Here is a 121896-nt window from a genome sequence, read left to right as displayed (position 1 = left end):
AGCAACCAAAGTACTATTTCCACAGCGCAGTATTTGTGTGCAAATGGATGCTGGTGTGCGCGTTGCGCGTAGCGCGTATTGTTCCAAAGAGAGCGTGCCGCAGACTTGGGTTCATACATTTCGTGAAGGGGTAGTTTGGAAGAGAGAAATACATTTTCCACCAATTTTGTATTGAAATTGAAGTTTATTTCAACTGTGTTCAGATTTAAATAATTTAAAATATTAAAATCAAGCAGAATATGTGGGTGAAGTGTTATAAAACAAATATTGAATGCTTTATCTCGTGGTAAAGTAAAACTAGCCTCCCTCGGTGATCCATGGACCATTCTATTTTCCCTCGGCGAACCATGGATCACCTCGGGAGGCTAGTTTTACTACACCACTCGAAGCATTCAATATTTATATAGGATAGTACTGCCGCAGTTTACTACGAGTAGTATTTGTACCTTTATGGAAAGTCAGGGTTAAACTTGTGCTTAAAATTTCATGGATACACCAAATCCATCAAAATATACATTTTATGGCACCAGTTTTTTGATATTCCATGGCAAATATCAAATGAAACAAACAATAATATGAACTAAATGGCACGTCTGGAAAAACTGAAATAGCAACATGAAACAGTTTAACAGTATTAACATAAAGGCGCTCTTAGAAAACGTAATGCCTGAATAAAGACCTGAAAATGTGCAGAAATTTTGGGCCAACAAGGATTTTTACACAGCCAAACTTAGGTGTGGTGGTGTATGTTGTAGCGATGTTCTATTGTACCAAGGTGCCAATCGAGATCAGCGGTTGCTGCAAATTTTTCCCATAGACAGCAATGTTTCAGTTTTCCAATTTGTGCTCCTTAAAAAATTCTCTCAGGATACTCAGGATGTTTTCCATGCCCAGGAAGTATTGCTTCATGTCGGCCGTGACCTCGGCTTTCCAGCTTGGCTTGGCAAGATCTGCCTCGTTAACGACGAGTTTCTTTAAGAAGTTGTCTCTAGATGGCAATAGGTTCATAGCGCCCTGTTTAAAAACGATTCACCAAAAGATTAGCGACAATTTCAGGAATTAACAAAATGCATTAGGTGGTGTCAAATTCTTGCACTCGTACTTTCAGAGTTCAACGTAAATTTCTTTTAAAAAGTTTACAGGGGATGGGGGAAGGGGGAGAAGTTTGCTGATTGCCAGTCAATAGAGGATATGCACAGCTGTTTTCCCACAGTAATCAAAATTGTCAATAATAGATATATCAGAAATCCAATATTGAGAGTATTCGATATATCGATTATCCCATGTGAAAGTTTCAGACCGTTTCGGTCAAACTTGTGATTAAAAAAAAAAGTTAATTCCCGATTTTCCACAGCTTTCTCTGGCGCGTATTGCTCAATTTTTTTTCTGGCAAGCTGTCATTTTGAAGTAATCAACGAAAGAAGGCCTTTCCAACGGTGCTTCTTGAGACGCACCGAAGGAAATTTAAATTAGTAGTTCATTTTGTTATTCGGCAAAGCGCGCGCAAGCATTGGCACGACGCACACGTGCGCGCACCCTCTATAATTCGTCAGATCAGTGCGCAACATCGCGTATAGCTGCAATTCAAAACAATTCAAAACATGATTCAGCAACTTTTGATTTGAAATTGAGATCCTAGAATGCTATTTTTCTCGGAATATACAGCTGAAGCTGAGCTGAAAATTCATCAGGTTAGTTGTTCAGTATCCTTCATAAGTTTTTGAACACTTTTGTTGCTTCAAACGAACAAAATGCACAAATTACAAATGATGGACTATATCTTTAACTTACCTTGAAAGAGAACCTGACCACAAAGCCATGATGCTTGCTTAGCACTTCCTCGTATGCCGCTTCTGGAGCAGAAAAAAAATTGGCGAAATGTTGAAGACCAATCACACACACAAAATCAACTGAATGGACCTTATGCACTGAGGATAGGCAGGAAAAAAACTGTTTTTATATATTCACAGCCGCTAAATTAAAGAGGTTGTGGAATGCTCGAACACATTTCCGTCATTTTTCGGGTATATGTAGCCTAAGGTGTGATGAAATAAAAACGACTATTGTGTCTGTCATGAAATGAGTACAAAAGGTACTTTTGAGAGCCGTTTTTCAGGTCCTGTTTCGACCCGAACGTGCAATATGTGTAAAAGTCGTCGTTGGGGGCAGCAAACAAAACATAGTAAATCATGACGTAATAAACAAGACTCCCGATGCAGCGTAGTATAAACGAGTCCTGTTTATTACGTCACGATTTACTATGTTTTGTTTGCTGCCCCAACGACGACTTTACACAAATTGCATGTTCGGGTCGAAACAGGACCTGAAAAACAGCTCTCAAAAGTTTCTTTTGTACTCGTTTCATGACAGACTCAATAGTCGTTTTAATTTCATCACACCTTAGGCTACATGTACCCGAAAAATGATGGAAATGTCTTCGCGCATTCCACAACCTCTTTAAAACAACAGAAAACACTGTGAAGTACCTGCAATGCATATGGTCTATTAGCTTTATACTTGGAGGAACGCTTTTAACAACTACACGTACTGTGACAAGTGCTCCAGATGTGGGTCATGACATTTCAGGTCTGTGATCACAAGCGATTAAATTCCCCGCTTGTAATTACAAAACAACCGAGTGCTGTTTTGTGGAATGAACAAAACTGTGGACAAAAGAGAACTTCTGATACAGTGGAACACTGCTATAAAGAACATCGCGGGATCCACAGAAATTGATCGTTCGGTATAGCGATTTTAAGCTGCCGTTGCTAACGTACACACTTTTTAATAAAAAGCGCCCTTCATAACTTCACCCTGCACGCCCTGGTAGTTACTGAAAGACGACTTTGAACACATGCAGACTACTGATTTATGTAATCACACAGTATTGAGCTTACTACCTACAGCAACGGGTGGTGTTTCCCTTCTATTCCTTAACCCTAACTCCCTAAGCCTTTTTGCTTGGATGTAGCCTCAATCCTGCAAAATGCTCCAATTGGTCTCATGGAAAAATAGCATATAGCCTCAATCCTGCAAATTCCTCCATTATTTCTTGAACATTGTCCGTGGAGGGGTGACCACTGCCTGAATCCTGCAAAATCCTGCGGCAGTGACTGTCAATATGTTGAGGCTTGGCCAGCGACATCCTGGAGCAGTACGGAGGATTTCAAGCATAATCCAGGCCTATATTTATGCATTGCTTAGCAAAAACAACACAAGGTCTGGCCCAAGACCTTGACAAAGTGCATCCTACGAAATCAGTAACGCATTTGCCATGTAACTTCAATCCTCCAAATTCCTCCACTTTGGGAAAGAGGATTTTTAATGATTCAGGGCGGTTAGGGTTAAGGAAATAATAGCCACTTGTCGCTCTTCTGTTGAAATTTGTCAGCAACAATGTTTGGCATGTTTTGTACACAAAAATCAGGATCCAAGGATGATGTTTGGTATAGCGATGTTTGGTAAAGCGACGTTCCACTGTTCTACTCGATGTGGATATGTTCTTAGTTTTCAAGTCAACTGAAATGAAATACTTACTAGCCGCGTCATATGGCTCAGCTCCATTTGCTATGTAGACCATTAATTTCTTAATGAATTCAAAAGCTCTGAAATTAAAAAAGCGGTAAATCCTTTGAGTTTGAGTACCAGATCATACTTTTTTGTTATAAACTTTTTCCCCTTGCTATCCTATCTTGCATCTGTCCTGGAAAATATTTAATCTGTCCAAAACATTAGACAAACAGCCAGTGAAGTTTGCACACCCTTCATATCAGATAAACCACCAGGTGCGGATCCAGAGGGGGGTGTTGGGGGTTGTACCGCCCCCTTCCAGCTCTGACACGCACACAATATTATAACAATAAGTGCATCAGCAACAATGTGCTGCATTACCTATGTTTGCCTGTCTGCAAAATCTGACAGGAATGACACCCCCCCCCCCTCCCAAAATTCCTGGATCTGCCCCTGACCACTTTATATATGGGATGTTCCTGTGTTTTACTTTGGTTCTGTAAAGTTTTGTATTTGGCAACTGAGGAAGTCAACAATCAATTGATTTCAGTTGTTAATTTGAGTAGCTTATCTTTATTTATTCACCATAAATTATTTGTGGCTGAATCTTTTAAGGGATTTTGTTACAATACAATTACTTCAATTGATCCACTTCCCTCACCTTTTAAACCACGTAAGGGATACCACCGAGCGCTCGTCCTCGTCCGCTCTGCCCATCTTGATGTCATAGGTCAACATGTCTTGAATGGTTTGGCACTGAGTTGGGGTCTCGTCATAACACTTCCTAAGTTTCTGCAAGATAAGTAGAGTAAACATTCTGATAGGGGATATATACATGTATATGTTGTATGCGGAATTAACAGAATGTCAAAATCAATGTCTGGAAATGTTTTGCATTTTTAGGGGTGTCAGCAGTAGCATATTTGGAAGGGGGGGGGGGGGCAATGGTACCATACCCCCCCCCTCAGAAAAGTTTCACAGCTCTGTTAACTTGAATCAATGAAGAGCACCACTGATTGCCCAATGCTGTCCAATATTGTCTCCTTTGAACAATATTCAGATGTGCTCAGGCTGCCCCCCCCCCCTTCATTCTTTAATTTGCGACGGCCAGCTGACCAGAACAAAAATCCTAGGTGCATTCCAGCATGCAGAGTCTGCTTACCCCCCCCCCCCCCCCAGCCAAATTCTCCATATGCTACTCGGTTGTTGGATGCTGTTTGGTAACATTTTCCCCACTGTGGCCAGTTGTTAACTTACCTGGGCATTCCCTCCTATGTCACCTTCAATGAGACTCACAGAAGAACCCACTGCATCTGTAGAGGAAAAAAACCAAATCATCTGCGAGTTGAACAGAGAAAACTAACTGAAACAGGATTAAAAAAAAAAAAACAAGCAATATTAAACTCAATGGCTCTCTACCAAATGAGCTATCCTGCCAAATGTTATTAGCAGGGTCTAAATTTTGCATTGTCTTTATTTGGGGGCAGTGGTCAGTTCGTTGTTTTACAGCAATAATAGCATTGCTGCAAACAAGTAAAATGGCAGGGAGATCCCATAGAAAGTCACACAACTAGGGCAAAACCGGCAAAGCTTGGCACAAGCTCTGTGCCATTATAGCAAGCGATTCTGCCAGAAGGCAAAAGTTTATTGAAATCTGGCTGCATCAATCATTCACTTCAACGTTGAAGAACTGAGAGACATTTTAGAGCATACTATTTTGTCTTGTTTGTTATGGAGCCAAGTAATGCCTTTTTGCTGTAATTATTCGTCTGTAATAATTTGTTGTATTTATTTGTCTCAGGGAAACAAGTTATACACAGCCGAGATAGATTCAATCAGTTCTTTATGCTTGCATCTCATTACTTTATTCTGAGAGTACTTCTGAATATTTCACAGTACCTAGTAATGGTTTCAACGCTTCACTGACGTCAAGAAATTGCACTGTTGGTATCCCGTTATCCTCTTCAAGCTTGATGTCCGTATATCTGAAGACGAAACATAAACACAACTTCTTTTTCCCCAAAAAATATCACTTCATGCTGATTTTGTTTCAATAACAACATGTCAATGTAAACGGATTGCCCAAATTTCATGAAGTACTTTTGTGAACTGTGACTGAAATTGTGGTGCAAACATTGCTCCACTTTGTTGATATGACACAGGGACTTTTTTTACAAAATTTACGATGATTTCAACCTCAAATCTTAAAGTTCCTGATATTGATATAGAAGAATATGAAATGTGTCATAAAGAAGTCTATGGCTTACTACAAATAAAAATTGAAGCAATACAATTCACAATTTTATCTATTTGGACTGAAATTAACATTTATGACTTCAAGATGTGTTCGTCGTGATATTTTCGATTTTCACTTTGAAAAATAGACTTGTTGTTTCAATTGCTATTTTCTTAGCAATTCACTTATGAATGAGACATCGAAGAAAAAAAAATCCAATCCACATTTAGTTATTGAATTATTTCTTCCCAAAATTCAAATTATTGACTGCCAGACAATAACTTGACTCTCACAGGGTCTGTTTATATGTGTGCAAAATGAAAGCCCTTTCTTCTGGGGTTGCAGATGCCCGAAATAAGAATAAAGTTGGTTTTTCCCGTTAAAACAAAAATTTCTAATTGAAATTTAGATTATTAGAATGGAGAAAAAAAATCAATTTTTGAAGAACAAGGGGTACGTTTAATTAAATTAACTACGGTTATTGAAAAAAATGGTTGAATTGGCAAATAATGACCACTTAATCAAGCTGATCTGTAACACTTACGATAACTTCAAGGTTGAAAATATAGTTTGGATTGCATCATTGCCTCGACCGCTGCTGCTAATGCTGCTGTCATTATGTTTATCCATAGTAATGGGCCTGATGATGTCATCACTCGCTGGCCCCGTACCCTGTGTAACATTCTGTTTATCAGTTTCTACACTGTCTGATTGTGACAATGGCACAGTTTTGTTGCGGTTCAGACCGGTTGCCTCTGGCTGAGTGCGTCTGTGGGTGTTGACAACTATCTCTGTCTGTGTGAGACTGTCCACTCTAGAGTGAGAAAGGGAGACAGATAAAAGCCTTTTCAAATTCTCACAGTTATTTTGACTACGAATTTGCATGGCCAAATGTTCCATAGATGGTCAGGCAGGCAATGGACTTTTTAAAAAAATGCGGAATTTCAAAGTAATATATTCAATATTTTTACAAACACCAACAAACAAAACTACCAAACTATAAAACAACTTACTTGACTGCAAGTGAATAATAGTCTCAAGCATTCTGTGAAATCATGGCACCTGGTGTGCTGTCACTTTCAAGAACAGTGAAATCTTTGTATCAATTTCCAATGAAAGCTTAGCCGACTATTGTTGAAAAAAAAAAAAAAAAACGTTTTTTTTTTTGGATATTGCCCCCAATTGACCAAATCTAGTTAGGGAACCAGACTACAAGAACAGTGCTTTATTGCTTTTTTTCCAGCATCCATAATCACAAAACTTTGGTCAGTGTATAATATTTGTTATATAACCGACATACAGATCCTTGTCATTTGATTGGTGGAACTCACATCACGTGTCATTCGTTATTACTGCCATTCACGCCGGGGCTCAAAAAGTACTATCCGCCCATGGGGAATGGGAAATACTATTGAACAGGATCAGTCTTGTTCCATGGCGCGGTATTTGTGTGCAAATGCATGCTGGTGTACACGTTCAGCGTTGAGCGTAGCGCGTATTGTTCCAAAGAGCCAGCGCTACAGCGTTGGGTTCAAACATTTTCGTGAAGGGGTAGTTTAGAAGAGAGAAAAACATTTTCAACAATTTGTATTGAAATAAAAGTTCAAATATAGCAAATGACAAGGATCTATGTCAGTTATATAAAACAAATATTGAGTGGCTTTAAATTGTTAAATGGGAGGAATGTTATTGCTCGGTAAAATCTGGACTTTTCCAGTTCACTCGGCTACTGCTCGGCTTCGCCTCGTGAAATGGAAAAGTCCAGATTTTACCTTGTGATAATATTCCTCCCATTCCACGCTGATCCACTCAATATTTGTATGCAATAAAATACTAACCCCCACATCCGTCCATTTTGAAAATTACAGCAAAAGCAAACGTTGTATATTACCGGTACCTTCTATGCTTTAACATACGCACATTTTCTGCGACATTTCATAAAATTAAATTATTGTGTACTAATTGTATTCCTTTCCTTTGCTATAGCCTCAACCTGGGCACACAGCACGTGAACAATGCACAATTGATCCATCAATTGATCCTCTAGCCTTTCGAAACTGAGCTGGCTTGTTAGCTACAATCTTTGCCCTCGTTCTGTTTGAATACATTTCTACACCCTCCTCAGGGAAGGGTGGTTTCACAATTATTATTTACACTGAACCAATAAAAGATAATCACAGAACAAACACTGATTATTATGTTGCATCTAGGTTTCTGTTTCAATTTCAGAAAACTTTGACAAGGTCAAACTTGGTCTGAAGAACCCAAGATGTGTTATCTCTAATTTTTCCCCGAGAGGGGACAAGCACCTTTTGGTAGAGTAGATTTTTTTTGGTTAATAGACCACCCACCTATTTAACTTGCATTGTACATTGCTGCAGTTTTTGTGCACATACATACAACATGTACATGTATGTGGGTCATTCCACCGGGTTGGGGAACAATGTGTGACATATGACCATATTAAGAAAAGCATGAATGCCTTGCTAGCAGTTGCCCTACATAATATTTGTTGTTGTGCATTTCATTACTGCAGAAAAGTTTGAAATCATTTCAATGTATTTTGCCAAAAAGATGAGCAAAAAATGTCATTTTGGACGTAACATTGACACCGTGTCAGTGTTACGTCCAAATATGACATTTGTACCTTTTTTTAAATTTCTGCAAAACATTACCTAAATTCAGTTTGCGTACTTCTTACTATAGATGCAACACAATAAGAAAAGCTTTTGTTACGGAAGTCAGGTATTAAATGGAGCAGATATGAAAGCTTGGTTGTGTGGATGTAACATTGACACGGTGTAAAACCCAAATGTCACACTTCCATTGAGTGATTTTTACACTGTTACATCCACACTTGAGGTATCGTTTCTGCTATATTTGAACCCCGACTATACCAAAACAAAAGCTTTTCTTGGTGCTTAGGTGTCCAGTTGTAAATATGCAATGTCAGTTTGTGAAATATTTTACATACATGTAAAAAATGGCAAAAAAAAAGAAACTTTGGATGTAACATTTACACGGTGTCAATGTAACGTCCGAATTAATACATTTGTGCTCGTATTTTTGTCAAAATACTTTCAAATAATTTCAAACTTTCTCAAGTATTGAAACACCCTAAGACAAATATTATGTTGAGTAATTGTTTAGAATGCATTGATACCTTTAATAATATAACCAAATATATGGATGTAACATGCACTGCTTCCCAATCCAGTGGAATGACCCATGTACAAGGTATGCAGTTCAAAACACACTGGTGCATTTTACATGGTTGATTCACGAGGTTCTAGAAGAGGCGCGCCAAATGAAATACATATATGTACGTACCTACTCAACAGTACTTTTCCGTTATATTTACTCCCTGATGATTCAAAACAAAAAAGTGAGATATTTACAGTGGAGCCTGGTTCAGGGAACCAGACTACAGGAACGTGATTGTTTTTCTTGGTTTTTCCAGCATCTACATTAATTGTACAAGCACAAAACCTCAAACAAGTCAGTGTAACAGTTTTTGCTACAAAATACAAACCCCCCAAATCCATCCATTTCTGAAAGTTACATCAAAAGCAAATGTTGTATTTTCCAATAAAAATTTCCAAAACAAAAGGATTTGAGGAAATATTTCTTTATTTAAAGGGAATATACATCATTTGCTTTTGCTGTAATTTTCAGAAATGGATGGAATTGGGGGGTTGGAAATATAAAGCAAATATAGTTACACTGACTTTTTGGAGGTTTTGGGTTCGAAAATGCTATAAAAACCAAGAAAAACGATCATTTTCCTGTAGTCTGGTTCCCTGACTCCATATAAGAAGAAACAGAGCAGTTTACATACATTGGGGAATTGTAAGGTCAGGGAACCAGTCTAGCTGGCTCGTACTCGTTCATAGGTTTGTAATCGATTGCAAACAAGTACAATGGTCAATTGGGGCCAGTATTTGAAAAAAAGCCAGTTGTTTCCAACGCTGATCGGCCGATCAGCGTTGGAAATTGATACAAAAATACCACTTTTCTTGAAAATGACAGTATACCAGGTGCCATAATTTTACAGGATGCTTTAGACTGTCATTTACCAACATCCTATTAAGGTATTTCGCAAAAACTTGGTAGTTTTATTTTTCGATGTTTGCAAATGTTGTATATTCCCTTTAACCGCAATATGATTTGACTACGACAACACTTGTAAAAAAACAAACGTAAATATCCTTCTCCTGAAACAGCCCATATAGGCATTAAAACGTACCTCCAAAATTGCGCCTGTTCATTTTTAGTGACGGCGCTCGATCCAGCGAACATCCGAGTTGTATAGGATAAAAACAAACCTCCAAGAATGAGCACCAACACACCCCTGATGAGCACTCGACTACAGTTACTGGATCCCGGTGCACTGTAGTTATTGTTGTCTTTTCCACTCCCATGGGAATATTTTTCATCTGATGGGAAAAAAAAAGAAAGAAAGGAAGATTTCTTTCACACTCTTTGACACTCAGGACCTGAATAGACAAGTTGGCCATATTAAACTGAAAGCGAGGTAATTTCATTTGAAAAAGTGTTGCAACCTGATGCCACTTTTTTCTCTCCTGATATCATCTAAATTATGAAGGTCATTCATTGCAAAAATGATGATAAGACATGAATCTGGGACTGAGAAACATTTCCAATTTTGTTAGAGAATACTTTAAAAATTGTCGTCTATAGACTTTGTACACAATAGCGGAAGTGGCGTCAGGTTGCAACATTGTTTCCATTTCATTTTTGGAACTTGGGAGTATCTAGAAATGACCCAGGCAATGAAATACAGGTTTGTTACAAATTAATACCGGTCTGCTCTGATGAATAATTTAAAATTTGTGATTAAACAGATACTAATGCTTTTAAATTAAAGCTGCGTAAAAAAAAAACTTGGAGTGCACACCAATCATAAAGTAGTCTGGCACCATCCCATTCAACAGTTTACAACATATAAAACAGATTCAGGGAACAGGATCGAAAATGGCCTCCTGGTGAATAAGGTGTGTACGCCTGTATTGTAACTGACTTGTGCTTATTATAAGCATGGTTTAAAGGGTTTTATAGAAGGCTTTGTCTTGAAGCATGGTAAAACAAAATGCACTGGATATTTGGAATTTTGAAATGTAAAGGCCTTTTCAAAACTATAAAAAAAACTGAGTGTGTTGGACCCAGGTCTGAGATTTTGGGAACCCTTTTCTCACTCGCAAGAACCTAACACGACTTCTACATGGGTCTGCACCCGATATCACTAAGGTTGCAGACCAGTAAATCGGTCCGAAATTGCCTACGCCTGCCAAATCAGGATTTGCATGCACTCAAAATCCTCAGTATTTGAGCATGCTGTGGGCCATGAACTTGAGGGTTTGTAAAAAATACAGGTGGAAGCCGTGCACAGGACTGAGAGCTTGTAGTTCCGTTCAATTTGGATGAAATTGGGGCCCTAGCGCTCTATTTTGCAATGGAGTGTAGGCATCGTTTTTCAAAAATGGCGATGGGCTTCAGGACTATTTTTAGGGGTGATCATCTTCGGATGGAAATTTTTCCTAACAGTCATCAGTTGACCCCCAAAAATTGAAAAGGAAATGAAAGATGATGAAATAAGCTTTAATTTGATGTGTGTCTCCAACGCCTTGGAGAGTTGTGAGCATTTTTCCCGAATTTCTGAAGTGGGAGCATTTACCATTGGGGTCTATGGAAGTTTATTTACTGGTCTGCAACCCTAAACTCATCGTAACTTAAGACCCGTCGCATCATTTAGTGAAATCGTCCATACGCACCAATGTAACTATTGCCTGTATACAGATTTAAACACAGGTCCCCTAATCACTGTTGACTTCTTATGCAATATCTGATCAGCAGCTTTGCTTTTAATCACCTTATCAGAAGCTGAACACACAAAGCAAGGACAACGTACCCTTGTATTCTCATGAATTTGCATCACAGATTGGAGAAAAATTAGTCCTATCAGATCATGGAGCAAGAATGTAATCGCCGCAAAAAAGGTTGACACTTATTGAAAGGGTCATACATGTAATTGTGAGTCTGTTCATCTTACGATGATGTCATTTATAATTATATAGACCTTTGGTGAATTTAGTTAGCTAAAATTTACAGTCTTTGGTAGCGAACGGGGTATAAAAATGTAGCTAACAGTAAGGCCAAAAAAAAAAAATAGTCGGTCTCTGGTCAGACTGAAGTTCCGGAATTGATCCGGCGACGCGTTTTTTTAAATTTTTATTTTGGTGGCTTTTTTTTTTTTCAAGCTTGTATTGTAGTATACAAGGTGGGTACTATTTTGCTTTTTTGTGTCCTCAGTGTCCTCCATAATTTGCCTTGGTGCCCTTTATCATTTGCCTTGGTGCAATTTCCCCATTCCTTGGTGCTCCTTGGTACAAAAATTTGAGGAGGCGCGGCAATAGAGGGCGCTGTTGTAGCTTCCGTGTTAATTTGAAGAAAAAAAAGGGTTGACGCGCATGATTAAAATCGACGCGCGCACTGACCAGAGACCGAGTTTTTTTTTTTTTGGCCTAACACAATTCCACATAAGTCTATAAATAACGTCATCATCTCAGATTCAAAACTATGACCCTACCAATGAGTGTGGACTTTCTTTTTTTTGTAGTGTTTTGCAAAACACCTGTCTTTGTTTTCAGAGCTATTGTAATATCTTTTCATGACTTGTACAGAAACAACTGTAGTACTAGTGTGAATGCTGCATGTTATTTTTCAAAAACTACAATAAACAGGCCTCAACTGAAACTTTAACATTAACCAAGACAAAAAATACATTATAATACAAACTGCAAATTCAATGGTTCTTGTTGGTGAACACCATTATTGTTTGTAAAAACAGAATTAGATGTACCAAGCAAACTCCACCAACTAATGAAGTCTGCTTTATATAGGCCTATAGCCTTCATACATTTTAACAATTTTCTTTTGTAAGGCCAAAAAAAAAAGTCTCCGGTTTCTGGTATGCGCGCGCGTCGCCGTAGCCATGCGCGTCGCCAAATTGAAAAAGTTTTTTTTTTAATGAAAGATGATGTCTCAAAACCGCCAAACTCACTGGTTTGACTGGAATCCTGCTGCTGCACAATTTTAACGTGTTTTTAGATTAGGTTATGGTCGAGAATAAGCTTTATGTGGCCTCTCTGGACTCTCATATATTTGCACTAAGTTTAGTCGGGCACCATTTGCAGTCATCAGCCGACATTTGAAGCAAAAAAATCAGGTAAAAAAAAAAAAGCCGCGTCGCCGCACCATTTTTTTGGCAAGCACCATACCAGAAACCGGAGACTTTTTTTTTTTGGCCTAATGTAAGTTTGTTATTGGCATCACTGGCTCAGCTTCATTGCTTAGCTCTGTGTTGTATCTCTCATACATGCTATAGAGATATGTGGAGAATATTTCGAACTTTTCTTTCGCAATACGCATACGTGTAGGGCCTACACATGGCAAGCTCAACAACAATGCATTATTGTGTGGTTCAGGTCACCCAGTATCAAATTTAGCACAGTCAGTATCAAGGCACGTACATTGTGTGTAAGGTCAAGGTCTGCCTGTTTACAGGAATCGTGCAGTCAGTCAGCTGAGCTGATTGCTACTTGAAGTGCAACAAACTTTTAGGTTATTGAGCAAACTACCTACGTACATTTTATCATTTTTGGAGACCTGCATAAAATTGGTTAACGAATTAAGAAGGAGAAAATTCTACTTACAATGTAATTAACAGAAAACATGACAATGGAGAAAATTATAAAATTAAAAACAAAAACATTGAGCTGTGCGGGAGCAGTTTCAAACCCAGAAGCAATGTGGAATCAATCGGGAAAAAAAGTTACAACTTGACGCCACTTTTTTTCATATTATCATCTTAATGAAGGTCAGTCATTGCAAAAATGATAAGACATACATGAATCTGGGACTGAGAAACATTTCCAATTTTGTTAGGAAATACTTACAAAATTGTCTTGACTCTCCATGTTCTTTGTACACAACTGCTAGCTGAAGTAGCATCAGGTTGCAATATTTTTTCCATCAATCGAGCTACCGAAGTATTCGGAAAGAATGTACATTTAGTTTCCAGACCAGACCCCACTTCAGCGGTTGTGTACAAAGAACACAAGACAATTTTCAAGGTATTTCATTGCAAAGTTGGAAATGTTTTTCAGGCCCAGATTCATGTCTTTTCATCAGGTTGCAACATTCTTTCAACAGCCAGCTGGAAACTAACCGAGTACCAAGTACATAAAACTTTAACAGGGTGAAATACTTAACACAGCAAATTATTTACCCGTGACAGCACCCATCCTGCTGAGTGCCTTCCCTTGCTTCAGTTCAGACTTGTCGACACACCATCCGATTTATACAAGCGGCCGATTATTTGTTGAATCGATGCATGGCATGCATGGAGGAATGACAACTGACTCAGAACATGGAGATAGACCGGTAGCACTAGCAGTGCACTGCAGTGGCACAAGTGCAACCCTTCGGAGTGATACTGATGATAGCGACTATACGTTGACGTACGATGTCATCAGTTCCAAGCAGTTGCAATCCGCAGCTTCGCTAATCCGCGACTAGTTATCAACGGCACGCTATGATCAAAGATCGGATAAGATGTTATTGGCTTGGCTACACTGTGCATGTATGCACGTACGCCATTGCACGCGCAAAAAAAGTCAAAGACGGCTGTGTACGTTTACATTGAAAAGGCCAAGTAAAAGAAAAACATCAGGCCGTCGCCGTCGCCGCCGCGCCGTCTCCTGCCTGCTGTCGATCGAACATTACACCGTCTCCGTCCGTGACGTGATAAACAAGCGGCGTTTCGCACGTGACCTGTCCGGTGACCATGTCACGGGTGATACTGACAGGCGCTCCTATCCTCATCTATCTGCACTCATGGGCGTCGCCAGGATTTTTTCTAGAGGGGGGCAACATATTTTTGCCCAAAAAATGCCTGTATTTCTCAACACATTCTCGATTTATCAGTTTTAGAGGGGGGCAGGGACATTTTGCCCCCCTCCCCCACCATTAAATGTACACCACTATGACTTCGCGCCTCTTTTTCTTTTCTTTTTTCTCTTTTTTTTCCCCCTTCTTTTTTGTGTGGCTTTTCCGGGGGGGGGGGGGCAAGTGCCCCCTTGCCCCCCCCCCCCCTCGCGACGCCTATGCCTGCACTGGCTAACTTGCGCACTGCGTGTGGAAATGTCTATTTCAGATATTCATAATAGTTAAAGGCCTACAGTAAAAGCAACAACTCGACGAACCATTCCGCAGCTTTTTCCTGCCCCTTCTCTGTAACTTATATAAATAGTAGCCGGCCGGTACACGTGATGCAAGTCACGCCCTTAATTCGGTAGGTCGGGATGAGGTAGCTGCTTGCCGCCGTCGGCTTCCGCAGGCAGAGGACCATGATTGTGACAAGTCATCCTCGTCTCCACCGCATCATGATTCTTCTCGCTGTCCCCCGGCACTGTATGTAGCATGTGAATGAATATGAGCATGACAGCTGGAGTTACTCAAGCTACTGTTTAGTTGATGCCGATCCTCCCCCCCCCCACCCCGTATTGTTTAATTCCCGTTCTCGTTTTCCCAATTCTCATCATAGTACACTTGTCAGGTTGGAATTTCAGTAGCGAGTCGTGAGTCCATACGGTCTATGTCATGTTGGATTTCGCAGTCCTCCTCGGATGAGATACTTCAAAAAATCTTCGTATCATCAGCAAAGAGGTATACTTCGGAGTCCTGAGCCATCTCTGGTAGTGAGTTGATGTAGATAACAAACAGGATTGGTCCCAGTACTGATCCTTGCATGGGGTATTCCGCTGAGCACATCTTGCCACTCCGAGAAGTTTCCCTTAACAGCAACCCTCTGTTTTCTGCTACTTAGGAATGCTCCAATCCATTGTAAATGGGGTCTCCAATACCATACTTCAATGTATCGATTAGTAGACGTCTATGCGGGACTTTATCAAATGCTTTCATGAAGTCACAGTACACTCAACTGCACCTCCATATCCAAGATTTCTGTCCATTTGTCGATAACAGTACTAGGATCAGCTGCAAAACTGTGGATCTGCCGCTGATAAAGCCAATTAAATTGCCGAAGTGCTGAATAGTTGATTGCCTTTCATGTAGTCAACCAGAGAGTTTCTAATAAGTGTTTCAAGTACTTTGCAGAATGGTCTGTAGTTCCCTGCATGCAACTGTCTTGCTCCCTTTCTTCCGAATATAGCTGTTATAATTAGCCCTCTTCCAGTCGTCTGGCAATACCCCTGTCCGTAGTGATGTTTGGAAAATAACGGCCAGTGGTTTGCTAATTATATCTGGCAGTTCAAATAATTCCCTTGGGTGGAATTTATCAGGTCCAGGAGACATATATCATAGAGAATGGAGAAATTGAGGTTGCTCAGAATTTTGAGCACGCTCTCCTTAATTGACTCTGGTAAGTCCCAATGTTCTTCGGGTTCCCTTGTAAACACTGACGAGAAGAAATCCGTCACCCAGAACTTCTGCTTTTTCCTTGTCGTTTTCTGTGAGGTCCTCTGCTTTCTCATTACCAGATTTTGACAGGTTAGGAATTCCGGAACGAAGCCTGGTGTTAGCACTTGCATAGCTCCAAAACTTCTTGGGGTTGGTTTTAACTTGCTTGGCCGAGATTCTTTTCGTAAAGTTTTTTTTCGCTTTTCTTGTTAGTTTCCTGATCTGGTTTCTTAGTCTGCAATAGTCCTGATATACTTCGCCAGACTTTGAATCCACAAATTTCGTCCACAGTCGTTTCTTTTTCTTATTTTTGCTCAGTGTTTTCCGATCTATAGGAATCGTGAAGATCCTTTTATTTGTTTGGATGATTTTCTTCGGTATACACTTGCTTTCAGCTTCACGGCACCTACTGGTGAATTTGTTCCACTGACGATCCACCGTTTCTGGGCATTCCTCAAAATCAGCTTCCTAATCAATGTCTAACATTTCCCTCATTTGTTCATAGTCGCCTTTATCAAAGCTGAATCTGATTTTCCTCATCTGGATAATAGCTGACATTCAATCTTTATCCGAGCATGATCGAGGGGCTGTGACATCGATTGCAGTCAAGTCTTTACTGCTAGAAAGCACCAAATCTAACAGAGAAGCTGGGGGTGTTCGATCCCCCACCCTAGTAGGAACCTCCACATGTCGACTCAAGTAGCAGTCCCTCATAGTCTCAATAAATCTTAACTCAGTCTTCCACGGTAGAGTTGGTGCTATAGGTTCTAAAACGCTTTTTACCGTGATATGACTTCTGACCCCCAACACTGAATTATATCCTTCTTTCCACTAGTTTTCAAGATTTTCAACAGCAGGCCCACAGGTCTAGTATTAACTTGGGTTCGTTACACGTCATTCAGTCATTTTATCCCATAAAGTCTGTAATCTAGATTTTCAATATTGGTTGAATTTTTTTCACGAACTCCCTAAAATTTGGTATTTTTTGTCCAGTAATAATTATTTAACAATCAAGAAGAATGACCCATCGATCCCCTTAAATTAAATCCTCTTTTTTTCCACCAGTCATTAAAATATATATAACATCGCTTTTGCTTTGCTGCGAAAAAAGGTACTTAACTCGGGGTTAAAAATTATTTAAACCTTTTCATAAGAAATTGAAGTTTAACTTCATGAATTTGGTTCGAAGCAGTTAGCAAGAGATAAAGAATTCACGGTTTTTTCATTGACAGATGACTTTTTTGCCAGTATGTATATAATTTCATCCATTTGTTGGAATGTTCTTTGTGAATTCACGATGAGAAAAGGACCTAGAAAATAAACTTTTAAGGATGAGGAACATGTCTTGATTATTCCTGTACCGGAAATAGAAAGACTACAACGAAATCGTGCATGCATAACACGAAATCGAATGCAATAACTCGAGGAAAAGACTATTGAATAAAACTTCGGTCATCATTCTCAACTTCTGAAATAAACGGTGAACAAAAGCAGCGCCCTCGTGCGGCGCTTGAGCAAAACCTGTGAATGAAATTATTAACGGTGAACAAAAATAGCGCCCTCCCTTGTGGCCACCAGATATGTTGACATAATGATCATTGACAGACTACGGAGTATCTGGGAGATAAGGTTGCGGAAAACACCGGTCAAGAAGGTATGAGTTTACTCAATAAACGGAACTTTAATAATTTGTTTCTTCTGTTGGTATCTGTGACAACTTTGAAAGTGTGGACTAGCACCTAAGGTGCGGCTTGTTTTGGGACAAATGTATTCTCGAACCTCCATATCTACGCAGGTATAAACGCTTGCAGCGCGCGCGCGTTGTCATCACACACTACTCCTAGAACTATGAGGCTCCACGTAGTGGAGCCTCATAGGTTCAGAACCCGGAGCAACTATAGAATGCAGGGCCACGCCGAAGCAAGGTTTTTTATTTTGCCTGGAGGCGTGGATGGAATAGGAGTAATAGATATGCAAACCTGCAAAAAAGTGCTAAGTACAGCGAAGGTATGCACTGCACTTGTCTTCAAAGCTTCTCATGAAGGATCGGAAGGGAGGACGTGCTTGTAAATGTGTTGGAGGCACTGTCTGGAGCGGCGGAGGCGCGGAGTCTTGAAGTCGCAGAATCGCGGAGACGCGGGGCACTGGAGTGGCCGCAGTGCTAGTGGCGGAGGCGCGGAGTCGCGGAGTCGCAGAGACGCGCACCGATAGAGGGCGCAATTCTCGGCGGAATCTTTTTGAGAACGAAGCATCCATATCCATTTTAAATGGGCGGGCCAATTAGGAAGGGAGGAGGGCGACAGGGCACTGTCTGGAGTCGCGGAGGCGCGGAGTCGGGGAGTCGCAGAGTCACTTTAATTGGGCGGGCCAATTAGGAAGGGGGGGAGGGCGACGGGGCACTGTCTGGAGTCGCGGAGGCGCGGAGTCGGGGAGTCGCAGAGTCACTTTAATTGGGCGGGCCAATTAGGAAGGGGGGGGGAGGGCGACGGGGCACTGTCTGGAGTCGCGGAGGCGCGGAGTCGCAGAGTCGCTTTAATTGGGCGCGCAAATTAGGAAGGGGGGGGGGGAGGGCGACGGGGCACTGTCTCTCAGTGGTGGAGTCGCGGAGTCGCAGAGACGCGCACCGATAGAGGGCGCAATTCTCTGCGGCTCCACGACTCCACGATCGATTTTCAGAGGTAGGTCGACTGCGGTTCCACGCCTCCACGCAGCCGTACGGAGGCGCGGATGTAGAGTAAAGTGGCCCTGCATTCTATAGTTGTACCCAGAACCCCGCAAAATTGTTGTCAGCACAAAACACTAATTAAGTACAAAAACGTCCATCCCAACCAAGCCGTTTCCCACAGAACCGCTGCACAGTTTGCCCCTAAACTCCGTACAATACCTCATGACATACTCACGTTATGTGCACCCAACAAACATCGGTGGATTCTGTCTGTTTTCGGTAAAAATGATGAAAAATATGCCCTTTCCGCACTGAGCCAACCTAACACTTGAAACGAGCACGCGCGCAGAATGATCGCAGTCATTTTCGGTTCGATCGCTCGGAGCGCGCCGCGGGGGGTATGGTGTAGAAGCGGAACGATAGTATGCGCATGCGTACAAGTGCAAGTACGTACCGCCCCTGCATGCATTGTGCAGGTAGGCCTATCATGCGTATTATATACGTCATGTTTCTCGTGTTCACGAGTTCACTAGTCCGATTCTTTTCTAGTCGTAAAACGTGGCATCAATGACAACGCCAAGTTCAAGCTGTTATTGAGTGCATTGTTATTGATGCCACGTTTACGGGTCTAGTCGTATTATAGCATTCTTATCACCTGGAATTACTCATATTCACCAGTGGTAAACTGGAGGTGCAATTTGTTTCTCGAGTTCACGACTCATGAACATGAGAAACACGAGGTGATTGGAATGCAGCAATAGTTACAGGGCAGGGATTTGAATTTTTGAGGGAAATTTGGGGGGGGGGGGAAGAACATATGGGAGGCCTTCCTAAAAAGTTAGAGTACAAACAAAAGAGGGACAATGGGGGGTCCAGGATTGAAGCACACTAGGGTGTGCTAGGCCTAGTGTGTGCCTGTTCATGGTGTAAATCGAGGACACACATGTGCAACATCATCGATGAATTGAGGACAGGAACCAAATCGAGGACTCCTTGGTTAACGTGTACAAAACCAATGAGAGCTTAAAATTGAAAAAAAGTTAAGTACATGTACAAACAAAGGATATAAAATAGCAAATCCTTGATTTACACCATAAACAAACGTACCTGTACATGTACCGGTAGTGGCAAGAGCATTGTTTTACATAAAGTGCATGATACATCATGCACTACATTTTAAAAATGAAATTGAAACAGAACTTAACTAACTATTTTTCAACTACTGCTCCGAATTTACCAGTTTTTTTTTCAGTCCAAATTTTGTTTGCTATAGGGTCCATGTTCATGAACAGGTACGGTGCAGGCCAGCTAGACTGGTTCCCTTACCTTAAAATTTTCTGGCATTTTTGATCCATTTCATCTTTAGTGGAGTCAGGGAACCAGACTACTTGAACATTTTTTTTCCCTTGGGTTTTCCAGCATTTTCGAACACAAAACTTCAAAAATGTCAGTGTAACAATATTTGATCTATTATACTAACCCCTCAAATAGTTCATTTCTGAAAATTACAGCAAAAGCCAATGATGTACATTCCCTTTAACTCCCCTCTGACATACATATATTTGGCAGTAACATTCTGTATTTTTTTCCTCTTGTTTTGTTGTACTTGTTTTAGGATTAACAGATGGTTTTTACAAAGTGGGCTGGAAATCATACATACTGCATTCCCGTCTTAGCTCGGTCTCAAAGATGCCTTGAAATATGCTGAGATGTTTGGAGTGAAAGAGGAGCACCTTGATTTACGATGAAGGATCGCCAACTGTCAGCGGTAAGTAATACTACATGTATCTAATGCTGGTCTTGCTTGATATGGCCCATGATTTGGTGTGGTTCCAAAACGGATCTACACTGTATGAGGGGACCACCCAGGCCCTTGTATTTATGGAAAGGGGCAGGGGAAGTGTTTAACTCCCCACCCCCTCCATTACAAAAGAGAAAATGTCTCTTTTACTAGTTTTCTTATTCATTTTATCATGTTGTTGATCTGCCTTTGGACAGAGTGCAGCAACTGTCTGAAAAACCTTGAACTGAAAACCTAAAAGACGGCCGCTATAGCCATTTTTGAGGCGGTGCCACACTCACGTGCGTGCCGCATGTGCGCGCTCATATTGGTAACCGTATTGGTCAAAGGAGTCTTGAGTGCGTGTGTACTACCTGAGCGTGACTCGTGCGAGCCTGTTGCCACCGTAGAAAATGGCTGTCACTGAATTAGTCTGTGTTGAGTATGAGCCTATGTGTGTACATCGTGATCGGCGTTCAAAAGTCAAAAATGATATCCAACTCACTCCCTCCCCCCCCCCCACACTCACTCACTCCCTCCCCCCCCCCACAACTCACTCCCTCCTCCCCCCCACAACTCACTCCCGCCCCCCCCCCACAACTCACTCCCTCCCCCCCCCCCACAACTCACTCCCTCCTCCCCCCCCACAACTCACTCCCTCCCCCCCCCCACAACTCACTCCCTCCCCCCCCCCACAACTCACTCCCTCCCCCCCCCCCCACAACTCACTCCCTCCCCCCCCCCACAACTCACTCCCTCCCCCCCCCACAACTCACTCCCGCCCCCCCCCCCACAACCACTCCCTCCCCCCCCCCCCCACAACTCACTCCCTCCTCCCCCCCACAACTCACTCCCGCCCCCCCCCCACAACTCACTCCCTCCCCCCCCCCCCACAACTCACTCCCTCCTCCCCCCACAACTCACTCCCTCCTCCCCCCCACAACTCACTCCCTCCCCCCCCCCACAACTCACTCCCTCCCCCCCCCCCCCACAACTCACTCCCTCCTCCCCCCCACAACTCACTCCCGCCCCCCCCCCCCCCCCACAACTCCCCCCCCCCCCCCCCCCCCCCCAACTCCCTCCCCCCTCCCACTTTTCAAATTTGCGGCGGCCAGGTAACCGGTACCATAGCTGCCAACTCTTACAAATTTTTTGTAATTATTACGAATTTTTTGTTAAATTACGAAAATACGAATTGCCACTAAAAACTTACGAATTTCCCATTTTCTTCCTAATGAAAAAAAAAAATACTTGCAAAGTATCGTTTTTGCCCGAAAACTTCTGGCAAAATGTTACGATAATGGATGGACTGGTGACAAGTCTAATAAGCAATGCGGTCAAGCACCTGATAGACATCAATGCAGTGTGCGCAGTGGAATACTTGAGGACCAGACCAAACATATTTTTCAATGGTGTGTCATTTTGTGTGCACCTCGTGGATGGGTGGATGCAACCTCGTCCCCAGTGCTTACTTTATTTCCAACGTTGTTTCCAATAGTAAACCTTGGATAGGAAACTTTCTTCCTGCATCCTGATTCGATACCGCAATTGGCTAGAAATGGATTTATATCGTGTACTTGGTGTTGTTATTCACAACGTGCAGTACGTGTTTTCGCGATCATTCGTCCACGCCTTCTCGAAAATATTAATTTCCTTTCCAGTTTGTTAATATTAATATGAAATGTGATAATTAAATTAATTAATTTTTATTAAAATAAAATCATGTTTTCGTAACTCACGCCATGCTCGCGCTGCGACGAATTGATTCTGTTTTTACCCCAGACACCGCATACAAAAACAAACGCAAATGTAACGCACAGGCAGGCACCAGACTTATACTCCTATTTTGCATACGTGTTCAAAAATCTTGCACATGCAAATGACCCAATACCAGGGTGAGAGAGCAGGTAGAGGTGGGCGCGTACTGCTCGACACCCTGGGGACGATGTTGGGTGGATGTACTGTGTATGTGTGTACTGAGTTCAGTGACGATCATGAGCACATCAGTGCGAGATTTTTGATCATGGATTTTAAGAGTATGGTTGGAAGAATTGGTAATAGAGTTGGAGGTGTTTGTACATTTGTGGAACAGAAACAGAGTTTATCACAACGTTCAGAAAAGATAAATCAGCATGCGTTTGCAAGGTATGTTGGCGGGATATTTCTTCTATTGCATACAGTGGCAAATGTGTGTAAAAACATACAAACTCGAAACTCAACACCGATATAGCATGCATCTCAGAAAAATATGCGCACATGTTATTATTGTTAATATTTATTTGAGTTCAACAAACAAATATGGACAGTAACAATTAATTTTAAAAAAATATTTTTTTTTTTTTAATTTTTAAATTTTTTTTTTTCAATTATCCTATGGCCTACAGTATATTATTAATCACAACAAGAAGGGTATGCACATGTATGTGTACATGTAAACCATGTACCTATACTCGACGTTGGTAAAGCTGGTTCATACACTGTTACTGTACGCGCAGTTGAACATGACCGCGCGGGTTGATTACTAATTTGGATTTTGAAAAGTTGGCAGCTATGCAGTACTTCATGAGGCTGTGTGCTGGTTCCCTTTAAGCGGTTTCCTTCAAACGGGACTGTCCACATAAAGGAAAGCCGAGCATAAAGTCAAACCTTTTTCATCTTGTTATCTCAGTCAAGTCGGGCCCGGCCAAACTCTACTCGGAGATAATTGGCGCAGGGTGACTCTGAAGAAGCCGCACGCTCCGTTAAAAAAAAGGCACGTAGGTAAAAATAAATAGCACTTTACTCATCGATTTCCAAACAAGGCCTGACATCCTCCTTTATTAATGTAACTTTAAAAGAAATTGTGCAGGACCATTTTCCACTATCTGTTGGGCAAACACCGTCGGCAAAATGGATAACAGCTTTGCTCTATTTTTGTTTCATTCATTGAGATGGTTGTCCATTAGTTTCCTGAGTTCTTGCATTACATTTGTCTGTTTGAGCGCCAGGGGAAATGGCAGTACATTCTTATTGGAACTGTTGGAGGTTTACTTGGAATGTATCCAACCCACTTTAAATTTACATGGTGTACAAAAAAAAATCAGCACAGAATGTACAGGGTGAGTCGAAAAGAAAGTGACCTGGATTTACGATTTTCTCCTTCTTAAAAAAAGCAATCAAATTTGGTTTACCAAAAGAACCAAGTTTTATAGCTGTCCGTGGAATGCCATTGGAAGCTATTGAGCTGAGTGAGAATTACAGATTACACACAGGCATTCAAATATGAGCTTTTAATCATTTGAGTCAAGACTGAAACAATATTTTTAACTCTCAGTTTTTGTGTTTTGAATATGAGGAACAAGTCAACTCATTTTTCCCCTGAAATTTCCCCCTGCAATTTTCCACTGAACTATTGATGTGGATTTTTATCTGGTTTCCTGTGCAAGATCTCTCATTCATGGAGGTGGGAAAGCGTCCAAGTTTCATGGTATTTCATGGGTATTCATCAGCTCGTAGAACGGTAAATGATCAGTGGTGGACAGCTGAATTTTCTAATACGGTCACTTTCTATTCGACTCGCCCTGTACATTTGCAACTGTACTCATTTCTCACCAAAACAATTCTTGAAAAATGAAGCTGTTGTTTTAAATGCTTTTTTTTCTGACCATGTATGTAATGTAATGGGATTGTAATATAATGTACATAATGTTAATAAGTTATGTTTTTATGTTTTTAGTACATTTGCTGGTACCACTTCTCCTTTTGACCTTTTTTATGCAAAATAAAAATTGAAATAATTCAACAGTTTTATGTTATATGAAATGTAATTTGGCTGCAGGTCACAGAAGAAAACAATTGAAACATAAACAAAACAAGGTACTCTTGAAAGCTGCATGAACATGTATGAGAAGAAAATATGAATCCATTAAAAAAATATTTTAAGTTAGTTTTGAAATTTTGTGTTCGTATATGCTAGAAAACCAAGAAACACAATCATGTTCCCTGCCGTCTGGTTCCCTGACCCCCCGTAAAATGTAATGGAGAAGTTAATAGACGTTTGGGAATTGTAAGGTCAGGGAACCAGTCTAGCTTGCTTGTACCCATTCATACATGTTGCAAACAAAATGCGGACTAACTAAATATGGTAATTGGGGGCAGTATTTGTAATTTGAAAAAATCCAGTTTTTTTTTCCAAATACAATTTTCTATCTATTATCAACTCAAATTGTGTTCTGTACAATTCGTGGCTGATGCCCACTCTACCAAATTAAAATAAGATAATTTACAATTTTCTATCTATTATCAACTCAAATTGTGTTAGTACAATTCATGGCTGATGCCCACTCTACTAAATTAAAATAACATAATTTACAAAATTTCCACCGAGTCCACTTTCCTTCACTCTTGAAAATGTTTGATCACAATACAGTATTATGTAACGCACTGCCTGCCGTCTTTTACCCCAACTACAGAAGATTCTGAACATTGCCCACTTACAACTCATCCACTCATCCAGTCATTAGTAAATTTGATTACAGAGGAGACGACATGCAGACACTCCTAATGGGAAGTGACTAGTCAGTCATATCTCTCCGGAGTGGGCTGGATGGTTCATGTCAGGGCTACAGCCCCAGCCAGACCGATTAGGCCTATTGCTTCGGTTGAGATTGTCACGCACAAGCCGATGTGCCTGATGATCTGATGTAACTCTTTCTGTAGTTGGGCTTTTTTTCCCCATTCATCCTTGGGATGCGAGACGCTGCACCCGATGTGACTCGTAAGTAAGACCTCATACAGGCATACAAATTGTTGCTTTTATAGTTTTTTTCTTCAAATCTATAGGGTTGCTAGGGACATTGTGGAATGAATTATTTCAAGATTGGCTTTTGTGAGGACACCATATGCATAAAAGCTGGCATGTGCTCAAGATAATTATTTTTTGTGTGTAGAGAGAATGATCAAGGGAGAATGGATATAATTTTGTCTCTTTTGTACGTGTATGATTATAATTGTACCGGCATATTTATTGGCTGCAATTTTGCTGAAGTGTTTGCAAAAAAAAGGGGGTACAATAGCAGCAGCTGTACACATATCCAGGGCTGCCAAAAGTGCTAATTTCTGACTTGCAACACTGTACATGTATGTGAATAGAGTAAGCCAATTGTACATGGTGCATAAGGCCAAAAAAAAGAAGTCTCCGGTTTCTGGTATGCGCGCGCGTCGCTGTAGCCATGCGCGTCGGCAAAATGAAAAAGGTTTTTTTTCAATGAAAGATGATGTCTCAAAACCGCCAAACTCCAGTTTGACTGGAATCCTGTTGCTGCACAATTTTAACGTATTTTTAGATTGGGTTATGGTCGAGAATAAGCTTTATGTGGCCTCTCTGGACTCCATATATTTGCACTAAGTTTAGTCGGGCACCATTTGCAGTCATCAGCCGACATTTGAAGCAAAAAAATCAGGTAAAAAAAAAAAAAAAGCCGCGTCGCCGTACCACTTTTTGGGCAAGCTCCATACCAGAAACCGGAGACTTTTTTTTTTTGGCCGAAGCTGCTGAATCCATCATTATCAAACAGTGAACAATTTCTGTTGGATTTTGTTGATTTGAACACTAAACAAAAGACATTCTGTTATTGTAGCATGCGTAGTGTAGGTACATTATACGTATGATGAGTAGCGCTTATATTCAGAATAACTGGTCACTTTTGAAGCAGTGGGGGAGTGTGGCCTAGTGGTTAGGGTTCGTGACTCGTGAACAGAGGGTTTGGGTTTGAATCCAGCTGCTGGCCATACACTGTATGTTGTGTCCTTGGGCATGCCACCTCATCCCCACTTGCCTCTCTCCACCCAGGAGTATAAATGGGTACCGGCATTAGCTGGGGAGTAACCTGCGATGGACTAGCATCCCATCCAGGGGGAGTATATTCTCAGTCGTTTCATGCTTCTGAAGCTTTTTGTTAGCAAAGAAGAGCCAAATTTCCATTTACTCGGGAATATAAGCCATTCAGGAATTGTATGGGCGTAGCCTGGTTGAATATGCAAACAGGTGCTGATCGAGAATGAGACACACCACCAATCAGGATTTGCGTGCAGTCGTGCACCTGTCGAAAATTGACAATGAGCTTCAAGAACATATGTGTACATCGATTTTTAATTTTTTTCCATAAAGGTAGCGGACTAGATGATATTTAAAAGATCAGCAAACTTTAACATTAGGCCCCTATAATAACATTGCAGACATTTTTCTTAATCTTCTGAAGACCACTCACGTTTTTTTTTTAAATATTTGAATAAAAAAAATATGTTGTTCCCCCCCCCAGATATTAGGTAGTTGATTCAGCATATTCGGCATCACAGTCTTATGGGTTTCATTACAGTACTTACTTGAAATTTATTTGTCTATCCCTCTGTGGACATTTACCTTCTACATGTACTTTCATTGTTTTCATAGACTGGATGGATTTCCTAAAGTACGTTCCTTTTAACAGTTGTTTCTACTGCACTTTCTAAAACATTTGAACTTTGCAGCAGAATCTGTTTACAATGAAATCAAGTTACACTTTGTATACAGTATGTACATTTTGTACAGGGAGAGAAATTTGAATGAATACAATTAAATTTGCCAATATCTGTAATTGAATTAATACAAAATTAGATTTGCCCGTATGCAAGTTGATCAGTTGTTTCCATTGTGATCAAAAATTGCCTGAGGCTTGGAGTAAGTACATTGACTGTTCTTTCTCATGTATTTTAACTCAATTTGCCATTCTAATTTTCTGTAATGGACTTGGAGATTACATCCATTGCAGACTGATGGTCAAGAGTCTTGCCGAACCAAGATTTCAATAAATTTTGATGTTTGAAACAATTAATGTGCGGCTACACATGACATGTACCGGTACTTGTTCCGTAACTGCGGGTACTATGGTACTACACACTATTGTCCCATGGTACTATGGAGACCGAAGATGCATGTATGGAGACAGCAGAAAGTCCCCATAACTCGGTCCTAATTTACCTACCCAGTAACAATAAAAAACTTCCCCATAATGCGGTGATGGCGCACCCAGATTGATTGTTACAATTGTTCTAACTTACATGTACTCCAGAGTTTAGTCTGTAATAAGGCCAAAAAAAAATAAAAAATACTTTTGCTTCCGGTTTCCCTACCTACAGGTACCCTATTCTGACAGCCCCTACCCTAATTTTTTTATGGGCAAAATGAGCAAAAAACACCCAAAACCATCAATTTCTACCTTTTACTCCTACCTACCCTATTTTTGAACGCCATATAATCGGAAGCAGAACTATTTTTTTTTGGGCCTAAACTAAAATACATGTGCAGTTAAAATCTGATTGTAACCAAGAGGAATCACTCTGGTTAGGCACGACTTTAAAACACCAGCCTAAAATTAGGGGTGTGAAGGAACCAGGTACCCAATTGAAAAAAAAAATTGGTACCTTGGTACCCATTAAAGAAACCCAACCCCTAAAATTCAAATCTCTGAAGTTTCTGTTCAGGTTGTTCATAAAGGTCTGCGTGATAATACTACCACATCGGTGCATCAATGCAGCAATTCATGTGTGTACAGTGAGCTTCATACTCATAGCTTTAAAGGGAATATACAACATTTGCTTTTGCTGCAATTTTCAGAAATAAATGGATTTGGAGGATTAGTATGTTATAAAATATTGTTAAACTGACTTGTTTCATGTTTTGGGCTTGTAGATGCTGGAAAAACCAAGAAAACCTATCGTGTTCTTGTAGTCTGATTCCCTGACCCCACTTAAGATGAAACGAAGCAATTAATACACTTTGGGGAATTGTAAGGTCAGAGAATCAGTCTAGCAGGCTTGTACCCCTTCACAGGTGTGTGATCAATTGCAAAGAAAAGTCAGAATAACTAAATATGAAAAATTAAGAACAGTTTTTGAAAAAAAGCCAGTTTTCTCCAACGCTGGTCGGCCGACCAGCGTTGGAAAAATACAGTTTTTCTTGAAAATGTCAGCCCACCAGGAGCCACAATTTTAAAGGATGCTTTAGACTGTCAGTCCCTTACAATTCAGTAAGGTATTTCGTGGTAATTTGATCATTTCGTTTTTTTGATGTTTGCAAATGTTGTATTTTCCCTTTAAGGTGAAAACTGCAACTTTCGCAAGTGTCATAAACGTGAGATCTGTTTTGTTTTTCCATGAAGCCTGGTTTTCGTTTGAAAATTCACCACAAATGACATTCAACATTTTTTGTTTCATTGTCTGAGAAGTTACTAAGTAATATTTGTGAAGTTTGTTACGGCTACCCGATCCGTAAATCTGGAACCGGTTCCTGACACCAGTGGCCGGATTATTGGGTACCGGCTCTGATGTACAGCCCTGGGCCTATGACGGGTTTGTTTAATTTTGTTATAGATAGTAATTGAAATAAAATGAAATTAGAATATGTCTAATTTGTTTGATTGAATTGTTGTCATTGTGGTAAAAAAAAATTGAATTATGAATGCAATAAGTGGATTACAGGTCCGTTCTCTCTGCCAGTTGACTCGATCCATTCTGTTTGCACGTATTTTACTATTAATTAAGAAAGCACGGTTTGTATTTTGAAACCCCTGTTAAGGGAAACAAGCAGGGGTATTTCTGAAGAAATTGATGGCTGTGACCAGGGAGTCACGAACAATTTAGGCATGCATGGCTTCACGCATGGTCTGTGACACGATCCATCCAAATTGAAAGAAAACAGAAATTAAAACCATTGGGATGTACATGTACCGTACATTAATATTTGACTCACTGTTAAGAGGTTGTTTTTCCTGGTTGTAATGAAATCAGCTTTTTATTTTAAACTGACTTAGGCCCTTTAGGAAATAATAGTGATGAAAGGGGAAGTAGATTTGAAGAATTTGTTATTCTTGGGGGGGGGGGAACCAGCTTTTAATGCTGTGCCATATGGAGTTAAAGTAATAAGTAAAGTCTGTAGCAAGCCTGTCCAGTTGGCATTTATCTCTGCGTTCCTTGGCATGAAATGACTGAGAATATATATGGGATGGCAGTCCAACTTAGCAACTAATGCCAGTACCCATTTATTTTCCTTGAAAGAGAAGAGGCAAGTTGGGGTAAAGTAGCTTGCCCAAGGACACAACATCTGGCCAGCAGGTTGATTCAAACCCCTGGCCCTCTGATCGCGAGACACAAACCCTAACCTACATGCACTAGATGGCCACAGAGTGCCAGATTGCCGGAGTGCATGTCTTGTTAAAAAAGGTCATTACGCATATAAGTATCCATATTTCTGATGACTTGCATTGATCTTGAGATATTGATGGTTTCGGAACATCTTTTGCATGTACAGTGATCAGTTGTCATTCCAGCATCAAAAAAGTTTCATAATAGTTCTAGCCAGACTTGGTAAAATCTTTCATTGTTTTGTTTGCGAAAGAAAATGACTGACAAATTAAAACCACATGAGTAAGTAAGGAAAAGTGTCAGAGAAGATACATGTAGGATGTAAACAATTTTAAATTTGTAGAGGGGAGAGGAGCAAGTTTCACTTGCCTCATGGGGCTTCGTAAAAATTTGAGAAATTTTGTAAATGTGACCGGAATCCCACGAAAAGATTGTAAAGAACATTATTTCAGCGTTTAGTTTTTCATCAGCGTATCCTGCTCTTCTTTGTAATGCATCTCTCAATTTGACATCTTAAATTTATGCAGATGTTATAACTGCTCCTATCGATTTTCATGATGCGGATTCACGAGAAATGGCTTTTAAAAATGCTTTTTACTGAAAAGAAGCTCTGGCCACCTCCGACACGTTTTGTTGAGTTGTGTCGCAAATTGACTTCTTGTTTACAATTTGGAAAAATGTCTTCACTTACGTACATGCTCGTACAATTTCCCCTCATGCGTGAAATTGATTTGAGTGCGTACATGTTGTTGAAATGGATATTGTATGGGCCCGCCGAGAGCACTTTGGAGGAGTACATTGCAGAACATGTTCCTGAATCCTTTGAGAATATCAATGCATGTATTGCCTTCCCTCTGCTGTGCCCCAATTGCTGTGAAATGTGTCTCTGGCAATGTAGTCCTAAATGTAAAAGTTCCCCGTCCAACCATTCACACACAGTCACCAACCTCATGGATCAATAACACAGCCAAGGTCTCGGATTGTAAATGCTGGGTTTCTTTTATTATGTAAAAAAAAATTTTCTCTCCCATTTGGATAGCGGCTTCTCTAAATGAAGCACTTCCACGCTCAGTCACGGCTGGTGCAGTTTTAATTGAAAGTCAATTGATTTTGAGTTGTGCTTTGACAGCAGTCGGTAGTTAAAGTATGTAAATTGGTACCGGTATGTACACATTGACGTCATTGTAATTTAATCTTTGTAAGTTTTGGAGGGTAGTTTTGAACGCAGTAAAAATGCTACATTTTTTTGTATGATCTCAACTTTCTGTGATTGTCTCAAAACCTTTACCATGTGATTGCTCGTTTTCTGATGAAATTTTGCACCTGGGTATGGAAGTGTTAGGGTGATGTATACTTGAACCGGCCGACTGACGATGCAAGCTTGGCAGTCGAGTAGCAATTCATTTGCAGAAGGCAGTGTGTTCAAGCTTTTGGGCACATTTCATGCAAATGTGACTGCAAATTTGGCATGACAAAGCATTGGTGGTTGCATTCGCTTTCGAGCTACATGTGTGAACTGAATTTAGCTGAAGTTTTTACCAGTACTTGTGAGATTACATTGTATGTCGGGAAGGGCGTTCTGGCAGCTGAGCTGTCTAGCCTTTTACTGTTAATTTTCTCGTCATCGCTGATATTATGTTTTAAGGTACCGGTACCCGGTACTAAACTAGACTTGAGGACAAAACACTTGTTTTGTTTGTCGGCACCCGCAATTAATATTTACTAGCACTGCCCAATGTACCATGTTTATTATCATTTGCTGGCTTTAACATGTCGAGCGACTTGACTAACATGCATTTCGAACGGATATTCATTTATCATGTTTATGCACCCATCAAAATGCATTGTGTTTCCATAGAGCCAATGATAGCTCCCTTTAACCAATGCGGAAGCATCCATTATTAGAGCGGGGATACATGCATCTTTCACTGACTGGATCAGTGAACATGTATGTTTGAACTATCTTGATTAGAATATTAAACTCAATGGTATAATAATAACATTAGAAAATATCAAACATAATTGTTTTCTGAATAAGAAACAAACATGATGGATGCCAACAGCTCAGAAATTAGCTTTTGACTCCTCGAAGAATGGGACTCAGTCCGTGCTGTGCTCAATTCACCACGCACAGAATGGGTGTACGTACGTGTGTAGCACAAACGCGTGAGCTAAGGTGTTATATGGATATAACCAAACCAGACTGCTAAGTCCAAATCTGGTAGCATTTACCGTACGTTGTGTACAAAGCCAATAACTAAGTTACTAAAGTTGGTAATTGGAATTGACGTACATATATTGGGGTCGAGGATGCACAAAACTGTCCCCACACATAAGTGCCTCACCGCACTGTACCATGGGATGGCGTGGTATGCGGTATCTGTCCACGCTGGTGCGGTATGTGATAACCAACTTGATTTCAATTCTAGTACTAAACTTCAGTTGATTCTTTTGTTGGTTTTTTTCTCGCAGGACTCGTCTACAAGCCGAATGGCGGGGAGGCTTCAGGACATGTGTGAGTCCCTGCCCAGCCCCACCGATCACTGGGAGCTGCTGGAAGCTATAGGAGAGGGCACGTATGGGGGCGTCTTCAAGGTGCGCAATCTGGAGACTGGGGAGTATGCTGCAGCAAAGAGTAAGTCGGGGCACCAGACTTTGGGAGAGTGGGATTGGGGAATAGACTGGATAACCGGAAAAACTTTCAGCAACGCTGAAGTCAATGGGTTGATATACATTTTGACAACAGTGCCATTTGCCTACTTCTCCAGAACAATTAAACGTTTTGTTCAGGCCTGAGCTACACATTGCACAGTGCATTTGCATCTTTTAATGCACTCTTTAAGTTTTCATGGTGAACATTTGTATTACGATATGTTACTTTTAGTATTACATAGAGGTTGTGTGGCGTACTGGTTTAAACCATTGCTATGACGTCACACTATTGTTAAAAGTGTGGATTCGGAACTACGAATCTGTTACACTGGTCACAAAGTTTGAATTCACAACCACAAATCTTTCCACACTTTGAACATGTCGGACAATTGTTATCCATAATGAGCATTAATAGGACCGTCTGCGTAAAAACTTTCCTTCCGAAAATTACCAATGCATCTTCACTGTCAGATTCTCTGTCGTCACTGCAAAAACTACTTTGAGTCAGAAAAATCGTCGTCTGAACTATCCATGTTGATGAAAGGAGCCTATACACACAAAACGACTTGGTTGTACGGGTGTGGCGATACACATAACATGCCACAATGCTTGATAATGTATAAGAGCCTGGAAAAACTCCCTTGTAAATTACCCTACTGGCCACGACTCGACACAAGATATGCAAGTCTTTTCATCTCCACTCACTGGACTGTTAATGACAATACTTCATTTGACACAATGGTTTAAGTCGAAAAATACACTCGCAAGTGTGGATTCCTAATTTACGAATTCACTCGGCGCTTTGTGCATCTTGAATTCTTAAATTACGAATCCACACTTTCTCGTGTATTCTCCTTAACGTAATCCCTACATTGAATCACCAGAAGGAATGAGAATAAAGCAGTCTTGTGGTTGAGTCCATCACAAGTCCAGTCACAAGTAAATCTCAAGTCAGTTCAAATGTCTCATCACAAACACACGTAACAGGGTTTGAACAGTTGTGAAGCCTTAGTGACTGTTCATCTGAATAGCTTGTTTCGTGTCTTATATTGTAACTGGATGACTTGTGATCGACTTGTGGGGAAGTGCTATGATATCTCGAAGATACCCGTGTTAAAGAGGAAAATGAGAAGAAATATCATCTTTGGTTTGCAGTCATGGATGCGGTGAGCGATATAGAGGAGGAGATTGAGGCGGAGTATCACATCCTCAAGGACTGCTGCGATCATCGTAACCTGCCGCGCTTCTTTGGCGCATACTACAAATCCACGCCCGCTACCAAGCACAATCAAATCTGGCTGGTAATCGAGGTAGGCATATACACATACACAATAGAACCACAATGTTTTTACCTGGTAGTCCCTGTACCATGTACTTCCCCAGCATTGTATAGTTTAACTCCAACCTTCCCAAATCCACATGAGTACCAAGTCCATCAAAATCCACCTGTAGTAGTGGTGGTCTCTTGGTGGATATTCAGCGGATTTGGTCCTGAAGCATGTGAAGCAGGGTCAGTTTGTGGGCTAGGGTCAGGTTGATGGACTTGGTCCTGCACTTAGTTTATTTTATTTATTTATTTATTTATTTCGTGTTATTTTGCCAGGGTGGCCCCATCAGTTGTCAATGAACTGTTCTCCCTTGGGGCCCTGGATTACAGAAAAACATGATATAATAACGACAAAAATTAAAAAAAAAAAAAAAAAAGACATAATGAATATATTACTAAAAATAACCCAAGGAATTAAAACCACAGAAAATTAAAACCCTAAATTACAACAGACGCTGTATAACCCAAGCAATTAAAACCACACAAAATAAAAACCCTAGATAAAAACAGACGATGTATAGATAAACAGATTTAAAATGGAACATTAATCCCGAGTTAAAAAATTCCATTATCTTATTTAGAAATAAACCTAGTAAAAGAAACTAGGGAGTTAGGGTTAATAGATCCATCAGGGAATTCATAAAATGTAATACAATGTAATACAATGTAGTACAGTTACTAAAACATGTACATGTACATGTATACATGTAGCTTACAGTCAAATGTCAATCAGTTACACCTTCTTAGGATCTTGGACTCAAACCCTGCTTTGTTCTTGGTGGTTACTTTTCCTTGCTGAAATTGACTGTTTTATTTACTGCATACTTAATACGTTCACGTGTTAAACGCTGACTCGGCTCACTGTTTCTGCAGCTTTGTGAGGCTGGTGCCGTGACGGATCTCGTACGCGGCATGCTGGAGAGCCACGAGAAACCAGACGAGGTCATCATCGCCTACATCCTGCGAGAAACATTGAAGGTCTGTAGTAACATTGTTACATTGCTTCCTAGTACATGTATATAAGTTCAATACACACATTCTTGTAAGAGAGAGACTTCTGATGTCATCCATGACACGAGGGATGCAAGTAAGGTATTTATGGAATGATTATGAACCACGCTTTATGACCCATCACACACAAATTATTAAATTACTAATATAAACCTCTAGCCCACTATAATAAGAATGCTTTTCAATACAGAAATTTTCATTTTAGTACCTAAATTATTCCAAAGATAACACTAAAAAAATAACAATCATTCTAAAACTCATTGGGAATTGTTCCTGTTTCAAACTCAATATTAAGCTCTAGCCCACTATGTTAAGAATGCTTTTCAATACAGAAATGTTCATTTTAGTACCTAAATTATACCGAAGATAATACTAATAAATAACAATCATTCTTGAACTCATTAGGTTTTTTTCCTGTTTCAAGGAAACTGTAACCACTTGTTATGAAAATTCCCTAATTTAATTAAACTCTCGTTTAGAGACCGTGCCACTTAGCCGACCTAATTTTAAGACAAGGCTAATTATCATCTGCCCACGCGACTAATAGGAGGTACACACGGACAGCATTTGCCATTCCTTATCAATCGCATTAGGTTATGCATTAAATACACAGGGTGAGTCAAAAAGAAAAGTGACCTGGATTAATGATTTCTTTTCTTAAAAACCAATCAAATTTGATACACCAATGAAGTATGTCTTAAAGAAGCATGTTCTTCCACTCATCAGAAAAAATAACTTAAATTGATCCATGCTATCAAAATTATGCATGTTTTACTAAACAAATCATTTTTTTTAAAGCTGTCCACGGAATGCCATTGGAAGCTATTGAGCCTAGTGCGAATTATAGATTACACACAGGCATTCAAATACAAATCAGATTTTAATAATTTGAATCAAGAATGAAAAATTATTTTCAACTGTCGGATTTTGTGTTTTGAATATGAGGAACAAGTCAACTCTTTTTTTCCCTCCTGATATTGATGGCAATTTTTGTCTGTTTTCTTTTACAAGATTTTGTTCATTCGTGGAGGTGGGAAAATGTCCATGTTTCATTGTATTTAATAGGTATTCATCAATTCGTAGAACAGTAAATGATAAGTGGTGGACGGCTGAATTGTGTGCTCTTTTTATTAAAATAGGCATAACTTGGGAATAGAGTATGCAAATTACGTGAAATTTTCACAGTTACTGTCAATAACATACATGTACATGTACTTTATCCCTGTGTTATTTTTATGAACTGGAGCGAGCAACATATTTAATAAAAAAAAAATTCTAATTCGGTCACTTCCTTTTTGACTCACCCTGAACTGCGCCACCTCTAAAAAAACATGACCAACAGATTTCATGTGGTGGTTCGGGCCGGTCACTGTATGTCTGCAAAATCAAAGGAATTTGAAAATCTGTTTATTTTAATATACGCAAGCAGAACGCACACTGGTAGCTTCGATTTAATCCATGCCTACGCAGTCTCATTGTCCATTCTGTCCTAATTATTCCCTGTCCTCCCTTCAAGCACCGACGCTACTGTAAATTGCATGTATCGTACAAAAATCACCTGCCCCTAATCAGGATGCTCATTGATGTTGCCATGGCGACCCCTCCATCGGCTTCCGTTTCAACAGGTCCGGTGTCTGCGCATGCACCAACAGTCGTGGAATGTAGGTTGTTATGGATTGGCCGGTAATCACACTGGCTGGTAGATCGTACACACTGCTTGCTGTGTGTAATGAGGCCTGCGGATGAGAACCATACAGGAAATTAAATGCATGAGATTAACAGTAGAAAGGTGCTACTGATTTTTTTTCCAGTTGCAGCTTTTTTTTAGAAGGACGAAATCTAGGACTGGACATTGGTCCTGCTGGTATCACACTGAACTGGACAGATTAATTACATGCAGGGTGGTGTAAAAAGAAGGAAACCCACTTTTGATCGCAATTTTCACCTACTTGTTGAGCGTATTTCAAAAATTCAATATTACGGTATTAAAATGTTGATCTTTAATCATAAGTGACAAAAAATGTATTGCAAAGGCACACTTTGTCTCTGAGATATGGTAGTTTAAAAAATTTCATGTGCCAAACCTGTTTGTCCACGAACGGCTTTATTTCATCCGCTTGACTGAGTTCCGGATCTTGATTTGAAGACAAAAAACACTTCACTAGACTTACACATGGACAACAGTGACTTTGGTGACTTGTATTCAAATTAGCATAATAACACTATTCTTGCGATTTTTTAAAAAGATTTCTTTAATTTTTTCGTCATGAAGTGAAGAATATTTGACAAAATGTGAGAAATAAAGACAGTGTCCTGAAATTTATTTCTTGTGGATCAAGTCAGCCTGATAAAAAAAAAAATAAGATTGGATTTTTTTCGGGGGATACAAGAATATATTGCACTCGTATAACAATATTGCACTCGTCTTCGACTTGTGCAATATTGTTATAGCTTGTGGAATATATTCTTGTATAGCCCCATCAAAGCCATCCAATATTACAAATGTTAAATATCAAATGCATAAAAATGTTGCCCATGTCTTGTCAATAAACTGACTTGAAAATGTTTTTAATTCACACGTACTGATTCATAGCCTTAGCTACACATGGAGTATTTCAAATTGGTCAATCATGCAAAAATATTTCAGAACCTTTCTCAAGGTTCAAATTAGTACAACAAACAAATCCGTAAATGACACAGTTTGTTTATGTAATGTGAGTTTCCACTCCTTGGACAATGCTCACTGTTTTTTTGAGAGCCTTCACAAGCTTTTTCAGGTAGGGCTCAAACTCACAAGCTGCTTAGCATGGTAATTTGAATAATTGATTAATTACATTGTCATCATTTTAACAATAATAAAAATGCAAATTTTTAAAACATATCATGTACATATATAGGTAACTACCTGGTCCTGCTATTAAACTGTTCATGCTGTTTGGTTATAAAAAAATGAAATCATTAAAATGAAGTGTTTTTATTTGTCTCATAGGCCCTCCATCACCTGCACAGTCATCGGGTCATGCATCGCGATGTCAAAGGTCATAATGTCTTGATGACCTCAGACTCGCGCATCAAATTGATTGACTTTGGTGAGTAGCATGAGATTGCCACAGTGTTGAAAACACTAGATAAAGCATATTTCAGCTGAGTATTCTATCATGTTTCCAAGACATCTGTGCTACATATTATTTATAATCATACTTCATGCTTGTGCACTTAGGTTTATTAAAGGCGTGTAAGAGCATTGGTAATAACCCAGAAACAAACCTACTAAGGAAACAATAATTGAAAGGGTTTTTAAAAAAAAAATTACGCACACGGGCACACTTTCTTTAAAATGTGACATTCTGCAAAGATCACTTATCCACTGGGATCAGACGTCGATAACTAAATGAGAATCATATTCTGAGAGCTGATTTTGGGACATTGAGAGGGTGCAATTCAACATGCGATACAGCATTTTTTACTTGTGCGACCAAGAAATTTGCATAGCTTTTCTCTGTTTTCTTTAACCCTAAATCCCTAGCATGATTTACTAGGAACCATACCCATCCTGGCAAATTCCAACACCATATGGGAAACTGCACACACATATTTCTGACTTTGATTCTGGAGGTGTGCCAACCCAATGTAAAAGACTGTCAGTTTAGGGGTACTGTACCCATCCCGACAGATTCCAACAAAACATGCTGTTGGGGTTTGATGGGTTGAGTTCTTTAAGAGTTTAAGAAAAATGTGGTATCCACTAAACATCAACAATTTAGTTGTTATGTACCCTTCTTATGATTATGAGCAATTTTGTTGTTTCAATGTAAAAAAAACCCCCAATTTGCAACAAAGCAAATAATTCCATGTACCTTTAAGACACCACCTGTCATGAAAAAATGATAATGTATCCATTAGTATGTAAATCGAGGCATTCTCCAGTTCTGAGAAAAGCAAACAAAGAGTTAAATACTACGTTTAAGTGGAAATTGCGCTGATCAATATTGACTTCCATTCAATTCTTTATTATCAACAATGTGTATGCAGCCTCTCTGTTGGACGGGCAGGCTTTCTAAAGTTAGACATTTAAACTGATTCGGTTGTGAGTGACTTAATAGGGGTTCATTATTGATTTTTGTCCGTCATGTTGAATTAACCCAAATTCCCCTCAGACCGTTTTTATGCTGGAAACATTCCTTCAATATAATTACTGTCCTGGAAAGCAATGAAATATGTTCAGTAGCGTCTATGATATAATTGTTTCTGTATGATACAGGGTGTTTTAAAAAAAATAACGAACCCCCAAAGTATTCTCCTTTTCACAGCTTTTTAAAAAAAAAACACTGCAAATACATATTTAGAGAGTATAGGTCATTAGCTTTTCAACAACGAAACAAATATTTCCAATCGGGTAAATAGTTATTGAGTTACGGCCATTTCAAAATAAGTGCAGATTTTTTAATCTGTCCACGGTTTCAATTGTCATTTGTTAGGAATGTACTGGATTTGGGTTGGGGGAAGTTTTGCTTTCTTTAATGTTTTAATAATTCATTCTTTATTTTGTTCATTTGAGTTTCTATTTTTTGCAGCAATGGTCATTTTATCCTTTTGGAATAATGGTAGTCCTGAAAAGAACTGTTTGGTTAACTTCTTAGATGATTACTGTGCTGCTCTGTCTCTGCCCTCTACTTGGTAGCCTTTTTTTCACAAATGAAAGTTTCGGTCTGTGTTCTTATTGCGGCAGTCAAAATATCAGCTGCCATGGACAAAATGCAAAAGCGGTACTTACTTTGAATTGGCCATAATTCAATAAACATTTACCCGATTGGAAAGATTTCTTCGTTGTTGAAAAGCTAATGAACTATACTCTCAAAATTTGTATAGATATTCGCGATGAATTTTTTGGAAAAGTTGTGAAAAAGAGGACGCTTTGAGGGTTCGGTATTTTTTAGACACCCTGTATAATTGTCACAGAGGGCCAACCTATAGTCCTCTTCAGTGTTCCCATGGCACGGGAAAAAAAACAGGAAAAGTCGTGGAATTTTTATTTTCAATTTCCAGGTCTGGAAAAGTCAGAGAAATTTGTAAAAATGACAAAGGTCATGGAAAAGACACGGAATTTTGTGAGGACCAATTTATTTTGAAATTTAAACTTTGTATATTCATAAGTTACCCTCAGAAAACTGATTTTTATACCCGACAGAATGCTACAAATTTCGCTGATCAATACAATATTGATTTCGAAAGGCATTCTTGCTTTGCTTGGTTGTTTTTCTGTTTCTGTTTAAGCACTTTTAACAGAACAAGTTTTACAGGTTATGGATTTTCATAATTTGGTTACGGAAAAGTCGTGGAATTTTATTTTCCGAAAGGTGCATGAACCCTGCCTCTTTGCATCACTCTGATTGGCTGAACTACTGACTCACTGTCACTTTTGAGCCAGAGATTGGGCTAAATCTGGCCCATTGTGCAAACAGGTGCATGAAAAGACTTCCAGTGGTTAGCCAGTTTGAATTAATTGAGTAGAATTTTTATTACCAGCTTACAAGGCTTTCCTTGTCTTGTTAATATTCTGTCTGTATTCTGAAACCAGTTGAGAAACTGTCAGTATTAGACCAAATGAAATGAGTGTTTACAATCTGCTATTTTATTTCTTTTTCTTTTTTATGCAGGTGTGTCTGCAGTATTGAAAGGGCGTAGCAAGCGCAACACGTCCGTCGGTACCCCGTACTGGATGGCGCCTGAGGTCATTGCTTGTGGGCAACAACTGGAGTGCTACTATGGCACTAAGTGAGTCAAGCTGAAAGTTTTAGTTGGTTAAAAATAAAAGGTTAAAGAAAACATAAGCAGTTGGAAGCAAAAGGGCTTTTATCATTCTCCATAAAGAATGGTGTAGGTGTGAAAAGTACGCTCTGCCTAGCTGTGTTCAGTGGGTCCTAGTTCTGCTTACAGTGGACCTGTGACAACTGCTACACAGGTAGGGGAGCCAATAGTGTGAAAGTACCTATATAGTAAGCTTAACCCCAACCTTCCCAAAATCCTCCAATAATCCTCTTTGCAAAATGGAGGATTTTGCAGGATTGAGGCTATATGGAAAAAATGTCCGGCTGATTTTGAAGGATGCACTGTGTCAATTTTCCTTCTTTAACATGCGTGGGCATTTTCGAAACATTGACATAGTGTTCAACTGTGGCTTCACGTGATCCAAGCCTCCTGCACGGAGTTGGAAGCTGTGGCTGAATATAGGTCCAGTGGTCTTCATCAGGAACATCAGATCTTGTACAATGAGGCCAAAATGTAGGTATTTAGGCTTTTTTAATATTAATTGCCCTCATTATTTGATTGATGTTTAATTGTCTGTCATTTGCAGGAGTGATATCTGGTCTCTGGGCATCACTGCGATAGAACTGGCGGATGGTGAGCCACCGCTCAAGAACCTGCATCCAATGAGAGCTCTCATGAAGATACCAAGGTGATGATAAATAAACCAAAAATCTGTCTAGTCAAGACATGTGAAGTATCGCACTTGTCACAGTGTATCAGTGTTGTAGTCGAGACCAGAAGGTCTGATACCAAGACTCGGAGGCCTGAGACTTAAGCTGAAACTTTCTGGTCCGAGACCACTCACTGAAACCAAGACTGAGACCAAGATCTTGAACCACAAAAGTTCTTTCAGTGACATTGCATTGGCTCTTAAATTTGTTGCAGGGGTGAGATTTTTCAAGATTTTTCCTGATTTTTTTAACGTTTTTTGAGGTTTTACCGTAAAGGTGTTTTCACCTTTCAGAGTTTATATGCAACAAAAGAAATGGGCACTGTAACGGGTGCCCGAATGGCCTCTTTGTTGCATGACAATGTTGAGCGTCTTTCAAAGTGCGTACAGTGCAATGAACCTTTCACAATTACGCAACTTAGTCGTGCGTCTTATCACTCCTTGATTTGTGCGTAGTAATATAAACGCGCAACATTGTCGGGCAACATGGACCTTTAGGCAAATACCAGCATACACCATAGACCCTGCATTGCGATTGGGCCCTCGGTGACCCTCTGCTGATTATTTTGTGGAGCTTTCACTTTCCCCCAAGTCTCACCCCTCTTGTTGGCATTCTCAAGTCTTCGTTATGTCAAGCACTCAGTGGAATGCTGTGGACTTGTGGTTAAGGGCGTTGGATTTGTGGTCTGCAGGTAAAGCTGCAGGTTGTGGGTTCAGGTTCAGCCTGGGGTTATGGTGGTGTGCCTATGGGCAAGGCACTTTGTCACGCATTGCTTCTCTCCACCCAGGAGTAAATGGGTACCTGCAAAGGTACGGGCCATATGCGCTAATATTGAGCTGCTGCAGAACTGGTCTCGTGGCCTGATGAACAGGGGTAATAATTGTAAAGCACTTTGATACCTTTGGTAAAAGGCGCTATATTGAACATAATTTCCATTCCTCTGCAGGAACAAGCCACCAACCATACAGCACCCTGCCAAATGGTCTCCTGAGTACAATGATTTCATTGCAAGGTACAAGTATGGCACTATTAAAAAAATGATATCTAAAAAAATTGGGACTGAAAATATGTGTAGAAATACAACACTTGAGACTCAAACATGCAATACAAGAATAGAAATGGGCATTGGTACAACCAATGGAATGCTTCTTCATCACTTCATAAAACCTGTTCATTTTTTTGTTCGGGGATTTGCAAAACTATACATTTTTGGAAACTGTAGTATACCAAAGTAGAAAACTAATGTTTCCATTTTCCCTAATGCATGCGTGGCGGCCATCTTGGATTTTTCCAAATGGCCGCCAGACGATTGGTGTTTTTCAGTAGCATGGCTCTTAGACAACAAAGCTTCTTGATTGCAATGCCTGAATCAATATTTAAGGGGGCTTACTGCAGAAATTTTGAATGTATTTTCTATATTCCTCTAATTTCTTTCTCCACTACCCCCTCATCACAATTTGACCAGGTGCCTGGTGAAAGACACCGAGCAGAGAGCCAGTACCACCGAGCTTCTATCGCACCCCTTCCTGGCCAAAGTGCCCGCCGATGTCTCAGTGGTACAGTCCCAACTGACTGGCCTGATTGGGCTGTACACGGAGACTGACGGACTGACGCACGTGCCTGAGGTCACCACAAAGTAAGTGAGAAAGATTATGAAACTTATCAACCGGTGTTGCCTGTGATGGATCACAAGTCCTCACAATTCCATCAAAAATGATCACAAGTCATCCAGTCCCAAGTCAACTCACAATCTGTACAAGGGCTTTCTTTTGCTGATGTTCATTCCTGTACTTGTGAAAGGACTTGTGGCTGGACTTGTGGCTGGACTTGCGACTGGACTTGTGACTGGACTTGTGACCGGACTTGTGATGGACTTGTGACCGGACTTGTGACTGGATTTGTGACCGGACTTGTGACTGGACTTGTGACTGGGTTTGTGACTGAAGTTGTGACTGGGCTTATGACAGGACTTGTGACTGGACTTGTGACTGGGTTTGTGGCTGGACTTTTGACCGGACTTGTGACTGGACTTGTGACTGGACTTGTGACTGGACTTGTGACTGGGCTTGTGACTGGGCTTGTGACTGGGCTTGTGACTGGACTTGTGACTGGACTTGTGACTGGACTTGTGACTGGACTTGTGATGGACTTGTGACTGGACTTGTGACTGGACTTGTGATGGACTTGTGACTGGACTTGTGACTGGACTTGTGACTGGACTTGTGACTGGGCTTATGACTGGACGTGTGACTGGACTTGTGACTGGACTTGTGACTGGACTTGTGACTGGACTTGTGACTGGACTTGTGAAAGGACTTGTGAAAGGACTTGTGACTGGACTTGTGACTGGACTTGTGACTGGACTTGTGACTAGGCGTGTGGCGTTGACTTGTGGCCGGACATGTCACGTTGTGATCTATCGCAAGTACTCAGACTACAGAACTGGCATCAACCTGCAGGGTGCTGTTGAAATCAAGTGCATCACAACTCAAGTCCAAATCACACGTCAAATCACCACTTCAGGTCACAATTAATAAGACATGATCAATGACAATATAATGTCTTGTTCAAAGTTCATTTTAATAGATTAAAATTAATTTGAATAGCAAATTATTTCTGGTCACTCGACTTGACATTGGATGACACGTGACTAACTCGTGAGGACTTATGATGACTTGACAACAGTTTGGGACATGGTGAAGTAGAAAATGACGTCGATTGGGTTTGTTGAATGTCTTGTCACTGCATAATGATGCTGATAGGATTTTGAACATCAGTTTCATCTCCCAGCACTTGCGAATGTTTTGTATGACTAATATTTTTAATGTATTTATTTCCGCAGGCATGGCAAATTGAACCCAGTGCGGACACGTGGCCTGCATAAATCCAGCAGGAGAACCCCGGACATGGTCAATGATTTAGCTCAGCTAGAAAACCTCACACAGGTATTAAACATCTCTCTCTCTCACTCTTGAAATATGTGGTATGAGATGTGGTAGTGGCCAACTCTGAAGAACATTTGTACACTCAGCCTGTTGATATCATGTGAGAATAACCATTAGTCTGAACACAGCCTCATGTTTCTCACTCGGATTAGGAGTCTGAGAATGGCTAGCAAGTTGTTATGGCTAGCAAGTTGTTGTCCTTGTGACCTCTGATAAGGGGTCGACTAATTTAGATATCCTCATCCGCATACACATGTATATGCGCACTCAGTCAATCAGACTACACACAAAGAAGACAGTGCAACCATTACAGTTTCAATAACATTGACAGTGCTGCTTGTATGATATGGGGTACCAATTTCATTGAGCAGAAAATACTGCTACACAATTTTATGTGCTATACAAAAGGCAGCTGAGAACAAGTCACAAGCATTGCGTGACGGTGACTTAAGGTTTTGGTTAAGCAAAAATTGTTTTTCAAATAAAGCACAACAGCAAACTAACTAGGTGCATTATAACAGTTTTAAAAATTTGAACAAAGACGTAGACTGGAGGGGGGTTTGAACCTGGAACCACCAGATTGCCGTTTCCGTGCGCTGCCAATTGAGCTATCCAGCCCTAGGTTGGCGATTCCCAATTTTGTCACTGTTTTTGTTCAAGGGGCGCTAGTCAAAAGCAGATATTTTCTGTGCTTAGTAGCTCTTTGAAGTTAGCCCCAGGTCTCAAGTTCAAAAGTAACCATGCGCTTTGTGCTGTTTGTCTGTTTGCTAGGATTGTATCGTTCAGCATCTGTACGGCCGCTACATGAAGGGTCAGATCTACACCTACATAGGAGACATTCTAATGGCTGTCAATCCTTACACGCAGATGGCTATCTATGATAATAGTGTGAGTAAACCTAATCTGTGATCTGTCGCTGCATGAAGGGTCAAGTCTACACCTATGTAGGAGACATTCTAATGGCTATCAATCCTTACCCAAGGAGACATTCAAACGGCCGTCAATACTTACACCTTTATAGGAGACATTGAATGGGCCTTCAATCCTTACACCTATATAGGAGACATTCAAATGGCTGACAATACTTACACCATATGTAGGAGACATTCAAATGGTTGTCAATGCTTACACCTATGCAGGAGACATTCAAATAGCTGTTAATACTCACACTTATATAGGAGATATTCAAGTGGCTGTCTGTACTTAAACCTATATAGGAGACATTCAAATGGCTGTCAATACTTACACCTATGCAGGAGACATTCAAATAGCCGTTAATACTTACACCTATATAGGAGACATTCAAATGGCTGTCAATACTTACACCTATATAGGAGACACACCATAGCTGACAATCCTTACACCCAGATGGCTATCTGCGATAACAGACTGAGTAATCCCAATTCATTATCTCCTGTTAGTGCAGAATTGTCTGCTTTATTTAGAGAAGATTGTTTTCATTGGACACTTTTGACATTTGATTAAGCTATTTCTGTTTTGTTTTTTCTGCAGTTTTCAGAGTTGTACAGGCATGCCCCCAAACAGGCAAACCCGCCCCACATCTTCGGCATGGCAGACAGCACGTACCAGGCACTACTCTTTCACAATCACAACCAGGTGAGAACTTAAATTTTGTCTTCCCATGCTCTTCGGCATATTCAGTGTTTTTCTTCTTACAAATTTGTCATTTGCAGGTTTTTCGGGAAAAATCTACATTTTTGCATTTTTGATGTTTCCACCCTCTGAAAATGTGCCTTTTCTTTGGGCTGCTTTTGCTCCTACAGTGCACAAAAGATGCATGTGAATTATTATTAGGCCGCAAAACATTTAAAATTTGTAAAAGTAATTTTTCCATAACTAAATGTTAGCAGATATTTTTTGCTCGATATCTAATTTTCAAAGTGAATAACTTTTGTAATTCTACAAAAATAGCAATTTAACAAAACAAAATCTGTTTTTCGGGATGAAACTACAAAAAAGCACAGGGAGACAGCTTGAAAGATTGTTCATAAATATATTTAAAAAACATGTACCAGATGCAATTTTTGGCAAATCAAATGGGTGTCAAATTTTTCGGTTATGCAAAGCGGGTAAAGCAGAATACGCACCATCCAATGGAAGCTTTCTGAATTGTGAATTGCTAAAATATGGATTGAATAAAATTTGGTTAAGTGTAATGGACACATGGATTTGGGCCAAAGAGTCTTATCGTTGTTTACTTTTTTGTATTTGTTCATTTCTGCAGTGTCTGAAAAAATTTGGTTAAACAATATGGACACATGGATTTGGGCTTTAGAGTCTTATCGTTGGTTACTTTTTTTTGTATTTGTTCATTTCTGCAGTGTCTGATAGTGAGTGGGGAGAGTGGTGCTGGCAAGACAGAGAGCGCCAATCTACTTGTACAGCAGCTGACCAAACTTGGAAAGGTACGAATAGTGAAAAAGTGTCTACACTCTTTTGGAAAGCTTTTTGGGGGTTGGGGTTGCATTTTTTAAAATTAATGTTAATACTTTTGATTTAGGGTACAAGGTATTATTGATTTTTTTCAATGACTTGTTTCAATAAATGTGAAGAGAGCAAAGCCATGTCCATAGTCATGAGCAATGACTTCTTTCCTCCAAAAGTGTGATAAATTACCCCAAAAATACTTCAAATTCTGTACCAAATATGTAGCTTCACAATCATATAAAGTAGTTTCCCTTTTTCGGCGTCTGTTAACCGTTAATACTCAGGCAGTTTATTTTGTTTTAATGTAAAATGCAAATGTGAAAGACAGCATGCTCCACAAAAGTGTTAACTCTGATGGTCCAGTCAAATGCTTCATTACTGCTCAGAATAAATTGTAAAAAAAACAAAGACAAACACAAGAGTTGCTGGCCCTATACCCCTGTACACAAAAAGCACAAGTGAGCAGTACAATAGAGGCGTATGCTATACATGACCTAATCTGAAAGTATCCACAAGGGACTCATATCAGATCTTGTTCAATGAAGAACCACTTTGTCAAGGATGAGGTGATCAGTACAGATGTTGTGTAACTAATGATACCTCTGCTACCAAAGTAGTAGGTTATTTGCTATTATATAACCGACATACAGATCCTTGTCATTTGATTGATGGAACTCACATCACATGACATTTGCTATTACTCCCATTCACGCCAGGGCACAAAAAGTCCCATTCGCCCATGGGGAATGGGAAATACTATTGAACAGTTACGATCATTCTTGTTCCGTGACGTGGTATTTGTGTGCAAATGTATGCTGCAGAGTTGGGTTCAAACATTTTCGTGAAGGGGTGGTTTGGAAGAGAGAAATACATTTTCCACCAATTTTGTATTGAAATAAAAGGTCAAATATATCAAATAACAAGGATCTATATGTCAGTTATATAAAACAAATATTGAGTGGCTTTAAATTGTCCAGATTTTACCTTGCGATAATATTCCTCCCACTCCACTCTGAGCCACTCAATATTTGTATATTATTTACTCTTAACACAATTTAACAGGAGCATGCTTGATTTTCCTTTACTGTGCACAATTTTTTTACAGGCCATAAACCGATCATTGGAGCAGCGTGTTTTGCAGGTCAACCCCTTACTTGAGGCCTTCGGTAACGCCCAGACTGTCATCAACGACAACTCCAGTCGCTTTGGCAAGTTTCTGGAGCTGAAGTTCACCAGCACGGGCCAGGTGATGGGGGCTGTCATCTCCCAGTATCTGCTGGAGAAATCCAGGGTCATACAACAGGCAAAGTGAGTTGGCATACCTGGGAATCCAGGCTCTTATAAAAGGAAATCCAGGGCCCAGCAATAGGCAAAGTGAGTTGGGCTAACTGGGAAAAACCCAGGGTCCTACAAAAGAAATCCAGGACCCCAACAGTTGGCAAAAGGAGTTGGCATACCAGGAAAATCCTTGGTCCTAAAACACAAATTCAGGGTCCTACAACAGGCAAAGTGAGTAGGCATGCCTGAGAATCCAGGCTATTACAAAAGGAAATCCAGGGCCCAGCAATAGGCAAAGTGAGTTGAGCTTGCCGGGAAAAAGCCAGGGTCCTACAAAAGAAATCCAGGGTTGGCAAAAGGAGTTGGCATACCAGGAAAATCCTTGGTCCTAAAACACAAATCCAGGGTCCTACAACAGGTGCAAAGAGTTTGGCACGCTGGAAAAATCCAGGGTTTTATACAGAAATCCTGGGTCCTACAGAAGGCGAAGTTAGTTTGGCATTCCAGGAAAATCAAGGATCATACAATAGAAATCCAGGGTCCTACACAGGCATTGTGAGTTTAGCATGACAGAAACAAAATCAAATTGCTGTGATATAATTGTAAATTAGATTACAGAATCCTATTACTGTAATCATTGCAATTTTTTAATTTTAGTTTTTTGAAGCCTTAGAGAGGCCAGTGTGATAGTTATATATCTTCTCTCTTTCTTCTTGCTTGTAGAGAGGAGCAGAACTTCCACATCTTCTATTACATCTTAGCCGGTCTAGCTGAGAGCAACCAAAGTTGTAACTACCATCTTCAGCTCAACAAAACATACAGGTATGTTCAGTGTGCCATAATCGCGTCCCGACTGTTGTGTGATAAACACGCCACAACCCTACTTGCTAAATAACGGTTTTAAATGATCTTGAACCCTTCGTTGACTCTGCATAGGGAATACAGCTGAAACACAGACCAGTGTTTGATTGAGGGCGGCTTTAATATGCATTCTGGGGCAAGTTAGTCCAAGTTCAGGCAAGGACCAACAGTCGACTAGTGGGTGATTTGTGACGTACCCTACGCCTGCGCACTGATAGCAACGTGCAAACGTCTCTAGTCAAACACTGGTCAAAATGTCATCGTAAAACTTCTGGATCCTGGCTCCCTGCTGTACGTTGTGAATGCGCGCGGCTAGTGGATACCAGGGATGCAACCAGCCCCAGTAGTCAACCACCGTCGACTTGACAGAGTTCGGGCTAACTTTAGTCAAACTATTGTTAACCAATGGTCAACAATAGTTCTTGCGCGAACTTGCCCTTAGATGAAGGACCAATGGTTAACTAGTGGTTGGTTCGTGACGTACATAGCGCATGCGCACTGAAGTTGAAGTACGAACAACTCTAGTCGAACTATTGTCGTGTCAACAACTGTGAGAATATGGCGGTCGCACATCAACTAAAGAACTTTTCAACACTTGGTGTTTCTGTTTAGAATACAAGTAATAGTGATTGTGTAGTTTAGGACACCTTTCATAATCACCATTGCTATTGTACAATGGTGACAAAAGTGACAGACTCGTAAACTAACATGGACAAATTATGCCATGAAAATGAAATTTACCACTCATATACAGTTCATTTTTCTGCCATTTTGATAGTTGGTCCCCTTTGCACTAAGCTATGAAAAAATTGCTAGTGATAACTAGCTTTAAATCGTGGCACGACTAGCCGCTGTTGGCTGGTCTTGAATAGTCAAAGAGACTGGTCCAACAATTGTAGACTAGCGCGTGACTTGCCCCTGGCTAACCAGAATGATTTACTAACCCTACACCCTCCGAGATTCTTCACAATCCACCAGGGTTTGAGATCTGAAGGGGGTTAGGCATTTCAATCTAAAGCAACCCAGGATACTCTCTCCCTGGTAAACCTTTGATTATTTTGCTTGGTTATCTTTGATCCTTCTTTGACAGATATCTTCACTTGGGTGATCCTTCCTCCACGGATCCCGATCGGCTCCCTGAGCTGCGGAAGAGGTTTGAGGATATCCACAACTGCCTTGAGACCATAGGATTTACCGACGTGGTATGGCATCCTCATAATGTGACTGTTTCATCCTATAATACTGATCCCATGTGGCTGTGTCATTAGTGGTGTGCATTACGGGTAGAACGGGAACCGGCTACCCTGTTGAAGTAAAACATGGGTACTCGGGCACCCGTAAAAGAAACCCAACCGCAAAATACAAATCCTGGAAGTTGTCTGAAGGGCTTCATAGGTTTACGGTGTAAACTGCAACATTCGCGGGCGTCATCTGTTGCACGTTAGAATGCATAAATGTGAAATCTCTTTCGATTTTCAATGTAGCCTGGTTTTCATTTTGAAAATTCCCCGCAAATGGCATTAAAACCTTGCTTTGGCGCCATGATCTAGATGGAATGGCACTTTATAAATCCTGTTAGTATTATTATTATTATTATTATTGTCTGAGAAGATACGTATTGTAAGTAATTTGTAAAGTTGGTTACGGGTACCCAATCCATTAATCTGGAACTGGTTCCTGACATCAAACACAATCGTGACCCGTGGATAGAACTATACTTGATTCTAAAACGTGAAGAGAAACACTTATTGGAGATAACCATTGATGAAGATGATGATTTCTGTCTTTGGTTTGCTCAGGAGATTGGTTCAGTCTACAGCATCCTTGCCGGCATCATTCATCTTGGCGAGATCGGCTTTGAGGAGGCTGAACAGTCTCACAGCGTCAACAAGAGCGTCATCACTAACTCAGCCGAAGTCCAGAAGAGTAAGAACAAAACAAAGTTGCAAAAGGAATATACCATTCCAGCAATCATAATAAGAAGCCTGTACTGTAAGCTTTTTAACTTGGCTGGGTGCTCGCATTTTGGCATCCATATGGGTAGGAGGGGAAATTTGAGGAAGTAGGGACATATGATTTGAAACTCATCATATAATTTTTTTTTAACTTTAACAAATGGGAAATGGTCCATTTAAACCTGCCAGTCATTAATGAAAGCCTGAAAACTTCCCCTTCTTGAAATTTCAATTTATCTGTTAGAAATAAACATGATAAGTTTAAAAAAAAAAAAAAAAAAAAAAAATTGCTAAGAAAAAGGCACCGATTGGTATCGTAAAAACCAAAAAGTCCTTAAAACACATATACAAAATGCAACAAAAGACGGAGGGTAACAGTATATTGAACACTCAGGTGCCATTTAAGAATTCCATTAAAAAACCCCATTCTGACAAGGCTCACTTTCAAAACAATTAAATTGACAGGGGAGGGATTGGAACCCGCGACATCTAATCTCAACTTTTGATGATTTGCTCTGTGAAATCAAATTTCAAACTCACTTCTTATTATTTTGAAACCAGTGCAAGATAACAAGTAAACATAGTATAAATTTATTAGAGAAATTGTATTGGGAGTCGGGCAATATAAAGCAAAATGTGTACTGAACCGCCCCTTACTGTCCCACCAATTACTATGACGCCACCCTTACTTGCATGCTGAGTATAAACTGGCCTGAACCTTGAATTCTGATTGCTAATATCGTAGGTAGTGAACTGCTAGGCATTGAGCAGGACGACTTGTCAGAAGCCATCACCACAAGCAGCGTGGTCGCTTGCGATGAGACCATCGTCTGTCAGAACACCAAGGACCAGGCTGAGGATATCAGGGATGCCTTGTCCAAGGCCCTGTATGGACGCCTCTTCAATTGGATCGTGAACAAGATCAACACGCTGCTCAAGCCCATCGAACAGCCAGGGTGAGTCCAGAAAACAGGAGTTTACCATCCAAATGTGGTAGATGTATTGAGAAGTTTGAAAGGATAATGTGGGGGTTGGTGTAGTCGAGGTATTAGTGATGGATCACAAGTCCATCACAATGGTCAATCGTGAGTCATTCAGTCCTTAAGCCCCAGTCACACATTCACGGTTTGGAGCTACGGAACTCCACGGTTTGAACTAAATTTGCGATAAACCTTGGGAATACCGTATTCATCCTTAGTACATACGTGGGTATCCGTCATCTTCCTTGGGTATTCGTGGAGGGGCTACGGTTTTAAACTGTTCAAAACTTCCGTGGTGAATTGTCGTGAAAATTAATCCGTAGTGCAACTGTGGGACATCTGTAGGGCAACTCTACTGATTCGTAGTGTTATTTGTGGCTGTTCGTACATATTCTAGGAGATTCGTAGCTCATTCGTGGTAGAAATCTCTATGAATTCGCTGCGAATGTCCAATGGATAGGCCCAGATGTGCTAGGGTTCTGCTAAGGTTGTACTATAAATATCCATGCTTTATTTGGTAATACCACCGACATTCTTCACCAATCTGTCCATATTTTTAACAAACCGTGGTGTATTCATAGAGAAACCATAGGATAAAAGTTGATTTCTCCACGAATCTCGATGGTTCATCGATTGATTCTCGTTACACTGTGGATATTCCTTGCTCCATACTGTAAACGTGTGACTGGGGCTTTAGTTTAACTACTGGCTATTCAACCAAAGTGACAAATTCCTCTGTCATTGTTAATCTTCTAGTACTTGTGACAGGACTTATAAATTGGCTTGTGATTTACTAGTGACTGAACTTGTGATCCATCACATGTAGCTTGACTGCCTTGCTGTCTAATTGGCTGGTTTGCAATCAAGTCTCTGTGACTGTGACTGAAGGCATGCTGACTGGTGAATTTGACTTGTGTTGGACTCTTTTTCAAGCCTGCTAATAGGGGTCGGTTTGAAGATACTTGAAAAGGTCTCCACAACACCACCGCGTAGATCTTGTTGAGTTTCACACTAATGCATAATCGTCATTCTCATTTACTGCATGTTCGTTTTTCCACATGTTTGTTATCAATTTTGACTGGTGTTTTTGGCCTTGGGCTTTCGTGGATTTCAAATGAAAAAAGGAAAGGAAGGAGGAAGTAATGATCATTATTAACAGTGTCAAACGTTCCATTTGGATTCCCTTTTTACTCAGTCATCTTTACAAACTAATGTTCATCTTCCCATGTAATCTTTATAACCAATGAATGAAAACCTAGGAAACAATCAGTCCTAGTTATTAAAGGGAATATACATCTTTGGCTTTTGCTGTGATTTTTAGAAATAACTATTTGAGGGGTTAGTATGATAGATCAAATATCGTTACACTGACATGTTCGAAGTTTTGTGTTCGAAAATGCTGGAAAAACCAAGAAAAACAAAAATGTTCAAGTAGTCTGGTTCCCTGACTCCACTAAATATAAAATGGATCAATTTACAGATGCCGGAAAATTGTAAGGTAAGGAAACCAGTCTAGCTGGCCTGCACCCATTCATGAACATGTAACCAAAAGCAAACAAAATTTGGACTGGAAAAAATGGTTAGTTTAGAGCAGTAGTTAAAAAATAGTTAGGATTTGGGCCGACCAAATTTTTTACAAAAATACCATTTTCTTGAAGATGACTTCACACCAGGTGCCATAATTTTACAGGATGCTTTAAACTGTCATTTACCAACATCCTAGTAAGGTTTTTCGTAAAAATTCGGTAGTTTTATTTTTCGATATTTGCTAATGTTGTTTATTCCCTTTAACTTATCAGATACATTCATAACCACACTTGATTAACCTCATATTTAACACTAACTGACTAAGACTTGGTACATGTGGTTTGCATGGCATGTTCTATTTGTTTCATTTTAACACTACCCCAACCCAGGGAGAACGGCCAGCGAGCCATATCCATTCTGGACATCTTCGGCTTTGAGAACTTTACGGCCAATTCCTTTGAGCAACTTTGCATTAACATCGCCAATGAGCAGATCCAGTTCTATTTCAACCAGCACATATTCGCAATGGAGCAGGTGATTGGTTGATTGATTAATGAATTGGCAATCAATAATCTGTTATTGATTATCCAAATTTCCTGATACTAAAAGCCGAGAAATGTGAGAGTTTATATTTGAATGATGACAGGTGATTCGACAACCACTAATAATTGAAATTCTGATAATTGAAAACCACAAACTGAAATTGATTAGCAATATCTATATTGGTGATTTAACAGTTGTCAAATTCGTAACTATTCTGTGACAACTAATCATTACTTGAATCATAGAGAAATAGTTTCATCATTTATGCATCTCATTTAACCTGCATGTAATTAAAATAATTCATTCATATTTCTAATATTCATTCATAAATACCTGAGACAGTTTGCCCATTCCTATTGGTCGAGAGCCCGTCATGTGGTGGGTTTTAAACGGTTGATAAAGACATGGCTGGCTGGTCTTAAACACTTTTCTGGTGTCACATGAAATTTGGACTCCCATGAAATCTGGTCCCTTTTACCCTTTATTGGTTGAACGTTAACAATCCTCACTTAGGCATGCGCAATACTACCAATGAGTCAGTATTTCATAGAGTCCTAAATTCACACTACATCGGCACAGCTGCGCCCTGCGCCACATCACTCAGTAGGCGCCACGCGCGCACCAATATCCATATAAGGAGTTGTTTATGACTACTGGCGAGAGGCACATACCAGTAGAGGGGTATTTAAAAAAACATGAAGTAAAATTGTTGAACAACATTATATTTTTTTTAAACTTGTTTTGACTATTTGACCGAAAAGGTATTTATGAATGGGAATAAATTTGTGCTTGGCCGGTATTAAATAAGTCCGGCTGGGGGACTGATCCCCAATAACGTGCCTCGCCTTCGGCTCAGACTATTATCAGCATCCATTCCCCCAGCTGGTCTTTAACGGACTTATTTAAAATCAACAGAGGACACATTTATTCCCTTACTTGCACTTTAAATTTCTTATCCATGAAAACGTTCCCTGTGTTAGCTTTAAAAAACCTTTGAGGGTAAAACATCTTGACTTTGTGCTCCCCCCAGGAGGAGTATAGCACGGAGGGGATAGACGTCGCGCTGATCAGTTACCAAGACAACCAGCCGTTGTTGGACCTCTTCCTGCAAAGGCCTCTGGGTATGCTGCATCTACTGGACGAGGAGAGCTGGTTCCCCCAGGCTACCGACCAAACTCTCGTAGGTGGGTATGCAACGACAGCCCTTCAGTGTTTTACCCCAAATGAGTTTTGAGGACAGAGTCCAACTTCATGTAGCTGCTTAAAGCAGAAAATAACGCTTCATGTAGCTGCTTAAAGCAGAAAATAACGCTTAGCAAGTTTAGGCGCTTAGTGAAAATCAGCTTGACTGAGGAGCCTTAAAAGATAAGTGGAAGATTGTGGAGGATTCAAAACAAAAATGATGAGAAAATTTGGGTAAAATCCTATCGTTTCAGTGTGCAAAATTCAAAATTACAATATTGGAATATCACCTCAATCAAGTAGGATTTTTAAACAGGCAATTTCACCCCCCCCCCCACTCCCCACACCCCTAAAAATAAAAATAACTGCTGTCATTGCCTTTCAAATAGGAAGTCAACATTATTTATCTGTTGGTTTTTCTTATGTTTTTTTTTTTTTTGTAGAAAAGTTCAACCAGAACATCAACGGAGCTTACTACTGGCGGTCACCTCATGCTGGGGGCTTGGACTTCGGTATCCAGCACTATGCTGGCAAGGTGAATTGCTGACACTGTTTGGGGACTGATATGAACTTATGGCAAGGAAACAGATATTCAACCATCAGATTTTCAGATGTTTTTAACATTTGAATGACATTGCATACAAAAATTCATCCAATTTTTGGTATGGAATATTTACTGTTCAAACTTTGTATTATTTGTGGCCCGACAATAATTCAGGCGTATCTTTTTTGTGTTATGGCCACAAAAAAACAACCTAAAATAAATGCTGGTGTTTTTTTTTGAGGGATGAAAGCGTCCAAAATAAAAAAACCTAGCCTTTTCTGTGCAAATAAAATATACAAACTGAAAATAGGCAAGGAGAAAAACGTCAGTTGAAGGGCACGGATAGAGCAATTAGTGAACCTATATTGACTCCACATGAAGCACCGCGAGACACAAAGTCACCCAAACCGTAACTAGTGACAACACATGAGAAAATCCTAAAGCTGAGCCACAAAAGTAACCTGTCCAGCAGTTTCGTTAAGGGAACGGGCACAACCTCTGTGAAACAAGCACGTTGTTTTGGTCTTGTCTACAGGTGATGTACTGTGCCGATGGTTTCCTTGCCAAGAATCGTGACACCCTGGTCATGGACATTGTCTACCTCCTACGCTCCTCCAAGATGCCACTGACTAGACTTCTCTTTGAGCAGCAACTCAACAAGACAGGTATTGAATTAGTGAATCACTATTTTGAATGAAGGAATGTTGCGTTGGGGATATTGGATTTTACACTTCAGCTATGTAATGTCATAGTCAATCTGTAGACAAATCAGATTTTGAGGGTTTATAGGATTTATTTCAAGCAAGAGAAAAACCCCGCCATAGCCTTGGTTTCCACATTTTTGGGCCGGCTGTGGAACACGTACCACACACACAATGATTCAACTGGTTGTGTGGTACGATTGTGCGCGTGTGTGTCGCTACAAGGTCAAACCTTGATACCTCAAAGACGGGTACACGGATGATACATACACTAGGCCCCGTTCAATTGAGAAACCATTGTGCACGCTACTGTACAAAGCATATATGTCCCGTGACAATATCTGGACCATAGCTAGCACAATGCTTTGTCGCCATTGAAGGGGGCCTTCGTGATTGAATTGAAAGCACGCCCTGGATTGGTCAATACTCAGCGCTGTCTGTGACTTTGCGAGAATAAAAACTCACAAGCTTACTCGGGCAGGACTTGAACCCACAACCTCCTGCTTACTAGTGCAGACATCTTACCACTTGACCACTGATGAGCTTGCTGTTTGGCAGGAAAGTTTCCAGTGCTTGATCATAATTATGCGCACAGTTATTCATGATATGGACTCCGTGCACAAGTACCCCGTCAGCAGTTGAAAAGGAAGAGTTGGGGGAGACCACTGGGAGAAATATTCAAATGCATTTCATCATGTCCGTGCAACAAGGTTGTATCTCCTAAAATGAGCCGTACGTGAAACGCGAGTTTCAGAATGTCTGTGTATCTCATTTAAAATAACCCGGATGTATACACAAAGTCAATGGACGCCAAGATACGACCTTGTTGCACGGAGTGTATTCACGCGAGACACGACTTTGTTGCAGAATGCAGTTACGACCGTGTTGCACTGACGCGACAATTTGTGAGGATGCCTGATGCTTACGCGAAGACGCTACGGGGTTGTACATTTTTTAGAATATAATGAGTCAAGTGGACTTCGCGCCATATCCACACGAGCCAGTACATGTATGCAGTGTGTTCCTCCAACTGGGGCTTTCTAAAGTGATCACAATAAAGCACCAACTCGTGTTCGTGCATATAGACAATTGATCTGCAAAACCACCTCTTGCACAGCGCCCCCAACAGTTGTCGCAATATACCACACAGATGTACATCAGTATATTGTTGCTCCTACTTTTCAGGAAACCTGGCGTCCACGCTAGGCCCGGTCCAACGCAAGGCACTCCAGATGAAGGAAAAGCAACTGATTCGGGCCAAGTCGTACGCACAGATCATCAGGGAGGTAAGAGGGGACGTAGTGATGAGGATGCGGGTTGCCATGGTAACCAACCAGATGATGTAAACAAATGTGGTACATGGACATGCAAATGCTTTCCTAGATGAATGCATCACTAACAATGGTTCTTCAAACAAAATTTGATGAAGTTTGCTCTCCTTATGGTCTTCAATAAATTCAATTTTTTTCTCCCCACTATTTCAATTTGTATGTTTTATTTGATAAGTTATTTTTACTATTTTGGACAATAGTCTGAAAAAGGCTTTGATGTTGGGCTGCCTTTGCACCTCTTATGCACAAACTGAATTATGGTTGCAAATAATTTTAAAATTGTCCAGTCACCATAACAACACATGGGCAATTGTTTTTCATCCTATGTTTCATTCAGATGTGAATAACTTTTCTATCGCTAGAAAAAAATAGAAATTGAAAAAAAAATGGGGGTAAAACTTGAAGAAAAAAAAGGACAAGGAGGGCAACTTCAAACTTGAAGAAAAAAAAGGACAAGGAGGGCAACTTCAATAAAACTCTGGCTTATTTCATGGAATTAATAACATTTATTAACATTTCTGGAAAAAAAATATATCTTTTTAAATTTCTTGATTTTCTTCTTTTTTTTCGGTGAGTTCTGTAAACTATCAAAAAAAGAAGAAGAAAGAGATAGAATTTTAAAAAAAATTCATTTTTTTAAAGTAATTTGAAAAATGTTCACAATTTCTCCCTTCTGTAGGATATAACATTTGCAGGTCCTGTCATGGAGGTAGGATCCCAAAAAAAAGGACACTAATTTCACTACAAAGCTTTCTTCCCCATTGCTTTTTGCCGTGTTTCTGACCTTAATACTCTCAGCTAATACTCCTGCCATGTCATTGTTAACTGCTTTTGTAGTTTTTTTATTAATGCTTTCCTTTCATAATTTGTGCACAGTGTGACCTGTCATTCCAAAAGCAGAGAAAACATGATTGAAATGTCCATTCAAGTTTCCCCTGCGAGCCTATTTTGTTTGCCAAATACCCATGCCCTTTTTCCCGAATTTTCTATTAATTGAAACATCCATGTACTGTGTCGAATTTAACTTATATAGCACAATTCTTGACTCTACCCTTATTTCTCAGTTCAGCTTCTCAGTGTGAAACACAGTAGTGATCTTGGTCATTTTTGTGAAACATTTTTTTGTAATTATCTTATTTTTTCGTAGAATGTTTACAAATTCATAACCAAGTAGCCAAAAAGTGGGTGTTCATTTGTTTTAATCCAAATTAAAAAAAAGAAGTTACAATAGAGATTTAAGTCAATCACAAGTCGAACCACATGTCAAGTCACTATTCATAGTAATAATGCATATTTATAAAGCACACTTATTCACCAGTGTTGGTGCTCAAATCTCTACATCATTAGTACCCTGCTCATTGGGCCATTGAAATGTTCCAAATACCATCTCAGCTCCCTGGGGAGTATACAGCTCGATGCTGCCATTTCGGCGCCAAGCAGCTAAAATCAACCACAATAACCATCTCTACCCTCACAGGTACCCATTTACTCCTGGGTGGAGAGAAGCAATGAGTGACAAAGTGCTTTGCCCAAGGGCACACGCACCACAACCCAGGCTGGACTCGAACCCACAACCTGCAGAATTACCCAAGGACCTTGAATTCAATGTTCCAGACCACGAGGCCACGGCACTCGATGAACATGACAAAAGGAATGAGTTGTCAGAGTTCATTTGAATGGTTTGTCACTCCATTCGTATCGAGATGATTGACTCATAAAGACTTGATTACGAATCCAAAAAAAGAAAAATCATCATCCATCCTCACTCAACCTAAAAGGTGCTGTAAATACTCGCCTTTGGCTTTGCAATGTCAATCCGTTTTGAGATTCTTGTTTAGTCTTTGCCTCTTGTACTCAGCTAAGAGCAAGTTCGAGCAAGGACTGTACCATAGTTAACCATGGTTCGACTAACTCCACTCGAACGAAGAATGGTTGGACTATGCTAGTTGACTATTTGGAACCAGAGCCTGGTTGCTTCGTTGGTTACCAATAGCCGCATGCGTCATAACCCACAACAGGGAGCCAGGACCAAGGAGTTTTGTGATGACGTTTTGACGGTCGTTTGACTACAGGCGTTTGCACGTTGCTATTAGTGCGGAAATGTACGTTTTGTCACAAATCAACCACTAGTCGACTAATGGCCCTTCCCCGAACTTGCTCTAAATTGATCTCTAATTGTCTATTACCTAAACTAGAAGACGTGTGCTGTCACAGCTGTGTAAACTGATTTTTATGCCATGGTTTAATTTGACTTTGTAGCTGGCATACCATAGTGAGTGAAAGTTCTTAATACTTGTCTAATGTTAATCATTCCTTGCTGTGCTTCATTTCTGCGTGACTAGTTTTGATCATTTTTTGTTTTCTCTGCTGTAGCAAATTGATGATTCTACGCCCAAGGTAATAGCAACTGTGCAGAATTCTTATAGCTTGAGCACGGTACGCACCTTGCACTGTCTCAACTGTAACCATTATTGTCTTTTGTTTTGTTCATTCTGTTTGTCCCTCAGTCTGTTGTTTCATCCTTTCAATGCCTCTCTGTATGGCTGCCCTCAGGTCGATCCTGAGATGACACAGAACAGTCGGTGATGACGGACCTCTCAGGATCGCGCTGTGTCTGAGTTACGACCGTTGGGAACATATCAGTCGCCAATATTTTTGCCAGCTGAGTGTAACTGCGACAATATTAAGACTATCGGCATTCAACTGTCGCAAGAGTAGAAAAATTTCAACTTCTGCACTGCGACGAAACGTGTTCTCGACAGGCGGGAATCACAGTTGACCTGTGTGAAATTACGATGTCATGTACTCATCTGGATCATTATTTTCCTTGTTTAAGCCAATCAGCGCGCGGTAAAAATGCTCAAATGAACAGACGTGGTTGCGGAAAATCATTTGATTGTTATCAACTTGCGCACCGCGATTTTAAAGACGTCAAATGATCAAGTCTATGCAGAGGAATCATTGTCGCGTCGTGGGTGGCGTGAGCATGGTTGCGATAATTTTGTTTCGAGATGCCACTTGTTCCATGATAATCACATGATTTCTCAGTTTTGTGATCTGAGCATTTCTTTTTGGCTTGATGCCAATGTTTCCATCTTGGTGTCAGCAAATCGCAGGTCGACCTGAGGCCGCCCTAAGTGAGTGTTTTGTTTTTATGTCTGTAGCTGTGTCTGATTTAGGTTGCTACGACTGGCATTAGCACACAAGTCTATGAGGAATGGCTTCAGCTGCTACCATAGACGTGTGTATAGTTGCAAGTAGTAGCCAAATACTTCAATGCAGCCTATGTCTTCGTCTTTTAATATTCATATGCCGCTATTCCTCACTGGATGGATGGATCCCCTAATAACTTATTCTAAAATAAGTTGCAATTCTATTTACTAACAAATTCTGCGAGCAATGCTATTTCTAAATTGTATAGTATTTCTCCAACATTTGTACATTGAAACAGTATGCGTTTTATAGTTTCTTGTGTTGTTCTTTTTATAAATTGGAGGGCTTTATCTTGGGGATGCTTCTAGTGAAGCATACGCTTTAAATTGTGTTCTAATTTGTGAAGCAACTGTTTCCATTGCACTTTTGATTTTGATGAATTTTTGTTGAGTTTGTTTAATTCATTGAGCTTCATCAGAAAAAAAAACACACACGGCCAATAAGCACATTTGTTTTTAATGAGTGCGAACAAAAGGTTTCACTTGTTTTTTCCTTTAACAAAAAAATGGTTGTTGTCTGTATTGTATTGTTTTTTTCCTTTAACAAAAAAAAAGAGTGGTTATTGCATATTAATTGTCTCTCACTGTGGCACAGTGCAAATGTGGATACTCACAATAGAGCGTGTAAGTCTTGCCAGTTCACATTCACTTTTCATGTGAACATCTTTGGTACCAAACACTGACTAGTCTAGTCACAGACTCCCCTGTTTGAATTTACCCACTTGTTGTCTGCGTAATTGATAAAACGGAAGTTGAGGTTTTTTACTTTTATTTTTATATTAGTCGTCAATTCACAATATTTTCAAAATGTTGAAAATTGTACTGCTTTCTTTTTTCCCGAAATACCCATATGTTGCCCTTGATTGGATGGGCCCAGTCATCAGGACAAAAAAAAAAAGCAAAAAATAGGACTTTACACACGTTGTAGATCCAATACATGGTCCTGGGATGTGCTGTATTCTTATAAAATCTGGCAGGTTTTTGTGGTAAACTTACACGCTCTATTGAACTTCTAATGTGGTTGCTACGTGGAAACTCCGTTCACATAAGTTGTAAACTGGTTCAAGATCCATTCCTTTTGGCAATTTGGGGCAGTCTCTGTAAAAACAATGTTTAGTACTAAATTTAAAGTTTTATGATTTTTTTTGTCTAGGCCACAAGTGGGAATATGGCCAAGAATAGGCAGACAGTGGCGTCGTATTTCAGAGTAAGTACATTCATACCAGGAGAGCTTTGAATTCTTAAACTTGTTGCGGCTTCTTAAACTTGTTGTCTATGGACAATCCGTCTTTTTTTGATGCTCATTAATTTATTCATTTATTGCTTGATCAGAACTCATTGACTCTTGTCCAAGTAATCTTAGTTAGAGACCACTTGGTGTGGGAAGTATGTAGTTGTTGAAGCAAACCATGGTTTGAAGTTGGAGTACATTCTCCATGCTCTTCAACTAATTTGAGGTTTTTTATTTTTTACTAATCACAAACACCCTCATCTTTTTCCCCTTTTCTGACGTCTACAAACTTCTGGCAAAAGGTTTTTGTTTTAGCAACAAACACATCATCTTTGTTGATTGTGGGGCCGGAACTAGCAAATGGAATTATTGTCTGGCAGCTAATAATTCAAAATTGTAAAGCAATAATTTCAGTAACTAAACATGGGCCAAACTATTCCAAAGTAAATAGCTTTTGTATTGCTAGAAAAACAGCAGTTCAGAAAAAGAACCTTGTTTTTTAACGAAATGCGAAAATAGCGTGGGGAACGTCAACTTAAAAAAAAAAAATGCTTGTGTTTATTTCATTTGTGCATTTTTGCCTTGTCGATTGAATATTTGTTTCACGAGGGTAAAAGTTTTAATATTGGAATTTTTCTGTCACTGGTGTTATTTGAATGTGAGCACTGCATGGAGAATGGCTGTGTGAGAGCTCGAATGAACATTTGAAATGAAAGAAAAAAAAACCTACATCGATAAAAAGGGAAAAGCCCAACATTAAAAGTCGTTGCATGTTGTCATGTTCAATGTTGTTGTGCAGTATTCCCTGAGAGAGCTCCTGTTCAAGATGGTCACCAGCCAGCCCCACTTTGTCCGCTGCATCAAGCCCAACAACGACCGGGTACCGGGCCAGTTTGACGAGGAGAAGGTCCTGACGCAGCTGCGCTACACCGGCGTCCTGGAGACCACCCGCATCCGACGGCAGGGCTTCTCCCACCGGATACTCTTCCAGGAGTTCGTGGCCAGGTACAAGCAGCTGGCGTTTGAGTTGACCAATCAGGTGGAGAGGACGGCGGAGAACTGTGAGGTCATACTGAAGGCTTGCGGCCTGACGGACTGGGTCTTGGGAAACACCAAGGTAGGAATCTCTCAATAACAAAATATAAAAAAATTACAAACAGTTTAAAAATGGATGTACTGACCAAAACAAACATCTTCATGTTACTCGGTCTCTCTCCAGTTTCACAGTGGTGCTCTGAATTTGGAACCCAAGTGAGAAAAGTGATAGAGCTTGGCTCAGGACACCTGCGGATGTTGTTCATGGATTAGGGTCGTCTCAGGACTTGACTTGAGTCACATCAGTAAAAGACTCTGACTCAACCATCATGACTCTGACTCGCGAGTCACATATTGTTGTTTACTAAATAGTTACCTTTTGAAATACATAATTCCAATGTTTATTTTCTAAAAGTAACGTTAAAGCAACGTTATTACTTTAAACGTACAAACCATACAGTACATGCTCCAGTTGGTTATTAAATGTGCCACTCTCTATTTTCAGCGACAGTATATCCGTTGCATACAAAGTGACTCGAACTGGCACTTGAATTAAGTGACTCGTAACTTGGACTCGGACTTGAACCATGTGACTCGAGACTTAGACTCGGACTAGACCCAAGTGACTGAAGACTCTGACTCGGACTCAACTCGAGTGACTCAACTACAACACTGCCTAAGGATAAATGGAAATGAAATCTTACGAAAAAAGTTACATATTAAAAGCTGCTGCAAACTGCATACTAATTCATATGACCTGAAGTGTACAAATCGTAATAGTTAATGTGCCCAACATGTTGATCCTAGCAGAGATTTTTCAAAGTTGTAAAAAAAAAACAATTGATTTTACCAGGTGTTTCTGAAGTATCACCACATAGAAGACTTGGATTGTCAGTTGGAGAAGCATCACAAGCTGGCCAATCGGGTCCAAGCTTACGTCAAGGGCTGGCTGGCCAGGGTACGCTACAAGAAACTACTGGGCAAGAGGCAGTCAAGCGCCATCGTTGTGCAGAAATGTGAGTGTCATTGGAACTTGCAACCATTGTTTGGTGGTGGGTAGGGGGATTGGTTGTGACTTGGTTCACAACAAGAGTTGTAGTCAAGATAACCACAATTCAATCGCAACTTGGACCACAAATCAATAAAAGTGAGATCACAAATGAAGCATGAGTCAAATCACAAATCAATCATGTCAGATTAGAAATCAATCTCAAGCCACTTCACTAATCAATCGTTACTCAGGTGGGACTCGAACTCATGACCTCCTGCTTTACTAGTACAGAAGGATCTTACCACGGATATCACCAGGGTCGGCAGGCTTGTTTGAATCTAATGAAAGCAGTGTATACTGCATCATTCATATGATGGGAATTCAATCAATGCTGAATTGACCTATCGCGGTAAAATCACGTTAGAATCGCGTCAACGCAGCTTGTGAAGTTTTGTCCGATTACATGATAAACAAATGGACACGGAACACGCAAAATCTGAGACAAACAAAACTTAGTGTACAAAAATTCCATAGTGTTGCTTAGGGGGCGTGGCTAACTCGCAAACGGCGATAGGTCAATTGCTTACAGTTGTGTGTGGTTTTTTTTTTCACAACTTTTTATGTAGGGATTCGAGGCTGGGTGACCAGGCAGAAATATGAAAGGGTCAAATTGAAGAGGTTGGCTGCAGCCGTCGCCATTCAGAAAAATTTGCGGAGGCACTTACAAAAGAAAAAAGAACTAGAGGAGCTAGCGGAAAGACAGCAACAGTCGGCCGTCAAACTCCAAGCCTGCTACCGAGGCTTTCAGACAAGGACTAGGCTGAAGGAAGAGCAGAGGTTGACTAAGATGGTGGTGGGTCTACAAGCAGGTGAGTTGAGAAGCTTGCGAGCACTGTCAGGCCAAAATACAAAACAAAAACCCTTTATTTGCCATTGAAGTTATTAAGCAGTTAGGGCACTTTTACAGCAATGGGATCACGTGTAAACTACTTTGAGAGCCGCAAGAGTTACAATTAACTGAAGGGAAACGTTTGGACTAGCATCAGATTTTTTTTTCACAAACATGGAATGGTAACTTCCAGTTTATTTTGTGTGCTGTTTATATTTTTCACCATGTGATGCAGAAAAGGACTTTTTTTTTTCTTTTTCGGGGGGGGGGGGGGGGGGGGGTTCGATATGGGATGGTAAGAAAAGATTGAAGTCTAGACTATTAATAATAAACTCAGCTTTACTGTTTGTAAATATTACCTAAATGGCAGCTGATTAAGCCAGACTGATTTGTTTCTCTTTATGTTTCCTAATGCTGTATGAGATAATCTGCCTGAAATTATTTTGTCAGAAAAACCTTTTTTCCCTGATTTAATTTCCTGCACATTTTGTCAAGATTTTGTATTGGTTTTTCTTTGAGCCAACCCAAATATCAATTTGCAAATGTTGTAGAACACTGTCTGATATTTAAAAAAAAATATATTGTTGAAAAGTTTTGTATTAATTTCTGGGCACAACATGGATTCTATAGAAACTGGTGCCGGATACAATAGTATTGTGTCCACATGTATAGGGTCCTTGCCAATCAAAGCCATGTTGTGCCCAGGTGTCAGATCAACACCAGTCACTGTTCTCTATAATAAATATCAGGACTGCCCATTGGCTGTTAGAAGTGAAGTCACTGTCTGCCATATGACCACTCTCATAACAATGGAATTTTAAACAAATCTATCCTTATTTAACTGCAATATTTACCTTTTTTATAAGAAGTGTACTTTTCTTAAATAGTAAAAATTAAGCTGTGACTTACATATTTTTTACGTTAAATTTTGTTGAAATAAAAATTACTTAATATATTGTTGATGTACCCTAACATAGCGCAGGCCCTAACGTGGTGCACTTTGCCTCCAGTGCCTTGCTAGAGCAAACATTTTACTAAGTATGTAAAATTTCATCAAGCTCTAAACATTTCGGTTCATAAATCATGAGTTTATGTACACCCGCTACAAAGTTCCAGAGAAATTCTATTGTGGTAAGATTTTCAAATTTCATTTTGAAGGGCACAGTGAACCCTTTTAAAATGCTCCCAAAAAATAATTTATATAATTATACAAATAAATAATTTTTTGACAAACTTGTAGGCTGGTATGTGAGTGGAGATAATATTTTTTTTTAGAATTTATCGACTTTAAAGAAATTCTTAAATGTTAACATTATCTTAAATGTGTGTACAGTGCCCAATGGTCAATGAGCTTATCAGATTTTTACAGCCCTTATGGTTGCAGGGCAGTACAATAGGCCCAAAATTGCCTGCGCCGGCCAAATCATGATATGCATGCCCTCAAATTCTCTGCTATTAGATGCTTTATGCTATGCTCTGCTATGTGGGCCCTGAACTTTAGGGTTTTACAAACAGAAGGGTAGAAGCTGTGAACAGGACTGCGAGCTCGTATTTCTGTGAAATTTGATGAAATTGGGCCCTAAAATTACTCTATTTTACAACAGAGTTTAGGCATCATTTTTCAACATGGCAATTTTCTTCAGAACTACTATTAAGGGGTGATCATCTTTGGACAGAATTTTCTTCCAAAAGTCTTGGTTAACCCACCCCCACCCCCAAAAAACTTGAAGAAAAAATGAAATATGACAAAATAAGCTATAATTTGATGTGTGTGTCAAACACCTTACACCTTGGAGAGTTGTGAGTATTTTTCCTGATTTTAGGAAGTGGGTTTTTATCACTGGGGTCTATAGAGTACCAAAGTCTGACGTAAGATTCACGTGCTGGTTCAGACGCTGATGTCTTCACGCACACTAAAGCTATGCGGGTGAACCACAATACGGGGCACACTCCGGTACTCTATGGCAGTTTATTTACTGGTCTGCAACCTATACGTTGTTTAGAAACAGCGCCCTCTCCTGTCGGGCTGTGGCCATGAAATCCAGGACTGATAAAATGGGATGTATTACTGCCAAGGCCATTTTGTTCTCACTTTGCAAAAAGCGTGATTGTATTAAATATGCATGGGAAACTAGCAAAGAAAGCATGATTTTTTTTTTTTTTAATACTAGCGTCGGCAGACAAGCTAAAAGCCTACGCGCATCAGTTCCCAGCACACAATCGTAGCCACTCAGGCATACCTTTTATTGAATATATAATCCTTAATTTAATTCAGATTTTTTTTTTACAAACACTCCTTTTTTACCCACTTTGCCTTTCATACATGTACATTTGTATTGTACATTTATTGAGACTGCCCATGTACGTGTAATATTTTGCTTTTGTTGAATTTCTCTTGAATGTTCTGAAGGAGTGGCGTTTCTTGGAAAAGGATTACAAATTTGGTCAAATGGACTTATCAGGGTTCGACTTTAGCTGTAGCCCGCTAGCTAAATGCTAGTCAAAAGAGCGGCGGGCTAGGCAAACTATTCCTTTATTAGCCCGGTTGGCGAGTCACAATTGGGCTATGGCAAAGATGAAAGGACAAGAAAAAAATATCTTATGAAATTCAGAAAGCAAACCCGTATCAGTTTGTGTGTAATTTTATCAACTGTTTAGGGTTAAATTAGATCTGTTTGTTAGAAACACTGATAAGATTGCCTTAGGATATACGTTTTACATGTACCGAATATCCTATATTGCACATTGTTGTTTATGAGACATCCTATAAAAGAAAAACATGCGGGCTAGTGAAAATTCCCGTGGGCTAGATAAGACTCCGTTTCAGTAGCCCGGCTGGTTAGTGAAAAAAAAAAGGGTTAAGGTCGAACCCTGATCATTATAAATTCACAATGTGACTGGTAGAAAATTCAAATACAAAAAAAAAAAATCTGAAATAAAACCCCTAAAATTTGACATAAGGAGCAGCTACTCAATGAGCTGAGTTTTTGAATAAAGGGAAAGTTCTTGATATTAAGCAGTTCGCGCCAGAGGCTGTGATAACACGCACTGGCTGTTTTTATACACAGGCACGGCTGACGGGTTAAGACATAAAAATTGCCTCGACTCGCCTCTGGGTGATGTCTAAACACGCTTATCCCTCATGCCTTTTGCACACACACGCAAAGTCCGTGAAGTCTGTGGAGGCTTCGGCAAGAAATGTCATACAACCGTTTGGCTGTATATCAGAAGTTGGCTGAAAAATTTTGCCTTTTGCGAATATCAACATTTTCGGCAAAAATAATCCAAGTACAAAGTGGTTAAACTTAGCCAAGTTTTGCATTCACCTCAATGTAACTTGTTTCAGCACCAAGTGGTACATGCCTACTTTGCTACTATGGTTGTTTTTGTTTTTGAATCTGATTATATTTGTTGTAAAGATTTTTTTAATGGTAAGTCCTGAAAAAGGTCCCCTTTATGTCCAATACGTAACACCATATTTTCTTTGATTACAATAATCATCGCAAAGACTAATAACACAAACAGTCTTGTGGGTATTCTCCCAACAGTAAAATAAAAACACTGAAATCCATGAAAAATCTTAGCTTAGCACGAAAGCGTGCGTGAATTCTGGAACTTGACCCTGACAGTTTAATACACAACATCAACTCCAAAAAGGTTTATGGCATTTTTTTTCCCCAAGGAAATAGTAATTATCTTAGCTGAATATTCGCAAGGGCAGCTCATATTTTGTCAACCTTTGCTGATAGTGCTGACCCCCAGCTGTCCGATAACACCATAAATATGCAAATTTATTAAAATTTGCTGGAAACTTGCTGGTATTGTTGAAGTCAGCATTGACATGAACAGATGCACATGCACATGCAGTTAACACATCTGTAAACATGACACATATGGAGAAACCTTGACAGTTTTGACGGATAAAACAGTGAGTTTTCAATTTAGTTCGGGCCAGTTTACTTTTCCAGTCTAGATGTACATTGTAAACACTGGTCTTTCTTTTTCGGATAAGCTGAGAGTTTTGTGAGTTTGCTTTGTGTCGGCGTACATGCCAGTGCGGCAGCATTAGCTCCGATATAGTTACTTTCTTTAATTGATGACCCATTCACGGCCCACAAACAGATGCACTTAACCCGAGCCTGCAAGAGGCTTCAAGCGACAAACTGACCTTGAATGCCGAGATTGATACAACCTCCTTAAGAGGCCCGGCGGAAGAGGCTATTCTCCCAGACAGCCCCGAGGGTGGCTCGGACAAGGGCGGCCCAACGCCATCCCCGAGCCGCGAAATGGGCGAGCATCCCGAAGCCATTTATCAGACCGTCGCCAAGAAGAGCTTAAGAGGGAAGACTTCCGAGGAATTAAAAGCGTCCGGCGAGGGGACAGAGGGCGAGGGGACGGAAGGAGAGAGGGACTCTAGCAACGGCAAAGATGCGGTGGAGCCTCAAGGGAATCATCCAGAGGAAGCCACGGAGGTCTCTGAAGAGGAAGGCTTGGCCTCAGATGTAGAGAATGTCAATTCAGAGCAAACGGCATCTTCGGCGCCGTCAGAAGAGCAGAGCGCGATCGCCATCCAGTCAGGTTGGCCAAGATGTTTGGTGGTCGTATTGTTTGGTGTCATTGGTGAAGCGCGTTGTGTGTTTTATAAAAATTTTGGGGGCTTAAAAGGTTAGAATAAAGTGGTTGTATTTTGTTCTAAGCATGAGCATGATGTGTAGTGGTGTCATTGTGAATTCACTAGAGCCTTAGTGCTTTATTGGTTTGTACCCAGTGGGTGAACATTCGTAGACGGTGCATGGTGACTTTGTTCTGTACAAATTTGTTTCTGGTTTCCGTTTATGGCATTACGTTTATTACTTTTTTACTTTCGTTGTTTGATTGTTTTTCTGTTTTGACTTGTATTTCTCTCAATGTAGTAGAACATTTGAAGCCATTAGTGTGACCTTAAACATTGCAAAAGTGCGTATATATTTTTCATAAAAATTGTTCGGGCATCATTGAATCTAAAAAAAAAATGCATTGCTGCTATATATGACGTCGGTAACGGCTCCGTTCGACAACGGGTGATACTAAGACGATACTTTTAGGGGAAGGAGGGTATTCTTGTTCCTATATATTTCTCAAGTTGGACTTTACTACTGTTTCCTTTACAACTCTCAAAATTTGAAACTCTCTCTTTGAAATTATTCATCTGAAAAATAAAGACAGGAAGTTGATTCCGACCCATTATGTGGTAGGAACGTATGGACAGACTCTCTCCGGATGGGGGATCAGGTTCTCCATTCTAAATTGCGTCCTCCAAATGACCTCTTTTTTTTGGGGGGGGGGGGTATTTTTTTATCACAATTGCTTTCCCTAATCTCACACCCAAGGTTGCACTTTCCGTTTGTGAGCGCGCCAAATTTTTCAATCAAAACACAAACTCGAATTGTTCCCCTTTTGGAAAGGAAACAACCTTGACCATTTGCATCTGAAGCCTAATGCGGCACCTTTTAAAACGCGGTAAATCCCTTTGATGCCCGCTGACAATCTTTGGCCTTAATAAGGGGTTGTTACGCTTGCAATATTCCAACCCCAAAAAAGACACTTTTAAATCCTTAAAGAGGCCAGATAACTTTTCATGGCACACAATAGTCAGCGCTCTGCTGTTGAAACCTTTCAGGCATTAGATTGCCCTCCCCCCCATGTGTGATGCGCTCCGACAGGCTTTCATTTAGGAGGAAGTGATGCGTGAACAATTGGCCATAAATTGCCACTCAATTTAAAACCACAAAGCCATGAAAACAGCCATAACCGATTCCCTGTAATTGCCGAGCTAAGCCTTCCTCCAACATTATGAAAGGCAATTTTCGGCTTCTCACTAAAAAAAAAAAAAAAAAAAAAAAAAAAGAGAGAAAATATTTAGTAATACACGGGATAATCAAATCTTTTTGCAATGCACACCGACAAGGTCTTTGTTTGCAACCATAATGGCAATATTCCCAGATCCATTGATAGGAACGATTGTCGTCTGGCTCCAACATTTAACGTCCACTGGGCCCGTTTAATTATCGGTTTTCTAATCTTCCTGACACTCGGATAATTTCAAAGGCGTAGTATCATCATTAAACAGGCATGTACATGAATTGATTTTTTTTTTTTTTTTTAAAGGGCTAGAGCGACCGGGGACGTAACACGCGACTCTCCAAGCCAAATTGATATTTTATTAACAGGAAGCGCATTAAATACCTCCCCTTTGCCTTTAAGTATCCGCCACGCTAGATTTACCCAAAGAATGCCGAGGGAACTCGAGCGTTAACGGCACTTCATTAGATGTCTTTCATCGTGGCAGCCAAATAATTCACACCAATGTTACACTCTGCTTTGTCTGGCCGTTGCTAATCTCTAGGAAATGATGTGTTTGGTTAATGGCCGTGCAGTGTTCATAACTGCACTTCAGATTTTTTTTTTTTCCAGGTTTCCAAGATGTTGTTCAGGCATCACTTCCTTGGAGGCCAATTTACAAAGAGCCGTACAATTAAAGGGAATATACAACATTTGCAAACATCGAAAAACAAAACTACCAAGTTTTTACGAAATACCTTACTAGGATGTTGGTAAATGACAGTCTAAAGCATCCTGTAAAATTATGGCACCTGGTGTGAAGTCGTTTTCAAGAAAATGGTATTTTTGTATACATTTCCAACGGTGGTCGGCCGACCACCGTTGGAAAAACCGAACTATTTTTCAACTACTGCTCCAAATTTACAATTTCTTTCAGTCAAAAGTTGTTTGCTATTGGTTACACATTCATGAACGGGTGCAGGCCAGCTAGACTGGTTCCCTTACCTTACAATTTTCCGGCATCTATAAATTGATCCATTTTATCTTTACTGGAGTCAGGTAACCAGACTACTTGAGCATTTTTGTTTTTCTTGGTTTTTCCAGCATTTTCGAACACAAAACTTCAAAAATGTCAGTTGAACAATATTTGATCTATTATACTTACCCCTCAAATAGTTCATTTCTGAAAACTACAGCAAAAGCCAATGATGTACATTCCCTTTAATCATTGGGCACATGGATTTCTTTAGCATAATTTTGATTTTGCTAATTTTGTGTTTGGGCGTTTGTAAAGAAAAAAATATTATGAGCATTCTAATATCTACATTGGTACATTTTCTTTGTAAGGAAATAACTCTTCTTCTCATCTCTTGATAGCAAATGAAACTTTTGACAACTGCAGGATTCGAACCCTAGACCTATGGATGACAATAGCAGTGCTATACCAGCTTAGCTGTCCTCCCTTATTTTTCACTTTTGTGATTTGTTTTTATTGCATGACCAACATCATCACCTGTGTTTGTTTTCACTGCACATAGTTGCAAAGGCCAAGCACACCAATATTCAGACATGTCTTTCCCTCTCGAATTATTCTTCCACAGAATGTGTTTTCTTTCTGAACTTTTGATGTGTGTTTATGCATGTAAATCTTGGTATTTAATTTTTTTTATTACAACGTCATTTCATTAGAACTGTTTACTTAGGATTGTCCAAGAGTTTGTCAGAATTATTTTTTTTTTGCCTTGGTGGGACTTGATACCGTGACCTCCTCCCTACTAGTGCAGATGCCTCAACGTCTTGACCACTAAGCCTGCCAAGGTCAGATGGCCGGTTTGAATCTGACATAGCAGGGAGCTCCACCATCAGAAACATTTGATTGAAAAAAATACATCTCGGATCCAAAATCAATGGATTAGTCTTTACACACTATGAATTTGAACACTGTGTCAGTTTGGTTGCATTTTAAAGTGTGGTTTATCAGCTTTCCATTGATACCTCATATGTCACCCCCTGCAAGTCACGGATGACTGAGCATCATTGATTTCAAAACATAGGTTCAAACATTTCTTTTGTGAAGTTGGTTAGTGACAGTGCATTGTATAGCCAGCATGATCTCACTACTCAGGATCAGCCCAACTTGGCCAAAGCTGGTTAATTACCAAATGTGTTGAAATCAGGTGCTCATAGTGCAGGGGTACAAGCAATCATCGGCCGTCATCAATGGAAAGCTAATGAACCACCCTTAAACATAAAAAAACAACACTACCAAATTATTATGAAAAATCTAAGTTGACTGTAAGTGAATGACAGTCTCAAGAATCCTGTGAAATCATGGCACCTGGTGTGCTGTCATTTTCAAGAAAAGGGGATTTTTTGGTATCCATTTCCAATAATGGTCAGCAGACCATCAATGAAAAAAATAAAAAAAAACTGACTTTTTTTCCAAATACTGCCCCAATTCACCAAATTTAGTTTAGTCCACATTTTGTTTGCAATCGGTTACACATCACTGAACGGGTACAAGCTAGCTAGTCTGGTTCCCTGACCTGACAATTCCCCGAGGTCTATATATTGCTCCGTTTCATCTCAAGTAGAGTCAGGGAACCAGATTACAAAAACAGCATTTTTTTCTCGGTTTTTCCAGCATCTATGAACACAAAACTTTGAACAGGTCAGTGTAACAATATTTGCTATAAAATACTCATTCCCAAATCCATCTATTTCTGAAAAAAAATACAGCAAGAGCAAATGTTGTATACATGTATTACCTTTAAGACACAACTGACAGTGTTCGAGTTCATAATTTTAACTTGCCAATCCATTATTTTGAGATAATCTTTATATTTGGTACACTCTGTCAATCTAACTTGTCCTTTTTTGCCCTGGATATGAAGTTTCTCCCCTGACCAATCCGTTGTTCCTCTTGTAGTTGCCAGAGGTTTCCTGGCTAGACGCCAGGTCCGACGGGCCGTGGAGCAGCGACAGTGGAACGCCGCCCTGCTGCTCCAACGATGGCTGAGAATGTGGAAGAAACGCTCTCTCTATCGACAGCTGCAAGCCTTCACCTCACAGCAGGAAACCTGGATGATTTACTTTTTCTTGCAGGTGATTTCTTTAATTCTGAAAAATTTTAGGATTGAAAATAAATTGGTAGCGGATTTCTAAAACTGGAGGGGCATAGTAGGCATGTGACATTTAAAAAAAATGATGGGGGAAAAACACCATTTTGATCCCCGCCCGCTTTGTCTGAAAGTAAAAATTTTGAGTTTAATAAAAAAGAAAGTGCCTTTTTGTTTGAAATGGTAAATTTTCAGACTAGGATGAAGGAAAGGGACTTAGCTCCCACATTCCAAAATTGTACAAAAAAAGAGTTATATTGTAGTCACTCATTAGTCACGTCATTACAATTGAATTCATCACGTCACAAGTTACTGGGATGAGTGAACAGAATAAAATTAAAAAGAAGAGAAATTTAAAAATGGACATTTTGCGATGTGTTATCCCGAAATCTCTGACATAACTAGGTATGGGCTTGAATAGGGAAAACGGAAACAGAAACTTAACTATTGGATAATTTCCTCCCCCCCCCCCCCCTCACTTTTCCTGGTGAAAAACAAAAAGGCAGATTTTTAGGTATTTTTAGAACTTCCCAACAACCAAAATGTATTCAGTAGTGCTGAAAGAGGGAGAAAAAGTACAAAAGCTTTAAATGCGCCTTTTTAATGTAACGTTAAGGGGCGTAAGTATACATAAGATGTACATCTGTATCATGAACAGCGCCCCCTAGTGTCATGTGGTGACCAGCAAGCCAACCCCCCGCCCCCACCCCGGCACAGATTTACGGCACTGAACTATTTCACTATTTCACTATTTTTCTGATTATTACATTACCCTAACTTCATATGTTTCAAACTCATAATAACTTCACTATGGAGTGTTCTATCACAATGAAACAAACAACAGAATACCACCAATGTAACTTATGTTCAACCCTTTTCCCATAAAACATCACATTTAAACACCTTAATTTGATTTCACTTCAGAATTTATATTATTTCAGAATGATGCCAGAATTAAGAAACTGCCCACAATCTGTTTTTATTATACACCCTAGGTGGACCACTATGGGACTGAGTTCCACCAATCAGCCGAGAGGACCAACAACCCAGTGTCCACCGGCGCCATCCAGATCCAGAAAGTCCTCCACAGCGGCAAGACGGCGCTGTCCGAACGCCGGCTGAAACACCTGCAGAGGTCACGCGAGGTCAAGACGCCCTTCTCACCAGAGGACGTGTCGTACTACGACAGCTTTGGAGACGGCGGCACATCGGATAAGGTCTACAGACGGAGCGGACCACAGACTGGGTGAGAGAATCAGTGGAGAATTGGGGCCTTTTAGTATTTATTTTCCGGTATTGAAGCCAAGGATTCCTCAAAAGCACCCATGCGTCCAAAATCGCACAGTGGGCATTGTCAGTTGGATATCTATGTGGATCTAACATGTTTCTTCTAGCTGGTGAATTTGGGGGTTTCACAATGCAGTGCACCACCAAGAGTGTGCCACGGAGAGTTCATTTTTTCCCAGTGCATTGTGGGAGATGGTGGACAAATTCGCAGCGCAGGCTATTTGAAATTGTCAGTTTGTCTGGTCAGTAGTTTCGTAAGTGTATGATTCGAGTATCTGTTTTCCCTTTTCTTTTCTTTTCATCAATGTGGTGTTTTTTGTAAGGCGGCAGAACGCTTTGCCCCAATTCTTAACAAATTAGCTCAAGTTGTCTACTGATACTCGTTCAAATGGGCCTTGTTTTGTCGACCGTAAACTTGAAAAATTGACTCTCTGTGGCAAACTCTTGGTGGCGCATTGCGTTGTGAAATGTCCAAATTCTGTTGCACTCAACAGGCTGTTGTCTGAGGAATAGTTGATATGAGGTGGGCCTTATCGGAGTAGGTGGAAGTGAAGTAGATATATAAAAACAAATTGTTTGTGAATTTATTGTTCAGGTTTTAGTTTTCTTTCTTTTTTCATGCACTGGATAAATGACATGGTCACTGTTAAAGGTTCTTGTCATCAGCACCACTGCATGCAGATACCATCCTTTCTTTATCTGTGAAAAAAAAATCTGTAAGGCCCATTTTTGGGATATCAAGGTTACATTGTGTACAGTTTTTATTATGTCTTCAGATAAAAAAGCCACAATATCCACACCTTTTGGATATGTGCTCAAACTATTCAGGGTATGGAGCCCAACTTATTGCAAAAAATGCAGAACTGACAGAGCTATTGAACCAGGTGTTTTTTGTCATCCAGTCATAATCAGAAGTCAAGTTGTCCGGTTTTATGTTCGTGCCCTGTGACTTGTGACGGAACTTGTGATATGGCTTGTGACTGACTTGGCCACATAGTTGCCAGGTAACAGAAGTAACACAGGCCTGATATCCGTTGTCCTTTCATGTTATTGCTTCGTTGCTTCAGTGAGTTGAAGGAGGCAGGCCCGTCCAGCGACAGCGATTACTACAACCGAATAGCCAAGGAAGTGAACCAACCACCCCCTATCAGTGAATCGTCTTGTCAGGATGAGGATGAAAGGTAGGAATTCTACAGTAGGAGAATTTTACAATAGAAACACTACCAAGAGGTTACCAGGTTGACTCTATGGGCTGAGTGCGCATTCATTCCTTCGTATTTTGAAGGTTCATGCCCTATGTACACTTGCGTGTTATCTCCTGCACGTTACGTCACATATGACCATTTCAAGACTGCGTGATGCTTGTACGATATGGAGTCTAGAAGCCTTGCTTTACATCAAACAACTGTATCTTGTATTGTAAAAGGGACGACAGAGGTACGCACAGTTAATACAAATCCTTGCTCTATAAGGCCAAATAAAAAATGAAACATGTTAAACTTTCAACAGAAACATCATTTTGGCCTCTTTGTCTGTTTCATCTAGCCCATATAAAGCTGGTGTGTCATTTCCTGAGTCAAATGGCGGCCATTTAAAAAAAAGCTGGGGCCATCATGAAAAATAGCCCGGTCAGGCGGCCATTTTGGAGGGGGGAAAAAGGCCTTTCGCGTCCTTTTTTTTAAAAGGCAGGACGCTAAACATGTTTTTTTTTTATGTGGCCTAACATGACGTCAAAATCTCATCTTTGAAAGGATTGATTCTTTAAAAAAAACAATCAAAATTGAAAGCACTGCATCGGGCATTAAACACATCGATTGCAGTCCTGATTTACTTCTCCCAAATAGTGAGATATTTAAACTACACAATTGCAGGGGTTAAGATCGCACAAGGCATGATGGGAACCAGTATGACGCAGCAACATTGTACCCATGGGAATGAGGTTGGTTATCAGGGAGAGGCCATTTGTTGCAGTGCATCATGGGAAAAGTTGACATCCCTTTATAGATATATTCTCAAACAGCATTTATTTCACGCTAGGCAAGAGGGAAGAACGACTAAGCACTTTTATTTTTAATGTTTTTATATATTTTGTTTATTTATTTATTTATTTTGATGCACAGGATGTCATTTTAATTTTTCTGTGAATAACAGGACTTTTTTTTTCTATTATCCTGATGCGTATGTGTTTGTGTGCTTCTGCATGTTAATAGTGTCGGGCAGATGATTCACTGTAGGATAATATCTGTAAGAATGGATAATGAAGTTGACAAGTTCCCTCTCTGGGGCGAACGCTTTGTCGGCACTGCGTTGGGAATCGTACCATTTCCGGAAAATGCCTCATATAATTTTTGTTTTTCTTCCGTAGTGATGTACCTATTCCGGGAACACTCCATGGATTCGGTTACCATGACACCGATGAAATGCCTGAAGATGAACTACCTTACCGTGTGCCGTATCAACAACAAAAACTGGTATGTGCACATAGTTATGTATATAAAAAGAAACCACTATTTCATGAGGAATTGATATTGAATTTTCTCCACATACATGTACAGTAGTAATGGACGAGTCTTCTGACAGCAAACATTCTAACGTGTGCCATGCAAGTACATTGAGATGGCAATTCAAAAATGAAGTGCTAGAACTCTGTATGCTGAGAGCATTTCAAGAATTTGTATAAGAAAACAAACTTTCACCAGCTTGCTCGGACTCGGACCCACAACCCCTGCTTATGAGTAAAGTCATGCTAACCACATAAGTCAAATCTTAGGGGTCCACCAGAATTCCCCCCCCCCCCAACATTCCTTGTTGTTCCTTTGGTTGTTCTGAGAGTTCCCAATTCTGTTTCATTTTCAAAAACAGCAATCTCCAGAACATGGTGATCGACATCAAAGTCACGCAAACCATAATGGAGTCGCCTCAACAACAGCTGCCGTGTCCCACTCAACAGAGTCCTCATCAAATGAGGATCAGTCCGGCATAGATGACACGCACAAGACTCCTACTAATCAGAGTAGAACTGAAGCAAACTATAGACAAGTAACAGCCCAGCAGCAGGGGCAGCAACAGCATCTGTGGCAAGGCGTGCAGAAAAAGCAGCAACAACAGCAGCAAGCAAATCCTACGCTACCAGATCAACAACCGAAACACAAGCAGCAGGAGCAGCACCAAAATTTGCACCAGCACCACCCACGGCAGAAACAGATACTCAACAGAATACAGCAGCTGCAAAGCAGCAATCACAACCATCTAGAACGGCTGCCACATTCACAGCAGCAGCAGCAGCAACGGCAGCAGTTTCCAACACAACCGCTGTCCCAGAATGGCCAACAGACACGTCTAGTTAACGGCTATGCAAATGGCTCCATCCCCTCCAGTGGTGCCAGCAGTTTGTCCAATGACAGCCAGTCACCTACTGAGGGAAGAAGGAAGAGTGTGACCTTCGCCCAAGAGGGGGATTCTTGCAAACAAGAAAAGACAAATTTGTAAGTGGGTTTACTTCTTGTGTCGAGTACCCTTTTTAACATTTAAAAAAAAAAAAAAAAAAAGCACAATAGGGAAAGTGGCTGGATGCATTATAAATGCTGTTAACGTTGAACAAAGAAATGGACTGGAGTAGGGTTTGAACCTCCGACCTCCAGATTGCCGCTCCAGTGCTCTACCAACTGAGCTGTCCAGCCCTATGTTGGCGGTTCCCCATTGATGTCTTTGTTCAAAGGGCGCTAGTCAGAAGCCATAAACCCGCACATGCCATGTAGCCAGGGATCGTGCCAAAGACATTGACAAAAAAGGAACCGCCAACATAGGGCTGGATAGCTCGGTTGGTAGAGCACCAGAATGGCAATCCGGAGATCACAGGTTCAAACCCAGCTCCAGTCAATTTCTTTTTTTCAAATTTCAAAATAATTTTAAACATATGGCGCTTTATATTTCATGGACCCTTTGAATCGTCATAAATGGCTAATGCCTGATGGTCATATTCTTGCCGATTCCTGACCATTTTAAAGCTATAGTCCATCATTTGCAGCCATCCGAAAAGTAACTGGCGTAATTATTGTTGAAAAACAAACTTGGTTGAAAGATAGTAAGGGAACTAAACTCCCTGTGAAATTATTCCTTCTGGGAAGCTGTCATTTTGAAGTAATCAACGAAAGAAGGCATTTCCAACGGTGATTCTTAAGAAGCACCGTAGGAAAATTTAAATTAGTAGTTCGTTTTGTTATTCAGCGCAGCGCGCACAAGTATTGGAACGACGCACACGCGCGCGCGGTTGTTATAATTCGTCGGATCAGTGCGCTACGTCGCGTATGGCTGCAATTCAAAACAATTCAAAACATGATTCAGTAACTTTTGATTTGAAATTGAGATCTTAGAATGCTGTTTTTCTCGATATGTACAGCTGAAGCTTAGCTGAAACTTCATCAGGTTAGTTGTTCAGTATCCTTCATTAGATTTTGAACCCTTTTGTTGCTTCAAACGAACAAAATGCACAAATTACAAATGATGGATTATAGCTTTAAATATTTCATTGTGCATGCTTCAAGGTTGGCTTAGTTTCAGGATTGTTCGGAATTTAGAGAATGATAATATCCATGCCACGCTGAATTTTTTCTTCCATTACTGGCGGTAGTTTTGAAGGATTTGGTCGTGGATAATTGATGATTCATTCAAGTGATCTGAGGCGAAACGAACCGGCTGCCTTCAGGTTTAAGTAGTGTCAATATTGAAATCTGGGGCCTTTGTCCTCTTCCCTGTCATGCCTGTTACACAGGCTAGTCACCAACAGTCGGATCATATTTCAAGCAAGCACTGTGACTAGTCGAATTCAGTCAACAGACAAAAGCAGGCAAATGGTAGGCACAGCTGGCTGATTGATCAATCACCTACAGTCAAAGCATAGCTGGATCAAGCTACATAAACAGTCACAGCCAGTCAATCCTGCTTTATGTAGGCTGGGAGCTGTCAACTGTTGAAAACAGTCACTTGATTGATTTGACGGAAAGGACAACTTTGCACAGAATGTATGTTTGCAGGCCTGTCGCCAAGGGGGTACCCAGTGGGGCCGGGCCCCCTAACGAGCAACAAGTAAAAATGATAAACAAGTGTGTTTTTTCTTGTGGTGTATCCCCCCCCCCCCTAGTTTGAACTGTGTCCCCCCTAGTTTGAACTGTGTCCCCCCCCCCCCCCCCCCCCCCCCCCCCCCCCCCCCCCCCCCCCCCCCCCCCGCCCGCCCAGAGCTTGATGAACTGTAGAAAACGACTTAAGTACACCGGTGCTTCCAAATGGCATTGGAGGTATAACATTGAGTTGATAAAGAAACATCAATTCAATGGATATAAAATTTGATTTAAAAAAAAGACAGGGTCATCTTTGTTTTTTCCCCCGTTTGGAAATGACCCCTAGAGTATGTCCTCGTAGAATCAACAGTGCGGTTAATTTGGTTATAGTGCCCCTTCATCCTCAACCCGAACCCGCCAAGCATGAAAATATATACAATCTCCTCTCTCCGTGGGTGCGAATCACCCCCTCAAGGTATATTATTATACACTTGAAGGGAATAAAAGAAAAAAAACATAAACATATGAAACTTGTGATTTCCTCGATTTGCAGAGAATCAAACTATGGTCGGATGATTAGAGATTTCTTGCTTGTTGGGAGGGGGGGGGCAAGGGGGCGGTCAGAAGTCATCGCACTTTGATTAGGATGTCAAGGAGTGACAGCTGGAAGTCATGTAGAAACAAAGAGCCACAATTGAATTAATAGACCTTCACTTGGCCGATGCATCCTCGTGTAGGCGAATCGTTTGGCAACTACAGGAATATGAGGCGGCACTATCCCTCCCCTAGTCTGATCTTTGTGCCTCATAGCTCGATCTGATGAACTTTACTTTATGAATTGACTTGTGATCTATTTGTGATTTGCTTGTGGCCAGACTTGTGATGTACTTGTGGCCAGACTTGTGATTTACTTGTGACTGGACTTGTGATGTACTTGTGAATTGACTTGTGATGTACTTGTGACTAGACTTGTGATGTACTTGTGACCAGACTTGTGATTTAATGGAACTGGATTTTGGATTTGGGTTTTCTTTACCATTGTGTTCAGTTTTTCCAAACATGTTTTCCAGGCATATAGGATCATTTGCTTTTCATGTATTTAGTCCATTTCAGATAATACCACCACTCAAAATCCAAAGCAGAATGTTCAAAACCGACTCTGTTGAAGTTTCACCTCGGTGCATATTACACTTCTTTGAGAAACCAGTGCGAATCCAACTCGCAACTTTTTGATCACGAAACACAATTCTGTCGACATTACATTTGGTTTCCAACGTTCAGTCAATTGACTGATCGTTGGAAATCAGATCTATATTTCTTGATTTCTCCTAAATGAAAGTATTTAGTACCAGTACGATCTTTAATCCAAACGAGCTCTTTGATAATAATTGGCTAGGCTGCTTTTGGGATAAATGCAAATGATCCTACATGCCTTGAAATAGTCAGACTTCTGATACACCATTCTACATTGGAGCATGAACATGACTGTCTCGGTCCGCCAGAAAAGGAAAAACTATCTAGCCCATTGTTTCTTTTCACTAAAATAATTCTGGTCTTTCACTTTGTTTCCTTGTTTTGTTAGATCTCCCACCAGCCAGCTAAAGCGCAAGGAAATCCTGGTCTCAAACGACGGCACCTTTGATGTCAAAGCCCTACTCCGGAAATCAACCCAGAGGGCCATTCTTTTATCATGAACCAGCTCATTAGCAGCATTTTAAAGGGGAAAAAAAACCAGAATACGTGGGAGAATTGATACTAGTCATGAGCATTATGCTTGGAAAAATTATACTGAAACATAGTTTGAAAGTCAGATGAACCTGAAGTACTTGGCCAATTACAGTTAGGCTCGATCATGAATAATCATGAACCCGAAGTATTTGGCCAATGACCATGAAGCTAGATCATAAATAATCATGAACCTGAAGTACTTGGCCAATTACAGTTAGGCTCGATCATGAATAATCATGAACCTGAAGTATTTGGCCAATGACCATGAAGCTAGATCATAAATAATCACGAACCTGAAGTACTTGGCCAATTACAGTTAGGCTCGATCATAAATAATCATGAACCTGAAGTATTTGGCCAATTACAGTTAGGCTCAATCATGAATAATCATGAACCCGAAGTATTTGGCCAATGACCATGAAGCTAGATCATAAATAATCACAAACCTGAAGTACTTGGCCAATTACAGTTAGGCTCGATCATAAATAATCATGAACCTGAAGTATTTGGCCAATGACCGGAGGCTAGCTCACGAATAATTATGACCTCAGGTTCACATCACAGACATAAGGGTTTTATTGTGTGTAAAGTGTCCTTTGTAAATTTGATGCACAAGAGAAAGCAAACACAAAGTATGTCAATAAAGACACATGTGTACAAATATGTATTTTATAATCAATTGATCTATTCAATTCAATGGCATATGTGCCCTTGTTAGTGCTTTACCTGTAGAGACGTGCAAATAAGACAATTTTTTACCCTACTTTTTTTAATGACAAAACATAAGATGAGTCTATGTATTGAATGTAACTACTGTCTGATATAATGTTGCCTTTGAAATACATCTATGTAAATATTGCTGAAATAGACTGGTTATACATTTTCCAATTTTGAAAGATAGACAATATTTATCTCTATGTTTCAGATTTATTATACATGTATTGGTTTATTTTTATGTGTTCTATGGCTGAAATATAGAAATATACTATATATCTGTATAACACTTGTAAACTGTGTCCTTCTCTACAAATAAGAGTTCATATCATAATTACAAGTTTGAAATATGAAACATGTGCATTTTGAAATATGTTTTGGTCTCTGTTATGCTTTTGGGTGTTTTTTTTCAAAGTTCGAAACTGCAGTGCATAAAATGAGCTCGGAAAATCACATAACAATGCACTGGTTAAGCAAAGTTATTTTTATTCACAAATTTTTTTTGATATTGCACAGATATACCACTTATTAAGTGATGAAAACAAAAGTAAAAGCGGTGGTCACCGGGAATTATTCTGGCTAAATTTTCAGCCACAATGGGCCTTCATCGGAGCTGGACGGTCTGTTTGAATGCAGAAAAATCCACATTCAAACCGCCTGGCGTGAGCGTTCCAAGCTTGTAGATGATGCGTTGTTCCATATCCAATTCAGCGCTGGGCGTTCGATGTTGTCACGGTCAGGACACACACATGTCGTCACACGTCACGCTTCATTTTGTACCATATATCACTTATTACTTGTGTACAATAAAGCAGAGTTAATTTTCAAGTCTTAAGTTATGTTTTTCTCCACGTTTCTAACTGTTAATTGAGACACTAAAAAGTGCAAATTTAAGACGTTATTTTCTTCACAGAGCAGGTCCACAGACATTTTTCTATTGTGCCTATATGTGAATTATTTATTTCCGTGAATAGTTATTTCAGTTATATTGCAGTGAGTGTTTATTGTTAAAGACATTTGTTTGTGGTGATTTTATAAAGTTTTGTTTTGAACTATTTGTGATTGAATTTTGAGGTGTCACTACGGAAGGAATTCTTCCCGAAGTTCGTTTTCCTAAAAATGTTTGGAAAATTGTAAATGAATTTTTATAACAAAGGCATTTTGCCACAGACAACAAGCGATGTGGCCAAATGTCAATGAAGACATAAGGGGGCTTTCGAACGTTCTCGGTGTCGGCTTTGCCTCCAACTTCTGAATCGGTTAGAGGCAAGCTCTTACATCGGCTTCATATCAACCGATTGAATGTTCCTGAAGCAGAACAGGCACCAAAGTGTAGCTGGACTTCCCGAAGTTGGGGCCTAACATTTCCTTAAGCCGAAACGAAGATGAAGCCAGGGTTTCGAAAAAGGCCCATACTGTGCAGACTTGAAACCTGGATACTGATTGGTCAATCCATAGCAACGTCAGTGCCTAATTTTGAATTTCTTAAATTTCCATCACACATGATCCTGCTGAATAAGATATCATTGCCTAGCATTGTATGACCTTTTTAAAGCAATTACTAATTGATGTTTCAAAGCAACGTTTTCAGTATCATAAAGTAAGGGTTAGGGTGTCGAGTTGGTTTCATTTTATGTTTGGTTGTACATTGTACATGTACTTTGTTTACAAAAATGTGAAGTTAGAATATGACTAACCCTAGACAACGGATGTAGGGGGAAAGTGAATAGTTCTACTACTCAAATATCAGGCTTTTAGGCAGACCAAAGTGAACAAGAAGAACAATAGCATCAACATTTTCACACACAAAATCAGGACAAAAAGTAGGACATGGAAGGACAAAATCAGGATAAAAGTAGGACTTTTGTGGGCTTTTAGGAGTAGTTTTCGTTGATACTCATCCATGTCCACAGCATCATAAGCCTCATTTGGCATGTTCTGTACTCACAACACAATTGTGCTCCATCCTCAACTAAATCTCTTGGAAGTACAGATGCAGTACTCTGTGCCCAAGTCCTTTATTGTGTGATTTACATATGACAGTGTGTAACGCTGTTATGAAAAAAAAATATTCAATGAGAGTTCATTTGTCAGAGTTGTAGGACAAAAAAATTCGAAATTTGTAGAGAGAAAAAAAAACAGGAAAAGAAGGTCTGGAGCAACGTAAAAAAAAAAGTAAGAAAACTCGAAAGCCTGAAATATTAGAAAATCGGGAACTTGCCTCCCCCCATCCCTGTTAAAAAAAAAATTAGTCTGGAAACATAAAAGGTCAAACAAAATATTTCAAACCAAATATTTACATGTGTACCAGGACCTCCAGCCTGAATATGGTCAATCAAGCTATTTCAGTGTAGAATGATTGTATTCAGTTCAGATTCCGACAATCAAGTCAAATATATGCAAGTTAAAACTTCGAAAACTTTTATCTGTCTGAGGCAAAAATTTAAGTGGAAATTATTTTTTTTTCATAATGACATTAATAGGTTATTTAATTGTTTAGTTATTCATCGAAATATGCAAACATTTTAACCATGTTTCTCCCCTTAAGAGAACACCAAGTGCAGATTAAAAACAAAGTAATATGAAGGAATTTAAATTATACTTTATACATAATGTATGCAGTAGACAGTTATTTACACTTTTATCACTTCTAAGTGCAATTCTACATTCAAAGCAATTTCAAACTACATGTTGTATAGAAATATATTACAAATTGTGCATGTGTGTATAGAAAGTCTTTCATCTTTTAAAGCGTCTCAAGACATATTTCGGTTTTATTTGATGTGACATGTCTCTTTGAAAAATGAAAGTTCTATGATTGCGTTTTCCAAATAAAATGATTGCCTTTGGCTTCAAAAATTGAGTTTGTGTATTAATGAAATCTGTGCCATTTTTCTGTATCGCGTTTTTCTTTTCGTTTTCTTCTTTCCGAATATATCTTAATGCCAACTTTCGTGGAGGTATGCAAAGATCTTTGTTTTTTCTCAATAGTATCAATAATTTTTGAAACAAAAATGCCATTTTATTTATTTAATTCGAAAACGCTAGCTCTGACGTTCGTAATCCCGACAAGTAGAATTGTCGAGTTTCTAAGCATTCACTGAGAAATTGCCTGGGTTAATTTTACCAAAGAAAGGGTGAAAACTGGAACTACCCAAACTTGGGTTGTTCTACAACCAATTGTTTGGGTTATAATTTATGTTAAATTCAACCAAAAGTTCTGTTGTAGTCATACAAGACCAAATTAAATATGGTCTTGAATGACCACAAGTTTTGGTTGAATTTAGCAGAAATTCTAACCCCAACATTTGGTTATAGAACAACCCAAGTTTGGGTAGTTCCAGTTTTCACCCTTTCTTTGGTAAAATTAACCCAGGCAATTTGTCAGTGTTCGAGTTCCCGAACTATCATTTACCCCGATAAGCTTCAAGGTGATTAGCTCTTGAGTCTTGACATAACATAGAAAAAAGGTTACTACTGTACCACACGATACAAGTCTATTATCGAAGGTCAGGTTCGCACCCCATACACTTCCGTATTCAACCATTGTCGCACCACCAAAATACACGTAGTGCCGGGTCGTCTAAAAATAACAGCTCATATACAACACAGTTACAGTAGACAACCATTGAAACGTGAGTACCCACCATGTTGTACCTCGAAACTCTGTGGAACCAGAATTGGGCTTACCAAAATGCACCTTAAATACAGTACATTTCATAGAATACCCCATAAGCAAATACTTAGTCATTTAGGCCTAAAGCAGTAGGTAAATTTCAACACCACAATTATAAACAGCATAGCTAAACCTTCGATTCTTTTGGCCAATTAGTTTGGCCACGGTAACTACCGTTGATTACTTTTAATTTATTTGTTATTCCCCCTTTATACACCATAGCACAACCGTAAAGAGAGAAGTGGACAGACAGCAGACATGGAAACGCGAACGCGTACACAATATTATCGACGGAGGTCAACAAGAGTAAAGTGTATCGTGGCAGTAGTTATCCTGATCGTGCTAGTTGTCATAGTTGTCACGGTAGTGGCTGTGACCGTGACAAACGCAAACAGGGTAGGTATAATAGTCTTGGCTCAAGTCTGGTTTTTATTTAGATTGGTTCCCGGTCCCTCCATTTTCCGTTTAAGAACACCATCCCCATTGTCCTTGGGACTTCGAATGTAGGGATGGGTAGCTAGCAATAAGTCCTGAAATTATATTTACAAAGAATTTCTTGAAAATTTAATTCAGTCGAATCGACCTGGTCGATGATTGACTTGATTTTCGTTTAATGAACTGCGAACAACGTTTTAAATCAGTGACTTGGTTGTTTTTTTAAAATCTTGAACAGCGTGCGGAAAGCACAGCTACCCAAGCCCCCCAGCCTGGGGTAACCACACGAAAAGCCCTGTCCACTGAGCCAACCCCGACGACATTTGTTGCTCCATCCAAGACTGAGAATGTAACGCTGTCGTTTCCAGTCTTCACTCGTGACAGGTTGGAGGTGAGAAACAAGCTTGAAAATTAAAAAGGTGGGGGGGGGGGTGAACTTGTATTTGCAGTATTGAGGTAACTGTAATTCCTGAAGAAATGAGCACGCTATCTGAAACGTCGATCTGGTTAACCGGTTCTTACCAGACCTACACCTAGTCAATGACTTTTCCGGCGGGTCACTAAAACGACCTGGAAAATGATCCAGAACTTGAAATGCCGTTTTGGCCCGGAAAAAGTGTCATTTTAAAGTATCTGATCAATATGACTCGTTTTCCGGGTTAATTCTGACCGGGACCGTTAGAGGTCATATTAGGATCATTTGCATTTGTCGTAATTTCATGAAATATGCCCACAAAATGACGGAAATGTTTTCAAGCAATCAGCAATCTCTATAGGTCTAAATTGACGCTGGAAAAACGCGAAGAAAAAGAACGCTGTTCATCTTAGAGCGGCTCGCGGAATCTTTCTTGCATAGAACCCATAAACCCCTTGGTCGAGGCGATTGTTTATAATTAATATGTCATAACCATCGTTTAAGTACTGATACAAAATTCCTCCTTTCTGTTGAGAATGACAGCATACCAGGCCCAACAATTTCACATGATCTTTCACACTACTACTTATTAAGTGGGCTATTTTCATAAAATTCTGGCAAGTCCGTTTTTTAGTGTTTGCAAAGTGATCCTATATATATATGCCTTTAAGTGTGTGGGCACATAATGTATTTGTTTTAATGAAATACTCTGCATGCCTGCAGGTTGTACTCAACGTGTCGTTCCAGTACCACATCAGCCCAGAGAATTTCCAACAGCTCTACGCTATCTACGGATCGGGCTATGGGTGGGCGCTGGAGTCGAGCGCCGTTGACGAGTTGAAGGGCGTAGGGCCGGAGTTCAGCGTCCGTGAGTACGCCGCTGATGATCAGGACATTAAACGTGCGCTGTATGATGGTCTCAGAAGACGACTTGAGGGGACGTGTTGTAAGCCGTCCTGCGAGACGCTGCCGGAAGGTTAGACAGATGATTTTGTAATCCAGGAGGGGCTAAGGGGTCTGGGGAGGTACACCCAACTCCGATTTTGCTTTAAAAAGTTAAGCCCCTTCCGCCATTTTTTGGAGCCCCCTTCGCACACTTTTTTTCCCAAACTGAAACATAACGTGAACTCTTTGTCAAATTCAGTTTTGCTCGTCACCGACGTATAAACATCTGAATACTGTGTTACCGATATACCTCCCGAAAGTTGGGGGAAAAAATCACTCGGGTGGGACTCGGACGAGGGCAAAACCTTATTTGATTTACATCACCCCATGCAAAATTCCATCTTATGATCGGAACTCTCAAACTTGTATACAATGTCCGTGGTATTTTCGATTTCACCCTAAAAGATTGTGGATGTGTATTGCTGCTTTCTCGGGAATATTTACTCACATTTGGAGAAGACATCTGTCGTAAAAACGGCTGTCGTTTTGGTTACTATAGGAATTTCGGACTATTGCGTTCGATAATTCAGTTCGCGCCAGGTAAAATGATTCCCGCCTCTTTTCTAACATGGTTATTTTAAAACGTTTATCATTCGAATTCACCGTTTCTAATTAACAAATTCGTCAATCAACATCGATTTAGTGCACTTCTAATGTTTACTTTCATCTTTTGTCAGACAATTTCAAATTCAGTTCAAGCAAATTCAAACAACGAGCACACGTTTTCTTCCCGGAGGTACTTAGTATTCGATTTCGTCTGTCTACCGTCAAACTTTGTTATTCAGAAATCAAATTCGTCTAACCGATGTATATAAGACGAATTCGATCTCTGAATGCTGCCATTCGGCAGCAGCTTAGACGAATTTGATCTTTAATGACGAATATTCGCGACCGGTGACTATAGAGGGTGACCAAGCTTTTCTAGTTGAATGCTTTTAATGACGGTTTTGTTGAAAGCGTGTGAAATTTAAGTCTTTTAAAATAGCCGGGACAACCTGTAGTTCCAGTGAATGTTTGTGAATAAAAACGTTTCCCTTTTTGTCCGCAGGTTGTCTTGAGGACTGTGTACTTCCAACTCAATGTACAGATCAGCAACGAGGTCTGTATGTCGATGCAGTCATTCTGTGGTCATATGCCGCGGAGATTCCTGGATTTGTTCTTGACCGCTTGCGTGAAATCACAGCGTACGAAGTATCGTCCCGACCGCTCTATACCAACAACGCTTTTCAGTGAGACTCACCTGCCACAGCATTATACGAGGAATAACCCTCGCCGTTGACTTTTCCCTCAAGATATTTACACCTTGTTTGTTGAAGAACAACTAATTAGCTGTCTAGTGATACCATAACTATTGCTACATAGGTTTTTGCTCCAAAGATATGCCACGATACAGATGACAGTTTAGCCTACTGCCAAACTTTTGAGAAAAGTTTTGAAAATACGGTGGTACATAGTACATCGCCGTTGGCGCTCAGGCTGAATGAAACACGTTATAATTATTAGTTTTGTGTGTCCGTGCATGGTTTTCTCGTAACGAATTTTCATTGTAACGTTTATGTGAAAGACGGTCTACAGCTTTAACCCTAAAAGGACCGGGCTAGTTTGACCATCTCTCAGCCAGGGGGCGCCCCCAAGATCTCAATCATCGAGCGACGAACAAATATGAAACTCGGTACATGCATAGAACAACTTATCATGAACATACCCAAGAAATTTCATGACTATAAGTCAAAGGGTTTTGGCATTATGGCTAATTAAATATTCATATGCATGAATGGTAATTCTGCTTTGTGTACACTACGTATATGGGAACGGCAAAATGTTCGCTGCTCGGCAACCGTGGTCCGAATTTTATGTTTTTGGTATCTAAAGATGCGCAAAAAGGCTCGAAGCTAAAAAGTCATAACAGCTCGGGTCACGAAATTGTGGGTTTTTGTTTTTTTTTCTTCAAAACTATCGCTGAAAAAGTCGAGGGGGAGGCGGATTCCGCCCGGCCCCTTTAGGGTTAACTTGTATTAAAATACATGTAGTTATACATACGCCCAATATTGTTATATGGAAGATTGAAATTGTATAACCTGATTAACAGACACGATTATACTCTGATGTTTATGTATGGAGGCTTTGCGTGTTAGTGAGTGGCCACTCACATCAGACCTTCAGAGAATTTAGTGGTTGTTAAAATAATGCACTTGACGTCAATAGTATAGTTCTAGCTGAGCGTAATATTTGCTATGGAACCAGGGCCGAGGTCATCCCCAGCACTTCCACAAATTTTAAACCAACGTCACGCAAGCAATAATTCCACAGTCTAAGACTCGTTAATTGTCTATATAGTCGTGTTCCCTAACGTGGCGCACTTCGAAGCTTACTCAACTTTCCTCGTGTAATGTTGCCAAACCTCTTTGTTGACAAACCTCAAATTCATGCAGAAAAATACTAGTACTTTTACCTCATTAATGCTTGCTATTTAACCTCTGTGAACAATTTCGGTTTCATAAAATTTAATCCGAAATTCAAAAACGGTGGCGTTCGGAAATTGGGCACAAATTGGCGGAGTGTTCCCTAACGTGGCGCACTTGAATAAATCTCGAAAAATTCCAAATCAACATTTAAGAATTTCTGTAAACTTGATAAATTCTGATAAATCATTATTATCTCTACATACACACCCAGCCAGATGGATGTCAGAAAATTATTTTCTTATTTTTCGGGGCATTTTCAAAGGGTTCACTTTGCACTTGAAAATAGAATCGGAAAATCACGCCAAAATATTTGTTTCTTCTAACTTTGTAACGGGTAAATAAACTCGCGATTTATGAGCGGGAGTCTTTAGAACTTGATGAAATTTCACTTTCTGTGAAATTTCAGTTAAAACTTTTGCTCTAGCTAGGCGCTACAGGCGAAAAATCAAAGTGCGCCACGTTGGGGCCGCGCCACGTTAGGGTACATCAACAATATAGCCTACTGTACTTCTGTTGAAATGTCTTGGGAAGATCCCCCGTTGGGTTTGCCTACGATTTTCCAACGTAAAGCAATAAATGTATTTTCAAAGCTTCATGTATTTTGATATACTTTATGATTATACGTTATTAACGGGACGTACACGGTCAGACAAAAGCACTGTACTTTTCTCCTTTTTCGTTCAAGGCTGCCAAGGGACTCAAGGGCGGATCCAGAACCAAATTTCAGGAGGGGTGGGGGGATAGGGCTGGAGTATTTTTTTCCTCAAAAAGGGGAAGGGATTAAGTATATAGTATAGTTCACAGGGGCGGCGGAACCGGGGGGCTGGGGGGAATTTGCCCCCCCCCCCCAGATTTTCCCAATTGCCCTTTTTGCGGCCATAAATGTGACCCCTCGAGAATAAAAGTGCCCTCTCGAGATAAAAACAAATGATGGGCTCAAAGTATCTTACTATTTCTTAGAAGTAACCATTTCCCAATAGATGATTTTGATATAAACGAGGAATATGAAAACCAAGCCCCAAAACGCATACAATACGCTCTGAAAATGGGCACATAATGCATAGTTAACATATAACCATCGGTTTTGAAGAGGGAGGGGGATGGCCCCCGTTACGCCCCCCTCAAATCCACCAATGTCAACGATTCTCCAACCGGCGGACGTGACATAGAAATTGACAAGTCGAAAATCAAAAACCGGAATTATTTTTTTGAAATTAATCAGGGTGTAACAGTCATCTCTTCTTTCGATGAAATCATACATGTATATACCAACTACATTGCACATCATTGCTTTAGATTGAGTCTAGTAGCGGCTATTATTTTCTCTGTCAATCCAGGTCATTGTCGGCTTATAACTTCCATTTACCCTGGGTTCAGGTTATCCGGGATACCGTTTCCTGCTTCCGTTTGCCAAGCCTTGTTCACTCACGTAACACACGGATGTAAAAAGAAATCCTATCATTAATTCTCACAAACTTCCATTTGTTTTATCTCATAAACCATATTCTGGATTCGGCTCCGTGGAAGGATAAGTTCTGCTTCTGGGATTTCTTTTCACATTTTGCAAGGTATGAATTTTGGATTCTTTACAGATATTTTTTGCTTATAACGGCCGCAAGGTGCCATCATGACGGCTAATTGTGTTGACCGAACTGATGATGAGCTGGCCGCTGTTTGTGTTGTATACTGGGCCGGAATTCCTCCATATACGACGCTCCACAGCACGCGTTTGGCGTTTCTCTTCTTTTTTTTTTTGCTCTATAAATAATGAATTCAGTTAAGGAGAATACACGAGAAAGTGTGGATTCGTAATTTAAGAATTCACGAGGCGCGAAGCGCCGAGTGAATTCATAAATTAAGAATCCACACTTGCGAGTGTATTCTTCGACTTAAACCATTGCGTCAAATGAAGTATTGGCATTAACAGTGAGTGGAGATGAAAAGACTTGGGATAAATGTTGCAACCTGACGCCACTTCCGCGATTGTGTACAAAGTATAGGGAGAGTCAAGATTTTTTTAAAAATATTTCCTAACAAAATTGAAAATACTTCTCAGTCCCAGATTCATGTCTTATCATCATTTTTGCAATGAATGCCCTTCATTGAGATGATATATGGAGAAAAAAGTGGCGTCAGGTTGCAACATTTGTCGCGGCTCCTTCCGTCGACAAATTGATAGTTCAGATGATGATTTCTTTGTGACTCGAAGTAGGTTTTGCAGTGACGGCGGAGAATCTGACAGTGAAGATGCATTCGTAATTTCGGAAGGATATTTTAACGCATACGGTCCTATTAATGCTCATTATAGAGAACAATTGTCTGACGTGTTCAAAGTGTGGATTCGTAATTCCGAATCCACACTTTACTAAAGATTCTTCGTTCCGAATCCACACTTTGTGACCAGCGTAACAGATTCGTTGTTCCGAATCCACACTTTTAACAATAGTGTGACGTCATAGCAATGGTTTAATCTGGTATAGCCTACTTCAAGTCTATGGAATGTTTTAGGCATTTTAGTTTGCCACACTTGGAGGCAGTTTCATCAGTTGTTAATCGTTTCGTAACAGCGTTATGTTTTGTCTGTTTTGTTATTTTAATTGTACAAACGTTTGCAGCTTTATAGTTATGTTGTGCTTTATTCAACAAATAGGAACCAAACCCCGTAACCCTGGGGATGGGTTACAACAGTGAAATTTAACATAAAATGGGTTTACAAAGAGTATCCTTTTAAATTATATCATGCTTTGCCTTTCCTTATGTCTTGTACATTGGGAAGGCAGACGACATAAGGAAAATGAATTGGTCATTTTTTTGTTGAACCATTCAAACCTGGCTCCATTTACAAACGTCACTAAAAAGGTTTTCCAAAGATCTAATACAAAGGACAAGCTAAAAGAATATGCACTACGGTCTCGACATCAAGTAGGCAATGTGGACATAACTTTTCCTGTAGAGATAAACTAGTGTATCTACCAACTTCAATCATCAACTTGTGAGCTTATACTATTTGTAAAAGTCACTTTTATCTATATCATACATTCGTGGCTTGATATCAACTTCAGTCATCCTCTTAAAAGTTCAAACAAGTACTCCGATGTCTGTTTGAATCAATTTGTAAACTGTATGGTCTACAGAAACACGGAAATATGACTAAGAGTCAACGTAGCAGTGTTTTGAGTAGGCAACTCACAGGCGTAGCCAGCGGGGGTGGGGGTGGGGGTGGGGCAGGTATCGATGGGAGCGCCCCACTGTTTGATTTTACGGAGGCCAAGTGTCCGGAGAAAAAAACCGTGTCTACATTTCAGCACGGATGTGCAAGTGCCCTTTTCAAGAGATTTTTAACACCCCCCCCCCCAATAAAATGACCTTGCTACGCCCCTGCAACTGGTTATTTGCATGTTTGACTTGAAAGAGAGGGTACGCTATTTTGCATAATGGCTTGACACTGCACGAAGTAAGAACGATAAAGATACTTTGTTCTTCTAAGTGTGCTTCAGTTGCAATATTGCGAATTGAATTCGTACACAGGCGAATTGTTCCGAGTCTGAACCCGAGCCCCTTTAACGTTGATATCCCGAACAACGAATAAGACAAAATATTTCAGAATATCGATGAAGCGTCCAAGCAAACGCTTATAGTCACGCCTCCTCATACGGCACAAAAAAACAACCAATTACAAGTTTCAAGTCAATTCAGTTTCAAGTTTAGCGTTCAGCCATTATGTGACCTTTGACAAAGGCCCTCCATTTTAATTTTTTCATCATATACCCGTAAGCATTTTTCTTCCGCAACCTATTGAAGTCATTTACCTTAGTACGCATGCGCCTGGAACAAATCACGTGATTGAATGTTCCTTTGAAAGTTGTCTATCTTAAAAGGAATGTACAACATTTGCCTTTGTTACAATTTTCAAAAATAAATGGATTTGGAGGATTAGTATGTTGTAGCAAATATTGTTAAATTGACTTGTTTCACGTTTTGGGCTTGTAGATGCTGGAAAACCAAGAAAACCATTCGTGTTCTCGTAGTCTGGTTCCCTGACCCACTTTGGATGAAACCGAGCAGAACATTTATAGACTTTGGGAAAGTGTAAGGTATAGAGAATCAGTCTAGCAGGGCGCGTACCCCTTCACAGGTGTGCAATCAATTGCAAAAAAATGCGGAATAACTAAATATGAAAAATTAGGAGCATTTAAAAAAAGAAAGTTTTCTTCCAAAGCTGGTCGGCCGATCAGCGTTGGGAAAAATACATTTTTTTCGTGAAAATGTCAGTACACCGGGAGCCACGATTTTACAGGATGCTTTAGACTGTCATTCCCTAACAATCCAGTAAGGTATTTCGTGAAAATGTGACCATTTTATTTTTTAATGTTTGCAAATATTGTATCTTCCCTTTAAATTGCACATTTATATTCCTAATTCATGACTCTATGGATTTTTTATAGCGAGGTTATGTTCGAGAACCATTCCGTTACCAACTGACGCATGCGCATAGTAGTCTTTGACTATAATTAGGAATTGCATTTAAAAAATGATCTTATTCATGCTGCCACCATAATTATCAGTCATGTTCGCTGTATCCAAAAACAGTACTGAATTATAATTGTTTTTGTGCGAAAAGGAGCCAGATTTTTTCCCTTCTAGCCTCGCTTTGGTTACGTTGATTTGAATGGGGAAAAATCACGATGGCCGCAACATGATAATGGTCTTTTGCTACCCGTGAATTTGCCAATAGGTGTGTTAGTCAATATTTTAATGCAGTATTCTTGTCAGAAAACAGGGAACGTTGGTAGTGGCGTCATGGGTCAAGGTGGCGCTGTGAGCTGTGTGGTGACAATCGCCATTGGCGTGGTCCTTCTCATCATAATCCTCGTCGCCGTATCCTTCCAAGGTGTGGAATATTACGAGGTAACGTGAGATTGTGTAGAACGTTAACGTGCTGTGCGTGATCACGCTAAGCGTCACAGCATTGCACGGTGAATGGCATGATCACGTCCATCACGATACTGTGTAACGATGTTTAAGGCGTGACAAGGTTAAACTCATTGTGATTGAAACTCACTGTGAAAGTTGGACATCATTGGCAAAGACTCCAGCTAATCAAGCCACCAATATGCAATCAATTAGTGAAATGTGTAAGTCTTTCACTTTAATAACTTTTTGATTCAGCTTAATATCGTCAATGGGTCTTATACGTGTCCGGAGAAATGCACGACTTTTCCTGGCAACGATAGTATTAAGACAAGTTTTAAACATTCTGTTTCAGCGATTGGAGTGGGGTTATTCCTTGAGTTATAAAAACACCTCAGAAAAGGAGAAATGCTGCGGTCCTTTGAGAACACACACCTTTGAGTCTGTTTTAAACATGGGCCAGTATTTCAAGACGTATACAGTATCGATTTCGACACTGAACATATGCGACCTTTTCGGACTCGATTAATCGAAATTCTTCCGTCTCGGTAAATTGGGCAGATGGGATTTGTGAGGCGTAAAACTAGCGGTACCGTCGATACCAGCATTGTTTACCAGGCCGGGCATCACTACGTTGGTCTCGATGCCGAATTCAAGGTGTTCAAAGCCGACGCCCACATGGTGAGCTTGGAATCGATTGGAGTCTTCACCAGAGATCGACTTGAGGTGGGAAGGATTTTTAATTATTTTCATCATTTTAAAATTATTTGAATGTTGTACCGTTGTCATATGAAAATCCGACTCCTATGAAAACGGGACTCCTTTTACCTATTATTGGTTAATCCCTCGCACGTGCCATAGTGACAGGTCACTCTCCCATTATGTTTCTAAAAATAGCATACTATCGTACTTACGCATGCGCGATACTACCAATGAGTCCATATTTCATGGAGTCGGATATTCACGCTACACCGTAATAGAAAAGAAGAAGATGCTGGCCTCAAAACCAAGTGACGGACCCAATTATCGCTGACCGACCGATGAGCGACAAACCGATCCGTGACCAATCAACCGACCGACCGACCAACCCACTGACAGCTGACAGGCCAATTGATTCACTGACCACTTACTGATGGACCGACCAACCCACTCCCCGACCGACCAACTGACAGACTGACTCACTAACTGACTGACAACCGCTGACTGTTGCTCATGCTCCAAGCGACTGATTGACCAATAGTAAACAAGCAAACCACCGACCATGCTCCTGAATTTACAAGCAACTGACCAATCGACTGACTGAACGAACGACAAACAAACAAACTATAAAGGGCCAATGAATTGTAATGTTTTATAATGCAATCCTTGGAAATGCACCTTTGTATCCCATTTAACCCGCTTTTCATTTTTCGTTTTGTCATTTCGAAGAGTATGTTGTGCCTTTTTGGTTTTTATGCTAATGCGAAATTCCATATTCATAAGCAAAAGTGTGATGTCATTTTAGGCAGAAACCTCAATGTTACAGCTATTTCAGCACCAAAAGTTGCCAGAATTTGAGCTATTTCTCTAACTTTACATTTCTTTGGTGATTCATTGTTCTGTCAGTACAGGGCAGTAAGCCAATGAGCAAATTTTTCACACAATTATTTTCAATAAGCAAATGTTCGGTTCACAATTTGAACAGAAAACCCCTAAACCGAACAGTGTCTTCCCGAAATGACATCGCAGCAAAAGCACCCTCGGTTGTCCGAAAAAAAAAAGCATGGACAATTTTTAATGTTTAAAGAAGTTCACTTTGCAATAAAATTTAACAAAAAAGGATGTCTAACATTGTCCATGCATAAAAGACAATTTGAATATTGCACTAAACATGTTTCTGAGAATAAAAATCACTTCGTGGACCCTTAAAGCAGTTACCATTCAAGAATTGGACAACAATCTTTGGCACCCCTCCTCTGTCTTCCAGGTCAGTCTTGACTGCACCTTCCAGTACTTCCTGCGTCCCGAGGACTTGAAGTTGCTCCACGACACCTACGATCTACAGTACGAGGACACGCTCCGCAACAGCGCCGTGGACGCGCTCAAGGGGGCCACATCGGCCTTCTCGCCGCGGGACTTCGGCTCCGATCGGGCCCTGATCGAAGAGACGCTGTTCGCTGCCATCAGGAGGCGGCTGGGAGGAACGTGCTGTAAGCCATTCTGTCAAGACCTACCGGAAGGTAGGTGCATTTTGGGTATTTTTGTGTACATTCCGCTTTCCTACACCAACAAGTTTGGGCTGGGAGCTATCTCAGTACTTAAATGCACATTGTAACATGGATTTAGAGGTGGAACAAAATTTACCAAAGATCAACAGTTCGGGTCAATATTTCATGGAACTCCTTAACAAAATTTAGCTATTTTTTTTTTTAATTATCCTAGCCAAACTAGTATGCAAGGTTACTTGCAACCTGTTCCTGTAGCGTATCTTGGGCCCAATTTGCCGGTGGAGGTGGGTTGGGCAATTTGGGGCTTTATGTTCGGTGGAGGGGACGCTCATTTATTTTGATTTGCAATAAAAGTTTCATTTTTGCCTTCCCCAAAATTTGAAATTGGTCGCACTTGGGGGTGGGGGTCTCGAGCCTAGAGCGGGTAGGAGCGTGGCGCCATTGCCCCTCCCCATAGTTACATTACTGACTAGCTTCTCAGCTGTTTCATACTCCGATCATAAGCCTCTGTACTAATGACGTCACACTTAGTTTACATGTGCACTGGCCTATGGAGCCAGTGGGGGCCCACGGTCCACTGAGCACCCTAAGAAAGCACACGCGTAAACAAAGTGTGACGTCATTAGTACAGCGGCATATTAACTCAGCAACTTTTCCGATTAAATCTGCCAACCCGAGTTTAGTAAAAATTTCATTAATTATATAAAATTATTCGTCTTACCTTAGGATGCGAGCCAGGCTGTAAGCAACCCGAGGACTGCACTGACGAAGACAAGGGCCTGTACGCCGACGTGCGCTACTTCCAACTCGGCTACGTGAAAATCCCCGAAGAGGTGCTTGGTCGTAACCTCCAGACGCTGACACAGCTGGAGGATGGGGAGCGGGAGATTTATAGACAGCAGGAACAGCTCGTGAGGAAGACTACGGAAGAGATAGTAGGTTGAAAGATAGAAAGCAGCATCATTCAAATTGCATAGGATATGATGTTGTTTCAGGTTGTGAAAAAGTAGGACTTGTCTTGTGCTGCATATGAAAATTAGTACTTTTTTAAAAACTCATTATGTTGTTTGAGACAATGCCCGTTATAGAAAAGCCAACACAGCAACTTTACACCAATGATTGTTGACTCGTGATTGACTTGTGTTTTGACTTTTGATTTACTTTACCATCGGGGATGTAGTCGAGTCCTTCATAAGCCCAGTCACAAGTAAATCAGCTCAGTGACAAGTCCAGTCGTAAGTAAAGTGGATGAACAATAACAAAGGATACCTTTGTCAAAGCTCATTTGAATAGCTTCAATTTGTCACTTGAATTGGGAGTGGAGGACTTGCGATGGACCTACAGGGACTTGTAATTGTTTAGACTACATCCCTGCTTATTACAACACTGCAGATATTTTTGTAAACCAACAATTGGCACAATAACTCAAACTATTTCGTCCAACCTCTGCATTTGTATTGCTGCAGGTCACAAACATCGAAAACGCTGCTGAGGAAATTTTCCAGAATGCAACAGCGCAGGCGGCCCTGATTGGCTCCCGGGCCCAGGCGGATTCGCGCGCCAAGGTGGAGAATTCCCACAGCCTCGGTCTGGCCCGTATCTACTCCGATCTCAACATCACGGAGCAGGATCAGAAGGCATCGCTGAACTACATCCGTACGCTGAGGGACCACAGCACGGTCTTCCTTACCGTCAACTTCAACTCTCTGGTGACTGGGCCAGTCTATGGATCGTCCAATGGCGGCAGATAAAATGGTTGGATGGGAGAGGGCGCCCCTCGGCGTCGTATGAAATGTTGACTCTCATGAAACACGTTCTTTTTTTTGCGAGTTCTCACTAGTCCATACCCTGAGGCATGCGCAGCTCTGTCAAAGAGTCCTGTTATTGAAGGCATATTTTTAAAGTCTCCTGGAGCGGCGTCTACGTGTCCATTTTAAACCTGAAACCGCATAATATTTTTGAACCTTTTGCATAAATATTAACATTTAATGTGCAGAATTTATGTCTAAATTAAGTGCAGAGCTGGCAGAGGTCATTTGAAGAAGGCGTGTCCCAACCTCCTTCCCTGTGTCTATTTTAATCTTTAATTTCAAAAGCAGTGAATGCAGTTATTGGTAGTAATAATTGTGGAAATGCCCCTGCATCGGGAATGAGGTTGCGCGTTGCTGAGCAACCCTGATATTGAACTTGCTTCAACGTACAAATTCTACACACATCCACCTCGAATAATTCTATATTGACAAGTCGAGTCGGCATGCAATGTCGTCTTCACAAGAGTGGTGCATCTCAGTACATTAAGCATCATGCATTGTAAATATTAAGCACAACACTATTCTTCACGGCTAAATAATGCAGTATAGCGAATTTAAGATATGAACATGCTGACTTCTGACGATGGTAAAGGTTTCCCTTGCCTGGTATGTGAACAAGTGAACCTATCCGAAAACAGACTTAATGAAGTGTCAACAAAGAGAAAAACATGTGTTCCCGTTAAAAGGTCAGTTATAAAATAACGGCCAATGATTTTTTTCTCAGTATAGTCTTGTGACTTTCCTGGGCTAGTATCATAAAGCTATAGATTATAGAATACTACAAGCGTCAGACTGAAAGTGACTAGTTTTACAATGTTTTGTCAAATACATGTATACTTGAATATTTTAGTCCTTGCAAACATATTTTTATTGATCAATTTAATATATTAAAGAAAAAAACATGTTGCCAGAAATTGCCATTTTGTTTTGATATTAACAATTAACTTTGTGTAGTGTCCTCTAAACTGTAACCATATTTGCAAAGTAGACTTAATACAAAATCATAAATGAAAACGAAAACAAAAAGAATCGGTGCGAAAATGCCGTGGTAAAAATCCCGATGTTATCCCCACGCCAAATCGGAAAACAAATGATCATATTTTCTTTTTGTCACACCACATTATTAATACAAGAGTGGCCCTTCAGGGTTTCACCTCATCAGAACGATATATCACCCTCAATACCAATATTCCATAACCTGCTTTCGCAGCGACAAACGTGTGCCGCCATTTCTGTCCGGGAGGCCGCCCGGATTACCAACTTTCCGCCTGGCCGACCGTCCAAAGTGGAAAAATTTACGCCGCGCTGCGCTCGCTTTGACTCGGCCTAGCTCTCTCTCTCTCTCCCTCCGACATGCCGGTCGCCCCGTCTCTTTTTTTCTCCTCTATCCGCGGCCGACTTGATTGTTGGATGCCGCCTACAATTTTCCCGCCTAAGCTTCTTCTCCCCGCCTGCGATTTTTTTGTTGTTGTCGAATGTCTACTTAAAGCAGGGGCAATTGAAAACCATGTTTCTAGTCCAAAAGCTCATTTTGACAGTTTAAGACAACTCTCTTTTTCTTGGATGGGGTTTATCATGTAGGCCTATGTCTTGAAGAATCTTCCGGCTTGTCTATAAAAAAAGTCATCTTGATGGATATTCTGAATTCAAAATAAACAAGTATGATAGTTATCAACATGCCAATTAATTTGCTATTAATGAAGATGACTAACGCAAACATACCATGAGGGCGCTCTTGACCCAAAATATTGAGGGCGCTCGTCGCAATTGCTCGTCGAGCCGTCACGAACTCCAGAATCACATCTTGAACAAAAGATATTTAAGGTTAAGGGAAAGAACTAAAGTTATTTTGGAAGGAGAAACACGTTTTTGTCTTGTGCTGTCTTCGATAGGCAGAGGAGGAGAAATCTGTACCAAAGGGATGAGGCGGTTTAGACTGTGCTTATAAACTTGAAGTGATGCCCCATTCCCCTGTGGGATACATGAAGCACACACGGGGAACGCGGGTGGTGATTCAACCGTACGATTTATAAGTCCTTATCCGCGGGTTTTTGGAGAGGGAGAGAAAGAAAAAAGAGTTAAGGCGGCCCAGGCTTTGATCTTGCGCCAGCCCTGCCTGTGATTTCTCCCTCCCCCCGTCCTTTGTGCCGAGTGAGTGCGTGATGGGCTCCGAACAATACCCTGCCCTGCATGCCCCAAGAGCTGCGACGGTGAAAAAAAAGAAAGATTTGCCGCAGAAGTATATCCAACTTGGCCTCTTTCCTTCCACCGTACAAAAGCCGCAGTGATGGGTGACAAATACACAGCAAAATAATTTCAAACACCGAGAGAGAAAATCAAAGAGATAGTGCAGCAGCATTCACTGTGATGTCGCCGATTGTCAGCTAACGATATTGAATCTTTATCACTATAGTTATAATTTTTTTCTTGCTTTTTATTGCGGCATTTTTTTCTCCACATGTTCCGGCATATAGTCTCCTGGGGCTGTGCTGTTACAGAGATTGTCGGCCGGATAGCTTGGTGTATAGTGAAAAGAGCGCGCGCGCACGGCGAGGTTTTTGTTCTTTTACAACTTCACCAACAGAAACGTAGCGGTTATCCCATTTTATTTGAAATAAAACCAACAAACATAGCTTTACATCAATCGTAATGACATCGATGGATGCATTACAAAAAGCTGGAAATTCAAAGGATGAATGACCTTACAGGATTCGAGAAATATCTCTGTGAGAAAACTGAACATTACTAGTGAGATGATATTGACAAACGATAATATTTTTATGAATCTAAAACGATTTCAGATAACTCGAGGTTGAGTTCTGTTATGCAAGTTTTGGCGCATTTTAAAAAGGGAAACTGGTTTTTTTGGGTTATTTTCTCTGCTGTATAATATTTATGCTATTATTGTAGTCACAGTGATAGTTGATACAGCCTCATATAGCGACTAAGTGCTTGTATAGCAATTGTGTATACTTTATAAGCTTTCTCGCGTCACCTTTGCTTTGACATTATGTACTAGAAGATCTGTTTTGTGAGTTATTGTGTGGTACTGCGAAGAACCACACTGATTTTATCTCATCCCAGAAACATTCCTCCTTTTACCTCATGGGTTATGCGATCTGCATGCGAGTGGATAACGGTTAGGAACGAGGCCCGCTAGTCTCGAATTGCTGCAAATTTTCTCGTGGCCTGACGAATTGGATCGATGGAAAGCACCTTCAGATACATTTGTTAAAAGTAATACATGATCACCACACTTGCTATAGTTTTGGACATTTTCTGCAACATTCTTTTGCACAACATTTCGAAGGTAAGTGTCGAGGCTGTGGGATTAGCAGCTGCTGATGAGAGGAGCAACTAAATAGCGGCCCGAGTCGAAGTGTATAAATGGACAGATGACAAACAAACAGAAAAGATGACACATGAACTATAGGACAAACAAACAGAAAGGCACGTGAGGCAACGGTTTGGGATGCACTGGAAACGGCCAGACTGAGACAAAGCAATGTCATTCTGTATTATCTGATGGTGAGTGACGGCAGCTGTAGACCATTACCATGTTGCGGCCATCTTGATTTTTTCCCAACTCTAATCAACGTAACCAAAGCGAGGCTGGAAAGAAAACAGTCTGGTTCCATTTTGCACAAAACATTATCATTCAGTACTGTTATTGGATGCAGGGAACATGACTGAAATGGTGGCAGCATGATAAAGGTCTATTGAGATATCAACTCGTTCACGCTTCAGTCTACGCCTGCCATTTGGACATTAATTCTGAACATGTCAGTGCGACCTGATATTGACATCTATCAAAATATATATTCAATGTTACCTTTTTTTCGGGGGAGGGGACACTGCTGTCAATGTCATATACAATGTACGTCATAGAGTGTGCTGTGGCCGGCCTCGCAGTCTATTGCATTGAACTCATGATCTTGTCGGTAAATCTGGAGGTTGTCAAGGGCGGATCAAGAACACAATTTGGTGTTTTTTTTGGGGGGGGGGTGTCCAAAATCCCCCCAAAAAAGTGGGCCAAACAAATTACGACGTGGGGTTCAGGGCCCACTAAAGGGCCCCGGAATTTTTTTGGATTATAGTTGTTCTGTGGTGCGATCTCAGGCAATTTCTGACCACTTTGACCCATTTTTTTAAAGGAAAAGATGGTGGTGTACGCAGTGCCTCTGTGCCTACCTTTATTGCGACGTCACTGAACAAAATTGTTGGGGTGGTTTTTTTTGGGGGGGGGGGCATGGCCCCCGTTGGCCCCCCCCCCCCTGTATCCGCCCTTGCAGGTTGTGGGTTCGAGTCCAGCCTGGGGTTGCGGTGCGTGTGTCATTGCAACTCAAGGCAAGACACTTTGTTACTCATTGTTTCTCCCCACCCAGGAGTGAAATGGGCACATTTTTGAGGGCAGATATGGTTGTGTATAGTTGATTTAGCCAATTGCAGCGACATGGCAGCATCGAGCTGTATACTCCCCAGGGAGCTGAGATGGTCTTTTGAATGGGTTTCATTGGCCCGTTGAGCTGGGGTAATAATAATGTACCTCGACTTGAGAACCTGATTTAATTTATATGTGCGCTATAGAACTCCATATAAGTATTACAAGACGATATCACAAAATGTATACGTACCCTCTTCAAATTTCGGGCGTAATATAAACTGACTGCTTTCTTAACTTTCTGAAAACTGACCGGAATCTAGTAGCTTAAAAAAAAGCCATTTATCATAGATTTTCCGTGCAACATTCACCATCCTTAAAATTGTATTCTCTGCATTGTACTAAGGCGGACAACGAAGCCGACGACCAATTGTAGATCGGTGACCAGGTCGGAGTGCCGTTGGCCGTGGGTCGGCCACCGATGAGAGAGACAGTCACCCCGGGTCCAAACACACCCGGGGCATGTTCAAAGACGGTTCATCGTTCGCTCGGCTCCGGCCAACAATTACACCAACCGGCAGTCCAAGGTAAAAGATAAGGATCGGGGGAATGGCCGGCAAGCCGCCCATCGCCAAGAGAAACACTTGCCGGTCTTGATGGTTATCTCGTCGATATTGTAAAGCGTGAACCACGATATGGGAGCCGGTGAAATGTGAGTTGAGTTGCAGAGATATGAAAACTGTAGGAGGGGAGAGACCGTGCATCAAAGAATCGTATAGAAAGCTTCCGATAAAAAGCTGTTTTTACTTTAAAATCAAAGTAACTTGGAGGTTTGTTATTTTAGATTCGAAAACCTCATCCATAAATAGATAGGGAGTTTGTAAAAAATCAAGGACTATATGGGGATGAATTCAGGCATTTGAAGAAAAACCAAAACGAAATATTTATGGAAGAGAAAACGAATAGAAATGAAAAACATGTATTATAATGAGCATGAAATTGGATTAAACTATTAACGGTTAACACGCATTAAAATTCAGTTAATTAATCCATGATCAAATTGATCATCATTATTTTGGTAGGCATTTAGTGGTTGGCTGAGGCTGGCAATATGCAGTCAGGCCCTAATTGTTCTAGTTCAAACTTTCGGTTTTGAGTTGAAGCGTTCGTCATAAAATTTCCAGAAACGAAAATCGACTGTTCAAACTGAGCTTGGCAGTAGTGTAGTGTAAATATGGTCTCGTAGAACAATCGATAGCGACACTTTGTGGATTAGTAATGTTCACTATATGAATTACATGTGTATTGATATTGCCATGGCGAGAGACCTAAAAATTGTAACATTGAAAACATTGAGGTGAATGTGCTTCACCTATTTTTTTTTTACTCATTCAGTATTAAGAACTACATGTACATATTTTTTGCGCCAGGTTTACTGAATACACATGTACATGTACATGTATGTAAAGATGATCCATTCTAAATTACCAAGACACATAAATTTTCGTGAAAGCTCGGAAAAAACCTATACACCCTTGTGGAGTGTGGCCTGGTGGTTATAGGGTTCGTTAATCCTGATCAGAGGTTCAGAGGTTCGAATCCAGCTGCTGGCTATACGGTGTGTCCTTGGGTAAGCACTCGCTTGCATCTCTCCATCCAGGAGTATGTATACCTGTACCGGGTCTACTGGGTACCGGCATTAGCTGGGGAGTAACATGCGATGGACTGGCATCCCATCCAGGGGGACTAGAATGTTGTTTAATGGCAAGGTAACCGATGATAATCGCCGGCCTGACGGGAAATGTTGGCTTGTGAGTTGTGACATACTTATTCCAATACATGTAATACCAAGTATAAATTAAATTTAGGTGAAATGTGAAAATTTTGAGTTCAAGACTTAGATTTCTTTGTACGGATTAATCATCAATGTCAGGACAAACATATACTTCAAGAAACACGATCGAGATACATGTACGCAGTTGAAATGTACATGTATTGCAAATGTACAATGTACATGTATAAACTTTATGAGTGTAGTCATTATCCACACAGGCATATCGCGGAGGTGGAATAAAGATATTAAAGTAACCTGTGATATTCCAAGAACGAGGCTTGATGGGTTTCTAAACAAAGATGGGCAGTTTTTTCAGAGCGCGTCCGCACGTACCAAAATTCAACTGGGACAGTTACAAGATGTTATCTTAAATTAAAAAAATACCATCTATAGTTCATGAAAGGCATAGCAATGCGGCGGAAGTGAAAGTTACAGAAGGCGTATATGAAAATATCTCTTCCGCATCATCTTCAGGGAATTCACAACCATCTTCCCTCAAGAATAGGTCTGACCTCCAGTCCCAACCCAAATGCACTTTTTTCGATATTGATGGAGAACATTCGTGGCCAACAGACGACTGCCTTATAACAATCTCGTCTGTGAAATTGCCGCGGTCTAAAAAAAAAATTTGAAAGACAAAAATCACGCCGAATGCAACGCCATGGTGCCGCTTGCAACACTGCCGTTACTGCCTCGCCTCCCGGGCGGTGCTAGCTATACACAGCCCATCCTCGCCGGGGAGTTCTTCTATCGATTCCGCGCGTTTATCGTGAGATCGCGCGGCAGTTTGAGCGTGATCACTCGACACCCGCGGAAAACCATTACCGTATCTACGGGGACAGATGCCTATCTAGATGTGTTATCACAACAAAGTGCCGACCGGGAGAAGCTAGGGAGAGGGAGAGAAGAGCGAAATATCACTCGGGAGGAGGCGACGGGGAGGTTGCAGAGGGAACGGGGGGTGGGTTGGAGGGAGGGCCTTAAAGGGGCTGTTGGTGCGCAGGATTGTTTCCTTTCTCTAAGGTTTAACCACTGCTAAGTAAACCTGTCTTGATAATTGATAAATAGTCTTACATGTACATGTATAAGAAAGGAAGAGCCTTCTTTCATTGGCAAATTACCGGGGTACCAGGGATGAGATTTTTATTTTAAAGTTTGAAAATTGGATTATAGGTCTGAAAGACGCATTTCTTTCTATACTGATAATGTCTTTCTCTCAGATTCAAAAAGTCTGAATTCAGACAAAAGTCTGAAAAATCTCATGCCTGGGGGTACGTCCCGAACGCAGCTGCAATAGTTGATTTTTGTTTTTAATGAAAATGTGAAAATAATGCAATGCACTTTTGATGCAAGTAACTTGCATTACCACGGAACCAGCAAAACTTAACGTTTTACATGGCAAGCTGTGAATAATGCAATGCACTTTTGATGCAAACACAGTAGCTCACATTACCAGGGAATCAACAAAACGTTACGTTTTACATGGTTAGTTAAGTTGCAAACAAACGCGGCTCCGAGTCGCTCAATGTGTTATTCAGGGCCGACCAAAATAACTGCTGTACAGTAGTCCAAGAATACCTGTTAATGGGACCTTTGGCAGACATGTTGTCGTCATTAATTATACCCAAGGGAGACACCGGACATTAGCGAGACATTTTTATGCCTCCCTAATGTCACAGCTCCTGAAAAGAGGCAACATTTTAATGTTGCCAATAGACTAGATCTATTGCTCGTGGTCCAAGGCATAAATACAGTGTACATATGCATGTACAATGTACAGTCGAGTCTCGTTAATACAAACTCGTTCGGACATAGCCAAATTGTTTGATATATCAGAATTTTGTATTAAGAGGAACATCAGTCCCATTCATTGTACCCATAAATGCACAGTCGGGACTAAGGCTTTATGTTTGTTTTTAACCAGAATTTTGTATAAACAGAGGTTGTACTAACGAGATTCGACTGTATACCGAAATTCGTGGCGGTAGGACAAGGTAAAATTGGGGTTAGGTGACATTAAAGATGGAGAAAATTTGTGCAAAAGTCTATGGAAATGTTTCCCGAATGACCCATTTCCCGTAATCTCAGAAGCATCCTTCTCAGTCTGGTCATAACTCATTATGCATGCAGTTAAGAAATACTGATGGCATCCCAGTTTTCAAAAGTTGTCAGCTACCTTCGTGTTTTTTTTAAACTGAACTCCGAAACCAAGAACTGCCATAGGAAGTTGGCACGATGGGCTACATTCAATTTGTACTGCAATTATCAGACTCATTGTTGCACCCCCTTTTAATGAATAAATTAAATACTAATGAAAACAGTGTGGCTGTAACCCATTTCATCTTTTGAAAACCTTAACACAGATATTCCTGTCTATTCCCCTAAGTAACCAACAAAAAAAATCAAACAATCAATAATGATATTCTCAATGAAAACATTCTAATAATTTAATATTCCAAAATACGATCGCCCGTAAAAAAAATGAACAGTAGGATAATCAATTACACAATCATTGAAAAAGTAAAAACCAAAATGATATAAAATTTTCAAAATTAGGTTCCAGATTGAACGAACATTAAATGTTCACTAGCTTTCAAAGCAAAAGCTCAAAATGTATATTTCTGTCTTTAATTTTGGCAGTAATTGGAAAACTTCAAAAGCCATTCTGAATTTTCATCCGGACGAAATTCATTTTAACTTGGCAATTTTTGGCAAAGATTTTCAAAAGCATCCAAGAGTTTTATGCAAAAAAAAATCAATAAATTAGAAATCATCGTTAAGTTCAAGTTGAAATTCAGCCACTATGAGATGCATTTCCAAACGTTCAAGTCTTTAAGATGTCACGTCCAAGATTTCATCTTGCAAGTCCTCCTCACACTCCTCCTCATCCATGAGCTTGGAATCAGACTCGGCCTTCTTCAGGGAGTGGGTCTTGAGATGCTTGGACAGGTGGTCGCTGCGCATGAAGCGCTTCCCACAGTCGGGGCAAATGAAGCGTTTTTCCCCGGTGTGCGTCCGGAGATGCCGCTGCAGCTCATCGGACCGCGTGAAGCTCTTGCCGCAGAACAGCCAGTTGCAGACGAAGGGCCGTTCCCCAGAGTGCCAGCGGAGGTGTGCCTTGAGGTGGGACGTCTTACCGTAGACTTTACCGCAGCCTGGGATGTGACAGATGTGCTGCTTCCGTTTGGTGGGCTCGCCGGAGTTGCTGGCGTTCTGGCAGTTGGGGCACCGGCAGCGCCGGCATCGTCTAGCCGCCAGCTTAGCCAGGGACGACTTGTGATCGAAAAGTCCGGGGAACTGGTACGGGGAGTAGCCACTGATGGGAGACTGCTGGTGGAATATCGGGCCGGCGTAGCTGCATAGTCCAGGGGATGGAGGAGTGAGGGGTGATGGTGGCACGGGTTGGCTTGGGGTGGAAACACTCCACCAGGGTATCTCTTCCGGAGTCGGCTGAACGGTCAGCGGAATGTTGAGGGAATGAGGAGGGGACAGCATACCGCTTGGTAGGTAGTGCTGTAAATGTTCAAGTCCATGGACCCCGTGGCAGTGAGGTGACGACAGGCCGGCAGGGAGTTGGGTCAGTCCCATGGGGCAGGCTGAGACCGGCGGGTGGAAGGCGTTGAAGTATGCCGCGGCAGCAGCCACGGAGTGCGGGCACACCGTAGACATGACCGGGGAGCTATGAGGCAGAGCCGGCGGCATGCAGCCCGGGAACGGCTCTGCTGGTGGCGTTGGGGGCAGCTCGCATCTGGGTACGGCAGGGACTACTGCGTGGTGCGGTGAGATCATCGTTGTCCCCAAGGCCGGTGGGGATGATGACACCGGCACGCGAGGAGCGAAGTAGCCCGGGACTCGGTCTGTCTTGATCGATGCTTGGTGCGGTGCTATGGCGTGAGAGGGCTTGGTCACGGCGGGTGCTGGGCCGCCGATCTTATTGCAGGTTGCTGCTAGGAGAGCCAATGGACTGGGCTTGTTGAAGTCGCTTGAACACTTATCGGGCAACTGCCAAATATAAGAAAAATACGGGAATACATTCGTTATTCATGATTCGGCACATGTCAACTTTTACACCCTTACATGTATTCAAATGCAACACACTGTAGTTGGAAGAATGTGTTTTGGAGGACCACAAAACATCAGAACCGGCGTTTTTGTATTCCTATAAAAGAACATTTAAAAAACATATCCTTCCTGTCACTATACCAATTATGAATTTTCTTATTTAATCTATATTACAAATCACTTTACTCCTCTTGGTACTTTAAAAACCAAACAACATTGATACATTTTTCAATATCTTCTAGACAAAGTTATATTTAATGATTCTCTTCTACCAACCTGTAAAAACTGCGAGCAGTCCACCTCAGGCATTTTGAACCGTGAATCGTCGTGAAACTGACGAAATAGAAGCAGACCTTAGTGTTGAGAGCCGAGTAGCGATGCGTTCAGCTTGTACGAGAGCTAACGTAAGAGTGAGTTGTGCTCGTGCAAGCGTCGAGACTGTGAATACAAGCCCACGGCACACTGGGTTGCCGTATTTGTATAGCGCGTGTGAATGAGCGGGACACCGCAGACGACAGCCAAGTGTTTCTTTCATGTGCCGACGGCCAATCAGGCGTGAGCTCGTCACCCTTTGATGAACACCGCTGCCCAATCAGGTCGCGCGGCGGCCGCGCTGAAAGGAAACCGGACCCATTAGCCGCTGACAAAGATCCTGCTGGGTATTTGTTGACACGAAAAATAACGTTGATTATGAGGAGGGACGGTTGAGGCGGGACAAAAGGCGGGCAAGTTAACCAAGTAATAGGTCCGCACCACTTTTGTGTAAACAAATAATTGGATTGGGGGAGATCAAAGGCGTACGAGCCGACAACGGAGCCTGCTGATTGGCCAGGAGTGCGGGGCCTGTCTGCCAACCTAGTAATGATATGCGGTGACGATGGAGTAAAAAAAAACCCCAATAATGAAGTCGGGGTTGTGTGGACTAGGGGTACAACCATTGAGCTATAAAGTTCATACCATTTTCAGTTCGGCTATATTTGGAAAAGCTACCTTGATTAGATGACAGGGTTAGGAAATCATTTTAAGCTAGCAACCAATTATCTCTCTCACTCTTATTAAAATCCCTTGAGTAACGGGGAATTTCTAATTGGAAAGAGGTTAATTTGGACGGTACACAAAATGAGTGGACGTGGGCTCCAGGCAAGCTCAGCGGGTGGCTAACGTAAGGCCAGTGACCGTGGACCAATTCTCGGTAAATGGACACAGTTTCCACAATTCAATTTATGTCTGAAAATCGAAATAGCACCGTTAGTCTTTTACATTTCATGTGGAACATCTCTCTCGTTTTTTTGAGCTAAAGATCGAGCATTGTGTGGCTGAAAATAGTCGGTACATGTTCGGATTGATTATCCACAGTCACTCTTTCCGTTTATAATCCAAGGAAATACATTTTCCTGTATATTCTATCAGCTGTATGATGCAGGCGGCAGGCACGGGCAGGGCACCAAGGCCGTCAGAACTCCGTAATCCCGGGATTAGGTTTGTTGTGTTGGCGGCCAGCTACCCCGCCGTGCTCTGGTCTCCATTGACCCACGGCCCAGTGAGCCCAGTCCTGCTGGGCTGCCGACCGTACCTCCGTGGAAAACAAGTCGCTCTGCGGGTGGATTAATCAAAACGTTTCCAATGTTTACATGAATTTTTTTCTAAAGGAAGGGGAGAGACGTGTAAGTCACAACGAGGAGGAATAAAAAAGGAGGGTATTCTGGATTTTAAACCTGATTTCTTTAAACCTGATTGTAGGTTGGGTAGATTGATAGCTTTGCATGAATTGAATAACAGATTTGCAGTTTGCTTGGTTTCACATAATCAATAACAGATGACGCTTGTCATGCACGTTTGTGGGCCAGGATTTGAAACATTCTGGAATTTGTTTTTCTTCGCTTACTCTTTTGATAGTTGTTATGAAGCAGATGTTGAGTACAGAGTGGGACAACCTCAACTTGTACACACGTTAGATTGCCAGTCATCTTGAAACTCAAGATGAATCTGAAGAAATACATAGCCTACCCAACCAACATCAACATTCTTGACTCCCACTAGGTATATGATGTACGAGAATTTAAGATTTTCCCACCCGTGTGCTCGAAGTTTGTCCCGCGACCCACTACCAGTCGCGTGAAAAAGCACTCAGGGCTTTCCTCCCTCGTGCCTGTTCCAACAACGGATAGGCCTACCCCAGTTTTGAATGCCTGGTAATACAACAACCAATGGACCCCTCGACTCCATTGTGCGTTTCAACAAGCCCCGGTTATCAAGTGACAATAGTGGGCAGGGTTGTCGGCACACTCAAAGGCGACTATTGAACCGATGGGGAGTTTGTAGCACGGCGGCAACCCTGTGTGGTGTCTGCTACTCCACAGTCCACAGGGTAATTGACAGTTGGGGCATGGGCTGCATTATCGCCCCTATTGTCCCTCTTTGGTTGAATGGGGTCTGCGCTGAAAGCCACGGGTAGGCCTATGTCCCGCGCGCTACGTTTTCAACCTTTTTTTCCAGAAGTGAGTCCCATGCTGCCGATCCGAGGAACTTGCATTTCATGACTCCATTAGATATACTTCAAGGTAATTCATGTAAACAAGATTTGCGTCTGCTATAATTTTAAGGAATGGATTGATTTGAGGGTTAGTATTTTATAGCAAATATTGTTACACTGACCTGTTTGAAATTGTGTGTTCATTGATGCTGGAAAAGAAAATAGTCTGGTTCCCTGACCCTACTTCGGACGAAACGGAGCAATTTATAGACGTCGAGAATTGTCAGATCAGGGAACTAAACTAGCTAGCTCACCGTTCACGAATGTGTAACCGATTGTAAACAAAATGTGGACTAAATGAATTTGGTAAATTTGTTACAGTATTCGAAGATTTTTTCCAACGATGGTCGACAGAAAATTGGAAATTGATCCAAAATCGATCTTGAAAATGACAGCACACCGGTTGCCAGGATTTCACAGGATGCTTGTGACTATTATTCGCTTACAGTAAAGTAAGGTACTTCATAATAATTGGATTTTGTTTGCAAATGCCTTTAATTTAACTGCAATTCATGGCAATTTGGGAACTGTACAAAAGAGGTTGTACGCAAGGTGTTAGAAATTATGAAAAGTACTGATAAATCACCATTTAAGATTGTCACAGGTTTAGATCTGAAGGATTTGTATCATGAGGGTATATAAACTGATCCAACATGGGTGCTAGAAAACTTCATATACATATGGAAGTATCTTAACCTAACAAAATTTTGATACGTATGATTTTTTTTCCCGAAAGTTGTGATACTGAATCTTGTTCTAATTTGGATGGTATTCAAAAGGTTTGTCAAACTATGGGGGTATAGTTATGTGTGCTTTCTAATATTTTGTCTTGGTAACAATTTCATACAAGAATGTTTGATTAATTCACAAATCACACTGATTTGAAACTTTCTTCCTGTAACTTTCAAAATCAAACTTTCCTGTTTCTTGCCCTCAGCCACCGATTCAGCACCTCTCGATTATGGGCATTGGCAGGGGGTTTCAACCAGGTGCTAATCCCACTGACTCGGGGGTTGCCACAGCCCAATTTACAGGGGAGTTGCTAATTACAACCCCAAGTCTGTCAATTAGCCAGCTCACAATAGACGAAAGGGGATGTCGACACTCAAAGAGGATACCGCCTCGCTAACAACACCCCAGATCACACAGGCACGGTGCCGACGTATGATGGTAAAGGGAAGGGAATTAGGTTCTTTAATTATAGGGGTGAATAGGGGGTTGACAGGGGTGGAGGAGGGGCAGACGGACCTTAAACCAACAGAGCGATCGATCGATGACGTGCCCCGGGGTTAATGGGGGATTTTCACCCCTGACCCGGGCGTTGGTGTTCGCTTTTATGGAAACTAAAATCCATCATGATAACAGAGAACACAGAGCGCATGGCTGCAAAGTTGTTGAAGTTTCATCCGACATCAAAGATAGATAACAAGACTGTCTAAATGAAAGTTGACTCTGCCCATCTATTTTTGTTACGTATTCTTTTTTTTGGGGGGGGGGGGGGGCGGAGATAAGACAATGTCCATTGGTGATATGACAGAACGGTACAGCTGTGTGATTTTTAATCAGTATTCTGCAACCTCTGAAGACGTAGAATTAAGTAGAATCGGTAGAATTAAGGGAAGAGGGAATTTCTGCATATTTCAAGTAAACGACATTTTTCAATATTAGACACTCTTTTTCAGAAAACAATACAGTTATTCGCTACTTGGCCGCCGAGCGTTTTTGAAATAGATGTATTTCTATATAGGCGGGAAAAATATGAACATGTCTGGAGTTATACCGTTCCCCTCAAAATTCCCAGTTAAGGGAAAAATTAAGCAAAATGTGTTCAAATTTACTTGGATTTCCCCCATGCGTCTTCCTGTTTTTCTTTTTAAATTGTTCACCTGAGGTCAGTTGTTTGGCTTAGTCCATGCAAATCATATTACGCTGTGGCATCTTGAAGAAACTACACGAGCCGACCGAATCTTTAAGTGGAGACGGGGGATGAATCACGGCTTCGAAGTTGCCAGCATAAATCTGACCCTGAAAATCTCCAGTCGGGAATTCTACTTTGATAGCACGGTTTTTCGTGCCCTTTGAACTGAAGAAATTACATTTTTTGTTCTTGTGGGCCCGAGACGATCAATTTCAGCTACTTATTTGAGTTTTAGACTATTCAGGGATGATTATTGCTCTAAAGAGTAGATGTTGATTGTGCAGTGTTGTTTTAGAAAATAAAATGTGCAACCTTACATTTGGTTACTAATTCTATAGCGTAGGTAGTTTTGTATCTTGGTTTGGGGGGGGGGGCAAAATGTGTAGAAAAAACGGGGGTGGTATCACTACTAGTAGGTTTTTTTTTTTTTTTAAATAACAAAATGACAACGGGGGCGGGAGGGGGGGGGGCTTTGCTTGTGTTGAGCTAATGTTAATAAATAAAAGAATAGACATCACTTATAATGCGTCACACCGGTCAAATCCGAAAATCGAGTCTTTAAAATATCAGTCAGTGGAAGACAGATCATTCTGGGGGGGGGGGGGGGTTTCTTCAAATTTCGCACAAGCCTTCGCTTTCAAGTATACAGGGTCGATCACTCAAGCTGTTCATCCTGCGCAGTTCATCACAGCGACGTGTAGGGCTTCTCTTGCTTGCTTGTCAATTATCCAAGAGAGCTGATTAAATTAATTAAAGGCATCGGTGCACAAACGGTGCCGCCCTCGCGACAACCCTCAAGCTTTGAGTCAGGGTCGTGGGTGTCAAACTCTTTGCGTTTAGACCGAATATACCGTGACGCCCCCTCCGTTGTTCCTTAATTCACTGTTTCTTGTATGGGAAATTGAAAAATAAAGAGTATGGAAAATAATATGTTGCAATAGCACAGCTGCCTGTGTTTCTTCGTACATATTGTCAATCAGAATTAAGAGAAAAAAATGGTTTCAAAGCTCGAAGAAATACCGCAATTGCAAGATAAAGGTTCGTGTGATCGGAAGGGACAAGGGAATTATTTGCGTATTTTTACTGGCATACGTTAAAAACCGACATCGAATTTGTTCTTTATTTTGGCTGTGTCATAATAGTAATGATATAATTTAAAATATAAAAATTCAGCGGACAGTAATAGGATTTAGTGGGGAAGTGTACGGTTGTGTCCGTGTTTTTTTTTTAAAGGGCCCAAAACATTGACTGAACAGTTTTCAACATTATTGTTCGATATGAATATTTTTGAGATTTTTAGCTGCGGTATAGCAGCTCAACAAATCATCATGTCTCTCCATTAGTTTGTTGGTAACAAACGTTGACATTGTCTATTGCTCCTACATATTTTGACCGATGTCATCCAAACTGTGTCAAAAGTATCAACCAAGCCCGTTGGCCTGCAGCTTCCGAGATAATTCCGAACGAGCTTGTGACTGAAAAAACGGTGACTGCTCTACGTTCCGACACCCCCATGTTCCGATAACCTAGATTGTGTTACTCCCGGTTAGGGGTAGGGTTAGGAATAGGAATATGTGCAGTCGGAACATAGGGGTGTCGGAACATAGAGGTGTTACCGAAAAAACATCATCTCGCAATTCGTTCATAGAAATGGATGTGGTCGTGGGCCATTTACATATGTTTTTTTCCAGATCCAAATCGAACGTATGAAGCCTGTACAAGTTAACAATTGCATATCTCGATCTAAGGAAACGGTGTTCAATGATGATGTAAGACCGTATGGGCAGCTTTTCATGGGTGCCTGTCACTCTTTAGGTCCTGATGAGGTTTGGGGGCGGTCTGAATGGTTGTCATTTTGGGAGGGATAATTAAATCTACTTGAAGCGATTACGAAGAACAGAGAGTCGCCGCCCGTGACAAACACCCCCACCCCGATACTCATGTCCCCCTTTGCGTGTGCCGCCCATCCACCCCTCCCTTTGTACCCAATGGTCAAAGGGGGTAATTACTGGGTACAATGGGTGTCAGTGATTACTAGCAGGGGGAAAATGCACCTTAACAAACAAGAGATGCGTGGCTAAATGCGCACTCCATGCACACTAAAAGGAACCAAAAGTTAGCTTGACCTTTGACATCGACAAATTTAATCAGCAGCGCCCTCTATAACGTCGATGCAGAGCTGTCTGTTTTCATGCATGTTTGCGGGCCATTAGGCAAACAATTGCTCATCCAGACAGGGTCATATCAAATAAATGTAGGCTTTCTGACACAGTCAAAATAACTTTGCTTAGTAGAGGGTTTTGAGGTGAATAAATTTGAAGGTTTGTAAAATTGAGGGTGCTCAGCTCTTAACAGGGCATGAATGTGAGAAATTTGCGGAAAAACGATGGGGGGGGGGGGAGAGATGGACCCGAAAATTGCTCGTGGTTTGGCAATGGAGTGAAGAGGGTCCTTTTTTCTTGACTTCTTCCAGACGTGTGCTTATTTGTCTTTTGATGGAAAGACCACACAAAAGTCAGCTTGGAGAGTACTGCTGTGCGCGTTTCCCTGAAGTTTGGAAGGTAGTTAATTACCGAGAGATATTGGATAATAAATGCTGCTGCTAACTTTAATGTGGAAGTTAGATATGTAACAAGGTTATAACTCAGTTACAACCTCGTAAATATTTTTTTCTGCAATCAGCTTAAATTCTCTCCAGCATCCTAGGTTATACTAACGATTTCTGATGCAAACCTTGTTGTGAATTTTATTTTTCAAGTGGCCAAAAGTATACCGAAAGTAACTAATTGGTTTGAGAGGGATGCATATGTCTATAACTAATTATGTTCGCAACATATTCATCTCCCTAACGCACCAAAAATAAACCCACCGGGTTCCATCATACCATTCATAAAGAAATCGAGAGGGGTTTTGTTCACTGCTGTGTGGTTCACTTAACGCCGTGGCTGGTCCAGCCCAGCCGAGTCTGATCCTGCGATCAATGATGACTTAATACATGCCCATGATTGCTTGTCATTCAAAGGAATGTAATTAAATCGACTTGGGGAGGATCAGAGCTGTAGCTAGCTCCTCAAAGGTGGAGCCGTCCGTGACAAACACCCTGATCCCAAACCTTTGCGGAGGCCGCTGGTCACCACCCCAATTGTTCCCTGTCATTAAGGGGAGTAATTACTGGGTACAATGGGTGTCCCAGCCCAGGCTCATTTGGGAAGGCAACCCACCAAATTGACTCAAGAGTTATGACTCAGATGCAGGCTAATTGTTCACTCGAATCATACCCGCAGAAACGAAGCTACTGCCTTGCAAGGTAAATCACAACATTTGCAGCGCCACCTATCACTGAAACTTGTGACGATAAACATATCAGCACGGCAATTAGGTGATGGGATTGTGCCTTTGATGATACAAGCATGGATTTTGGCACGCAGTCAGAGTATGTTATGAGTCAGATCTTCTGCTATCGGGGCCATCGCAGATTTGTCCTTTGAACAAAATATAGGTACAATAACAAGCAATGTCAGCCATTTTGAAAATTTGAAAATTGCTTGTTATTCTACCTTTCCCTTTTCAAAGGACAAATCTGCGAGGGCCCTATACCCTAATATCTTTCTCATGACATACCAGTGGACCGTGTGCTAAATTCCATGCTTGTATCATCAAATGTACAATTCCCGAGTATTATCCTATCTGCCTCACTATAAGGCCAATATTGATACCGTAAGGTAAGATTAAAGGGTATAAGGTTAGCTTAAAGGGTATATTATTAATGCAAGTTAGTTAAACATAAGGCACGCTGGTGCATTCAACTTTCTAACTTAATGATGGGCCTAAATGCATCGTGTTACGCATCTCCCGTTTACAGACCTATATTTATTAATTTGTTTCAAAGAAAAGGAAATACGGGTAATCAAAAGTATCATCCAATGGGGGTGTCTTGCTACCACAGGGCTGTAAGATTGTCGGAATGCCATAGACCGTTGTTATCCCATAGAGCTAGGACCTAACAGAAACAAATCCTGAGCAAACTTCAACATCATTAAAATGCTACCCCTATGCCGCGCACCTGAAGGGGAGATCGTACACATATCTAGTGCAATATTGTGGTGGAAAACGGAACACCACCGGGGAAAAGATTTGAGAGTTTCAAAAGAACCTTATTTCCAGGAGATCATTTCCAGCTCTTCCGTATCGCACATGATGACGAAAATTATTGAAAGGAAGGTCTGCCCTCACAACCCCTACCGTGACGCGCGTAGCGCAGCGCGGCGATCTCGCAGCGCGGCGAGACCAGAGGCCGGCGGGGCTAACCGGGATGATAGGCCGGTGAATTTCTAATCGCCCCGGGCAATTAACCCAGGCCTCTCTCCGCGCGCCGACTTCGGAAATTAATTTCGGCTGGCCGATTGCTGCATGGACGCGCTTCTCCCCAGGATCAATTCAGCCCGGTCTTCCTGCTTCACCAGACGAGTTATTTCTGCTGATTAATAATAATATTGCACCATGTCTGTTAACACAGCCGAGTCCTTATCGAGGAGGAGAACCGACGATGATGATAATGAAATAGCACTATATGTACAGCGTGCTTGCCCCCCGCGTTTACTTTCTTGGTGTAATTTGGTTAAATTTGCCGACGTGCCAGGCACATTTTGCTAGCTATTTTCTCTTTTTTTTTTCATCTCAGATGGCCTTTAAGATGTAAAAAGTCAGGGTGACAGGACCATTCGTTTTTCTTCATGGCCCGAATGTGATTAGGGACCCCTTATTGATGACAGTTTTGAGTATTGATGTCAATGATGCTCTCGATTTGTACACCATCCTTGTTAGGATGACAGTTCATATCATGGTAGTGCCGTACGTTCGCAGCCGGAAACTGCTCAACTATTTTAAAAGAAAGTGTCATTCAATGACTTTATTCCATGACTTTATAAAAAAGACAAACATCTGGGAAATGCGGAAAAGTTCAGATATTCACAAGATTTAACTCAATTCCCCAACTAATAATTCGAGTTTTTGTATTAAATCATGATACTTTTTGAAAGGACACAAACATGTTTAAAATACCTTCGGAATTAACCATCGTGCTTTACTTTAACAAACTGTAGAGGGCGCTGTGCGGTGTCAAATGACCTAGGTCAAAGATGAGGCTAAAGGGCTACAGGAACCGTTTAAATCCACATAATAAGGTGGGCGTTGGAGCATGCGTCACAATAGCGTGGGTGCATGCTTGCACCCTCTTCGAGCCCTGACACCTATTGTTCCCAATGATTACCCTCTTGATGAGTGGGTAAATAGGAGGATGGTATGGGCGGCACACGCAAAGGGTGTAATTAGGGTCTGGGCTGGGGTGTTTTTCACGAGCGGCAACTCTCTGTGCTCCGAGTAGGTTTAATCACCTCCCCTGCATTAATTGACAGGCACTCGGTGGTGGGGCCACTCAACGCGACGCGGGGCTTGAAGTCTGTTTGGATTTTCATGGCTACACTTGTCGCAGAATCCCATGGAAGGCGTCAGAAAACTGATAAAAAGATCATGGTGTAATTCTAGTCTGGTTTTCAAAACTATTTGAAACATACATCACCCTTGGTATTCGTGTTCATATAGCCCATGTATTTCTTTCGTTCATTGCCTTTTATTACTTATCAGTTATATAAATTTCACCATGATTTATACCGTCATGCCGCTACACCCAATGTAGCACTTTTGAAGCGAAATCTTTCCATCATTTTGAAGCAAACAGAAACTCACAATACCCTGAACCAATTTCTGTAGGTTTAAACAATAGCTAATCATTTCCATGACATTAGTTGAGCTTCAGGGCAAGTGTGAACAGCCAAAAGAGAATTCATTTCGTATATGTTTGTGTGTCATGGATCGGTGATTCCTTTTACGTTGACTTCGCGTGTTGTACAATCAGCATCATTTCTCCGCTCATCTGCGTTTCTCTCTTGAGTATTCCTCTCAGACCTACAGTTTCACCCTCAAGTTATTTTGGGTCTCACCACCGAACTTTCTTAAGGTGGCGTTTCAACCAACACGGGGGCATCAATTCACACCCTTTTGTCGAACAGCAAGACTCGCAAATCCTCTTAGATGCGAACTAAACGTGGGCGGCAAACTCAAGGGACCTGCCCATTTACCGGAGTGACAGAATCTCTCCACACCGTCATGGGGGTTACATTTCAACAGGGCATGTTGCGGACAAAAGCTTGCGCTCTCACCCATCAGCCCCTCGAGCCGTTTGCCGGTGAACATCTGAGAGAGGCTTCTCTAAAGTCAACAGATCGTGGAGGGCTCCTCCCGAGGTTCTTTCGCCACCTGCTAAGCACAGGTGTCAATCACCGGGCTTGCAGGGTGACAGGAAGATCCATCAAGCGTGTCCATCTCAGCCAATGGGCGAGGGCGTCATTGTGGATCCCGGGTCGTAGGGCGACGGGGATTGGTCAATGGCTGACATGGGGTTGTTTGGAGTGGCTGGTCCTTTGAGTTGAGGGAGTCGTGGATGTGATTGACGTGAGGGAGGTAATTAGGCGAAAATTGACGCTCGGACCCCTATTATCTGGCTGTAGTGGTTCCTCAAGATTCACGGGAGCCATATTTGAGAACTTATTAACACTCGACCGCACAGTTGCAAGCAGGAATGAACCAGACGTAATGAAGTTGTACTGTTGAAGTAACAAGAAAAATGAAACTCCACTGCCCTTGTTTGATCATGGTTTTAATGGAACCCATATAAGTGGACAAGTATTAAGACAGAAACTCCTGAAAACAAAATGTTTCTTCATAAAACTTTTCTAGCTCCAAAAAGGACCGAAATCGGAGGATCTCTTCCGTTCTAGAAAAAAAACCCACCGGCATAACTGTTTACTCCGGATTCTAGTCACCCAAAGGGAAGCTTAGGGAGAGTACGGATACGAAGAATATTTATTTCTTTTGCACGTTTTAATATTCTAAATTGTATTATTAAGCACCAGACAGACAATCGACGCACAATCTATATTAACAAAAAAAAAGACGCAAACAGTTGTTTTAAAAGTAGGTGCCTGTAGTTCCTTTCTAAAGTGACCAGGGGCCGTATCATAAGTCCGACGCCTCATAGGTCCGACGCCTCATAAGTCCTAAATTTCGGACTTATGAGGCGTCGGACTTATGAGGCATACAATTTATTTATTCCGCCTCATAGGTCCGACGCCTCATAAGTCCGACGCCTCATAAGTCCGACAACGGAAAAACGAGGCGTTTAATTTGTCGGACTTACGAGGCGTCGGACCTATGAGGCGTCGGACCTATGAGGCGTCGGACTTATGGGCCTTTATTTGGATAGGGGATGCAATTTTGTCGGACTTATGAGGCGTCGGACCTATGAGGCGTCGGACTTATGAGCGGACCCCCAACGACGACATTTCGATTTAATAAGTTTACAAACTAAAAAAGAAAATCTTCAAATCTTGCGGGTTCAATAAATTTCTGCTCTATGTGGTTTCGCTTTCTGAGCCAGGCACATAGGATAATTTGCATTTTCTTACTTGGTTTTCTAGTTCGTAGTGGCACTAAACAACCCCGGTGACATTATTGCGTCTGGCTTGCTGTCCCTTAGAATAAATCAAGA

At 40.8% G+C, this 121896-nt stretch overlaps 5 protein-coding genes across 13 annotated transcripts; 3 read left to right on the top strand and 2 right to left on the bottom strand.

The window, feature by feature from the left end:
- Positions 1–316: 316 nt before the first annotated feature.
- Positions 317–15962, bottom strand: LOC119746344 (pleckstrin homology domain-containing family A member 8-like). Its single transcript, XM_038223239.1, has 10 exons — positions 15031–15962; positions 14055–14358; positions 9993–10182; positions 6291–6560; positions 5410–5495; positions 4768–4823; positions 4172–4302; positions 3538–3605; positions 1792–1853; positions 317–1014 (listed from the first exon to the last, which is right to left on the bottom strand). Exons 2-10 carry the CDS (start codon positions 14068–14070, stop codon positions 829–831), a joined length of 1065 nt encoding a protein of 354 aa, XP_038079167.1. The 5' UTR covers positions 14071–14358; positions 15031–15962; the 3' UTR covers positions 317–828.
- Positions 15963–17814: 1852 nt separating this feature from the next.
- Positions 17815–85556, top strand: LOC119746307 (myosin-IIIb-like). Of its 7 annotated transcripts, none has more exons than XM_038223198.1 (37): positions 17815–17900; positions 20527–20679; positions 32323–32485; positions 33658–33812; positions 34703–34807; positions 37830–37929; positions 40498–40615; positions 41196–41297; positions 42266–42331; positions 42785–42955; positions 44162–44264; positions 45036–45152; positions 45777–45881; positions 46607–46690; positions 47818–48020; positions 48714–48812; positions 49942–50053; positions 50651–50777; positions 51552–51762; positions 53703–53847; positions 54887–55040; positions 55482–55573; positions 56118–56247; positions 57469–57569; positions 58294–58323; positions 59988–60011; positions 61980–62033; positions 62857–63174; positions 63946–64108; positions 64710–64952; positions 69095–69550; positions 73722–73897; positions 74907–75157; positions 76266–76379; positions 77564–77669; positions 78061–78683; positions 81838–85556. In XM_038223198.1, exons 2-37 carry the CDS (start codon positions 20656–20658, stop codon positions 81947–81949), a joined length of 5457 nt encoding a protein of 1818 aa, XP_038079126.1. In that variant the 5' UTR covers positions 17815–17900; positions 20527–20655; the 3' UTR covers positions 81950–85556. The 7 variants fall into 7 exon arrangements, with proteins under 7 accessions (XP_038079126.1, XP_038079107.1, XP_038079139.1 ...); XM_038223179.1 differs by having other exon boundaries at positions 59988–60050; XM_038223211.1 differs by lacking the exon at positions 58294–58323.
- A 687-nt stretch (positions 85557–86243) lies between these two features.
- Positions 86244–89670, top strand: LOC119746298. Its single transcript, XM_038223167.1, has 5 exons — positions 86244–86332; positions 86596–86769; positions 87047–87199; positions 87947–88199; positions 89217–89670. The coding sequence occupies exons 2-5, from the start codon at positions 86632–86634 to the stop codon at positions 89399–89401; spliced, it is 729 nt and encodes a 242-aa protein (XP_038079095.1). The 5' UTR covers positions 86244–86332; positions 86596–86631; the 3' UTR covers positions 89402–89670.
- A 2345-nt stretch (positions 89671–92015) lies between these two features.
- On the top strand, positions 92016–100428 carry LOC119746287. Of its 3 annotated transcripts, none has more exons than XM_038223156.1 (6): positions 92016–92201; positions 95395–95541; positions 96106–96270; positions 97511–97763; positions 98478–98686; positions 99218–100428. In XM_038223156.1, exons 2-6 carry the CDS (start codon positions 95434–95436, stop codon positions 99500–99502), a joined length of 1020 nt encoding a protein of 339 aa, XP_038079084.1. In that variant the 5' UTR covers positions 92016–92201; positions 95395–95433; the 3' UTR covers positions 99503–100428. The 3 variants fall into 3 exon arrangements, with proteins under 3 accessions (XP_038079084.1, XP_038079075.1, XP_038079063.1); XM_038223147.1 differs by having other exon boundaries at positions 92017–92201; positions 95407–95541; XM_038223135.1 differs by having other exon boundaries at positions 92018–92201; positions 95414–95541.
- Positions 100429–108197: 7769 nt separating this feature from the next.
- Positions 108198–110316, bottom strand: LOC119746278 (transcription factor Sp5-like). Its single transcript, XM_038223126.1, has 2 exons — positions 110116–110316; positions 108198–109779 (listed from the first exon to the last, which is right to left on the bottom strand). The coding sequence occupies exons 1-2, from the start codon at positions 110146–110148 to the stop codon at positions 108610–108612; spliced, it is 1203 nt and encodes a 400-aa protein (XP_038079054.1). The 5' UTR covers positions 110149–110316; the 3' UTR covers positions 108198–108609.
- Positions 110317–121896: the final 11580 nt, after the last annotated feature.

This window comes from Patiria miniata, unplaced genomic scaffold (assembly GCF_015706575.1).
Source record: "Patiria miniata isolate m_02_andy unplaced genomic scaffold, ASM1570657v1 HiC_scaffold_12, whole genome shotgun sequence".
In the NCBI taxonomy this organism is placed as follows: Eukaryota; Metazoa; Echinodermata; class Asteroidea; order Valvatida; family Asterinidae; genus Patiria; species Patiria miniata.
Note: the sequence above shows the minus strand (reverse complement) of the source record. Positions and strands in the feature narration are given on the sequence as shown.

Bases quoted from the DNA above. Each gene is read 5' to 3' on its own strand.
- LOC119746344 (XM_038223239.1), bottom strand. The intron at 5,496-6,290 runs GTAAGTGTTACA...TTTCGTCTTCAG, and splicing joins TTTTCAACCTTGAAGTTATC to ATATACGGACATCAAGCTTG. The intron at 4,824-5,409 runs GTACTGTGAAAT...TTTCCTCTACAG, and splicing joins AGCGTTGAAACCATTACTAG to ATGCAGTGGGTTCTTCTGTG.
- LOC119746307 (XM_038223179.1), top strand. From the start codon at position 20,656: ATGAAGGATCGCCAACTGTCAGCG. The intron at 33,813-34,702 runs GTAGGCATATAC...CTGTTTCTGCAG, and splicing joins AAATCTGGCTGGTAATCGAG to CTTTGTGAGGCTGGTGCCGT. The intron at 55,041-55,481 runs GTGGGTATGCAA...TTTTTTTTGTAG, and splicing joins TACCGACCAAACTCTCGTAG to AAAAGTTCAACCAGAACATC.
- LOC119746298 (XM_038223167.1), top strand. From the start codon at position 86,632: ATGGAAACGCGAACGCGTACACAATATTATCGACGGAGGTCAACAAGA. The intron at 87,200-87,946 runs GTGAGAAACAAG...GCATGCCTGCAG, and splicing joins TCACTCGTGACAGGTTGGAG to GTTGTACTCAACGTGTCGTT. The intron at 88,200-89,216 runs GTTAGACAGATG...TTTTGTCCGCAG, and splicing joins CTGCGAGACGCTGCCGGAAG to GTTGTCTTGAGGACTGTGTA.
- LOC119746287 (XM_038223156.1), top strand. From the start codon at position 95,434: ATGGGTCAAGGTGGCGCTGTGAGCTGTGTGGTGACAATCGCCATTGGC. The intron at 95,542-96,105 runs GTAACGTGAGAT...TAAATTGGGCAG, and splicing joins AAGGTGTGGAATATTACGAG to ATGGGATTTGTGAGGCGTAA. The intron at 97,764-98,477 runs GTAGGTGCATTT...GTCTTACCTTAG, and splicing joins CTGTCAAGACCTACCGGAAG to GATGCGAGCCAGGCTGTAAG.
- LOC119746278 (XM_038223126.1), bottom strand. From the start codon at position 110,148: ATGCCTGAGGTGGACTGCTCGCAGTTTTTACAG. The intron at 109,780-110,115 runs GTTGGTAGAAGA...TATATTTGGCAG, and splicing joins ACTGCTCGCAGTTTTTACAG to TTGCCCGATAAGTGTTCAAG.